Genomic DNA, 120,517 nt, shown 5'->3' on the forward strand with positions numbered 1-120,517 from the left:
CCTGCCTCAGTCAGTTAAGGAGGTGCCTGGTCCCCACCTCGGTCCTGCTCAGTCAGAAGCAGGAGCTTCCTGTCCCCCAGGACCTTGCTTCCCTCAAAGACCCCTGAGGAACTTCTCTTCCCCCAGCCCACATCCTCCTGACCCCGGGCCCCCGAATCCTCAGTTTTCAGTCTCAAGGCTTCCAGCTTCCCACCATCCTTCAGCAGGGGCCTGAATGCCACCCTTGTCTACACACCACGGTGCTATTATTAGGGGGTCGCGTCAGATGCCCCGCGGCCCTTTGATCCCCCCAGCGGAGGAGAGAATCGCCGGAAGGGACAGGCCAGCCTGAGGTTAGATAGTCCCGCACGCCTTCCTCTGGGCTCCGGGTGACTGCCGGCCCTCAGGAAGGAGCTGAGCTATTCTTAGCCAAGGTGTGGGAGCCTGGCAGGAGCGGCAGGCGCTGCCCCAAGGGTCAGAGACAGGAACTGGCCACCCACTTTGGCTGCTCCCCCACCTCCTTTGGCTGCTCCTCACACGAGGAAATGACTACCACACTCCCTCAACCCAGCAGCGACTAGGGCTCAGGCTCGGGCCACCCCCGGTGTCCCCTCAGCAGCAAGCATGGCTCAGGCTCCCTCTTCTGGGTCAGGGTGTAGGCACAGTTGGCCGCCAGCTCACTTCCTTCATGGAACCCTCTCATTCCACAGATGCCAAGGCTGAGCTCCTGAGCGGGGAAGTGATTTGTCCGAGCCCCCTGGACACTCTGGGTCTGACCCAGAACTCTAACCAGTGCCGGGCAGGGTCCTAGGTTATGGGAACCGCAGGGTTGGGCTAAGGTTTCTAAGTGCAAGGCAGAAGGCATGGGCCATCTGTGACAATATCCTCATAAGTCCTCAGGAAAATGATGAAAAATAGGATAAGATCACCAATCGTACTTCTGTAGAAAGGGTTTCCTTTTGAGTTTATGCTCTTCTCAACTTGAAGTTGTAAAAAAAAAAAAATGACCTTATTTTTATGAAATGACGACACTAGCATATGATAATCTTATGTTGGCCCCTAACATGAAAACATCATTTACTGATGTGTGAGGTGAAAACGTATCTGCAAACCGATAAAGCAGAGAATATTGACAAAAAAAAAAAAAATAATAAAGCCACAGTTCATTCATTCATTTGGGAAATATTCAGGGGGGGTCTCCTTACTGGCCTGCATGGCTCCAGGACACAAAATACACACGGGTCTGCCCTCATGCTGCTTACAGCCAAATGGGGATGACAACTGACCAACAAATAAGTGTATGACTATCAAATGTCACAGGTGCTGTGAATGAGGTTTTTAAAGGACGGTGCTGTCAGAGAGAAGCTTCGTTTCAATCAGGCGGTCAGGGAAGACCCCAAGATGAGGAGCCAGCTGACAGAAAGCAAGGACCGAAGAAGAGCAGTCAGGCAAAGGGACAGCTCGGGTGGAGATCTGGAGTTGGAAGAGACCTTGGCAGGATTTAGGAGGCTGACACAGCTGGTGAGGGGGAGAGTGGACGAAAAGGCCAGCCTCAGAGCGGAGGCTGACAGGCAAGGTGAAGCCCAGCCCCTTCAGATCTGATTGGCCACGGTGAGCAGTTTGGACTTTATTTTAGAGCAAAGGGAAGTCATTGAAAGGTTTTCAGCAGGGGAATGAAATGTCCTAGTTTTAATTTTAAAATTTTATTTCTGCCTGCTGTGTGAAGAATGAACAGGGAAAAACTCAAGAATGGTCAGAGGGAGACCAGATTAGAGGCCGCCGGAATTTCAAGTGAGAAATGCAGGAGATACAGAGAAGTGATACTCTTTCCTCAAGATTATGCTGTTTGTAAGCAAACACACGCACACACACACACACACACACACACACCACACACACACCACACACACACATGATGAGTCAGATTATTAGGCAAATTCAATAAACTCAAATGTTTGGACACAGATCTTTGGAGACAAGAGCTGAGAACACTCCAGGACCTTCCCACTCCCTCTTCAATCCTCATCCTCTGGCTTGACTATGAGGTCTTCGGATGGTCACCGTGCTTGCTCCCCTAGGTCAATACATCCTCGGAGACACTGTCTCTGCTGTCCCCAGCCAGTCCTCCCAAAGTTCCTCAGTTTGGATGTGACCATCTCTGGAGAAAACACACATCTGGAAAGCAGCTGCCTGGCCACTCTCACAAAATGCTCGTCAAATCCAGTTGAAGCTGGAGTGGAGGGAAGGCGTGGAGAACTAAGGGAAAACATGAAGCCCGTCCAAGATGGGATCTGGGTAGAGTGTCAGGGGCACCACCCCAGCTTTGGAGACATGCCTCTAGGGTAGCCCTTGGGATTTCAACTGGCCTTTGTGCCTTCCTCTGATCCCTGCAAAACCAGATGTGTCCCACAGCTGTGTACCATCTGCTACCCTCCATCCCAGAGGAAGCTAGAGTTTGGGGGTTAAGGAAGTGAGGCAAAGACAGTGACTCTTCTTTGGCTCTGGAGGGTGGATTAGAGGATTGAGTCTAGACTTCCCACGAAGTAGGCAAATGGCCTGGAATCCATCTGCACAGTGGCTCCCCCAAAATTCTCCCCTGGCATGGAAAAAATGTTAAAGGAAACTCAATGTCCTGGGGTTTCCAAACTCCTTTCCTACTGAATGGTTCATAGACTCTGGCTTAGAGACTTCATCTTTCCCATTCAATCTACTTCCTGCCCCTCTTCCTTGCACCCCGAGTTTCCAAACCTGGATCATTACAAGTCTAGCAGCATCTAGTTGGGCTGACGTGCAATCTTCCCCAAAGGAAGAGAACTGAACTCCCATCCAGTAGATGATGTTATCAACCCCCTCCCTGATCTCAGAAGTTTGGTGCAACCCAGACATATGGATCTTTTTAGAGACTCATGCAATTTGGCAGCCCTGTTTCACACCCTCCGAGCCCTGCTGCTCTGACAGTGCTCTGCTGGGAGTGCACCAGGAGAGGGAATGAGCAGATCTGTGCAGATCTATTATTCTTGTTCTTCCCAGTCATTTCTCCTGCCAACTCTCCATTCAATCTGGAAAACAAAAATTGTTTCTTTCCTGGTTCAATCTTTGGCTGAAAACAGAAAGAAGAGAGGGAGAGTGAGAGAGACAGAGACAGAGAGAGAGAGAGAGAGAGAGAGAGAGAGAGATGAGAGAAAGAACACAGAACTACACTGGTCGGTTTTCCAAGACAAAGGCTCAGAGCTCCTCACTAGCTGTATTCTCTGCCTTGCTCCTCTTCCTCTTCTCTATCTCTAGTCACTCCAGGGAGAGCTACTCACATCCCACACATGTGTGTGATTGGTGCTGCTGAATTGTGCAGTGCACAGCCTGAGTAATGTTTACTTCATCCCTGCCTCCTCCATCAGGTAATCCATCCTGAGCCTCTGGTGAGTAAATTCAGCCTCACTCTATATGTTCTCAAATGACGAAAAATGCTTCTACGGAGACAAAAAGAGGTCTCTGAACCTTTGCAGATCCACATTTGCCCCCTTTCCCCAGCCAGACACGTAGAAGACTGGCCTGTCTTGGAGGAAAGAGAATTTTCTTGCTGCCCCTAGAAGAAAGAACAACTCCTCTGCTTGGAAAGCAGCAGCAGAACAGCCAAGGGAAGTATTCTGACACTCAGAGGTCTTCTCCCAGCATGAGACCTCTGGTGACCTCCCCCCCCCCCCCCAGCAACTAGGGAGTCTGTAAATTTTGAACCCTAAAGGGTGAGGCCATCTTGGATGAAGGAATTCACAGGAATCACAAATTCACAGGAATCAGGCCATTCTTGAGCTATTTTCCCCACCCTCTGCCTCTAAGGTGGTCTCTTCTGGGCCCACAGAACCAACGCAGATGATAAGAAGCCGGAGAAATGAGAATTGAGGAAAGATTTGCCTTTTTCTTCCAGAGCCAGGCCTGGACCAACCACCTTATTTTATTTTTGATGGTTTCAAGACAGAAAAGACCTCTACACGAAGCATACGAGTCAATAGCTTGGGACAGATGTTTCCTTTCCAGCCACATTTTCCTGCCCCGAGTTAAAAATAGCCACCCTCTTTGCTTTGGCTTCCATAAGATGTATGTTATTAACACTCTCCACTTGGGTTTGCAGAGACGAAGACTGATGGGTCCCCGGATTTTAAAGCCTATTGGCCTATGAACTAGATGCAATATTGAGTGCAAGAAGCCCCTTCAAGCCCCTTGAAGAGGGTTCCAGGACCCCTTCATGAGGGAAATCCCTACCCTACACCAACCTTCAGGTAGCACCAGACAGAATTTCCAAGTGAGGAAGGTAGTTTGCTAAATGGCGTCTCTTGTTTATCCATAATTCTTTCATCTTGGAATTTTCTTCAATCAATTACATGCTGACCCCACAGGGCAGCCTGCACCCACTTTGATACCCTGGCTTTAATGGAAACATCCACGCTATCCACTAGCATTCGAAAGCAATGTCGAGATAGGCCTGCACAGCCAGGAAGATTTACTGAAGACCTAGAACAGACACAAGGGAAAGCAGCAGAGACAACACCGGAAGTACAGCCACACTACCAGTCACAAACGGTGGAGGTCTGACCCATTCTCTGAGCGCTGCTTCCCGGGACTTAAAGGATGTTTATCCAAGTTGGTTTCATCACAGACACATTCACCCTTTAGCCAAGCTGTGTTCAGAATCACGAGGCCGCTCCCAGAGGGACAGCCCACGTCCAGACAAAGCTAAAGAAAAGAACTATAATCATGAATAATCGCCACACTTCTCACCTTCTTAAAACGAAAATAGCTTTGCATATTATTTTTGTTTGTAAAATTAATGCACAGCTCTCGCAAATACCAAATGCACAGGCTCCCTACAGGAGTGGAGAAGAAAGTGAAATTTACCCATAGCTTCACCATCAGACACAACCCTTGTTTATGTACTGGATGCATGCTACCACTTCACACACCAAAACAGCATCACACTGTGACATGCTTTCTTCTCACTTACACATTGCCAGCTCTTACCAGGTGCAGCAATGCCCAGAGAAGCTGTGGGTTGTGGAAAAAGTCTAGCCAGAATGCCACAGCCTTTCTCTTGGACTCAGGAGCTTGTCCCTTAGCAGCCAAACCGAGATGGTGGCCTGAGGCCAGTGCTTGGAGGGGAGGGGGAAATGAGACATTACATTTTATGACTCTTTTCTAATCATCATTACATTTTTGCCTTTAATGATATCCCAAGGGGCCTGTGAAAGATGCCAACAGATTTTCTTGGGCGCCTGCATTGGGTGGTCAATCCAAGCTCACTCCCTTCTAAGGAACAGCCTCACCCACTCAAATGCAATGAGGGGTGTGATCCCAACATGTAATTCCTGTATACATACATAGACAACCACAAGTAATTTAAAAACTCGTATAACTTAAAAATTTGTAACAAGTTAAGACACAAATTACTCACGAACAAGTAATGATCTGGATTAAAAAGGGGACATACTCCAGATAAAGAACAGATTAATGAGACAGAAGGAATTTTATCAATAACAATTTGAAAAGTTTGATAAATACGTAATTGCCTAGGAAAATAATAACATTTGCTCAAGAAGAACATTTTTTTAAACTGAGAGCTCATTAACAAAGAATGGAATCAGTGTTTTAAAATGGTCTCACACTAAATACTGGGCCCAAATGGCTTCATAGGCAAGTTCTAACAGATCTTTAAGGAAGTAATCATCCCAATCTTATAAAAAACTCTTCCTGCAGATAGAAAAAGAAAAAGAAAAGAAATACTCTCCAACTCAGTTTATAAGGACTTTATAACACCAATACCAACATCAAACAATGACATAGTGATGGAGGAAAAAATACAGTCTCATTTCACTTATGAATACAGAAGCAAAAATCATAAATAGAACATTGGACTTGCAAATTAAATTCTACAGTTTATAAAAATGCTAATAAACCATGACAAAGCTGGGCTTAATGCAAAGTTGGTTTAATGTTAGAAAAATCTAGAAATGTAACTTACTGTACTACCATATTAAAGGAGAAAATATGTATCATTCCGATAGATCTAGGTACGACATTTTTAAAAATCATAGTAAGTTCATTGTTAAAGAAAGAAATCTTTCAGCAAATGAGGAATAGAAGGGAATGTGTTTAGCATGATACAAAGCACATATAAAAAATTAAGCAAATGTAGTCTTAAGTTGGGAAAACACTAGAATATTAGCTTTTAAAATCGAGAATGAGGCAGAGATGTTTAGGATCACCACATCTTTAATCCTCGCAGTGGACATTCTTGCCAGGACATTACCTTAAAAAAATAATAATAATCATTCAGAGGGAGAAGGACTAGAAATAAGAAATAAAATTATCACTATATGCAGCTGATAGGATCATTTACATAGAAAACCCAAGGAATCTACAAACACTTAGGAATAATAGGAGAATTTCACAAGGGAGCTCAATAGAAGATTCATATAAAACAATGAATTATTGTTTCATACCCCAGCAACAAAAATAATTAAAAAGAAGATATGATTTACAATAGCATTAGAGGACATCCATCATCTAGGAATAAATCTAACAAAAGATGAATTACAACCACTGCAGGGAAAATCAGGAACTTTCAGGAAGACCCAAACAACGTAGGGCTATGCCAAGTTCATGGAAGGAAAGATTTGGTTCTCTCCAAATTAATTTACAGAGAAGTTCTGATCGAAATCCAAAAGGCTGTTTTGGGGGAAGAACCTGATAAACAGATTCTAATACATATGAAGGAGTAAAGAGCAGAGAAGAGGCAGGCTAATTTTCTGAAGAAAATTAGGGTCTTCCCTTGTCCTACCCATATCGGGACTTAGAAGCTGCAGTAGATGAGACAGCAGCAAAGGCCCTGGGGTACACAGGGTGAACAGCAGACAGAGTCCAGGAACAGGCCCATATTTATACAAAATGTTGGCATATGACAGGATGGCATTTCAGATCAGAGGGAAAGGGGAGGCTACACAGTAAACAGAATGGGAAAGTGGTTATCTGTGTGAAAAATATATGACATTGGATCAGTGCCAGTTACTCATCCTGGTCTCTAAGTTCCAACCCCACACTTCCAGACTCTTCTCTATAATGCTGGGGAGAGTGTGTGTTTGCTCCATTATGGGAAAATATTCAATTCTTCTACAGAGGCCAAGAAAAGCAAACAGGTTGGGCAGAATTCATCAGCTGTGTTCACTATAGATAATACGTAAACAAGTCTTGCGAGACATTGGCAGAATTCAGATAAGCTAAAAGTAGGTAGCCAGTTTTTAATCTGCAAAGACATGTAAAAATAAAATCAATGGGATATTTTGTAAAAACAATGGAATGAGCAAGAGTACTACTTATGGGTGGAAAGGTATAGAAAGATTAAGTCACCATAGGGTAGAAAGCATACCACCTCAGGGCTGACAACCAGGTCATTATCTACCTAAATTGTCTGCCTGTTGGTGACACCATTCTGGTCCCTGTAGGCTCTGCCCCAGAAATGCTAACAAAGGGGATAGCTGCACAGAACACTGACGAACTCTGTGAGGAGTAGACCTGGGACCAGGCCTACCTGCCCTTGCACCGCCCAACAGAGCAAGTGGTGGCGGCAACGTTGGCTCCAACCATGTTCCATCTACTGATCACTTACCTAACTTCTGGTCCTCACAACCATACCATTGGAGCAGAACGGAAGACTGGGATTCTTTCACCTGGCTTGCTCCCTATCCCACGCAGACTAACCTACCCCACTCTTTCCTCTTCTTTCTGGCTGTATGTTTTAAACGGATTCAATAACCTTTGTGATCTGATCATCGTAATTTGGCCTGAGACTTCTGGCTCTGTGGTCCCTAGAGCTGGTCTATGGCATAGCCAGAGGCTCCCGCTTCATGGAACTAATGTCCCACTAGACACTGGGGCCTGGAATTCACACGCCATATTTCCCAGACCCCCTTTCCTGTGGGTTTCCAGTTAGGTATTGCCAAGAGGAGGCACTGGAGAGAGACTGGGAGGCGGGAAGAGGAAGGAACAGACTCGCTTCTGACTTCAAGTCCTCGTGACCTCCCTGTGGCATCTGAACACCTCTGCCACCAAGGCTCCCTTCCTTGCTCAACTGGGATCTAAACCCTGAGAGTTTTTAAAGATCCCAAACAAGTTTGCAACATGGGAAAAGGGTGTCGATTCTATAATATGAAATAAAAAAATCAAAATGAACAAAAGTTGTATTTATTATCCATAAAAGGTAAACTTAGCCAACTTGTAAGCCACAATTCAACTCTAACAATTTTATATAAATGTAATAAAGTTTGAATTATAAGAACCAAATGAAGTATACACTTTAAAACTCAAAAAAATTTTTAAATCATTTCCTTTTTTTTTTTTACATCAGAGAAGTTATATTTAACATGGAATGCAAGTCTATTTTAAATTGCTTGATATGATGTGTGTGTGTTGAGGCTGAGATGGAGCAACGTGCCACAGTAAGAATGGTCATGACCTAGAGGTCTGTAAAGGGCCTGACAGAGCCTCTCACTCTGGATCTTTCTGTGGTACCCTCCACTATGAGCAGTGTAGTCACCATCCTCTTCTAGCACCAGATTAAGTGGTGAAGTAGGGGGCAGAGACACCAACGGGCAGCCAAGAAAGTCTAGAGCTTTGAGGAGACTTGAGAACTTACCTCTATCTGACCGTGAGGAAACAGGGGAAAACAGGAAACAGGAAACAGACCGTGAGGCAGGGGCCCCAGGATGGACTCCTCTCCAGTGGTCGGACCGAACCAGAGTGTGTAAGTGGTGAGGCCAAGCTTGTGTGTGCTTGAAGTGGTGTGTCTCAATGACTCTGGAAAATAGGAAGGGTAACCACTTATCCCCTAATGGCACAGGTGTGGTGCAGACCAGAGAAGAAGAGCTCTGGTTTCTCAGAGGCAAGGATGTGCTGGTTTCCCATCCCTTTACTCCTATTTTTCCTTCCGGAAGTCTGCTCTCCACTTTGCGCCCAGCGTGTCTTCTTTCTAAACTGGGGCTTCTTGAACTTAGTGTGCATAAGAATCCTGGATACTGCCTATGAAATTGCACATTCCGGACCCTAACCTTGATTCTGTGTAGACCACGCTTTTAGAAGGTCTGCACCAAAGCTAGTTGAGAAATTCAGGTGACAAGTTCTTTTCTGTCTCCTGTGGGCCAGTTAGGGCAGACAAACGACATTTGAAATAACCAGAAGAAAAGGCAAAGAGTGAAGGAAGAGCCATGTAAGCCAAATTGGTTTTCCTATCTAACAAGGATTAGAACCCCACATTTTGTTCAGGACCTCTCATTAGGTGTGAAGCAGCCCCAGCCCCTGGAGCTGAGAAAGTTGGGGGGGGGCAGCTAAGAAGGGGAGTGGGAGAGGAGCTCTCCTCTTTATTATGGGGAGTCCCAAGGACAAATGCCTGATTTTAAAATGTATTTTTCAGCCTTTTCTGTCTCTAGCTGCAGGCCTTTGAGATCACAACGGTGATCAGATCTGAATCACCATTTACACTTTGAAACAGATTCATTCCATACCATTGTGTTCTATCAAATTTGCATCTTAAGCCTTTGGTTTTACTGCGTGATGAAAGGCATTGTTTCCTACTTAAAGGAAAATTAGCCAACACGATCAGAATAGAGAGCTTTGGATTTTGTTTTTAGGCCTCGACTGACTTCTGTACAAACCAAATAAAAGTAGATCAGAGAAGGACTGTAAAGATTAGTCTACTTTCATGATGCTAGGGAGTCTGCGGGCCAGTAAATCAGGAGACATCAGAGGGAGCTGGTCTGACCTTCCTTTCCCCCTGCTCTGGCTGTGTGGCGCCCACATCATGGAAGACAGCGGACTGGGTATTCCTAACCCTGTGACTGCATTCGGGACCTCAGAACACATTCTGAGACCGTGGCTTATCTTATCCCCTCCCTGGTCCCATCATCTGCTTCTACCTCGCCCTCTGTCCTCCAGCCTCTACCTCCCCCATCCAGACCAATCTGCGACTAGGCTGACTGCCCAGCTCAGTTTACCAACTTCTAGAACAACTAGTGAGGAATAAGGAGCTCCAGGATCAGTCAGGTAGTAGAGGGTGGGGTCAGGGAAGTCCTTTTCCTGAAGAAAGAGCAAGATAAAGCCTGCAGAGCCACAGACCCAGAGCTGGAGAGGGGCTGCCCGACAAAGAGCCTCCTAGGGGTGGGGAGAGTCCTTCGTCTTTATGATGATGGTGACCGGCTCAAACTATGTGGGAAATTAGGGACGGTCACAGGTAAAAGCCCTCCAAATTAACACAAATAGACAAATCCTGCAAGGGGCGCGGGGGGGGGGGGGGGGGGGGAGTGAGAAGAAAATCGACAAGGATGCTTTGGGCGGGTGAAATGAATGACTGCTACATTTATGTGTCTTGCTCAGTCTTTATGCTTCCTTACCATGCGGCACAGTCTCTGGTGTGACAGTCACGAAATGCAGCAGGCATGTGCCGAGTTTTACCTAATATTCAATATGCTCACACTCGTAAGCTCAGCTCCTCACAGCAAAGTCCTTCAGCAACACTGTTCTCGGCTTAAAGCTGAAAATAAAGGAAAACAAAAAGGAAAAGAACACACACGGAACTCCCAGGAAACCTGCCCCGGCCACCGGCCCCCGCCACCGGCCAGGCTGACACAAAGGGGTTAAAAGTTAAGTGAAAGTTGAGCTTGAAGGAGTAAGACGGGCCTCTATATAAAGTTGAACGAGTCGTCTGGGGCCCACACAAACCTCCACCTTTTTTGGCCTCCACGGCGGCAACCCCGGCCCCTGCTAACGTCCTCCGCCTGTGGGACTGAGCGGGGAAGCTCACGGTAGTGGCGGCCAAGGAGAGGGGCCGGCCTTGCCAGGAATAAAGAGGGAGGGGAGGGGAAAAAGCCAGCTCGCCCACCCCGCTCCCGGGCGGAGGGCGGGGGCAGCGCGTCCCGCGGGCCGAGCGCGTCTCGGGCTGAGCGCATCTCTCCCGAGCGGCGCTGGAAGGATGCTGGTCGGCAGGGGCGCCCGCGCTGGGCGCGGGATGCCGCGGGGCTGGACCGCGCTCTGCCTGCTCAGTCTGCTGCGTGAGTACCGGCCGCGCACCCGGGCGGCCGGAGTGGGTCCTCGCTCTCCCGCGGCCGAGCGCGCAGAGTCCCCGGGGCGCTGGGGGGAAGGGACCCCGACCCCCACTCACGCCCCACGCCCACGGCGGCTCCGGGCTCCGGCGCGACCGGGGCCCTTTGAACCGCGCCCCGCTGGGAGCGGCGCGTCACCTGGGAAGCGGCGGGGTGGACGGGCAGGGCGGGGGATTCCCGCCGCCAAGGTCAGCTCCCCCAAGGTGCGCGCCCTGGACTTCCCGGAGTCAGAGCTGTGAGACTCCTTGGAGTTGTTTCTAAAGTAAAGCGCTTCGAAGATGCCAGAGTCTGTTCGCATGGCTAGAGGTGCGGAGCGCAAAGTTGGAGCCAGAGCCAGGAGAGGGGAGGGGAGAAGCAGGAAAGTTTTGCGTCTGGGAGTTGATTCCGAAAGCCCAGGCCTGAGAGGCTGCTAGGAAAAAAGCGCAGGCGCCCGCTCGACCACCGGGACAGGGCAAGTCTGAATTGGACCTTTAAGGAACGGGATCGAGGCCAGCCTGGGAAGAGGCCCCGGCTCCGAAGCCCTGGAGGCCCAGGAATCCCGCTGAGTTAGATGACCAGGGGAGTGTGGAATGAAGAACAGACCTTGAAACGATCCTTGCCTTTAAGATGGGAAAGCTGAATTACAACTACCTCTTCCCACACCCACTCCCAATCCGCTGGAGAGAAGCTGGCGGCAGATGGAGTCTGTTCTGCGGGCTGCCTCCTTCTCTCCTGGCATCCCCAACCCTGGCACCAACTGAGACTTGTTACATTTGGGGGCTTTTTCCCCCTCCCTCAACCCCCCCACCAAGTTCTAAAACTAGTGAATAGGTTAGCAGCCTAGTGGATGCCCTTCCACTCACCCACACTTGCCCCTACTCCTTAAGCTCTTGCTCTCACTTTGGTGAAGAGGTAATAGATGCTCAATAAATATTTATTCTTAATTGCTTTCATTTGGAGATAACGTTCTCCATCTCATCTCATTGTGTTTAGAAGCTCTTCAACTTGGTTGGTTTTCTCCCTTTTGCTCAAGATTTTGCTTCCAGCCCTCTAGGGCTCCCTACTCTTCCTCCATCCGGAAGGCCACCCACCAGGGCCCCACAGAGTGACCTGGGCCTGCCAGCTAGGCCCCTTTGCTCTCATTGTCCTCTGCTGTCCCCCTCTGTGCCCACCCAGTTGGAGAGAAACTCCGGGCTTGAGAAAGCTCTAAGTTAGGCTCTGGGTTGACCAGTTTGGCAGCCGTTGACCTGTCGGGCAGGGAAAAAAGCTGTCACCGAGCTGATGAAGTCCTAGACCGGGGAACTCCTCTGGGTGCTAGAAGGTGCCCTCCCAGCAGGGGGGAGTTGATGAACAGCTGATCAAATGTTCCCCTCTCCTTTGGCTACACAGCTTGTGATGACCTGGTCCCGGGCCGAGTGAGGCCCACCCTTTTTATATTTCCTCAGCTGGCCAGTTTCAGTCTTGCCTTGGCCCGTAGCAGGAGGTGGGGAGAGCGACTGAACTCTGGCACAATCTGGGCCAGATATGCTGAGAATTCCCCTGTCTCAGCTTTGGGGGTGACAGCTGGGGCATAGACCCCTATTCGCGATCTTGCCAGATGTCTTGGGCCAGTCTGGAGGTTTACGTCTTCCCTGAGAACTTTCTAGGGTTTGTTTATTTTTTTTTAATGCCAGGAGTCATTTTCTGTCCTGGTATACATCGTGGGACAAATGAGTGAGTGACCATACCTTGAAATGCTAACCGAGGAATATTGCAAGAATTTCGTGTTGTTACTGCAAATTTTAGGGCATTGAGGGGTTGGTGGGTTTTGTGTCATCTACACTGACAGAGAGCTTTGTTCCTGGGGGTCTTTCTGTCTCCATGAGAAGTTGGCATAAGGATGGGCACAACAGTCAACCAAAAGTAGACTCCTCGTGCTGAGGACGGGCTGCTCTGGGCAGTGACCAGAGTCAGAGTGGGAGCTCAGAGGCCACCAGGTAGCACTGCCATGCCACCAGCTGGGAGGAGAAGCTTTTCAGGGGATTAGGAAACCCCGTTTGTCAGGCTCAGGGCATCTGTTCCCTCCAAGACCTCCAGGGCCTATCTTTCCTCTCGCCATAAGGACCCCCCCACACCGTCCCGCCCCTTCACATTCCTCTTCTTCCTTTGGGTCCTTCGTGCGTGCTGACCCCACACCCATATCCTGTCTGGGGCTACATGTAAGAGGGGAAAAAAGAAAAGGGAAAAGAATTTTATCAGATATTTTCCAGAAGAGAGAGGACTCCACCCTTTGAATCTCTGCCACATGGCAACTGAGGAGGAGCAGCCTTGGGGACCTCTGACTAATTCAGTGGCCCCCTTGGAGGGTCGGTCCAGCTGGCAGCACCTTTGCCAATGCAAGTCCCCAGCAGGATTCCTGTCTGACTGAGAAAACACGCCCGGGCATCTTTGTTCTTATCCCTTTGGCCCCACTTCCTGGGCCTCCTTGCTCGCTTGTCCTCACCTCTTTGCTTCTCTGAGTCTTTTGTCCCCAAGAGCTCAGGGCAAAGAGTGCCAAACTGCAGCAGATAAACTCAGGCGCAGAGTCTTACTAAAACAAATTTTAAAAGGAGGAACAAATTCCACTTTGCGGGGCCTCGCTGCCTGATTTCCTTAGAGCCCGGGCAGGAGGGCCTGGGCTCACTTTCAGGCTGGATGGTTACTCAGCTCTGCTGAGGGCGCCTGGCCTCCCTCTCTCGTTGACGTTGCCTGATCTCACGAAATGGTCCCGAGTGTGGGGAAGTGAAAATGTGAAGGTGTAGAAAAAGAACAAAACACCACCCTCCAAAAGAAAACGCTCGGAGTTGCCAGGGCAGAATTTCCTATTTTTCTGGATTTTGACTTCTCTAATGAGAACATTCTCTTCCCTTCTCAGCTAAGAAATAAAAACACATTATCTATGATTTTTCATCCCGACGGCTCCTGACTTTGCTGAGGAGAAAGGGGCATGCATCCTGGGGGAGTGAGCTGCACACAAATAGGGGTGGACCGAGGTGTCCTTCATAGCACCTGTACTCTGTGGCCTGCCCACCCCCATCCCAGACCAAGCTGCTTCCCTTTGGATGTGAAGGAAAAGGCCTTTTGGCTTAATTGGGAAGTCTGCTTCTTCTTGATCTGTGGGGAAAAGACACTAAGAACCCACAACTGATACCTTGGAGCAGAGCAGCATCTCTAGATGGCCAGTTGCGTTGTTAAAGAAAATGTCTTGGGGCTCCTGGGTGGCTCAGTGAGTTAAGCCTCCATCTTTGGCTCAGGTCATGATCTCAGGGTCCTAGGATCGAGCCCCGCATCGGACTCTCTGCTCCACAGGGACCCTGCTTCCCCCTCTCTCTCTGCCTGCCTTTCTGCCTACTTGTGATCTCTGTCTGTCAAATAAATAAATAAAATCTTTAAAAAAATTAAAAAAAAAGAAAGAAAAGAAAATGCTTTAATGAATCTCTGGGTAAAAAACAACAACAACAACAACAACAACAACAAAACAGGCCCTGGATATGCAGGGACAGACAGGAGACTGAGATGCTGAGCAGGATAAAAATTAAGTGGAACTTTGTGTTTAACGGGCCCAAGAGACACAGGTTGCAGGGATCCAGAGGCCAGAAGGAAGAGAGTGAGAAGAGGGGAGGTCCCTGAACCACCAAAGAAACAGTGGTGCCCAAGGGTGGAAAAGTTGCTTCAAGAAGAAACTCTCTGGTGTGACAGGGGTGCTTAACACAGTGACGTCTAAGGAGTTCAAGCTTATGCCGTTGTCTCTTCTGGGTTGGGCTGTGAGCTGGCACCAGGCTCTCAAACCTTTGATTAGACACACATTTGCCTAGTATTAGTGTGCTCTGGAAGAAAGGACTGGGTGCTTGGTTGGCACCAAGGAGAACGGCAGCAGCCTGAGGACAGGGAGGCACAGAGCTGCAGAAAAGGAGTCAGTGGAGAATGAAGGAAGAGGGGACTGGGGGAAACGGTGGTTCCCCAGGGAAAGCTCGGAGCCTGGGGTTCCAGGGTGAGTAGGTGGGGGCCAAGACCAGCTATTTTCCTGTTAAAGGGGAATCCCAGCCCGCTGGTAGCCCCAGGCCACAGACACTTGGTTTATGCTCACTTCTCAGCTTCGATTCAGAGGAACCGTAGGAAGGTGACAGGTGGGTTCTTTGTGCCAGTCCAAGATGCCCAATCTCAATGAAACACCTAACAAGGACACTTCCTCATTGCTCCCGGAAAAGGCGGGTGGCACTTCCCCAGTTCATTCCATTTAAAAACAAAACAAAACAGACAACAACAATAATAAAACATTGTTTTCAGCTTTTCTTTGTATTACAATGAAGTTAGCTTTCTTGTATCTTCTAATCATTAACTTTCAATTCTTTTCTTAACTAGAATCTGTTAATCTTCAGGAACTTTTTTTTTTTTTAAGATTTTATTTATTTGAGAGAGAGAGAGAGCACACAAGCAGGGGGAGCAGCAGAGGGAAAGGGAGAAGCAGACTCCCCCTGAGCAGGGAGTCCTATGTGGGGCTGATCCTGGGACTCCAGGATCCTTACCTGACCCGAAGGCAGAAGCCTAACCCACTGAGCCACCCGGGCGCTCCAATCTTCAGTAACCTCTAATCTAATTCTATTCTTGGAACGAGCACAGAACGAATATGATCTTTCTTCCTGACAATCCTTATGGATCTGTCTGACCCCACTAGATGATAAACTCCGAGGACAGGGATTATTTAATTTGGCATGACACGCACCCCACACCGCAGGAAGGAATCTTCTCTTGTTCTGTGCTCCCCACAGCACTAAGCATGGTCCTTTATACATCACTGGTGCTTAGGACAAAAAATAAGTGTGACTAAGTAAGTGAAATGAGTCTTGAATAAAGTCTTAAATAAATTAAGTTATTTATTTTCCCTCCCCAGATTCTTCTTTTCTGGATCAGAGGTTGGCAAACTTTTTCTGTCAAGAGCCACATAGTAAATATTGTGGACTCTGGAAGCCATATGTTGTCTCTGATGCATATTCTACCCTGTTTTATGTTACAACACTTGAAACATGTAAAAGCCCTTCTTAGCTCACTGGCCATACAACAAACGGCCTGTGGGCGGTTTGGGTCCAGCAGCTGTTCGCCAACCCCCGATCTAGATGAAATAACTCCAAACCCTCAACCCTGAGACTTGGTTTCTAGAGCTCTCCTAATTCTGCTTATCCTCCCAGGGTCGCTCCCTAACTTAATAAATTCCCTCTTCAACTAGAGCCCTGAATGAGACGGCTCTCCATAGAGGGGGTGGGCGTGAATATGCCTGCCACGGGCACCTTGCCATCTGAGGGCTTCTCCCGAGTTCAGACGGTCATGCTTCATGCCCTGAATAGAACCGATGAGTCCAAGAGACGTTTCTGACACTAAAGAAATTAATAATGTAACTGAGGCGACAAGACCTATACTCAGGAAGCAGCGTATATGATTTTGTGCCAGATAAGTGGCAGAGAGACGTGTCTGAAGGCCTCTGAGAAGCAGAAGGAAGGGGCCCCTGGCTAAAGATAACCGCTATTTCTTGAGCATTTACCAGCTGAGCTAACCGCTTTATGCCCCTTCTCTCCTCTGCTGCTCAAAACAACTAGGAGGTAGGGGCGGTTTTTATTCCCATTTCACAGGTAAGGTCTAGAGTGTTGAGGAACCCTCATCCCAAGTCCTGACAGCAAGCATGGGGAAAAGAAACCTCGGTATACGGTCTGAGGGCAGAGCCCACCCTTTGCACAGAGGCTTCACTATTTCTTCAGAAACAGAGGCTGAGGGGTACCTGGGTGGCTCAGGTGGTTAAGCCTCTGCCTTCGGCTCAGGTCCTGATCCCACAGTCGTAGGATCGAGCCCCACATTGGGCTCCTTGCTCCACGGGGAGTCTGCTTCCCCCTCTCTCTCTGCCTGCAGCTCCCTCTGCTTGTGTGTGCTCTCTCTCTGACAAATAAATAAATAAAATCTTAAAAAAAAAGTAAAGAAAAGAAAAAAGAAATACAGGCTGGGGCTTCCCAGTAGAGGCAGCAGGCTGCTTCTTCCCAGTACTCTCTCCTGGTGGGCTGAGATACCCAAGAATTCCTCCCAGAGACCCCTCTGGAGCCAACTGCCAGGATTGGAACAGAAAGGTGGGATGCAGCCTGCTGACCAGGAGATCAGGAAACACCAGCAAAAAACCCCACTAAACCTAAGAGGGTCTTTGGAAAGCAAGACCAAGAGGCACCTGGGTGTCTCAGTCAGTTAAGTGTCTGCCTTGGGCTCGGGTCATTATTTTGGGGTCCTGGGATCAAGCCCCATGGTGGTCATGGGATCCTTGCTCAGCGCAAAGTCTGCTTCTCCCTCTCTCTCTCTGCCCTTCCCTCACTTGTGCTCTCTCTCTCTCTCTCTTTCCCTCTCAGATAAGTAAATAAATAAAATCTTAAAAAAACAAAACAAAACAAGACCAAGTATAGTCTCCAAGAGCATGGGAATTTAGCTGGTTAGGGAGCAGAGTTTTCTGGATCAGAGGAATTGTATACCCTCTTTCAAGATGAAAAGATTCTCCATTTTACTTGTAGGTAGAAATCTCTTAAAAATGTAATATCTTGGGCCCCTGCTTCCTTAGGGTGTCCCTCAAAAAGAGGACTTTAACTTTTATGACTCAGTTGGATTAGGAAAATAATTTGGTTATGGTGCAACTCAGTGACTTTGTTCATGCTTATTAAGGTGTATGTATTTATTGACTCCTACCCTAAATGATTCCAGACTGGTGTGGGTTTTAATACTAACGTCTGTTTTTCATTTATCTCTGTTTCTTCTTTTATAAGCTGTTGTTTCTCTTTATTGATTGCTTCTAAGAGTCTCTAAGTTTTAGCTTTAGCTAGGATATCTGATAACCAAGCTTGTTAGAACCATGTGGAAAACAAGAATACTCGCCTCGGAATAAATACTTATAAGTTAAAAGCATTACTTTTACTACATGACTTTCGTGACCTCTATTTGGCCATTTTGGCTTCTTACCCTCATTTTTGCTAACTACCTGATACCTTGTTTCCTCCCTTTGCCCCAAGATCAAACAGGTTACCCACAGTCAAATCAGGTGCTTAGGGAGACATAGCTAATAAAGGTAGAATCAGAAGTAAACAGCAGAAGATAGCCTTCTGTTTGATTTTAAATTGTACTTTTGTTTGATTTTAATCTGTTTGATTGTAAATTTTAAAATGCTCTGTTGGGTTGGGGCTAAGTGTTATGTTTCTGGAAGGTTCCGGTCAAGAATGCAATGGGGTGGTGCTTTCATGATTGTCTCCTAGAATCTAACTGGTAAGCTGCTGTAACTCCCTTAGCTGCTGTAACTCCCTTACGGAGTTGGGGGAACGGAAGCTCAGATAAAGAAGGCTCAGGATTTGATGGTTTAATGCCATGGACGTGTGTGGGAAGATGGGATATAAAGAGACCTGGGGCTTGATTCGTGTAAATTTTATTCCTGTGAGATGCAGTCTTCTCATGGGAGCCTTAGAAGCTGGAAAACCACGAGGCTCCCTCCTGACCAGTTCCTCTACTGCAGCCCCTCAGTTGGACTGGCTTCCAAGGCCCCACCACTGTGATCTCTTGCTCTACACCAGCTCACAACATACCCCGTCACTGAGCCTTGCCTTTCTGGTCTCCATCTTTGATCTGTTTCTCCAGGCTCTCAGCAGGCATCCCTGCCCACTCCAGGCTCAGGGACGTGATTCTGAGATTGAACTTTCATTCTCTTTACTGATGGATCCTGCTACCTGTTGCTCAGAGTTTGGCCAGCTTACGGGGCAAGAGGAGGCTGCGGCCACCGGGAGCCTGACCCTAGTGGGTCAGTAGCTGGCCTGGGTCCCGGGTTGCTTCACTCATCTGGCACAGACACCTCTGTCTTCAGAATGAGCAGCAGGTCTCTGCTCACATCTGGAAAAGTTCAAAACTGTTTGTCTGGGTGAAGGAGGCCCTGGGGGAGGGGATTCAAAAGCATGACATCACCTCAGTCAGACCCAGCTTTCTTTGGAAAGAGAAAAGGGCTGGGCCAGGCTGGGCTGGCCTAAGCCAGATAGGATTCCCAGGAATTGATGTGTTGGAAGGAAGAAGAGGAAAGGGTGGGAAGGAAGGATGATGTCAAGGGGGAGTTCCAGCGGTGCCTTGGAGTGGTACCCGGAGAGGACGATCCTTCGGTTCAGTGACCACGTGTCCCCACCCCATGCCCCCTTCAGTGAGTTCATACCTTAGGGGCAGATTGCTAAACAGGTCCTATCTAAGGGCAGGGGAAGACTGGATCTGCTTCCCCAAGTATTTTATCTTGATTAGCCCACTTTCCACCTGACCGGATAGGAGCCCATTCTTTTCTGTCTGGAAGGGCAGGGAGGATGTATCCTGATTCTTAGCAGTTTAGACTCCATGACCCTCTTGTTCCTTCCACTCAAGTGTCCGCTAAACCTCAGAGGCCCCATTGCTCTCTGCCCCACGTAAACTATGGCTTCCCCTCTTGGCCAAAACCTTGGTGTTTCAGGTCCTTATCTCTAAAATGGAGATGGTAATATCACTTCTTCCTGCTTACCTGCACATAGTATTAAGATATGATTACTGTCCTCACCATTCATATCAATCTACTTGTAGCAGGTGGGGAGGGAGGCAGATGTGGGAGCATGAGACTGCTCACCGTTTTTAAGGGCAGCATTCTTGGCCCCAAGTGAATTACAATGAAACAAAACCCTAATTTCCCTCTGGATGCTGAGGGAAAGAAGAGGCATCATTCTACCTTGCTATTTACCTGGAAACCCCCCAAAATACAGACCTAGATTTCAATCAGAAAAATTTAAAAATAAGCTTTGGGTGGCCTGGGATCCTCAGGCGTCTTTCCTTAGGATGGTGCTGCTGGACGCTGACCTCTGGGTACCAAGTCCATCCCCAACGTTCCTAGAGCCCAAACCAAGAGTAGAATAGAGGCCCTCAGTCATATCCAAGTACTCCCAAGTTATCAGTTAGCTTATAAATGAAATATCCTCTAGCCCCTTACCTCAAAAAACATACCTTCATGGCCTTCTGGAAGGCCAACTTTGAATTTGGGACCCTGTCGGTCTCTGAATTCAAGGCCACAGTGTGGCTGAGCAGGAAGAGATGGCCTTTGGCCCCAGCATGTCCTTCTGGCCTTTCCCCCCACAAATCTGGCACACATTGTGGGGGATCTTGCATGCAAGTGACACACACATCACCCACATGCTTCAAGTGTCCCCCTTCTTCCTGAAACAGCCACCTCTTGGCCACCCTCGTGCCTTGGAGGTGCGTTCACCCTCAGAAGGACAGACTGGGAGAAAAGGCCCCATGAAGATCCTCAAGTGGGCAAAGAGCCATTTGGGCAAGACGTTCTAGGAGTTCTGGTCCCCACTGTATGACCTAGAAGAGAGGGTACATCTCTGTTGGGTCCCTGGACTCCTCACGGTTCAGGGCAGGGCAGTAGGAGGAGGAACAAAATATAGACTTTAAAGTTCAGGGTCCAGTCAGGAAGGTTTTCCTCCCTGGGTGTAAGGATGGCACTGGGAGGTGCCCCAGGAAACACGGAAGGGCAAGGACACTCAGGAAGATCTTCAGAGAATAATTAAATCCAGGAACAGTATGCTATACCAATTCAACATTTGTCGTTAATTTTCCCAACAATCCATGGAGGGAAAGACACTTACTCTTGAGATGGGTAAACTGAGACACACACACAGACACACAGGCACACGCATTAAGCTACGTGGTTACTGGCAGAGCCAGAACTATGCTTTCTTCCCACCCCATCTGATGGGCAACCAGGCCTTAGGTTCTCTAATCCATCCACTATCGGATTCCTAGGTCAGAGCTTCTTGAAAGAAATCTTGGGGCCGGGGGGTGGCCTACTGAGTTCCTCAACAAAAGACAAGGAGGGGATGGGTTTGCAGACCATAGGGAAAGAATGGAGGGAGTTTGGGAGTGGGAAAGACTTAGACAGAGAGAAGTTTTTTAAGGGGGTTGCCTAGAGATGGCATGACTCTAGTGATTATTCCAAGACTGCATTACTCAAGGGGATAGAGAGTGACAGAGAGAGGAAGACCCATTAAAAAGGAAATAAAGGGGGGCGCCTGGGTGGCTCAGTGGGTTAAGCCACTGCCTTCGGCTCAGGTCATGATCCCAGGTCCTGGGTTCGAGCCCCACATCGGGCTTTCTGCTCAGCAGGGAGCCTGCTTCCTCCTCTCTCTCTGCCTGCCTCTCTGCCTACTTGTGATTTCTCTCTGTCAAATAAATAAATAAAATCTTTAAAAAAAAAGAAATAAAGGTACTTCCTCTCCTATAGTTTAGATCTCTGTGATATTTATTCAGATAGAATTTGATATTTTTATATTTTATCTAACATGTTACAAACATTGCCTTGTATTCTCATGTGGCTTTAGTTTTTTTTTCCCACAGTTTTTTATTTGTAATGATTATGGTATGTGAAATGCTTCTAGCATTTATCCTTTTGTAATTCATTTAGTTGCTTTCCACTTTTCCCTCCTATAAATAGTACCATATTAGACACTTGGTGCATGCAAGCTTTTCCTTCCTTATTTTCCTAGGGAAAATCTAGTAGTGAGAAGTTAGTCACCTGTCCAGAAGGATATTCTTGATGTCATGATGTCATGAGGCTCCAGGATGATTTTAGGTTCTGACTTGTCCTCCTTGTTTCTTTATAGCCTCTGGGTTCACAACTATGGAAAACATAACTTCTATTACCACAAACTCAACCTCCCAAGAATTAACTTCAGCTGTTTCTGCAAATGTATCCAACCAGGAAACCACCACACAAAGTCTTCTTGGAAATACCACCCTGCTCTCTGTCTCTCGGGACACCAGTGGGACCACAACAGCCATCTCAGGTAAAGTGCTTGTCTCAGGCCCCAGAGGGATGCTGCTGGTGCCTGGGTAAAGCATTAGGATATTGGTAGAGCACCACCAGACCTGCTTTCCCCCACAGATGGAAATATACAAGCCCCATGAAATACGATTTGTGCATCATGCTTAGGGGACCCTGAAGTAAGTTCCTGTTGATTCTCCTATAGTGACAGCTTGCTCTCGGGCAGCTTTGGCAGCTAATCCTGATCAGTCATTCGCCTTGTACTCTGCTCTCGTGCTGAGTTCAGGTTAGTGATGAAATAAGGATCAGATGAGGACTCCCTAGAAATCTCTAATCTCTTCAGGTGCAAAGTGCTTTTTGACTTCTTTAGGGTAGATCAGAATCCAGTTCGGTGTTACAATCCCAAAAGAATCTCTAGTAATATTCTCAATTATAGCTGTGGTTCCAACAGCTGGCTTGAAATCAGTTTGGTAAGGGTTAGGACATGAAGTAGCTCTTAACTTCCCAAATTCCCTTTTCTGGGAAGTCCATGCCAGTATCATTCTCTATAAGGCTTTAATTCAAGATGGTGAACTGAGATGTGTGTAGGGGTGTGTGTGTGTGTGTGTGTGTGTGTTTATGCAAACATGTGCACATGTACACTTGTGTTTTTGTCTATTTCAGAGACTACAGTCAACATCACATCTACCTCTGAGATCATCCCAGTGTCTGGGACCATGAACTCTACCGTCCAGTCACAGACCTCTTTAGCTATCACAGTAACTTCTATCCCCACCAACTTTTCAACTTCAGCTATGACCTTGCAGTCCAGACTCCCACTTGGAAATGTTTCAGATCCTCCATACAATAGCACCAGCCTTGTGACATCCCCCACTGAATATTATACATCCTTTTCTCTTACCCTAAGTATCATCAAGGTGGGTGAATTGGGCCAAAAGTGGCAGATTGCCCCCTCGTTTCATATTTATGCAGACCCTCTCTTCTTGTCAACCTCTTTTCATCCCAACCAGTGAGATTTGGTTCATGTACCAATTAATAAGGAAAATATGCAGCTTAGGGGCGCCTGGGTGGCTTGGTGAGTTAAGCATCCAACTCTTGATTTCGGGTCAGGTCATGACCTTGGGACTGTGGGATCGACCCCCATGTTGGGCTCTGTGTTCAGCAAGGAGTTGACTGGAGATTCTCTCTCCCTCTCCGTCTGCCCCTCCCCCTCCTCAATGCTCTCTTTCTGTCTCTCTAAATAAATAAATAATATATATATTTTTTTAAAGAAGATAGGCAGCTTAAATATTGCTGGAAAGGATAGGGAAGAGAGGAGTAGAGACAGGTAGCTGATCTATACTGTGGGTGTTGCATCTCTAGGGAGTAGAAACTCAGGGGGGATTCTTGGAGGTCTGCTGTGGTTCGTGCTTGTACCCTTGGTCTGGGCTTTGACCAGGGCACCATCTCCCTTTGGGCATATTTGGAAACCATATTCCATTTAATGGGGTGACTTTTCCAAAAATGTTTAGGACAACTACCATTTCCTGCATGTGAGAGGGTTTGACAGTATGCCAGGAATAGAGAAGCCGTGAAGAACTGGGCAGACCAGGGATGATGAGCTCAGTGTTGGGGTCCGTGGTTGTCAACAGCTTTCAGTGGGAAGGGGAGAAAACATGGGGGCGTGGAGCCTGAAGGCAGGCATGAGGAACCTGTCTGGGTTTCTGTTTTTAAAGGAACCAGATGAGGAATCTGGAGAGTCCTAGGGGCCAAGAGGAAAAAGAATGTCACCAGGTTCTGCCTGGCCACCCCATTATCTGTTTGCTTACAGGGCCTTACTTGCAAGTATATAATCCATTGCAGGGAAAACAGCCCCAGTGGGAAAAGTTCTTCCCCTCTTCCTTTTCTGTACCATCCAAGCTAATGTTTACCAAGACTGCAAATAGCTACTTGCTGGCAAGCCTGGGCTAGTAACACAAGTTTTGACTATCTGATGGGGTTGGGAGTGAGACAGAGGAAGGGAGGAACACCATTATATAGCTCTAGTCCCCTAACATCTTTAAATTTCCTTTTTCCTAAAACCCCTTAAAAGAGTACCTCACAGAAATTAAACTGGAAAAGAGGTAGGGGGAGGGAGAATGGGGGGCAAAGATACTGGCTTATTTACTTTGTTTTTGTTTTAATACAGGGAGAAATCAAATGTTCCCAAGTCAAGGAAGTGAAATTGACCCAAGGTATCTGCCTAGAGCTAAATGAGACCTCCAGCTGTGTAAGTCAAACTCCCCTCCATCTCACCTTTATCCTTTCCTCCTCCCTCTTCTTCCACAATCCTTTCTGAACATCCTTAAGCCATCTTGGACTGGATGAGACTTTGGTGGGATGGGGAGAATTTAGCTTGGTCAGGCACTTTTCAACACTGAGCTTTGGGTTTAGGGAGTAAGAGGCCCCCTCTGGTGGGCAAAGAAGGCAAAAACAATTTTATTTAAATTTAGTTAACTTTTTCCCTCCTCTTGAGTACATTGAATACGTACATTGTCAAGATTTAAGTTTACTTTTGTGTTGAAACATAAACCAGTAACTTAAAATACCATTTTATTACTATAATTGACAAATAATGTTTTAATCAATATAGAATGTCTTTATGCTGTAATGCTGTATTTTCCATGTAACTGATTTTCCTAACATTTATTGAATGATCCCCTCCATTGTTGATTGGAATGCTGGTTTGTTTTCTTTTTTTTTTTTTTTAAGCTTCTATTAAGTTTTTATATGTACCAGGGCATATTCCTCAGAGATATTTTATTTGTTTGATTTGTCTTTTTTGCTTATTTAAATTTTTAAAAATTATCGTCCTTTTATATTATAGTGCTTTTAATATCCATCTAGGCAGTTCATTGCTCACTACACTGTAAATAAAAATGTATTTTTTGTCTATTCTTTTAGAAAAACTTCAGAAACATCTTGTCAAAATTTAAGAAAATGTTTTTCATTGGAGCCACTATAAATCCCTCTGTATTTTTCTGGTCTACTCTTGTATTGTTCAGCATATTGACTTTTTAGTTTTTAAAAACCAAAAGCTATGTTTTTTCCCTGTAGGTTTTATGAACTTTTTAAAGTTATCTATAATATAGATTCCCCATTAACTATTCTAATTGATCACTGGTGGTATATTAGAAAGTTGAGTTCTGAAATTTAGCCATTTTCTTTAACTTACTTGTTACTTAAAGAGCTTTCTAGTTCATTCATTTTGTTTGTAAGGCCAGCTGTCATGTTACCTACCACTGTACATTGTTTTTCTCCTCCCTCTTAGTAGTTACACTTTGTTTCAGTTTCATGTCTTATTGCATTGGTAAGACTATACAGTACGCATTAACTTTTAATGGTGATAGCAGACGTCCTTGCTTTGTTTCAGTAATCTTTCCTGACAGTTACAATTTCCTCAACGAAGAATGGAATGACAGGACTCTTCCTATTAACTTGTAGGAAAAAACATTTCCTTACTGGTTGGGAATCCACTTAAGGGAGCCATGTATGTGGTGTGTGATTGCATAGATTGGAAAAGACCTGGGTGGACTGTAGTCTGTAGAAAACATTTGGTTAGTTATTTTGTCCATTCTGACTACCCCTGTTTTACCTGTGATTATCAGTTGGGTCATTCTGACTCACAGATCTTTTAAAATTATACCTAAGGTCTTTATTTAGCCTAGGACTTTTAAAAACAATGGGAATTGCAAAGACACAAGTTCACACAATAGACTAACAAGTGCAATTTGCAAAATAGTGAACTTAAACATGAATGTACAATGTACAGGTAATACTCTGTTTCTGATACTGATTTTCAACTCTACTTATTTTTTTAAAAATTGCCAAATCCTTTGTGTGTGTGTGTGTGTGTGTGTGTAATGTCCTGGTTAAGCACTTATTTTCCTATGCCAGAATGCTGCTTCTTTGTCCCACCGATTTAGAACTAATTGCCAAGCATTCTAAGCATCTGTCCATTGCTCTTTTTTTTTTTTTTTTTTAAGATTTATTTATTTATTTATTTAACAGACAGAGATCACAAGCAGGCAGAGAGGCAGGCAGAGAGAGAGGGGGAAGCAGGCTCCCTGCCGAGCAGAGAGTCTGATTCAGGGCTTGATCCCAGGACGCTGGGATCATGACCTGAGCTAAAGGTAGAGGCTTTAACCCACTGAGCCACCCAGGCGCCCCTGTCCATTGCTCTTTGAGGTTCACATTTAACTAGGGTCATCATTCAAGACAAGTGCCGGAAACTTACTGCTACTCCAGAAACAACCCCTCTTACTGTGCCGTGGTTGCTTTCTCTCTGTATTCTTTACTGTCTCGTCTATTCAGGCCACAGCTGAGAAGGTCTGTGCTCCCTTCTGAGATCTGGAGAGGCTCTGTGTAGGGATGAGGAAAGGCAGCAAGCCCTCTGGCATCCTAAGGAAGGCTTCTGAGCCGCTCATGATGAATGAGCTCTACGGTAGCACCTGATCCTGCTACCGGTTCCCTGGTCCCTTTGCCACTGCTGGTCCCCCTTTCTTCCTGAGGGCTCCTCTGCCCCAGCCCCTAAGCAGCAGTACCTCCTAAACTCCCCAAGGTAACTTTTCCCCAGTCAGCAATCCTTGCTCAGAATCTTGGGCCAAAGTTCCCGACTGTGTTTCAGATTCCTTTTCCTTGAGTCCCAGTGCGCGCTTGTCTATGATCAGTCTGTTCCGGGGGCTGTGAGCAGCATGGTGCCTGCTCCTTTTCCTTGGGTTGCATTTGTACTCTTAGCATCAGAGGGCCTCAAGGCACTGGTTCTAACCGTGGGAAACTCAAGTCCTAGTCGCAGCCTAATGAGAAGCATGAAGGACTTGAATTCCCGTAGCATCGTGTCCTTGAGTACTTGGGTCATGTTGGCTGCTCCTGCATCAGGGGTAGTGTTGACCATGACAGAACTACGGATGCCTGTTCTCAGCCCTCCAAAGGCTCGCTCTGCACTGGGCCGCACGGAGGATCTGACCTGGCAGTGCTCACTGTGTGTATCAGACAGACCTATCTTCTGTCCGTGTGTCTGCAGACACTTATTTCTCAGCCACTCTCCTTTTGCTCCCCAGCCTCACCTTTAGACAGAAATCACCTCTACCAGCTGGGGGAGGAAAGGCAACCCCACGCTCTTTTCAAGCACCTGCTACCCCATCTTCAGGTCCTCATTAGCAGCCCCTGTCACTCCGAGTCTGATTTTCATTCTCTCTGCCACGGCGCCAGGGCAATTTAGTTTTTGTGGTTATGGTTTCCCAAATACTTACCAAAATGTGAGATGACTTTGTTCTCTTAGACTATACCCATTTATCCAGGGGGAATCTACCAAGAAAATTTTTAGTGGTGGCAAAGTACACATAACATAAAACATACCACCTTACCCATTCGTAAGTCCACATACTGTTCAGTGGTATTAGGTGGTATTAAGAACATTCTCATTGTTGTGCCATCTCCAGAACTCTTCATCATCCAGAGCTGAAACTCTACACACATGAAACCATTTCCCATCCCCCCACCTCCTAGGTCCTGGCCACCATCATTCTACTTTCCGTCTCTATGAATTTGATGACTCTGGGTACTTCACGAGAGGGGAGTCATACAGCTTTTATATTTTTGTGACTGGCCTTTCTCACTTAGCATCATCTCCTCAAGTGTCAGAATTTCTTCCCTTTCAAGGCTGAAGAATATTCCATTGTTCGTATAGACCACATTTTGTGGATCCTTGCATCTACCGAAGAATTCTGAGATTGCTTCCACCTTTTACCACGGTGAATAATGCTGTTGTGGACGTGGGTGTACAAATATCTCTTTAACACTCTGATTTCGTTTCTTTGGGTAGATACTCGGAAGTAGAATTGCTGCATTACATGGTAAATCTATTTTTAAGTCTTCTAAGACTCGCCATACTGTTTTCCACAGCAGCTGCGCTGTTTTGCATTCCCACCAACAGAGCACCAGAGTTCCAATATGCCCACATCCTCACCAACATTTATCGTGTTTTTTTATACAGTAACCATCCCAATGAGCAGGAGCTGGTATCTCCTTGGGATTTTGATGGGCATTTCCTGATGATTGGTGATGCTGAACATCTTTCCATGTGCTTACTGGCCATTTGCATATCCTCTTTGGCGAAATCTCTGTTCAAGCCATCTGCCCAGGAATTTGTTTTTGAGAACTACCTTTCTTTCTTCCAAGCCACATGTGTTTCTATGCCGAGGCTGTACCTACTCAGCCAGCTCACATCACCCTTATTCTGTCACATTGACTCCATCGAAGGCAGTTTGCTTCCAGCCTCCAGATCATCTCCCCCAGCCCACGCCTTCCTTGCCCTCTGCCCAAACACTAAAGGTCAGTTTCCATGCAGAAAAAATAACTTACAGATGGAGGACAAATGAAGACTGTGTGTGTGTGTGTGTGTGTGTGTGTGTCTTTTTTTTTTTTTAAGAATTTTATAGTTTTTTTTAAATTTATTTATTTGACAGAGAGTGAGAGAGCAGAAGCAGGCAGAGTAGCAGAGGGAGAAAGAGATGCAGGCTCCCCACTGAGCAGGGAGCCCGATGTGGAACTCAATCTCAGGACCCTGGGATCATGACCCTAGCCAAAGGCAGTTCCTTAACCAACTGAGACACCCAGGCGCTCCAACAGTGTGTCTCTTGCAGAGAGCCTGAGAGCTAGAGACAGCCTAACTCCTTGCCCTTGGCCCGCTGCCCCTTTGTGTGACGTGTAGCAGGCCCTTCACTCTAGTCTCTAAAAGAAAACAAGGGTTTGCCTCCAATGTCAAACTCACACCCAATAAAGTGGGAGAGAGAGAGAGAGAGAATGAGCATTGATTCTAAAATCTCAGAACTGGGAAAAACCTTAAGGCTCGTTTAGAAAAATACCTGTCCCTCTCCTCCCCACTCCAGTGCTTAACATGCTTCTTTAACATGTTAGAAGTCTTGGCAGAGTTTGAGGATATGCTACCCAGGAAAGGTTAGATGGCTTTATTATTGTCCGTATTATTTTTGCAGAGTACCATGTGTGAGCAGATGTGGCTAGGGGCTCACAAATCTGATTCTCATGAGCAAAATGGCAAAGGCTGTGGCTTTCTCCTACCCACTCTCCCATGATATCTGCCCACAGCCTCTCTGGGGGGAGGATGTTTATTTCAAGCTTCCGGAAAAGCATTGTGCTTTGTTCAGGATCCACCTGCTCCTCTCCGGGCCCCGACACAATCCACTGATGCCGCTGGACTCCAAAGTGGGAGGCCGGCCGCTGTTATTCCCTTGAATTTAGTCCAAGAAACTAAGCAAAGGGTGGAGGGACCCTGTGTGGAGGCCAAACCAATTGGGACCTTAAGTTGAACAACAATTCAGTGAGTTCTTTTGTTCGCTTGGTGCTATGCTTAGGGCAGCCTGGGTTCAAAATGATGGAATTATGTAATGTACACCCACTCCCCCAATTAAGGAGCCTTACAGTCTAGCCAGAGTGAAATGACTCTGACCGTAAGGCAGAGTAAAATCAAACCTCAAAGTGTGGATTCTGGGGGCTAGGGTGTGCATAGTGTTTCTGTTATGAATAGTAACCATACTATGCGGTTTGCCCAGTGCCCCCTTAGGTTCTACACACTTTGTGCGCTGCTCTACCAACTGAGTTGGTCACAACTCAGTCTTCAGCTGAGGAAACTCACACTCAGACTAGTTACATGACTTGCAAAGAACCTAGTTAATAGCACAGGCAAGGTTGATGCCCAGTCTATGCAAGATAGGACCACTTCATGGAGGAGGTGGGAGTCTTGAAAGATGGGGAATCCGAAGGAGAAGGCGGTGTCCTTCCATCTTCTCATAGCCAAGGTTGTGAAGGTCACAGGCTCTCACACACTTGGGCTTCCCTTGTGGTACCCCACCCCCCACCGCGCCATCCGAAGGCCTGTCCCTACCAGATTCTCCAGCACAGTTTCTGCATTCTCTAAGGCTTACTTTGTCACATTTCTGCTAACCCCAGACCTGATGTGTGCTCACCCTCCTCTGAATGTCCAAGCACTTTAGCCGTCCCTTTGTTGTGATGCCTACCATGGAACTAGCTCTGTCACCTGTCTCTTTGTGCCTCAGTTTCTTCATCTGTCAAACGGAGAGGATGATAACACCCGTCACAGAGGGTTATGCAAAGCCTAAATGAGTCAGTACATGTAAAGCACTCAGAGCAGCGCCGGAGACATAGTAAACGTCATGTATGTTCACAGCCAGGCATGCAGACTGAGAGTCCCGACTCTGAAGAGTTCATAGCTGCCCTCCCCCCACCACCACCCAACCACGCATTGGATACACGTGCAGAGATTTTCGCACAGCGTCTTACAATCCGGGCTTCCCACATGTCAGAAGAGGTGACTATGGTTGAGGTGCAGCTTCTTAAGATTCTGTGGTTTGAGGAAGTTTGTGCCATTTTGTGTGGCTTTGTCTAGATTGTGCAGGAGCCCTTGTCCCTCTGCCTCTCTCAGGCAGGAGACGTACCTCAACCAGAGACTCCAGAAGCCCGGAGTCACCCAGGGCAGGACTTCCGTCCTCCTCATCCAGAAGGCATGGTTGGGGAGGGTGTGGTGCTCACAGGGGAGCAACAGAAGGCTCCCCGAAGAGAAAGGGGCCTAGAGAAAAAGGAGACCGCTGACCACATCCCACCGAGTCCAGACTGCCCACGGCAGATGCTCTTTGTAAGAACCAGATTTTTCCAGAAACAGAGCCTCTATCCAAGTATTTCCTGAAAGACCTTTGCCTCAGGGGTGAAACAGTAGTGGCCCGAGACTTCATTTTTCTGTGACCTTGGCTCTTGAGGGCCTCTTGAGGCTCCCTCTGGACTCCTCTCTCTGAGACCTGGAGGTGAGCTGGCGCCGCTCTTCGGGCCTCATTCGAGCCCAGGGAGCTCCTTCTCGACTCCCTTAATTCCAGCAGAGGGAAGAAAGCTGGGGCCTCGATCCAATCCCGACTTTGCCTTGTGCAGGAGCAAAGGAGCCTGGGTTTTCCTGCCGCGGGCCGCCGCACTAGGAAAATACCCAGGCTGCCTTCCAAACCGGGAGGGCCCCAAGGCGCGGCGCGGCCCCACAAACAGGAAGCGCGCCCCTCGGCGGAGGCTCGGCGCGGACGCCCCTCACACGCGCCCGCAGCTTTCCCCGAACAGGAAAGCTGCCGGAGCTGCTCAGGCATTTCCTCCTCGCCATCTGCCTTCCGGACGGAGCAGAGAGTCTTGGTTTCGGTTCCTGCCCTGACGGAGGCTGCTGGAGCCCCCCCCCCCCCCCCCCCCCCCCCCCCCCCCCCGGGACGAGCGGGAACAGGGAGTTGGAAGGGCACAGCCAGTGTTTGCGATTCATCCCCGTCCCGGGACTCAGCTGCCCAAGAATCATGAGGATGTGTCTTCAGGGGGCTGGGTTCCTGGGTCCGAGAGTCCAACCCGCAACCCGGAGAAATCTGTGAACCTCATGGACAACTAGGCTCCATGCCGCTAATGAGGAAAAGCGGGTGGTGGAAAAACTCGGTTTCAGTCTGACTCGGGCTTTCGGGGAGCCCCCTGGGGGGTAGGAGGGAAGGGCCCGCGGATGCCACTGACTCTGTAGCCAGAGATTTGTACTTCCTCACTTCCCTGGGGTTTTCCTCCAACATTTGGGGCTGTTGTAACCTTGAAACAAACGATTTTTCTCTTCGTCAGTAACGCCCTGTTCCTATTTTCTGGTATTGGCAATTTCTTCTGAATTTAATTGAAAATACTATATGTGTGCAGGGACGGTCCTTAATAATGTTCCCTGAACTCGTCCCCGGCCCCCTTACAGTGCCACCTGCGACACCGAATCATAGATGTTTTGGTACTGCGAAATTCTGGAGGTTTTTTTTCTGATTAGATTTTTCCACGTATACAGTTCACAGGATTTTTTTTTTTTTTTCTCTAGTTATAATTGTAGGGGGAAGAAAGGGTCCTTCCTATTTAGAGAGTAACAGTGTGACTTTAATCAGGATTGTTGCCTGACGCTCCGGATGCAGTTCGGGGTACGTGGGTAACTTCTTCTTCTGGTGGCCATTTCTCTCTGTCTTCCCAGGAGGACTTTAAGAAGGACAATGAAGAGAAACTGACCCAAGTGCTATGTGAGAAGGAGCAGGCTGAGGCTGGGGCCAGGGTGTGCTCCTTGCTCCTGGCCCAGTCTGAGGTGAGCCCTCACTGCCTGCTGCTGGTCTTGGCCAACAGAACAGGTAAGGGGTGCCTCTGTCTTGGGGTCTGGGGGGGGAGTGGGGCTGAAGTTCGAGGTTCCTGAATAGAAATCTAGTATTTGAGCTTAAAGAGCACAGGTGCTAGGGAGAAGAGCTAACTATGAGAGAGGCTCTCCTGAGATGGACCATCCTGGCCATCAGACCGTCATCTAGAACATCCTAGGAGGGCACAGCTCTTCCAGCTTCTAGATTCAGCAGCCCCTGTTTCTAATTCTAGAACGTTCCAGTAAGTTCCAGCTTCTGCAGAAGCACCAGACTGACCTGGAAAAGGTAAGTTCTCGAAGATGATGGGAATTCTCAGAGGGAGAACTGGGTCAGGGGAATTCACTCAAGTAGGGGAGAAAGCAATTCCCTTTTCTAGATCCATCTTTCCTATCTCTCCATCCTTCCCTGACAGTCTTTACCTTTCTGTGCCTGAACCAAAATTTTACGGTGCAGCTTGATCAAGAGATGTCAGTCTTAAATCCTGTTTCAAAAAATCCCTGAGGTCAAAGTCTTGTGTTTCTCTACTCTTTGGTCTAGCGTGGGCTCCAGAACTCACATCCCACATGGGATGGTCTGTCTTTTCTGTGTCTTCCCTTCCAGCTGGGGATCCGTGGCTTCACCGAACAAGATGTTGGGAGCCACCAGAGCTATTCCCGCAAGACCCTGATTGCACTGGTCACCTCAGGGATCCTGCTGGCTATCTTGGGAACCACTGGCTATTTCCTGATGAACCGCCGTAGCTGGAGCCCCACAGGAGAAAGGCTGGTCAGTTTGCGGGTCTAGGGTGAAGAAAATGAGGAAGATAGTGGCCTTCTGGGGCAGTCCACAAATGTCATGAAGTGGGGGGAGGAGAAATCCCAGAAAGGGTACTTCTGTGCCCTCACGTGTGGATGTGCATTCACGCACATCACCGTGTCAGTGGATGAGGCTGAGTGATATGGAACAGATTAGGGAGGGGGCCCTAGGGGGGTCAGCCCACCTGCTCACTGGGGCAGTGGAGGGCTCCTGTCACCTGTTTCTGATTTTGCCTGGCATAGTTTAGCTGGGTATGACCAGAACAGGCTGCTAAATCAGCCACACTTATTTGCATGCATATTAAGTGCCCATGGGTCCCATCCAGCTCACAAGAAGGGGACACAGAGTAGGAAAATCTACTCTTGAAGTGTTCTGGACGAGGGAGGCAAGGCTGGGGTTTGACTCTTGGCCTCAGCCTGCTCCCTACTCTGGGGAGGTTATCCCGTCCTGGGGACTGCCTGGTTGCTGGCGGGAGCTGGTGATTGAGTCGTGGTGGCACGGTGTGGTGCCTCTCCTCTGTCCTTTCTCCTCTAGGAGCTGGAACCCTGACTGCTCTTCAGGAAGGAAGGAGTCTGCACATGCAGCTGCAACCCCCCCTCTGTCCCTCCCCCTACCTTCATCCCCACCTCACTCCCCTGCTTACCAGATAATGCTCCTTTATTTATACACTGTCTAGGGCGAAGACCCTTATTACACGGAGAACGGTGGAGGCCAGGGCTATAGCTCAGGCCCTGGGTCCTCCCCTGAGGCTCAGGGAAAGGCCAGTGTGAACCGAGGGGCTCAGGAGAACGGGACCGGCCAGGCCACATCCAGAAACGGCCATTCAGCAAGACAACACGTGGTGGCTGACACGGAATTGTGACTCGGCTGGGTGGGGCGAGGCTGGGCAGGGTCTGGGGAAGGAGCCCCTCCCTGCACCTGACAACAGGCTGCCTCGATGCTGGAGCTACCATCCCTTACATTCTACCCTTTCCTGTCGCACACACCCTTGGAGGCCGTTCCTGGGGCCCCGCACTGCACCAGGCTGAGGGGTTCTTTCCCCCTGGGGGACCGGGAGGTGACCCCTGCCTTTTCCACGTTCAGCTCACTAAGCCTAGAATCTGGTCTACTTTGAGCAAAGGTGTGAGGGGGAAATTCCAAAGTGCAGAGAAGCTCCCAGGGTTGGGGGGAGGAGGGGACGATCTTGCATTGTTCACACATGAGCTTCCCTTTCCCTCCTCTCCGCCTTATTGAAAGAACCCACAGGGGAAACATGGGCTTTTCTGGGCTACAGTTTCCTCCCAGGAGGCTTTGCCTTTTCCTGTTTCTTCCTCATGTCTGTCTTCTCCAATTTAGGGAAACCAGAGCAACCCAGTGTACCCAGTCCTTTGTAATGATATAACCAGCAAGACTTGTTGTCTTAAACTGTCTCCCTTATGCCCACGCCAAGTCAACTGTGGATTCAGGCGCTGGCTTCCCTCCTGCTCTCCAGGCTCCCATGAGCTCCACACCTTCTACTCCCACATCTACGTACAGAAGCCTGCACTGTTTTCCAGCTGAGCCTGGAAGGAGGCTCCAAGTTTTGAACAATGTCTTGTGTCTGTTTGGGAGACAGAGTAGGGGTGCATGGACACGTGCATTCCTACCTTTGGGGACAAATGAGTGAGAGGGAATGGCTCAGTCCTTGTCTCTCTGGGGCTCACAGAGTCTCATCCTGGGCCTCGGTTTCCCCCTGTGGGTCCGAGTGAACGGGAACATGGGACCAGATCTTTGAGCCAAGCCTCTTGACCTGTGCATCTCTGAGGAAGCCCCTTGCTTGGAGGCTGGGTCCTGGCCTTATCCTCTGATCTGGATGGCTTCCTCCTTCCTCCCCCTGACTCCTGGGCTGAGCTGTGGACTCAGTCTCCCAGCAGAATCCTTTCTGTCTCTGCTTCCCCCACCCCAGACCCTCACTGCTCTGCACCACCATGTAGTCAGGTCCCCTTGACAACTCCAGAGGACCTTTATCACAAGCCGCCGCCTCTAGGTGGCCCGGGTTCTTATTTGCATTTTTGTTTTTTTTCCAGAGGGGTGAGCAGGGATCCTGGTTTCAATGACGGTTGGAAATAGAACTTTCCAGAGATAGGAAGACTGGGTGGATTTTATTTCAGAATACAAAATGGTGTGTGTAAATACTGTAATTAAAGTGATACTGAGACACATCTGTTCTGTGTAGCTGTCCCAGCCAGCTGTGTCTGAATGCCACGGAGGTGTCTCGGTCAGACCAAGCTGGACTTTGCGATGATATGGAGCAAGGGGGATGGGCAAGCTAGGAAAGAGGTGGGCCCATCTCAGGGGATACAGGCAAAAACCAGGGTGCTGTTCTTTGACCAAGTCTCCCTCCACGCGGGGAGTTGGAGGAGGCATACGGAAGGGCAAGATGTTTCTAGTCCTAGAAAGAAAGACCAGACCAGAGTGCAGCAGGGGCCCTCAGGATGGAGGGGGGGCGTGTGCGGAGGCACAGGACCTGGGGCCTCTGTGAGCACGTCTCAGAGAAGTGGCGCACTTTGGTCCCTGTATGCAAAAAATGCATGAGCAAGAGAAGGAGCCTGGTGCCCGTGGATTACCCCAGCCTCTCCACCCCGAGCTGGGAGCAGAGCAGGGGAGGTTGGTGTGGACAGCTTCTGCTCTAGAGAGAGCCTGGGGGCCAGCTCCAAGAGGGAGTGGCTTCTGCCTTCAGCACTAAGTCACCAGCCTCACTGCAAACACATCTGCAAGGGCAGCCCCCAGACGACCCCCGCCCCCATAGGAAGTGGGGGAGGGAGCCCTGTCAGACACTGCACAGTAGCTTCAGGAAACACTCCCAAGTGTGTCAACAGTGGCAGAGGCAGTTGGGGCCAAACAAAGGATCCTTCCATTCTTATCTGGCCAAAGCCAGACCTTTCCCTTTAGCGCTCCCCCACCCCAACTTCCCCCCAGATGTTCTCCAACTGCTCTCACCACAGGTTCCTCTGCAGGACTCAGGGGGCAGGGTCAGGGGTGAAGGGACAAGGAATGAGATCTAGAACTTTCCTTAGAAGGTGAGGCTGACCCTGGGGGGTGGCAGGAAAGGGAGATAGTCATCTGTCTCCTGACCAGACCATTTGACTCCATCTAGTCACGTCCCGCCGTGAGAGTGACCCAATGGGGTCTGGCAGGTTGTGGAGGGCAGGGAGAAGAGGTGTACAGGGTACAAGCTCCTGGGAAAGATGGGAGGAGGAGAAAAAGCACCTGGGTCTTTGAAACATGTCCAGCCTCAGGCCCAGCAACCTGCTATCATTTTTTTACCCTGAGTCTGTCCACAGATGTAGGCTTTGGGTAGTGGGGGTGAAGTAGGTGTGTGTGTGTGTGTGTGTGTGTGTGTGCGCGCGCGCGCGCGTGTGTAGAGGGTGCCGTGGCAGCTAGTTCTCCTGGGTGGCTGGACAGCTTGCTCTGAAGGACTTTGCTTGTTTAAAAATTCCCACCTTTGGCCTGAGCACCCTAATGCAGCAATGGCTCCACCTGCTGGCCATGCTGGGCTCCTACCACTCAATTCACTTCCCTTTTTTCCATGTGGGGGTTCTCTTCTCGGCTGCCCCACCCTTAAATAGTCCAATAGGTCTCATACATGAGGCTCATACAACTATGAAATGTCACCGCTGAAGAGGATTTTAGAGACACATGCAACTGCACTCCCTATGTCACATTAAAGACAAACTAAGGCCCAGAGAGGAGACGTGGCTGGCTTGCCCAGATGCCCTGGAACTCCGGTGTCCAGCACCTGAAGCTCTTCCCTTCATCCTACTATCCCATGCTTCCACCAGGCTTCAGGGTTCCTCCAGTTAGATGTCATGAGGCTGGCGAGGGCAGGGTCAGAATAGGTTTGGGTCTTCACCTCTAGAGCCTTTTATCCACATGTGTTCCCATGCCTGGACAGCCAAGCAGGTCCTGGGGTCTTGGGACAAAGCAGAGACTGAAGACCGTGGGAAGCTGTGAGGCTCGGCTCGCACTGCTGTGCCCATAGCCCAGGGAATGAACTGGAGTGTCACACAGTCCGCTGTGGAAAGCATACCCAGAAGTGTCTTCTGCCCAAGTTGCATCTGAATGGATAAACACAATTGTCCTCTGAGTCTGGATACGTGGGACATCCCCATTCCATCCCCTCCAGGTAGATTAACCTCACACTTCCTCTTCACGCACATCCGGTAGCAGGTAGGCAATATTGGGCAACAGGATGCTGCTTCTCTTCCAAAAGCCCCCACCCAAGGAGCTCATGGCCAACCTTGATTCATTCCAAAAGTCTCACAAAACACACCCTGCTGGGGATTGGCCCTGTTCCAGGGGCTGGGGACAGAGCAGGAACAAATCCATGCAGAGCTTACGATTCTGGTGGAGAGGAAAGACAGTAAGAAAACACATTTATCTAAGTACATAAAGACCTATGTTTTCAGGTTGTACGAAGAACTATGAAAAATACAAAAGATTGAGAGGGATGGTCGGTACTTAGCATATGGTGGTCACTCCCACGGAGATGAGAATTGAGAGCATAGCTCACTCGAATGAAATGAGGGAGAGATCATGCCACGCAGAGGAGATGGCAAATTCAAACCTCTGAAGGAGGGCAAGAAGGTGGCCAAGGCAACATCAGAGCCAGTGCAGGGGGCTCAGCGGGCCCAGTCCCAGTAGGCCTTTTAGGCCTTGGTAAGGAGTTTGGCTCTTAGCTAAAGATGGGGAACCACTGGAAGGTTTTGAGCAGAGAAGTAATATGAGCTGACTTGTGTTTTTAAAGGGTGAAACTGGCCGCTGAGTAGAGAATGGGGGTAGAGAGGTGAGAGAGCAGAAAGGAGGAGGACAGGTGGGCTGATCGTAGCCAGAGTAAGGATCACAGTTGGGAGCTGGGTGAAAACAGTGGAAATGGAGCAAAGAGGTCTTGAAGGTCCAGCTAACAGGGCTTGGTCTCTCTGTGTATTTCTTCAAATACCAAAATTTAAACAGTATATATTTTTTAATATTCACAGAAACCCAATGAAGCAAGGACTCTTATCTCAGAAAACAAAACTGAGTTTTCAGAGTAAAGGGAGCTGTGCTCGAGGCTCAGGGGGCAGAAGCAAAGACGAGTAAGGTACAAGTTTATTGGAACCCACAGAGTTTTAGATCTCGAAGAGAATACGATCAGTACCTTTAGATAACAACACAGTAAAGTGCAAGGCAGGAAGTGAGCAGTAACACACGGAGTGCCGGGCCCCAGAGACTAATTGTGTTGAATAGGAAAGAGAGAACCACTGAATAGTTCCCATTTATTCTTGATTTATTCGTTTATTCAACAACCCCCACTTTTTTTTTTTTTTTTTTTTTGGAGTGTTCATTATAAACCAGATATGATGCCTGGCACTTGGGATAAGATACAGTCTCTTTTGTCAAGTTTTTAGACTGGTGAGCATGGGGCGGGGGGCAAATGACAATTAGCATTGAATCTAAGTGATATGGTGAAGGATACTTTGAGTGGAAGGGACATGGCTACCAGGGAAGGCTTCCCAGAAGAGGTGACATCCAGGACAATCAGGGTTTTAAAAAAGAAGACATTAGAGATCAGTGTTCCAGGAAGAGCAAAGTGAGGGTAGTCATTCCGGAAATGCAAGGGGTTCTTTTCGAGTCTAAGCAGAGAATATGATTCTTCTTTGCATCCTGTATTTCTGTGCTGAGACTTTCTATTTGTTCTTTTATTTCAAGCACGTTACAATGGCTCATGGAAGCATTTCTATGATAGCTGTTTTAAAATTCTCATCAGGGGACGCCTGGGTGGCCCAGTTGGTTAAGCAGCTGCCTTCGGCTCAGGTCATGATCCCAGCGTCCTGGGATCGAGTCCCACATCGGGCTCCTTGCTCGTCAGGGAACCTGCTTCTCCCTCTGCCTGCCATTCTGTCTGCCTGTGCTCGCTCTCTCCCTCTCTCTGACAAATAAATAAATAAAATCTTTAAAATTCTCATCAGATAATTCCAAAATCTCAGTCATCTCAGTATTGGTGTCTATTAATTATCTTTTCTCATTCAAGTTGAGATGTTTCTGGTTTCTTGGTATTACGAGTGATTTCAAATTGCTATCCTGATGTTTTAGGTACGAGGTTACAAGACTCTAGATTTCATTTCCATCTCCTGTTTTAGCAGACCCCATTTGATACTGCCCTGCTTGGGTGCCTCCTCCTTCACACCAGGGGGCTGGGACAGAAGTCCGGGCCCCCCATTCAACTGTTTGTTCCTGCTGGGGTGGGTGCCCCGTTATCCTTGACCCAGAGTGGGAGTTCAGGCTCCCTCTGTTGACGCCACCCTGATGACGCAGCATCCTTTGAGTCATGAGGTCCCTCCCCTGCCTCACTTTACCTTTCAGAGTCTTCTTACTTTTGGTTATATATATGATCCAGAGTTTTTAGAAGTACTGAGCCCAAGGACTAGGAAGAGGTACATCTGCTTCATCTTGTCTGGAGCCGTAATTTCATGCAAACAAACATGAAGGAGGAGGGGCCAATCCCAGGCTGTGAGGCTGGAGTGGTAGGCAGGTTCTAGAAAGCTGTCCTCAAAGCCCTCTCACACGGTTTGAAGTCATTGAGGACTTCAGAGAGCTTTTGGTTTTGAGAGTTACATCTACTGATAATTGCTACATCAGAAATTAAATCGGAGAATTTTTAATTATTCAGTAATTCATTTAAAAATGATCATTTTCTCCTTATGTGAGTAGACAACGAACCTACCCATTCATGAAAATTAATGATATTTCCAAAATAAAAACACTGAGTGAGAAGAGGGATGTTGTTTTACACGTTAGCCCATCTCTTCAGTATCTGACTCAGTAGAACACTCCTGACTCCCTTTGGGTCGGTGTTCAGTCTGTTGCCACGTTATGTGTCACGTGGCCTCTGGAAAACTACGGTGTCTCCACTTCAGAGAGAAGAAAAGTGGAAAATGGCAAACCACATTTTTTAGCATTATTGCAAAAATAGTTTTGATCCCAAAGACCTCTTGGAAATGTCCCAAGGACTCCCAGGGGACCGTGGATCATACGTGGAGAGCTGGGGCTCTAGAATTATCCTTTGTCTGTAGCCGTGGCTGCTGAGTATAGAAGATGTGGCTCTTATGAATCAGGAACAGAACTTCCCATTTATTTCATCTTAATCAATTCAAATTTTAAAACCCAAGCAGGATGAGTTTTTTGTTGTTGTTAAATATAATCTTCCTGTTTGGGTAGGAATACATTTCGCTTTAACCCTTGAAGACAACATCTGCTTTGAGATGTGCTGTACATAAAAAACACACCAGATTTTAAAGACCCGGGGAAAAAAAGAGAAAAGAATATAAGAGCCGTCTCATTACCTTAATTACCTTATTTTTAATTAATTAAAAATAATATTTTACATGGGTCTTGTGTTGCTATGGTAATATTTTGAATCTATTGGGTTAAGTAAAATGTATTTTCAAGATTAACTTCATTTGTGTGTTTGGGGGTTTTTTGCAATTGTTTGGAGGTTTTGTTTCACTTTTTAAAATGTAGCTATCATCGGCGTAAAGGCACAGGACTAGCTCATATTAGGTTTCTGTCTAGTGGTGCTTCTCCAGCAGAACCTGGACGGTGAAGGCTTTGTAAGCCATGTGAAGTTTATTCTTTATTTTGAAGGTAATGTGGAGCCACTGAAAGGTCTCAAGTAAGGCTTCGACATTATCAGATTTGCACTGTAGAAAATTCGCTCTGGCAGCAACGAGGAGCGTGGATTGAAAGCAAACGCACCTGGGAGGTGATCACACTCCTGAAGATAAGGGAAAGGGGGGCCTGAAAAAAAAGTGGCTTCCCTGGAGAGATATTGGGGAGATCAGATCAACTGGCATTGGTTCCTGGGTGTAATGATGACATATAGGAGAATGCCCTTATTCTTAGGAAATCCCGGCAGACATGTTGAAGGACGAAGGGTCCTATTATCCACAATCTACTTTTAAATCCTGTATATTCACATGGAAACCTCATACACAAACACGCACTGCACATCTGTGAGAGCCTGGGGGTGGAAAAATGAGTAGCATGTTACTATTACTATGAAAAATATGTGTGTATTGTGAGAGGAGGTGGGGAGGAAAAGCAAATACGGTATAAAATGTGAGTCGTGGTGACTCTCGAAGAAGGGTTCTACTAAATAGGGCATCATTTTACTCTCCATTTCATCTTCCTGTCTGTTCGAAATTGTTCAAAATAAAAAGAAGGGGGACCATGAAAACGCGAAAACCCTTAACATGTTGATTGGATGTGGGAGAAAAGGGAAAGCGGAATCAGGAATGATTTTCTCATTTCTTGCTTGACAAGGGAGTGGACAAGGCTGTCGTTCTTGAGATGGAAACACAGGAGGAGAAATAGGACCGGGAGTGAGGATGAGCCCGCATGGAAAGTGGGCACCTTGGGGACCCAGGGGGCAGTGTCCACCCCGAAGTTTCTGAGAGACAACTGTCTAGAGAGGCAGCCCGCATGTTTTGGAGTCTAGACAGTAATTGGGAGTCCTGGAGAGCAGGCTAGTATCAAGGGTGTGCGGGGGGGATGAGAAGAGAAGAGAACCTTGGGGAACATGGACGTTTAAGGGTCAGCAAAGGAGAGGGCTGTGCTAGACAGCCTACTTCCACGTGGTAGACACGCCCCCCAGGACTGGCTTCTCATACGTGTACCAGTCTGTGTGACAAGGGCGGAGGTGATGATGCATCACTGCAGATATCAGATTATCAAAGACACAATGGCTCTGATCTTGGCCACACAGGCTCATTCTTCTGGGATCACTTGCTCTGGGGGGAGCCATCTGTCACGTCACGAGCAGCACTGTGCAGAAGTCCACGGGGTAAAGAACCGAAACCTCCTGCCAATAGCCATGTGAGGCAGCTTGGAAGAGCTTGGAAGAAAATAGACACTAATGGATGAAGGAATGAGTGAATGAATGAAGGCTGAGACCGCACGAGAGGTCCAGAGCTAGGACAGCCCAGCTAAGCTGTTCCACCCGACTGAACTGCTTCCCAACTCCCAACCCTTAAGAAACTGTGTGAGATCATCAATGCTGGGTGAAGCCGCTCAATTTGGGGGAATTTGCTGTGCAACAAGAGACAGCCAACTTATACTGATGTCTCAGTGGAAACTTAGATGGGTGGACAAAGAGAGCGGCGAACTTTGAGACTGGGTTAACAAGAAACCAGGGAAAGAGAATATTTCACAGAGGAAAGGCTGGTATACCATGTCAAAACTCCACCAAGTGGAAGAAAAATGGGGTTTTCCACAAAGGGGTGGTTGGCAACCTTGACGAACGTAATCAGTAGGGTGTAGGAGGGCAGAAACCAGATGATAGTGGACTGCCCCATAAGTAATAATAAAAGATGTAAATTTCCCATTGTCGAACTTAATTGGGGAAAAAACCCTAGTGATGAGTATCATAATCCCTATTTCAGGGATGAGAAAGGCAAAGTCACACTGCTACTATGTGGTCAAATCTGGCCCCCCTCCACGAGTGACTTATTAAAGAATTCTGTCTGACTATATTCATTACTCTTTCTGGGAAGAGTTCTGATAAATTCCATTTTGGTAACCTCATCCCATTGGCAGTGATGCTTTTGCATCCTTTATAATTTCAGTGTCCCAGATGGCTGCCCTGCGGGGACAGATGTCCCTTCGTCTAGTTCTGCCTAATTCAGCCTCCCTGCCTTAGGTAAGCCCTTGGGAAAAGAAATGACAAATTAAAGTGAGTGAAAAGCCATTTTCCCATTCATTCCATAGCTACTTTTTGAGCTCTTTGAAAGAGCCTCAGCCACTGGGCCAGCCTTCTGAGACATGGTGGGCTACCAATGAGATGTTTTATAATATTGTAAGGGCCTATTCAGCCGGATCAGCCCCACCCGGGTTGAACTGCCACTTTGTTGTAAAGCTTAAATTGACACCCTCCCCAGGGGAACTTATTCAAAAGCAAGTGGGGGGGGGAAGAGTCCCAGGTAACAAAGTCCAAATACAAGGGTGGGTCAGGCCAGGTGGAGGTATTCAATCAGTGGGGGCGCATACTGTCTCCTAGCTACCAAGGAGTATGGGCCCCCGCCCTTTGGGAGCCTTTTGGCACCAATCCTAACCAAGGTGTGATAGGCTAATCGAATGTCTACCAGGGTAAATTGTAATTCAGTTGGTTACCTAGCATCACTATGGAGTTTCCTGTGTGTGTTACAATCTCATTGGCCACCTGTGTGTGGCCAGGCCAAACCACATGGCCTTTGCTCTATAAAAGTTAGTCTGGAAAGCAGGGAGGGGTCGTCCTCTCTGTAGGGGCGGCCCCGACCGGTCTTTTTGACGGTCGGTCTGATTCCTGATGCTTGGAGCGAAATAAAGCTTTGCTTGACCTTCACTTTGTATCAGTCTCGCTCCTTTAATCACGGACCCATTATTGGGGTACCCAACTTTTGGGGGGACCCAACAATATGAAGTCATCACTCCAAGAGCAAAAGAACGTCGGCCTTATCTTCCTAAAGAGGGGGCCCCAGGCCAAGGTTGAAGAAAGCACTGCATCAAGAAATAAAGCAATCAGGTAATCACTCCATGGTGATTAATAGCGATAACTCCAGGGTGTCATACATGGAGCTAGAGGTATGTAGCTATTTCTAGCTCTCGCTCTGCTCTAAAATCTTTGACCTTCACTCAATCAGTTTGCTTTCCTGTCACCCACACCGCCTCCCCCACTGACAGGTTTCCTGTGAAAGGCTTGCCCTGTGGAAGAACCAACCTCGGACCTGCTAGAACTTTATCAAGCGACCATGTGACCTTGTGGTTGGTCTCCCTGGCTTGGGACTCAGTCCTCCCCTGGGAGTCCAGCTCTGGCATTATCTATGTGATCTTGAGCGGTTTACATTTTTAACCTGTATCATTTCAGGTTCCTCACCTGGAGAAAAGAAATAAGGATCATATTTACCTCATATCATCACCAGAAGTAGAGCAGGGAGGAAAAAATTGTATATAAAAATATGACTGCCAAACTTCTTCATTCTAGGGCGGGGCAGGGTTTGTCTCAGAGGTACTTGGCTCATTTGTTGAGGAAAATGCTTCAGGAAACTTGAGTGGTTAAGAAAAGCAGCTGAGCACCCTCCTATTCACGCATTTCAGTTTCTTCTCTGACCCCAGATTGAGAATAGCCCAGAACAGAGACATTTGTTCAGAGAGCTCAGTGTCTTTGTGTAACAAAGTAACAGGAAACTGCTGTTTCCTGGGAGAGGTGGGGAACAGTAGAGAGATGGAAGAGAAGGTATCTTGGGAGGGAAAAATGGCCCGTGGGCAGGGCTCTGGACAGCTGGACAGCCTGGAGGGTGTAAGGTGGGGGAGGTGGAGAGCCCAAGTGTGGTGACTTTTAGCTGTTGCTTTGCCTTCAGTGCGGCTACAGGCACCCTATCTCGCCTCTGACCTCCAGTAACTCTTCCACACAAAATGGCCCCCTGTTCTTAGGGTTTCCGGGATCAAAGGAAGGAAGGAAGATGTCCAGCTTGCTATGAGTAAGAGTGATGGGTCAAGAGAATGACATTGTCAGGAGGAAGATGCAAGAGGTTGAATTTAGCCAGAAGAGGAATTCAAAAAGAAAAGTCATCATGAAAATGTCAGCCTTGGGTGCCTGGGTGGCTCAGTCGGTTAAGTGTCTGCCTTCGGCTCAGGTCATGATCCCAGAGTCTTGGGATTGAGTCCCACATCGGGGTCCCTGCTAATCTGGGAGTCTGCTTCTCCCTTTCCCTCTATACCTCCCCGCTGCTTGTGCTCTCTCTCTCTCTCTCTCTCATGCACTCTCTCACGTGAATAAATAAATAAAATATATTTTTTAAAATTATTAAAAAGGAAATGTCAGCTCATCCCCCAAGAATCTTTGAAAGTCTTGGGGGAGAACACAGACATCCCACAAAATCTGGTATGGGGACTGGACCTATTTCAAAAACACATGATTAGGGCTCCTGGGTGGCTCAGTGGGTTAAAGCCTCCTCCTTTAGCTCGGGTCGTGATCCCAGGGTCCTGGGATCAAGCCCCACATCGGGCTCTCTGCTCAGCGGGGAGCCTTCTTCCCACACCCGCCACCCCACCTATTTGTGATCTCTCTTTGTCAAGTAGATAAATAAAATTTTTTTTTAATTACCAAAACACATGATTTGGGAAGGCTGATAAAAAATCAGGTTATATAAGGATTAAATGAGAGAAGGTACAGAAAGCATAATTAGCTCAGGGCCCAGCCTGTGATAAGCACGGAATTACAGGTAGCTTCTTACTATGATTTAGTGTGCAATTTCCTCTTTTCTTCACCGTTTTGAGCTTCAAGGCCTCACGATCTCCTTGAAAAAGATGATATAGTCATTCATTCATTCTACAAACATTTATCAAATTCCTTCTGTGTATCAGGTAAGTTAAATAATCTCAGGCAGTGTCGGTCATCAGAGCTAATGTCACTCAGGGCTCAGGATGGGCCACGAACTGTGCTCCGTGCCTTACCTGGCTTACCTGGTGTGTTTCATACGATCCTCACAACGCTCCTGGGGACAAACAGTTGTGTTTCCACTTTATAAATGACCAGACCGAGGCACAGTAAAGTTAAATGACGAGCTCAGATGACGGCCAGTGGGGGAACCAGCATTTGAACCCAGATAGTGGGATTTCAGTGGACTCTTTTTTTAATTATTATTATTTTTAAGATTTTATTTATCCATCTGAGAGAGAGAGAGAGTACAAGCTGGAGGAAGGAGCAGAGGGAGAGGGTGAAGCAGACTCCCTGCTGAGCAAGGAGCCTGCTGCTGGGCTCGAACCCAGGATCCTGAGATCATGAGCTGAGACAAAGGCAGAGGCTTATAACTGACTGAATCACGTGGGCACTCCATTCAGTGGACTCTTTCAAGCTTTTTGCTATTTTTGAATGCAACTACTTGTGTGTGAGTTATGCCCTGCAGGAGGTGAGGTATCATCAGGGAAGTGTCCTGGGGAGGTAAACCTACAAATAGGGGCAGGACTGTCTTGCTTCCTTCCTTCTCATCCCTCCCATTCCCTTTCTAGCTCTGAGCTTTTAACAGGGGGGTGACATCGGAATCCCACCACTTCGGTGTGTTCAGAGCTGCTCATCAGCTGGTTCTGAGTTCTCCCATTCTGCCTGTGCCCACCAATAGCCAGGGGAAGGAGGAAAAAGAAAGAGAAGGAAAAGACCCATTAAAGCAACCAATGGACAATTAGAGGCTGGCTATTTTGCCATAATGCAGCATATCAGCACTAAATAAATCAATCACTTGGGGGGTGGGGAATGACTTTCCTATAATCAGCTATTAAAGTCTTGTACCACTAATTAGTCTATTAATTAGAACTGTTCTCGTCCTTCCACTTGTTATCAGCCTGCCAAGGCAAAGAAAACTCAGCCCCACGGGCAGGAGATAAGAGAAGTAAGAAAGACGGAAGTAGCAGATTCAAACAGCTGGGCATGTGTGTGTTTCAAAAGCACAGCTCTTAGTGCCCGGGGCAAATCCACCTGCTAGTAGGGAAGGAACGTTTATCAAAAACCAAAGGGCTGTTGTCTTTGTTGAGCAGAAAAGGAAGAAACGATTTAATCTTTAAAGAGAAAAACCACCATAACCACACAGGGGGATCTGTGAAGGGCAGTTCTACTGGGTGTCCCCCAGGGCACTGGACACAGTGAGAAGCACACATGCTTCGTGCAAAGGCAGTGCTGTGAGAAGACAGGAACACAGCCCTCCACGCGCTGAGGCTGAAGCAAGCTCATCTCGGGGAACCGACCCATACTGAGTTCCTACTATGTGCCAGGCACACCTCTGTGTTTTACATTGGCTACAGCTTGTTGGCTGACTTCACCGACATTCTTAGGGCGCCCTAGAGTTATTTCTGGGAGTTCTCAAAAAAGAACCCCATAGGAACCCTCACAGCTGTGGTCATCAAACCATGGTGGCTGGGCTCTTCCTCTCCTGTTCTGACTCTCGGTGGTCCGTGCCCCCTGCCCACCGAGAGCTTGAAAAGGCCTCTCATCACTGAGGCTGACTCAAAGGGCCCAGAAACTCACAAGTCATTCTCGCTCCAACAGTTCAAAGAGCCTCTGGGCTCCACCGCTCTCTCCATGTCCCCAGGAGGGGCACAGCAGGGAGGACTGTGGCCTTCAGACTCCCTCCTTCTCTTTTCCAGCACCTCTGCTCCCCTCTACCCTCCCCTAGTTACCAAACTGACATACCCATGCACTCAAATGAAAACTAGCAGACACGGAGGGGGGTGTCGGAGGCAGGTGTCTCCACTAGCAACAGCCCACCAGCAGCTGTTAGGTTATCTTGTTTAATCCTCAGAACAACCGTGTGACAGGCTATCATCAATCCCATTTTGCAGAATGGGGGACCCGTGGCTCAGAGAGGTGAAATCATTTGGCCAGTCTTCTGCAGGCAGTGACAAAGCACTTAGCAAGATCTCAGTAAATATTTGCTGACAGACGGAATCGGAAACATGAAGGCAATGGAAGTTCTCCAGTTTGGGGGGAACCTCAGAGCTCTCAGGGGTCCAACTATGTGGCAAAAGGGGGCTGTCAAGGGAGATAACCACCAAAGTGGCAGAAGGGTCAGAGATAGGGAGTATAGGGTCAGCCTCAAGGTCATTTTCTCCCTACCCTACTCCTTCCTGCCCTAATACCTGTTGTTACCGATTTTACTTTCTAGCAACAATGCACCACTCCTCCCTCCCAAAGAAACCCCTTCAGAAATGGTAAGTGGTGACATTTTCCAGCTGCACGATCCTCAGGTTGTCAATATGAATGAGTCCCAACTCTGCTTTCTACTTCGGGGATGGGAGGGAGGGGCGGTGGTGATGTATGTTTGGGGAAAGCCTGGGCTTGGGAGTCAGCAACCGGTCCCTGCTCCCTGACAACTAACTGGGTGACCTCAGGCAAACTGCTTTGCATTAGCTACCTTCAGTTTCCTCATATGCAAAATGGGAAATGTCAGCTGCTTACCTCAAGTGTTGTTGTGAGGATCCAGTGAAGTAATGAAGAATTACAAAATACTTCCACAGATATCTCAGGCAGCCTTCGGATCCCCAAACCTGAGTATGATTATCCCTATTTTTCAGTTGAGGAACTCAAAAGACTCAGAGAGATTGAAATTCACTAAGAACAGTGAGCAGTGCAATTATTCAAAAGCAGGCTGCCTGGCCCTACCACACCGGACTTTCAGATCAAGCAGCATGACCGCGCTCTGGGGTATGTGTCATGTTCAAAGCCTTCGTTCATTTGGTAAATATTGGTTGCGTTTCTACCTGGCACCAGGGATCGAGGGTGCTTTGCAGAGCTCCCCGTGTGGCAGAGAAAGCAGACATCATATAAGTAAGGGACAATACTGTGTGATGAATGTTAGAATGCTCTAGACTAGGGGACATGGGAGGAGACCATAGGGCAATCTGTAGAGGAGGGCATAGCTTCATAAAAAATCATGGAAGGGCGTTCTCAGCTCGAGGTGGGAAAGGGCATGGTGTTTAGGATGACTAAAGTATAAAGGGTAAGAGGAAAGTGACGAGAGAGGAGGCTGGAGGGACAGTTGAGCTCAGTTTAGAGAGGCCTGGCAAGTGGGTAAAGGAGTTTGAACCTCATCTTTGGTGCAATGTGGAGCTACCCTAAAGGGTTTCTGTTTGGATTTGGGTTGTTTGTTTATTTGGAACCTAAGATTTGTAGCAGGGAAATGATTGAGATCATTGGAAGATTTTTCTGGCTGGGATGTGAAGAGACTGGATCTGAGCCTGGCAAGACTGGAGGCAGATAGAGCAGATACATGGAGAAAAATGCAGAAATTCAGGCAAGAAATAATGGTGAGCTGAGCTCCAGATGGGGTCATGGAGCTGAAGACAAGGACAACCTTTGAAATAGATTTAGGAAGTAAAACCAAGAAGTGGTGATTGATGGGGAATGTGTGTAGAGAGAGGGAAGTGAGAGGGAAGGGTCAAGGATGACATTAGCTTGAGCAACTACTGGGTGATGATTTTCCTTATTGGATAAGGGGACTCTGGGGGTAGAATGTCTGCTTTCTAGCTATGAACTTGTATCCCAACTTCACCAGGGACCTCTAAATTATGGCCATCTTCCCCAGAGGAGGAGGAATGGATGAAAAGATCCTGCTACCTTGAGAATTCCATCTGCCAGGCACCGAGTATGCACATGGTGGCTATACGTTGTTGGTACAGCATGGGAGAGGAGGGGAGGCTTTGAGTTTCTTTGGAGCAAAGAGATTCATCTCCCGGCCTCCTATGAGTCTTCTGTTCCCTCATTGCAACTTCCTTTTCTTTGGTTTTGAAGCGCTGTTGGTCAAGGGCATACCATATAAAGCACGTTAGTAGTGGGGGGAAACTGATTTAAAAGAGTTTATTATCTGGAAGGACCAAGAAGACAACCAACCACAAAATAATTACAGTTCCATGTGTACAGTGTTAATAGCCATAAGTGGCATAAAGTACATGTCTCCCGAGGTCTCAGATGGCACTTCTGAAGGGGAAAATCAGAAGGAAGAGGCCTCTGGGTGAGTCTTACCAGAAAAGATGGAATTTCTACAGGAAGAAACGTGAGCTTGGGGTAAAAGGAGATAGTCTGAAGGAAGGAACACTATGATAGAGATGGCAGCGGGTACAAGTAATCACCAGCTCAGCCTCCTGCTGTCTTAGGGTATCTGCAGACCCAGTTCTTATACTGGGGTCCATGGCGCTTTGAGAAGTCTGAGAACGCCCTGACTGTGCGAAATTGTGTTTATGTAGGCACGCGGACTTTACCGGAGAGCGGCCCACAGCTCTCCTCCAATCCTCAGAAGGGTCTGGATCTGAGAAAAGGTAAGCAAACAGCACTCCAATTCCCCTGAGTTAGAATTTACAGGTGGCTGGAGGCGCGCTTGCGCGCCTGTGGGGTGTTTGCGTGTGTGTGTGCGTGTGTGTGAAAAGCTCCGATTGGGAATTGACCCGTGCATACCTGGGATCTTTCTGGATAGGCCCAAGGAAGCCTTGGAATGCTAGCCTCATGCGTTTCCTGCCGTTTGCCCACACCTGACCCCCACCCCCTCTCCACCATAGTGGTCGTCACCCGCGCCACAGTCCCCACTGCCCTGGGAGGAATAAAAAAGGCAAGGTCGGAGGAGCGGGGGGGGGGGGGGGGGGCGCGGAAATCCGGGAATCAAGCAAGAACTCTGAAGCGCCTAGGGAGACGGGGTTGGAGGGGAGCCGTTCCGCCCCAAATCTGGAGTCGGTCAGTGGGCCCGTCAGGTCCCCCGCCCCACAGCAAGGCTTCGGTCAAATTCTGGGAATTTCCCACTCGGTCGACAGGGCTGCGGCAGATTTTCCCGGACGCGAGCCTGCCGTGCCCCCCGCGGCCGCTGGGTGGCGCGGCGCGGGGCACCGAGCGTGGGAAGCGCGGGCGCGCGGGCGGGCTGAGCTCACACTCCCGGGAAGCGGCCGCGGCAGAGCCGGGGTCCGCAGCGGCTGCGCATCGCGCGCCTCTCGCTGGGCGCTTGGGGGCTGCAAGGTGGGCTGCGCGGTCCCCCGGGAGGGAGGAGGCTGCCGGAGGTGAGAGCGGGGCCCTGGCAGGGTGTCGGGCGTAAGAGGTGGAGGGGGGCACCGCAGGCCGGGCCTGCGTACGCTCCCCGAGGGCCCCGGGGCGGGCGCCGGGGGCGATGCCGGGGCCCCTCGGCTCGCGCCCCACCCGCGCTGCGGTGCGGCCTCCGGATGCCGCTGCCCGGGCCGCGTGTGCTGGTGTGGATCGTGGCGGGGAGCAGCCCCGGGCTCTGGGGCCAGGGCTAGCCGGGCGGGGGAGGTGGCGGAGCAGCCCCCCGGCCCCGGCGCGGCAGCCCGTGCCCACTCCCACCTTGCGTTTTTCGGCTCCGCAGTGGGCGTGGTGCCCCTTTGCTGCAGAGGGGGCGCCCGGAGTTGAGGAAGGCGGTGGGGGAGGGAGAGCGCAGAGACAGGTGGTTGAGGGGGCGAGGGCTGGTGCGCTGAGGCTCGTGATATTAATGCGTATTTCTTTCTCCCCCCTTCCTCAGGGGGCGCGGAGGTGCGTGTGGTGGAGGCGGCGGGAAGGCCAGAGGCATAGTTCGGGAGAGGGCTGGCTGCTGGAGATGCCACTGGGCTCTCTCTCTCTAATCAGCCTCCCCCCCCCCCCCCAAATTGATGAAGTGGTTGGGGTGGTGAGGGTGGAGGAGTTTGATGAAGACCTGGTCCAGAACTGCCTCGAACTGCCCCTAGCCGGCCGCCTGGCTCCCGCGTGCATATATCCAGAGCCGCATACTCTGAGCACTCTGCAGAGGCTGGGGGCCGGGGCCAGAGGCTGGGTGGTCTGTGAGAAAGCCTGTGGTTGAAGAAGCTTGAGCAACAGAGTCAGCTCCAGCGATAGGGGTTGGGGGGTTGGGGTTGGAGGTGAGGGGGAATCTCCAGGCGTATAGCTCAAGTTCATAGGTGGTAGGAAGTGGGGTCTGTAGGGAAATAGGGTAATGTCCTTAGGACCTTGTCTTTCCAGCCTTGTTTAGAGCTGTAGACCAAAATTTGGGATTTGGCATTTGCCAGATGTGCTTATTTCTTTTTTCTTTCCCTTTCGGTTTGTTTTGTTTTTTTCTTTTTTTCTTCTTCTTCTTTTTTTTTTTTTTTTAGAGGAACTGCAAATGACAGAGCAGAGGGACGGCTGGCTCATCCAATCCTGGAGCCGCTGCAGCACTTGTTCCCCAAACAAACATATTCTGGTGCAAGGACAGAGAGGAGGGGGCTACTGGCTCCCAGGCCCTCCCGGACCCTGGCCCCCTTGCTGCTGCCCACTGGAAGGGCAGCCTGGCTTAGGCTGCCGGGACAGAGGCTGCTGGTGGGCCGGGGCGTGATGGCTGCAGCCCCTCCCTGCTGCCCCGCGTGGGAAGAAGAATGCAGAGCCAGGCAAGTCTCTCTGTGTGTCCTCTGGGGTGAAAGGAGCAGGTGTAGACAGGCTGGGGCCTGGTGCTGCTTTGCATTGGTGGTAAAAGGCCTGTACCTCCAGCCCCTTGGGTTTGCTTGCACCCCTGGCCCGTCCCTGGCACTCACCCCTGCATCCATGTGCTTATTGGTGCTACCATGTTATATAACGCTTATATAATCTCCCAGGGCGAGCGCTGTGTCTCCGCTCTCAGGTCACGCCGACACAGTGTCCCTGTGGGAGGCAGGATCTGTGGAAGTTTGCGGGTGGACCTTCTCCCCCATGCTCAGCCTGGCTCCTCCGCCTGATCCCAGGTCCCGGAGGGCGAATGGGAGATCAGGGGCCCATCCATACCAGCTGTTTGGGGCGAAGAAAGAGGTGATTGGGCGGCTTCCTCACTGTCTTGCTTCCCGAGGCCCCCCTTGCCCAGTGAACCGTCTGGTGGAGTGGTTGCCATCCTTGAGTTTTGAGGCCTGCGTTTCATCTTGAGGGCCCCCTGGCATGGCGGATGGGTGTGGTGATATGGACCCCAGATGTCGTAGTGAAAGAATACATGGTATGTAGGGTTGGAGGGAGAGGGGCAGAAATTAACTCTGCTTTGAGGTTTTGAGCAGAAGTGACTAGAAGGATGGTAGAGTGGCATTAGGAGGAATTTGGAGCAGGCCTCGGAGCTCAGGGATGGTCAGGGAAGGGTGTACAGGGAAGTGGATCAGACAGCAAAGATAAACATGGTGTTCTTTTACTGTACTCTCCACTGGGCTGTCCCTGGTTACCAGGGCAACAGAAGCAGTGATGAAAATCATGCCTTTCGTTCAGTGGAAAAATCTGGCTCCTCCTCCCGCCTCTTCCTTCTCTAATCGCCTGCGACCCATTGGGAGGTTGATGGCTCCAGGGATCAGAGACCCCAGTGTATCCCCATCAGGGCCCCTCTTCCCCATTTTTTAAATCATCTTGCGCCTTTCTGCATCTCTTATCTCTCCCCGGAGCTCGGCATTTGCGCAGGAGTTGGATGGATGGAGGGGGAAGGGCAGGGACGTCATTGCAGGGCAGGGCGAGCAGAGCGTGGGCAGAGACGTGGATGCAGGAATGACTGGCGCACGAGGAGGGTCAACATTGATTGGCTAGATGGCGCTTGTTTCTGGGGTGGTGGGACCTGGGGGTGGAAAGGGTGGGTGAGGGCCTGCAGAGCCTGACAGCATAGTCCCATAGTAGGGATTAGGAAGGCCTTGAGGTTTCTTTTGTGGTCCAGGCTCCCAATGAAAGCTGGGGTTCATTCATTCGTAGAGACTACATACCTCCCATGTTAAGTAACGTTCTCGGAGCTGGGAAGACAGGACTGGGCCTTGACTTTGAAGAGATTGTGGTAGATGGGAGAAAGGTAGGTATATATGGGAAGATCAGCCTGGCTTTGTTACAAGCCTGGAATCTGGAGCCCCAGGCAGGAGGCTGGCTGTATTCCAGACTGGAGGTGATAGATTAGGGTAGAGCCTATCAGAATGCAGAGGAAGAGTAGTTCAGAGAGCCACTTTGGCTTATGGATAGGACATGGGGAGAATAAGGGGTACGATACTGGGTCTTAGTGATTGACGGAAGAATCAGGAATGAGACCTGTTGAGGGGCATCGTGTTTGATTGGATTTCAGACGTACTGCCTTCAAGACCCTGGCAGGGTGTCCAGGTAGAATGTTAATGGTCAGAGTTTGCAGTGAAAGTCAATTCTGGGACAAGACTCGTAGGAAATTGTATCACAAGGTCTTGAACGCACTAGGTTGCTAAGAACGTATACTGAGAGAGAGAGAGAGAGAGCGCCCAGGGCGCAGGGCAATCGGCCTAGATAGGGTGAGGCTGTATGTCTTGTACTTGTTTTTGATCCCAGCACCCGCCCAGACTGCTGGACCCGTTTCTGCTAATGAACACGCACGTCCGCTACCAAACCACACCCCTTTTTGAAGTTCAGGTTTCTGTTTAAGTTTCCTTCTCCCTGGTAACTATGTCCAGGAGGACATGTCCTGGAAAGATAGATACAGACACTTACTTCTCCAAGCTTTCTCCTTGCCCTTTGGTTTACCATTCATTTAGAGATTGCTAAACGGCCCCAAGACGTACCTGCTAGAGAGGTGAGCCATAGGTCCTTAGCCTGACGCCAGGATGGCTGTTTGTTCTGGTTCCTTCCCAGTCATCACTCTAGAGGAGAAAGAGGACTGGACAGAGTGTCCGGAGCCTTTTGCAAGCAGTATGATCTTTGGCGAGGTACTCCCTTTTCTAGGGAAAAGTGCCTTGTCTAAGAGGTCTGGTTTCCTCCATCTTTAAAGCGTTCAGATTTGACATCCAAAGTTTTATCCACCTTCGTCTGGGTTTCTGGTGCGGGCCGTGCTTTTTGAACAAACCACCCAGATTTCTTCGATGCTCTGTGAGAAGGAGTAACAGGGTAGAGGCCTGGTCTCCAGAGTAGGCCCCTGTCTCCAGACTGAGTGGGAGCCCATCAGAGGGAGTGTGGTTCCTATTCCTCTTGGGAGTGTGGGAACGCTGGAAGAGTAGAATTTCCCAGTGACGAAGGGTTGGCAAACCACAATCCATAGGTCAGACACCTGCTTTTGTAAGTAAAGTTTTATTGGAACCCAGACATGTTCATTGTTTCTGGACAGTCTGTGGCTGCTTTCTTGCTGCAGTGGTGTAGCTGTGTAACTGTATCCAAGACCCTCATCTATAAGCCTGAGATACTTACTGTCTTGCCTTTTAAGAAAAAGTGTGCTGTAGGCCAACAAAGTGCTTAGATCTCTGCTGGGGATGCTTACTGTAGCCATTTCAGATTCCTAAGGTTCTTGAAGTTTCTGCATTGGGCCTTCCTTTGTTATCCCATGAGAGGATGATGGGGCAGCTGAGATAGGAGAGTATTGGAGTCAGCCCAGAGAGAGCTGTCCTGTGTCTGGGAGATCCCTTTCATTTTCAGCCCTTTCCCAGAGCCTGGAGGTGCACCTCTCCACCCCATGTCTTAGAGCCTGGTGATCTGAATTCCTCTGCAGGGATGGGTTGTGCCCTCACTGTGACCACTGATGCTCCCTCTCATCTCATTCTGCTTTCCTAGGCTGTGCAGAGCAGAATGGACTAACTCAAACCCCACAAGGAGAAGGAGGGGCTGGTTGGTTCTACCAAGTCCTGCCATGTATTTCCCTTGCTATCTTTGCTTTGTCATGTCCGGCCTCACTGCCCCCTTTCAGTGCCAGGGCTCACGGCAATGCATTTGCCGAGAGTCTGCCACCAAGCCTCGTTTGTCTGCCCGAACCTGGCATTCATCCACTCCGACGGAGCAAGGCTCTCCGGCTTGGAGCTTGTGGGGCGTGTGTCTTTGTTGGCTTGGGTCTGGAATCCGTAGTCAGGATTCTTGTGGCCAAGGTTTATGGTCTCCTCTTGCGTCCAGGTTTCACCCTTTGGACCTGGTCCTCATACCGGAGTCATCATGAAGACTCCTGATTAGGATCAAGAGAAGCCACCCCCCTCCCTCCTACAGGATAGTTTTGTGTCATGGCTGGTCAGGGCTGGGATAGGAAGTGAGGCACTTTGGTGGCAAGAGGAAACCATGTTCGGGGAACGGCGCGGGCCGGGCGGGGGTGACTGAGGTTTATTCCCATTGCTGCTGGAAGGGAGGAGGCTGGCAGTGGGAGGAGGGAGCAGACAACCCAGAATAGCAAAGGAGAGAAGCTGAGCATACTCAGAGCTGCTTTTAGCTGGTAAGGGTGAGCCTGGCTCTAGGAGTCTTGCTTCACACCTCCCTACACACGTTCTCCCCAGAGCCTGGCTCTCTGACTGTTCTCATCCCCCCAAAAAAGAAAAAAGAAAAAGTCCTCCAAATACCTTTCATTTGTAGAACTTAGGGTGACCTCATCCTACCTGAGCTTGACCCAGTGTTGACACAAGGGCACTGACTTGGGGAAATATTTGTTTACCGTATATTTATCACGGGTGTGTTACTTGTAGGGCACTGGGTGAAGTTCAGAGACTGCTGAGGAAAACACAGGATTCACCATCTGGCCAGGAAGGCGAGTGGACGGTTGAACCCATTATCCTGTGATCCGCACTAGAACCCAAGCTTCCCGGGAGCAGGTCTGTGTCTGTCCTGTCCGTTGCTGTCAGCACAGTGCAGGGTATTGTGCTGGGCACATCGTGGGCACGTCGTTTAACTGGTTGACCCTTCCAGATCTGGTGCGTCCTGGAAGTGTGCCGAAGTGATCTGAGTCTTGGAGGAAGTGGAGGAAGAGGGGAGCTCAGAGCAGCAAATATGGCCAATTTCAGGGAAGATGGGATGTCCCTTGGCATCCTGGTGATGTGAGGGAAAGAGCGTATAAAAGAGGTAATGCCCCTTGGGCATGAGGATCGTTGGGCATCAGGGGACCACGAGATAGGAGAAGGACCCGGCGTGAGGAGGTGGGTCAGCGGCAGCCCACTGTGGAGGAAACGGAGGGCTGCGAGGGTTGGGCAGGAGAAGCAGCTGGTCGCAGGAAGGTAAGACAGGGCAGGGAGAGTAGGAACCAGCAGGAGAGAAAGCACAGTGGAGTCTGCAGGCCCAAGGTGAAGTCAGAGCTGAAGCAGGTGAGTCCCAGAGGAAGATGATGGCAGTGACAGAGAAGACAGGTGTCAGAGGTGCTCTGTGGGTCTCAGAAACGACCGTGTGCAGGTGCGGCCCCCACAATAGCACATTTCCCTGAGGGGAAGGCGGGCAGATAGGAGGAAATGAACAGCTGTCTGAGATCACGGTTACTCTTCAACGTTCTTACTATGGAAATGTTCCTACGTGTGCAAAGATGGAGTTCGTGGAATAAGATTCCATGTTCTCATCACAGCTTCGGCACGTAATCCGCACGTGGGCGCTCTCATTTCATCTGCACCCCGCCCACCTGTTCCTTACTCCTCTCTGTATTTTGTTGCTGTGAGCCCCAGACATCCTATTTCATCCATAAGTTCTCCACTATGGATCTCTTAAAGCATAACCCCGTCGTTGGATCATCCCGAAATCTCTCCAATCACCCACCCAGCCAGTTTTTACGTTTCTCTGCTGGTCTCCATTTTTTAAGTTTTGTTTGAAATCTGGTTCCAAACAAGATCCACACATCCCCTTGAGTTGATGGTTAATATCACATTGTCTGTGAATAAAGATTATGAACGTGCTTAAAAGAGTTTATGTTTTGCAGTTTTACCTTTTAGATTGACTTCGCTGCCCCCGCCTCATCTCTCTTCAGCTGCCATCAGCAGCTTTCCTGAGTTCTGTTGAGCCATTTTTGTGATTACTGAGTGTACTTCATTATTGCTCCTGTCTTTGTGGTTTAATAGAACTGGTCAGTTATTTCTGGAGAGCCTGCTCCACGCTGGGCGCTCTGCCGGGCGCTGCGCACGCAGCTGTGAAAAGTCATGCAGCTGCCCTGCTCCCTGTGGAGCTCACAGGCTAACCATGTGACAGTGGTTCCCGTCTGCCCGTTGTCTCTTTCCCCCACATGTTCACCCCAGCCAAACTGGGTGACGAACATGGTCCTTTCTGGGCTGTCAGCTCTGCTGCGTTCTGGGGCTTGGCGTTCATGTTCTCGTGCTGTCATATATGTGGTTGACAAGAGATACCTCTGGAACCGTCCAAGAGGTTGGGTGTGGCTCTTCTGATGGGTCTCTTTCCAAGCCACAGGATTGGGAGTCTAGCAGTGTCACCGACAGATGTGGCATGGATCTAGTTAACACTTCTGGCCTTGAGTGTCTATAGCTAAGCAAGTTAAGATGGAGAGCCTTCTTCCCTGGCAGATGGTAGAGAGGCTGAATGAAACATCTGGAAGGTGCTCTGAAATGTTGAAGGGCTCAGCAAACACCAAGGAGTGCTAAGATGTTCTTTGATCAGGTTGGCCGTTCCTGCGATGTCATGGATGTCAGGTTGCTCGTGGCTTCTGTCTGTTCTGATTAGGTTACTTGCCTCGTTACCTGCCCACTTTCTCCATTTCCCATGAGAAATCTAATGGTACAGTTCAGGTCGGGCTTGGTAATAAAACTATTAACTCATTTGCATTTTTCCGTGTAAATAAATAATCGGACTTTCTGTTTGGACCCCGTGACACTCTGGGAAGGGTCTATGAGTAATGTATTTGTTTCCATTTCCAGTTCAGATGCAAATATGTTGCAGTTCGTGGGTTAGTGTCTGAGCCTTAAAAAAAAAAAACAAACAAACCTCTATTGAGTAAATACGTTCCCAAATATAAAGACTAATATTCTTGTACCTTTCCTAGATATTTTATTATACATTTAAGATAATAATGTAGAACGTATTCAATGTGCCGTGATACTTATCTCCTGTCATTGAAGGATTCATAGGTTAGAGTTTGAGGATATGTTTTATTTTCTTCCAATTAAATGGTCTTGGACTATTTTGATCAGGTAGCTGTATTGGTTAAAATTTTTGAGCAGATCCCCGTGTGTGTGTGTGTGTGTGTGTGTGTGTATAATTTCTATGCAGCACGTTGTGCTGATACATAATATAAAGTACAGAATTAAAAGCAGTTCTGGTGCAGTGTATTCTCCTCCTCCCCACAGTGTGAACCATTCATGGTCCTGACTGAGGGTAGCCCGCCTTCCTGGCACTCCATTCCCACCCCCTCACACATTCTGGACATTAGCACTCCATTGTTCCCTCTCCTGCCAGCATCACTAGTTCCCCTCCTCTCTACTGGATCGCTTCCATGTACCGTGGTGTCTCTTAGCTTACGATCTTTTTGACCCCTTCTCTTCCAACTCCTGCCCCATTCTCTGCCCCCCTCCCCCTGCCCAAGAGGGTCTTCAGTACCCCAAGTCTGCACTTCCTCTCTGACTCCCTCTGGGCAGGCTTGTCCCCACCCCTCCAGGGGGAAAGGGCTCTCAACCAAGCCAGCCATGACCACCACGTTTCTAAATCTAGTCATCATGTCTGAGTCTTCATCCCAGGGGCTCCCGGCAGTTTGACGCAGCTGCCCGTACCCTTTTCTTTGAAGTTCTTTCTTCACTTGGCTTCCAGGATACATATTTCTGGTTTCCCGCCTGCCTCGTTAGCTGTTCCTTTGTAGCAGTTCCTCTCCCTGACCTCGAAACATGGGCCCCCTCCTCTCCATCTTCTCTCTTTCTCTCTTGACCCTCTCCCAGCCCTTGGCTTTCAGTAGCATCTGTATGAATGACGTCTAGAATTTGCTTCAGATTTATCCTGGGAGAGAAATAAAGGTGGACTGTGAGTAGATAACAGTTGGAGCTGGGTGCTGTGTACCTAGGGGTTTATTATACTGTTCTCTCTAGTTTATTTTGAAATTTTCCATAATGAAAAGTTAAAAACCTGTATGCTGATGACCCCCAGTTATTTGTCTGGAGGCTAGCCCCTCTCCTGAAGTACAGACCTGTGTATCCCACTGTACTTAATATTTTAATTTGGATATTAATAGGTATTTCACACTCACATGCCCAAAACTGAACTCCTGTTTTTCCCACACAAATATATTCTCCTGCAGTCTTCCATCTTGGTTGTGGGAATGCCATCCCTCCAGTGGCTCATGAGAATACCTATGGTCATGCTTGACTTCTCTCTTTTTCTTTCATTTTTCATTCATCAGCAAATCTCCTTGACTCTACCTGCAAATATATGTAGAATACGATTCGTTAGCACTACTTTCACTGTCATGACCCTTGTCCAAGCCATCATCATGTCTCACCTGTTTCTCCTTGGCCCCTCACGAGTGACGTAACCCGCACAGTAGGCAGAAGGATCCCATGATAAAGAAACCAGGCTCAAAACCCTGCAGTGGCTTCTTTTCTCACTCACTGAAAGTCTTGGTTCTTAGGGTGGTCTACAGGACCCTGTAGCTTCGAAACACTGTCCACCGGGAATATCATGTGAGTTACACATGAAAGCCACATAGGTAGCTGAACAGTTTTCTGGTAGCTAAATTGAGAAAGGAAAGAGAAACAGGCGAAATTGATCTTAATAAATTAATCCAGGATGTCCAAAATACTCTACTTTCTGATGCATATTGTAGGGTTTTTCAAACTAAGTCACACCCAAAGCCCATCTCAGTTTGGGTCAGCTTCGCATCTTGGGCTCCACAGCCTCCTGGGGCTAGTGGTTCCCGTGGTGGAAATGCACGCCTTTGTGATCAGGTCCCACTTGGCTTCTGTGTTCTTATCTCCTACAACTCTTCCTCCGTTCACTTCATTCCGACCCCACTGGCCTTTTTGCTGCCCCTCCAATAAACTAGGGATTTCCTCTTTTAGTTCCTACTTCCTGGGTTTGGAATGCTTTTTGCCAGATAGCCCTGTAGCGGACTCTTCCTTCTTTTGGGTCTATGCCGGGATAGTACTTTTGCAGTAGCTCAGTCCAGCCCCACACATTTGCTGCATCTCCTGCATCCCTTCCTGCAGCGTTTTCTCTCCTTAACACCTTCACCCACTTAACATACCGTGTATTTCTCTTACCTGGTATATCTTCCCTCTCTCCCTGCTGGAATGTGACCTCCATGAGAGTGAGGTTCTATGTCACTTTTATTCCCTGCTGTATTTCCAGAGCATTGAACAGTGCCTGGCACCTGCTGGATACAGAGATGTTTCTGAAGAATTAAATGGGATGAATTATTAAGATTCTTTTTTAGTTAAGAACCATGCCGTTGAATGCACTTTATTGGGTGGTGTCTTGTTCTTGCTGGGTAGCAGTTGGAATGTTTAGTTCAAGTCAGGGTAATTTGAAAGAGATCTCTTTATAAAGCAGGGATTTTGGGTTCAATGTATAATTTAAATGGATTCAAGATCCCCGAAACACTGCATTTCATTCATTTCTTCGGGAGATTCTGAACCACGTTCGAATAGTCTGTTTCAAGTGTGTGCACAGATACGACATTTCAGAGGTGATGTCCTCACATTGAATGTGACAACATCGTCACATGATGGTGGAAATGATTTCCAAATGCCGGTTTTTTAACATGTTCTTGCTGTGACGCCAGTCTCTTTCCAAAAATAAAGGCTTTCTTACCCATTTCTTTTAGATGTCACCTTTACCTTGAAGGGACAGATTGATTACCTGTTTAAAAATATTTATCAAGTAGCATTTTACTGACAGGCAGTCACTGCAAAAGAGGTCAGCAGATTTTAGAACGGTTTGTTTTCTGCTTTTAAAAAAAAGAAATGTGTGATTCCTTGTGAAGTGCAGCACCTCGTTCAGGAAGTCTGCCGGGATTGATCTGTGTCAGTGCAGTCAGGTGATTAGGGTCTCACCCTCTCATTACAGAGGGCTGTCATTTGTTGTTGGCGAGACGGTACCCTGAGATTTGCTGCACTGGGCACATGTCAACTGTAGTAAAGTACGCAGACAATGGGGGTGTCCCTGACCATCCTGGAGTGTGTGTTGAATCTCCTGCACAGGGCCAGGCATGACAGTGACCCCTGGACACAAATGGAAGGAGTCGCGGTGGCATTGATTCACATGTATTTCATTGCTTGTTTTTAAATAAAAATAAATACGGACATCCTACTAAACTCTTCTTCATCCTGGTGGGTCTTGCACTTGCCGCGTCCGAGGTGATGGCTCTAATCGGTGTTTTTTTTATTGAGTGCGTTTCTCTCACTTTAATCCAGTTGAGGGTTGGGTCTTCTCCTCTCCATTGCTCCTTGTATCGAACAAGGCTGGGATGCACCAGTATTTGTTGGCTGAACAGACCTGGGGGATAGATCCATTCTCTGACCTCTGGGCCTTTGTTGGACAACCAGGTCTGGTAGCCAGATTTCTTTAGTAGCTTCTAGAGCCATTTCTTTAACAGTGTGGAAGGCATGGGTGCTTCGGAATAGGGCGGTGCGGTGCTGACGCTTGGTGAGTGTGCTGTGTCTTCCATTCGCTTACCTGTGTGCTGAAAATGTTTGTGCAAGTATGCTTTTGATCATGTTGGCAGTCTGGGAGGTATGTCCACTGGACGTGGACACTGGGAGTTGATTTTCTCACTGCTGGGACCGGAGGCACCACTTCCAAGACACGTGGCTGGAATGAGAGCTGCAGACTGTGCCAAGAACAGAGGCCCTGGTGTCCATTCTGCCATGCAGACGACCTCCCATGTTCCCCCACCCTGCATCGATGCACAAGGCTTGTCCCCAGTGGGCCAGTCTTTGCTACTTAGACAATTAACCGGTCCCTCAGCATCTGTTCGTTGACACACATTTGTATAGGGACGCTTGGGTGAAGGGCTCTGTCTTTTGGATAGAATGGGGTGGGAATGGGAAAGGAAGGAATATGTCGTGTGAATGGGACATGGTCTCTGTCCTCAAGGAGCTAGAGGTTAGTGAAGGTGAGAGACCCCCATCCCCCAACTAAAACACAAGACAAAGCTTAAAAGGAATGTGAATGGAGAAGAAGTGGGTGTAGGAGCCAGAGGGGCTGTTGGGAATTGGAGAATAGCTCTTGGAACATGAGGAGGAAGATCTTGTCCCTCTTGTTCATAGCTGAATCCTCAGAGGCTAGCATTGTGCTTGGTCCCTCTCTGGTGCTCAGTAATTACGTATGGTTAATAATTGGGCACTGAAGGTGCAGGCCTTCACCCAAAGGTGCCATGCAAAGGCCCAGGGGTGAAGGAAGAAATGACTTCTTCAGAAACTAGTTGGTGTGCTCTGAGGGCTGTGTGTGGCCGGAGACGAGGGTCTGTATTGCAGAATTAAGGACAGTCTTGGGAGAGCCTTGACCAGCTTTCTAAGAATTTGATTGTAGTGGTTCTTAACCTCTTTTGCACCAGTACTCATTAGGAATTGCATGGAAACTGTTAGTCTCTTTCTTCAAAAAAATAAAAAGAAAAAAATCACAACAACAAATGATCTGGCCTATATGATCAGAGGACTCACAGATCCCAAGTCCTAAGACCATGCTGTCAGCTGGGGGAGCTGTCAGTGCTCACTGAGATCTCATAAGGGATACAAGACACTTGTTTTTCCCTTGGATTCTTTGAGTATTGACTCTGATGAGTGTGTTTGGAGGCATTCCAGCTTTTAAGGACCCTGATAGGTGGCAGGTTCAGTAGTGATTCCAACAAGCTCGGAGAAGCCATGGAGAAGACGGGAGTGGTCTCTGTCCTGACAGAAATGGGGAGATCTAGTGTTTGTTCCATTTAGCGCAGGACAAAAAAGTTTACCTAGGGAAAAAAAATAGAAAAAAAAAATGAACCTTTCCAACTTACTAATTCAGAATATGAGACGTTTATGCTAACTTTTTTCTGTGACATGATTTCCAACTCAGACACCTGGCCAAGCAGTAATTACAGATATAGAGAGGCAATGTTTGCATTTTTGGGGAACAGTGATTGTGGAAAGGAGTCCTTAGAGTTTCATGTTGCCTTGGTACAGGGTTCGAGGAGGTCCTTAGCTGTCCTGATCCATCAGAGGGAGCTGCCTAGAGGAAGTGGCGAGATTTCTCGGGCTGCTTCAAAAAGCAGAAAGCTGGGGCTGAAGATAGTTTAAAATTGACTTGTTTTGCTCCTGTTGTCATAAACTTCCTATGAATAAAGAATATCTGTATACCTCCAGTTAAAAAAAAAAAATTCACCCAACTTCCTAACTGCCTTGAGATCGTAGTGTCCCTCATAGACAGACAGACTATTTGGAGATTTGAAAAACCTGATGCGGGCAGCACCATGTTGACTTTTCTGCCTGTGTGTGTCCTACGAAGTCCATCCCATGGAGGTAACGCTTCATCCCAATGAACGAGTCGGTTGAAGATGAGCCCTGTGTGCGGCCATGTTCTCTGCTGGCACTGGAAGGCACCATTGGGGGTAGAAGAGGGGGTGCCCTTGAGCTCCGGACCCAGGAGCAAAGCAGCGAGCAGGCTCGGGAACCCTCGGGAGCAGCCAGTGCTCTTCCTCCCCTTTGCTGAGGCTCCCCACTTGTGTACTCAGTGGGATTTTCCTTTGTGAGATGAGTCTGTGAGTGGGCTTTAAAGGTTTTTTCAAGGAGGTGAGCCCCTCCTGTGTTCCCCGGAGTTGTGTTCCGACTGCAAGTCCAGACACCTTAATGGAGGGTGAAATCAATTTAATGGGTTGAGACCAACATTTTTTTTAAAGAACATAATAGAAAATACTAGGCTGCCTCGTGTGTGGTAAAGAGGAGTATGATTTCATGAAGGTTTGTTTCAGTTTTATGTATTTTACGGTTGTGTATGTTTATATTGTTTTATAAGCTTGCATACATATCTCTCAAATACAAAGTATCTGTGTATGGGTGTGTACAGGGTCACCTTGTAAACTTTATTTCTTACTGTGAATCAGGGTCCAAAAGTTCGAGAAACCGTCTTGGAAAGTTTTCTTGGCTCTTGGTGTAGACAGTGGGTTCCAGCAGCTTCCCCAGAGGCCATCTCTATGGAGACAGATGTGGTGAGAGGGCTTTTTTTTTTTTTTTTTAAAGAGCTGCAGAGTCAGGCTCTCACAGCGTGATTCAGGCTGTCTGGGCGCCTGTCCCCCCCCCACTACCCGCTTCCCTGTGCCCCATGTTTCCTCCACAATGGAGGGGGCAGGGAAACCACACCAGGTGATGGGAGCAGGGGTCCCCTTCCTGTCTGTTTCACCAGATATGATTCCCTGGAGTGCAGCATGGCCTCTTCTCTCTTGACTTTATTAGCTATATCCACACCAAGGAGAGGGCAGAGAGAAGGCCATGCCAAACTATTATTTTGCCCTATTGTTCTCTGTTTCTCAGACTTACTGGATAGGGCTGTCAGAGTTTGCAGGATCTGGGGGAGATTCTGGCACATGGGAATGAGCCAGCCCCCCTCAACGATTCCCCTTGGCTTTGTGATTCTCTGCCTCCATCTTTCCCCGAAAGGGGAGGAGTCTTTCCCGGATGCTCGCTGCCTCCCTTTCCACCAGCTGCGCCAACCGGCCTGCAGAGTGCTGACCCACTTGTCGTACCTCAAATAGAGGTTTAAATTAGGACCTTTAATCTGTAAGAGGCTTACAGCCTGTTGGGTGGCCAGCTGCTCTCGACGTCCATGGGGCAGAGCTCGGCTTTGCCTGGCTGTTGTGTTTAAGGAATCACTGGGGTCTGTGGCTTCATGGCAGGAATGACCAGGCACGCAGACTTGCTTGTGACTTGTTGAGAACCAGGAGAGCAAGGTCCTGGGGAAGCAGAGATATTTGCTTGATACTCCTTTGGCTGTCAGCACAGTACACAGGCCCTGGGAGTGGGTGGGTGGGGTCGCTTGAGATGGAATGGGGTGATGGTGTGTCTTTTTAATGATGGAGTGGAGAGCCTGGAATTCCATGGGTCTTGGGTGCTGGCCTTGCTTCTCCGGGCAACTGAGCCTGGGTCCCTGCCAATGTGCATTTAGTTCTATTGGGTCAACATCTGTTTTCATTCCACAAATGTTTATTAATCAGTGTGGTGCTAGGGGCTGTTGGGGACACACAGAAACGTGAGAATCTGGGCCTCCCCCAAATTGTTCATTGTCTTTTTGAGACCAGATGAGGACATATTAAAATGTTCATTCGTCCCACAGGCTGGTACCTATTTGGCTAGCTGCTGTTCAGGGGAGCACATAATCAAGTTCCAAAGTAATCGGCGTGGTGGGGGTGGTGTCGTTGGAGGTCTGAGAATGGACAGAGCCCCAGGCTCGTCAGAGCTGGGCCCTGAGTGGTGGGATTGAGAAGGATGGGAGAGGGAAGGACATGGAAGGTGGGAGGAATGGCGTGAACAGGCAGGAAGAGTGGGCAGTTCTCTTCCTGCATGCGGTGGCTGCCCCTGCCGCGCCCCCCCCCCCCCCCCCCCCCCCCGCTTCTAGAAACAGTCCGTCTCAGGCCTAGAGAGACAGCTCTTGCATTCCCTCTCTTTTCTCCTGCTCTTTATCATGATAATAACAAGAATAATGATTCCTAACTTTCACTGAGCACTTACTGCATACCGCTGTTCTGGCTGCTTTTCCGTGGATTTTCTCAGGAAGTCTGCACAGCACCACGGATCTGCCCTTTCCAGTTGACGGCACCGAGGCGTGGAAAGGTTCAGTAACTCGCCATGGTCATAGCAAGGAAGTGGTTGGGTCAGGAGTCCAGCTGGGGCAACCCGAGGGCAGAGGCCCATGGTCTTAACCCACTGGTTCCTGAACTTGTCTGAGCACTGGAATCACTGGGGGAGCTTTTGAAATTTCCGAAGCCCGGGCCAATTCCATTACACCCTAGACCAATTACATCACAGTCTCTGGGGCTGGGACTCAGGCATCAGTCGTTTTTGAAGCTCCCCAGGTGACTTCATTGTGTCACCAGGTTTGGAAACCACAAGGTTAACCTCTGAGTTTTGGTTAGGGATTGTGAATATTTGATTGAATACAGTTGTGTCTCCAAGGCAACAAGGCCTTTGGCCCAGGCCCATCTGATGCTCGCCCACCATGGCACAGAGCGTGACTCTAGGACTTAGGGCAGGACCCCTCACACCCCACAGCATCTGGGGCCCCCAAGAGTGAAACCTGGGTGGGCTGAAGTGGGCGGGAGGGGGTGTTTTCCTAGGGTTGCTGTCCCTCTTCCTTCGGAGGGCCATCTTGGGGCAGGGACACTTTCAGAGCCCTGAAGACCTCCAAGTGTGGTTTCTCACGTCTTCTGCTCCCCTGGGCCCCTGACCTCAGCGAGGAGGGGCAAGGGTCACTCGAGGGCAGATCTCTTCTCTACAAGTCCTGCTCTTCTCTGCCTGTCCCTGGGTGAACCTGAAATGGACACGAGGAGCAGAGTCGTTTGGGTGGCTGGGAACAGCACTAAATTTAGCAAAACTGTCGCTGGTGGGGGGCCGGACTGTAGTGAGCCAAACTCAGGCCCGAGTGGACTAGATTTATAGTCAGCTATACAGCCAGCGTTGTCTCTGCTTGGGCAAGTCTGTGGTTGCACAGGATCTTTCCCTTTCTAAAGCCTGGAAGCTTGTCAGCCTGTCCTGCAGAATCTCCTGGCGCTGCCCCTGGGACGCTTGGCCCCACCCCCACAGCCCCTGGGGATTTGGTTCCTCCCACCCTCCCTCACGTGTCTGGAATTCTCACTTCAGTACGTTAGCCTTGGCCTGCAAATTTTTCCATGCCTCTTGGCCCTGTTGCCAGCCTTGATTCTCAAGGCCCTGGAGAGCAGACGGGAGCTCTGGTGGATTACTCTTAGGGTGTCTGGCATCTTTGGACACCTTTTGGTCAAGATCATTGAGTGGAGCAAAAAGAGGAGCTGGGATGGTCCGCTGAGCAAGGTTTTGAGGGACTAAGCCGTCTTTTCCCTCCACTTGAAGTGAATTATGATGCGGAGTGATGGGGCGATGGGGTGGACAGAGCTGCGAGATGCTTTAGTGGTTGAAGATTTCTTTGGTTGCTTCATCTTCTGCTCTGATGTGGACTGTATCTGGAAGGAGATGGGTTTTGTGAAACTGGAGAGTGGAGTTCGGCTGCTCATCTTTCCCTCCTAGACCTCTTCCTCCCACTTCTCAGATCTCCTGGTGGCGGCTTGCCCGGGGAAGTCTCTGTTGCCTTAATGCCTTGGGAGATTAATGACCAGGCTACATTTTCTCAGCCGTTTCCAAAGTGAATGGTTATGTTCTGGCCATGGCTGGGGTCTTGTCTTTGTGACAGGATTTGTTAGGAGTCTAAAGCAGTGGTTCTTCTCCAGGAGCATTTCCCCAGGGGACCTTTGGAAAGTGTAGAGATGTTTTTGGTCATCACAGTGGAGAAGCAGCAGGAGTGTTGTTGGTGTCTAGTGGATAGAGGCCAGGGATAATGCTAAATATCATATTATGCACAGGGCAGCCCTCGCCACAATAGAGGATTATTTAGTCCTCTTTTGAGGTTGAGAAACCCTGGTAGAGGGGAACAGTCTTATAGAAATGTCCCTGAAAGGTCATTTTTTCTAGATCCCTGCTCCTATTAGTAATGACTTGAGGGGCATCTGGGTGGCTCAGCTGGTTGAGCATCTGACTCTTGATCTCAGCTCAGGTCTTAATCTCCAGGTCATGGGTTTGGGCCCTGTGTTGGGTTCCCTGCTGTGTATGGAGCCTATTAAAAAAGCAAGAAAGGAGGTGGAAGGAAGGAGAGAGAAAAAGAAAGAGAGAGAGGGAGAAGGAAAATAATGACTTGAGACCAAGAGCTGTCTGGCCATTGCCTTTTCCCTTTATCCTCCAGGTTTCCCACTCTCCTTAGCATTGACATTGTCTTATGTGAATCTAAGACATTAGGACTTGCTTAAACCTTATATGCTATAGCTTCTCATGGAAGTCCACCATCTAAGCATGTGTGTATCCTCTGTCGGTCCTATCGGTGGGGATGCAGCTGTGTCCCCCGTGCACCTAATTCAGCTGTGGTGTTAGCATATTTAGGTGCTGATACTTTTGGGATGACTTTTCAGTGCAGCCTAGAAGCCCTTCCGAGCAAACATCATGTGGAATGGCGGAGGGGTCTCTCTCCCGCCTTGCAGAACTGAGTGGTGCTTGCTAAATTCTCTTAAATGCAGGAAACATTATCTGTTGCCCTGGAGGACGTGACGTTGCTTACCCAATAAAACATCGAACCTGCTGCCAGGTAACCTCAGCAGCCGGGCACATCTCTCATCTGCCAGCACCCTTCTCCTGCGGTCGGCAGGGCTGCTCTAAGGCCAGAACAGGGAAATGAGACGTCTCCCAGCATGAGGACCTTCGCTTACTCTGCATGGTGGAGGTGGGTGGTGGCTGTGTACAGATTCTAGAATGCACTGACTTTTTACATTTCAGGACAGGCTTCAAGGGTCTTTCCATGTGACTTTCCTATCTGACTCTTTAGCAGTGAAGGTGTGAGTGCAGCTTTCCAGTTTGGGGGGAGAAGAGATGGTGAGAATGGGGTCAGGACAGAAGCCAAGGGAAGCCAGGCAGCGTGGAAGATGGACAGATACTCCCTGGATGCATTGGACCTCCTGGCCCCCAGGTCATTTCTCAGTGTTATTTCCTCTGTCTACTGACACACATACCCGATTTCCATGCGCTCTAGTGAGACCAGTATATTTTTGGATGAGCCCAAGCGAAACAGGAAGGTAATTCTACTTGGAGGAATAAATACAAATGATGTGGGGTTCCCTGTTTTGTGTTTTCACTGAGAGTTTGCCGTCCCCCTTGGTTGGTGGAATTCGCTGGGAGATGGGTTATAGGGCAGATCCTGATGTTCCTGGAGTTCAGGTTCACTGCTTCCCTTATTCTCATGTTCAGGACCAAGGTGCTATCTGTGGGCTAAGTACCCTAGGTTCTAGATTACTGCTCACTAAGCAGGCAACTAGGGCAGTTGAAACCAAAAGCCTCCAAAGTCTTGTTCAATGACAGTAAGCATTTGAATGCAATGAACAAATGAGTGTGTGTATATTTAGAATGTCACACCCCATCGAGAAAGAACCCCCAGTAAGCCTAGCTGGCTCATCCCAGCCACAGGTCTGAGCACACCCAGGGTCATATCCTCTTATTCCATGATCAGCTGAAGTCACTTCCTTATGTACCCAAGCCTACCCACACCCAGCCACTATTTCCTGCTCCAGCTCAAGAAGTGCCCATCACCCCTTTCATAAATTCGTAGCGTCTAGTCACCTACCAGCCTGCTGAGCCTCCTTCCAGCTTAGCCGCCATCTTGTTTCCCGATCTTGCTCTTGTCTGGGGATCCTTGGTTTCTGCATGGACTCCCTGGCTTCCAGGCTCAGAGTGAATTCAGTTGCCCAGTGGTCACTGGAAATTTCAGCCCTGGGTTGCTGGTTTGGAGCTGTGTTTTGTCCTCAGTCTTGATTCTTACTCCCTGCACCCTGGTCCCTGCCACTTCTGTCATGTAAAAAAATCTGATTTCTCTAGGTCAATCAGAGAAAGACAATTATCATATGATCTCCTTGATATGAAGAATTTGAGAGGCAACGTGGGGGGTTTGAGGGGTAGGAAAGGGAAAAATGAAACAAGATGGGATCGGGAGGGAGACAGATCAGAAGACACTCTCAATCTCACAAAACAAACTGAGGGTTGCTGGGGGATAGGGGGGTAGGGAGAGAGTGGTTGGGTTATGGACATTGGGGAGGGTATGTGCTATGGTGAGTTCTGTGAAGTGTATAAACCTGGTGAGTCACAGACCTGTACCCCTGGGACAGTATATGTTAATAAAAAACTAAAAATTATACAGTATATGTTAATAAAAAATTAAAAATAAAAAAAATATGATTTCTCATAAAAATTACTCCTTCTTTCAACATGGGTCTATAAGCCCAATGTGATTGAGTCATTGGCCCAGGCCCATCTGACACTCGCCCCCCATGGCACATTTCCAAACTCTGTCTCACAGAACGTAAAGCTTGATGAATTAATTTCGAGTTTTGAAAACATGTTAATTTTAATAAGGCTTTTGAAGTTTGATAGAGTAACATCTCTGCCATTTATTAAATGGCAACAGGAAAGTGATCAGAAATGTATATGTGTCTTTTATATTTCATGAGTGGAGAGAGTAGACACAAAAATCTGTTGGTGCTAGAGCAACAACCCATTTCGATAAAGGTTCATTTTTCCTAGGGTTTTGGTTTTTTTTTTTTTTTTTTTTTTTTTTTTTTTTAAAATTAAGGGCTGCCGGGCCTGCCCTCCCCGCTCCGGGGACGCACCGGGTGCCCGCCTCGCACCGGCTCCCGGGATCCACTGGGCTGCAGAGAAGGAAGGAGAGGCGGAAAGGCTGCCTCCCCTCCCCCACAGCAAGCCTCCCCCTGAGCTGTGGCTCTCTGCAGTTCCCTCTGGCGCAGGTCCGGCCCCGCTCCCCCGCCCGGGAGTCACTTCGGCAGCGGCGGCCCAGTCACCATTACAGCCCAACAACTGACACGGAGGGTTTTGGGTTTTTTTTTTTAAAATCTTTCTTGTTAGCTACTTTTTTTTTTAAACTGTATTTTTGTTTGTTATATAACATATGTCCAGAAAAGCAAACACAATCCTAACACTTTAGCATAAAGTGTTTACAGCCTCTAACCAATATCCGGGAAGCAAAGAAATAGAATATTACAAGACCCCTCCCCTCCACACACTGAAAACGCCTTGTACTTCTTTCCAGTTACTAACCTGCCTTCCCAGGGTAAACACTATTTTGACTACTAAAATTTACCCATCTGTTTGGCCTGCTTTTCAGCTTTATATAAATGGACATTCTCTTTTGTGTCTGGCTTCTCTCACCCGCCATTTTGTTTGTGACATTCATCCACGTTATATGCTCTTGCTGCTTTCCATCCTGCTGGCTGCATAGTATTCCATTAATAGACCGTGATTTATTATCATTGTGTGGTTGATGTTTGGGCTGTGTGGATATACACCTAGGAGAAGAACTGCTGGATCATTGTTTCAGTAGATCGTGCCAAAGTGGCTGTAACAATTATATTCCCACTAGCCACATAAAACAGTTCTGGCTGCTCCATGTCTTTGTCGGTATCTGGTATGATCTCCCTTGTCCATCGTACTCTGGCGGACAGGAAGTAGTATTATCCTCTGCTCTGCATTGGGATTTTCATAATACCGGCCATTTGGATATCCTCTTGGGAAGGGACTGTTCATGTCTTTTGCCCGTTTTCTATTGGGTTGCCTATCTTTTTCTCATTGGCTTGTAGGAAACTCTTCATATATTGATGGTTATTTGTATCGTAAATATTTTCTCCCTTCAGTAGCTTTTGGGGTCTGTATCTTTAGGGATATCCCCAAGTGTAGCCCATGTGAAAGCATTGGGATTAGTTGTAGTACTGTGCACAAGGATCTTTTTTTGAAGAAAGATTTTATTAACTTATTTGACAGAGAGAGAGAGAGAGAACATAAGCAGGAGGAGTGGGAGAGGGAGAAGCAGGCTTTCTGATGAGCAGGGAGCCTGATGAGGGGCTCGATCCCAGGACCCTGGGATCATGACCTGAGCCAAAGGCAGACTCTTAATGACTGAGCCACCATCACCCTGTCTAGGGATCTTTTTTCTTTGTTAGTGATGCTTGGCTTGCAGTATCCTTCTATCAGTACTGACCTACAAAGGCGCTGTTGGAATACTGGTCTTGTAGGGTGGGACAGGGATTCTTGAAGTTCTTGGCCTACTTAGGTACTGGCCCCTTTGGAGTCCCCTAAAAATAAAAATTGTGATATCCAGGTGCCTTGTAGTACACTGTTGTAAGCATTTTGCACGGGCTCTCTCGTTTATTCCTTAGACATGCTTATCTGTTAGTTACTACCCTCATCCCCATTTTCAAGTGAGGTCACGGGCTCAGAGAGGTTTTGTCATTCCTGAGGGTCACGTAATTAAGACTCTGGCTGCAGAGCTCATGTTCCATAACCATTGTACTACCTAGAAAGTTGCACTTCCTAAAATCAATGTTTTATTAGCGTGTCTGGAACTGTGCCTGGCGCATAGTAAGTGCTCAGTAAATACTCATTGAGGGAAAGAGTTCGACAGTGGGGAGCCCAAGTCTTCGTTGGGTGGGGAAGTTTGTCCTGGCAGTGGATCTGTTGGTACGAGAAGTAGTGCTCCATCCTGCTGTGTGTCTTGCCTAGAGTCGTGCCCGTGGTGGTGTAGACATCACAGTGGGCGTTTGTGGAGTGAATGACTCAATCCCAGACAGACTGCAAACTCGGCTTAGCAAAGGGGATGAACTCAGAGGACACTGCAAGGCCCAGGGCCAAGGCAGGCACACCACGGGGGGCTGTGGGGATGGCCCAGGGACGATCCAGAGCCTGGCGAGCAGTGCCCTGGCTGTTAACCGCCATGTGTGTGGAAACAGAAACAGGGTCCAGTGTCAGCAAGCGAGGCTGTCCCAGTTACAGGCCGTGAGGTCAGAAGAGGTCCCAGCAGCGGTGCAGGGCTGGCAGAGTGCAGGGTCAGGTAATCCAAAGTCACAAGGTTGCAAGCAGTAAAAGTTCAGGCTGGCAGGAAAGAGAGCCAGGGAGCGCTTGGAGGGAGTTGTCTCCCGGGCTGGGTTCCCCTCCTGAATGAAGCCTTTCTTCGCAGGCTGTGCAGTGCCTGCAAGGAACACTCCAGACCTCAGGGCACGGTGATCCAGAGACTTCTCCTGTGCTGGAGCTAGCGGCAGCCTTCCTGAAGGCCTTGTCAGACTCTTTATTTAACAGGTGAGGAAATGGAAGCTCCAAAGCACGAGGCTGTTGGGAGCCAGGGGTAGAACCTGGGTTGAAAACAGGCACCGCAGTGTTGCTGCTTCCTCGGAAATTAAGAGGTGATGGAAGTGGTGACACTGGGAAGGAGGAAGGAAAGGTGAGAGCCTTAAAGAAGGGTGATGGGGAGAATGATGGGCTAAGGGGAAGAAGGGGGAGCTGAACGACTGCAGGACACACCCAAGAAGCAGGGCAAGCTGTGGGATTTGGGGAAGGAAGCTGCTCGTGTGATGACGGCCATCTTGACTCCAAAATGTAAGTTCCATGAGGACAGAGTCTTTTGCTTTTTTACTGAAGCGTCCTATACGGAGGAGAGCTGCCAAGAGCGGAAGGGCTTCTTTCATTGTGACAGATACATATAATATAGATTTGCCATCTTTTTTTTAATTTTTAAAGACTTTCAAAATTTATTTATTTGAGAGAGAGAAAGAGTGAGAGCATGAGTTGGGGGAGGGGCAGAGGCAGAGGGAGAAGCAGACACCCTGCTGAACAGGGAGCCCCATGTGGGGCTCGATCCCGGAACCCCGGGATCATGACCTGAGCCGAAGGCAGACGCTTAATCTACTGAGCCACCCTGGTGCCCCTAGATTTACCACCTTCACCGTATTTAAGTGTACAGCCCCAGGGGCATTAAGTGCATTCACACCGTGGGGCAGCCACCTTCACTGTCCATCTATAGAGCTATTTTCATCCTGCGAAGCTGAAACGTTTAACCCACTAACAATTACTCCCCACTCGCCCTCTCCCCAGCACCACCCGCCCCCCATCCCAGCAGCCACCATTCTTCTTTCTGTCTCTAGGAATCTGACAGCTCTAAGGACTTGTGGAAGGGGAATCCCACACTCTTGTCCTTTGTGACTGGCGTGTTTCACTTGACAGAATGTCTTCAGGTTTATCCATGTTGTAGTGCATTTCAGAATTTCCTTTCTCGTGGAAGCTGAATAACGTTCCGTTATAAGGATACACTCCATTTTAGGTATGCATGCATTCATCAGTGCACACATTTTTACAGGGTTTTCTGATCAATAACCAGAACACGTCCTGGCTTTGTGGGTGCTCAACAAGGAATTGTTGAATGAATTTTAGTTGTGTTGAACATGAGGTGACAGCGGGATGGGTACTGCAGTGGACTGCCAAGCAGGCATTCTAGGATAGCTCAGGTCTAAAGGGGAAGGGAGGGACGAAGCCAGTGTTGTGAAGATATTCCCCAGGCACGGGGCCTGAGCGTCAGGAGCAGGTGTCTGGGCTCAGGACAGGTGGGAGCATCACCAAGAAGGATGCAGGACAGGGGGTCTCAGGGTCATGTACTTAAAAATAGGATAGCGGTTTTAAGAAGGGGGTGCTGCTAAGTAACATCCAAGTCAAGAGAACGGGGTCGAGGAAGGAATGATGGAATTGGCAAACAGTGATGGAACCAACACTTGAACTCGGGTCTGTCTGACGTCATTTTGGAAAGAACTTCCTGTTGAGTGCTAGCGGCAGTACAGGCCAGAATGGGCCACAGGGGAAACTCACCTGAAGCAGCCAGAGAGCTGCTGACTGCTGAGGCACGAGCACTGGCAACAGGTGTGAAGCAGCAGAGAAAGATTCAGGAAGCACAGGTCATCCTCTGGCCTCTCGGGAGTCTCGAACTTGCGGGCGACCTTGGAGTATGGCTGGAACTCCTTGCTGTTAAGATGAGAGAGGAGGGCACCCCAAGTGGAAGCAGGGAGGGAAAGAGCTCCGGGGAAAGAATGGGGGTGTGCAAGGGGATGACCAGGAGAGCAGATCGGCGAGGCAGAGGATTTGCAGGGGAATGTGGGACACACAGTTGGCACTTCTGTTATTTCCTCCATTTTCAAGATGATTAAGAGATGGCAGGTGGGGGAAGCTTGAGTAATCTCCATCTCAAGTAATGCAGCCTAGTTACCGACACCAGAGAATCCCCACAATGACCCCATTGCCCAGTAAGCGTAGTAGAATATTCTGTCATGGACACTGGTGGTTTTGTAAAGATTCGGTTGCATGTCACAGACACAGCTGCCTCAGATGCGAGGGTGGCTGTTTCTGAGTTGGGTGCTGGAGAATCAGAGCCTGCATTCCGTGTAACCAGCGTTCCCTGAGCCCCCGCTGAGGCACGGGATAGAAGGCTGCGATCTAAGAAGGAGGACGTGGGCCTGGACTGCTCCTCGACTTCTCCCGAGTCTTCCAGACTTTCCTTCCCGCAGAACCGGGGAGATGTTGGACTGGAGACCGAGAAAGTGGATGGCACATCTGCCCCCATCTCGCTCTGGGAAGCCTCTCCACGCGTGCCAGGCTGCCAACGCGCTACCCTGGGGCCCGGCAGAAGGCTGTGCGCTCACACATACCCCTTCTGAAAAAGCAGTTTGATAAATTCTTACGTACACCCACAGGATCGGCCCCCGATCTTAAGGAAATATTCGGAAATGGATTTAAAGGTAATATCCAGATACCCCTCACCCCCACCCCGGTCAATTCCGCTGCCTAGAAGCTATTTATCTCAAGGAAAATGCCTGGAGCATCCCCACAGGATGTCAGTGAAGGATCCAAGCCTGTGGAACGGGGATCCTCCGTGCCGGGAACCAGTCAGATGCTGCCTCCCAGGGCAGGAACCCCGGCAGAGTGCATGCGAGGCAGGAGCCCCCCGAGTCCTCGCCGGCTTTGGAGTACCAGGGTTTGGCAGAGCTGAGAAGCATGAAGCATCACCTGCTTGCCTCCGGCTCTGTCTGAGGTGCTGGAAAGGAACCCAAGACCCCGAAGGAGGCTTTGGATCCCTGCAGCCTTTTGCCTGTGTGATCTGGGCCCCGAGGATTGCTCCAGCCCCGAGCAGGGCCCTTTCGCTGCCAGCCCAGTCTGACCCAGCCCCTCAGAGCTCAGAATTCTGGGAGACTTACATACAAACCAACAAAAAAGAGTAATAGCAATATTTATTGAGTGTTGACTGGGTTCCAGGTGTTAGTCTGTTTTCTGCTTATTAACTCGTTGAAACCTTATAGTAACTCTGTGGGGTCATTGTTGTTTGACAGATGAGGAAACTGAGTCACAGAGCAGTATAAAGTACTTTTTCCTGAGATCAGCCAGCTAATACCTAGGTGGAGGTGGAAGTCGAACACATCCGGAGCCAGTGACTCTTCAGGGAAGGTAGCCCCCGTGGGATGTGTGGGAGCCACCAGAGGCCAGAACAGGGAGGTCAGCTGTTGACCAGTCAGACTCCTAGATCCGGTTTCTCCCTGTTGGAGGCGGCTGCCCCTGTTGCTTCAGGGAGGGGACGGCTGCCTTGTTGTATGACCCACGTTTGCCAAGAGGATTAACCTCTTCCTCTTGTCAAAACAAGCCAGGCAGGAAAAAAAAACAACAAACGACTCATGACTTTGAGCAGAAAGAGCTCTGCAGCTTCTCCAGCAGAAGGGGACACCCCAGGGCAGGGGCCCAGAAGGTGTCTGGTTATGTCCTCGTCAGAGGCATCTGTTCTTAAGAGGGACCCTGAGACCCATTGTTTCACTGCTCAGGGCCCCGAGGCCCGAGCCACTTGGCAGTCAGGCTCTGTAGCAGCCCAGCCCGCCTTCTCTCTGCTCGCCCCATCACACCCTATGGGATGTGAGAGTGTCCTGGACAGCTCACGGGCAGCCCAGACTGTGGTCCAGCACCAGCTCGGCCCCAAGCTAGCTCTGGGACCCAGGGCGGTTCCAGCTTCTGTGGGATGACAAGATTGAACGTGAGCAGTGGTTTTCAAAAATATATATTTTTTTATTGCAGCAGAACCTGTTCTTCAAATAAAACGTGACTGATAGCAACAGAATATGAAACAGTTGAAAGCAGAGGTATAAATTTGCAAAAAATAATCAAGGGGAAGAAAACCTTAGGCCCGTCAGACTTCCCTTCCCTACAGATTATTCCCCGAGCCTGCAGAGTTCTGCTTCTCTGCATTTTCACACATCATTCCTGCCTCTCGGGTTGCCTTTGTTCCTTCCATTTTTACTGGAAGTTTTGGATTTTTCAGATTTCCCCCTCAGCTTCTACCTCCCTTGTGGAACCTCTTTGCCTCTGGTGAATTCTCTCTCCAGATTCCTGTTGCATTTATTAACTATTTTAATTATTAGGGTCCTCTGTATTGCTTAGGGGTGGCTTAAAGGAATTTACATATATAAGGTATTTGTAAATACACATGGCGTTTACATATACTGGGTATACAGATAGCATACATTTGCATTCATTTACATATATGCAAATATACACGTGTGTGTGTGTGTGTGTGTGTGTGTGTGTGTGTGTGTGTGTGCGCGCGCGCGCTTGTGTGTGCATACACACACATAGCCTTTAAAGAAAGGCCATGTCTTTGTGTCCTCCAGCACCTGATGTATAAAAGGCCCCAATAAAATTTTAATTGTGGGGATCATCTTCTGTGTTGTCCTGAGCATCTCGCCCCTGTCAGGTACGCAGTAAATACCAGTGTCAAATGATTATGCAATAGGGTGTGTTGTGCCTGGGAATGCCCGGCCATGAACCTTGGTTCTGCCATAGAGGAGCTGTCACCTTGGGAAACAGACTTAGTTTTTCTTATTGATAAGGTGGAAACGATAATGCATGTCTTCCATATGTATTTACTGAGGGCCTACTGTATTCCAGGCACTGTTCTAGGCCCTGGGGACTCAGCAATTTACAGAGCAGACAAGGCCCCGTCCTTATGGGTGTGTACATTACAGCCAGTCTCAGAGGGAGCCCCCAGAGCTGCTCAGAGGAGAGGCGGGTGGGAAGAGTGCCTTCTGCCAGTCACAGGTGGAAACATTATGTGGGGGTGCCTGGTGTGGGCCACAGGGACTCCTGGGGGGGGATTCCTACTGTGAGTGAGGAGAAGAGGATGGGAAAAGGCCACCTGGATTGGCCTGAAAGGGCAACGAGTCTGTCTCCCCGCTCCCAGCCGCATTGCTATGCCTGACCCCGAGGCCGCACACCCCTTCTGCACGGCCTCAGCCCCAGGAGGGCAGGAGACCCCAGGCCCGGTGGAGATGCCCTAGGCTGAGGGCCCCGGCTCCGAACCCCATCCCCGGCTGGGCCTCAGTGTTGTGCCGGCCTCGTCGCTCCAGCCCTCCTGGGTGGTGGCAAAGGCTTGCCTGAGGTGGGTGCAGGGTCTGCCGGGCTGGATGGGGCACGGATGTTCCCTGCCACGCAGAGGCTCACAGCCACTCAGGAACAGGAAGAAGAGTCCTTTCCGCATCCCCCGGACCTCCCTCCCACAGCTTGTGCCCGGGGGGGAATCGGTGCTGGAGTTGCGGAGCCCCCAACAGATGAGGGGTTAAGTTTGCCTGCTGACCTGGGGTGAGCGCAGATACTAAGGGGAGCTGCTGTGGGTTTGGTTCTCTGATCACATCTTCCTCTGACAGTGATTGCTGCCCGTGTACATGTCCCCTTCCTGCTTTTGGCTTTCTTCCTAGAACGGGGGAGGGCAGCATTGGGTGATGTTCTACGCTCCTTGCAGGCTTCTCTTTGCCAGGTGGGAAGCACCCACGCCCAGGGCGACTGTTTGGGAAGTAGAGGGGGCTTGCTGGGTAGCGGCCATCCTGGTATATGGCTCTGACCATGCCTGTTGTCACCGCTGACTGTCCAGCCGGGCCTCAGTGCTGACACCAGCCTCTCTGCCAGGGATGCCCCATGTCCGTGGCCATCTGTCCCTTACTTAGGGTGATTTTGAAGAAGTTTTACGTGCTTGGCTTCAGTTCTCTCATCTATGAAATGGGACTGGTCATAATTGCACTCACCTCATAGGGTTAGTGAAAGGATTAAAGGAGAGACTATAACGTGCTTAAAATAGTGTCTGGCTCATGGTAAGTGCACTGTATCTGGTAATCCTAGATTACTTGCCTCATTTGTGTTGTGTCAGTGGGTCGGTTTGGCCCGAGGACCACAAGCTCACCGTGGGCAGTACATCCTAGGTATTCCTGTAGTCTCGGTGCCTAGCCCTGTGTCTGGTCCATGGTAAGCATACGGCAGACATTTGTTGACAGAGCAGGGACCTCGGATTTGGTCCGAGGGCTGAGTAGGCAGATCCCAGGGCAGTATGGGAGGAACACGGAAACTCATGTCAGAGGGGCGGATTGAGACCAGAGGCGAGGGGGCCTGGAACAGTAGGAGAATACCTAGGCAAGACATGGGGGAACCATGGAAGACGTCAGAGCAGGAGGACATGATTGTCTGGGATTTCAGGGAAGATGCTGGGAGAGGAACCTAGAGTCTGGACGGTAGAAGAGAGAGCCTGGTGCTAGCAGGGCCACGGGCTAGGAGGCGTTGGGGACACAGCTGGGAGTCACGAGCTGTGTGGGCAGGCAGCGTGCTCTGTGCTCCCCCTCCCTCCCTTCTCAGCGCCCCGAGGAACCCGGCCAGCCTGTTGTGACCTTCCCTCGTCCAGCCCTGACTGTTCCCAGCCCTGGTACTTGACTGTGCGCGTCCCACTCACTCTGACACACCTTCCACAGGTTGCCAGGTTACCGCAGCCCTGTGCTGCGTGAGTCCTTGTGCCGCAGCTCCCATGCCACTTCACTCTCCCCCCACCCAGCGCTTTCCAGCCTCTCTCTGTCTGTGTTTATTATTTTAATCTTAAAGTGAGAAACAGCGAGGTTGCTGGAAGTAGGCCACAAGCTTCTGTTTGCTCTTCTCACCAAGGACAGGCATGTTCCCAAGCCCTGGGAGCAGAGCCCCCGAGCCCCGGGGGAGGGACGTGTGAGGCAGAATGTGGAGAGGAAGGCTTCAGTGTGCTCAGGCCAGCCCAGCCCTGCGGCCGGCGCCATCTTGTTTGTGGCCCACGGCACCATCGTGTTTGTGGCCCACAGCGCCATCTTGATTGCGGCCCACGGCGCCATGGACTCCTCAGCAGTCAGGGAACTGTTCTCACCTTCCCCATGGTGGGGGGCATGCGGGGGAGCCTGTGCCTGGCCTCCCCAGCAGGAGAGCACAGGTCCTAGGTATCGTGCGCCTGTGTAGCCGTGGCCTGCTCGGGCTGTGTCCTGTGAGTCTGTGGGAGTGTGGGACACCCTGGACACCCAGTCCCTGCCTGGGCCTCAGGGAATCATAAAAATGACTGCTGTAATGAGTGTTTACTGGGTGTTGATCTGAGTGCTGAGTCCTTCATATATTATATATATTATCTCATTTAATCCTCATAGTAATCCTGTGTCACAGTTGTTATTAGCACTTGTTTATGGATGAAGAAACGGGTTAATTAACTGGCCCTGGGTCACACAGCCAGTGAGGGGGAGTCTTCCTGACTCCCAGACCCCCACTGTCAGCCCCCGGGCTCTGCCGCCTCTCATGCTAGCATCAAGCTGTGCTGTCTGGGCGTCTGCGAGTCGGGGGTCAGTTAACATTACTCTGCTGCTCACCGACTGGGCCAGCCCGGCCAGCTCCCCTTGCTTCTCTCATTTGCTCATCTGTGAAAAGGAAGTAAGTGTGTCTACCTCACAAGGCCTCCAGGGGGGATACGATAAGATAATTGGTCATAAAACTCCTTTGTAAACTGGAAGGAGTTACATATACATTACACCTCATGTAAATGAGTCCGTAGTAAAAACCTATTTTAAAAATACTTATTTACAAAAAAGACACATATATGTTTGGCTGCTTTTTCTTTTCTTTTTTTGTAAGAGATGTGGTAGTCTCACCTTTAGACCGGGCTTGTCTGTTGGGAAAGTAGGGAGTAGTTCATTCACAAAGGACAGGTGTTTGGAGGAAGTTTCCGGAGAGGAAGGGATGTCACTAGTATGTCTAGCACAAGGGTGAAGAGGCTGGGCTTATAGGTCTGGCTATTGGCTGTACATCCTTGAACATGTTTCTCAGTTCCTAACTTTTGAAGTGCAGGCAACAGTAGTCTCAGCTTCGTAGCACCATTGTGAAGAGCGAGTGAGTGTGAGGCCTGCCAAGGGCCCAGTACCAGGCCCGATGTCTGACAGGCTTCATGGATATTGAGCTCCACGTTCATAAGGAGGAGGATGCTGTTTGGGTACATCAAAGGCAAGGGGCATCCGAGTTTTGGGACTTGGCCTTATTTGAAGGCTCTTTCAGGAGGGGGACCAAAGGAACATCCAGATCAGTGGCACTGAGGGCCAAGGCCACAAGGCAACCTTGGTAGGAAGGCAAACTCTGGTTAAGGCCTCTAAGCCAAATAGAGGCTCTGCTACTATTCCTCACCTAGGGGTCAGTAGGGGTCAAGGCTGCTACTGTTCCTCACCTAAGGGTCAGTAGGGATCAAGACTGTGGGAGAGGGAGGTAGCCTCTGCCTGCAGTCCTGTAGGCCCCAGGGAGAAGGCCAGGTCTTAGAGGTCAACTGGGCAGATTCTGTCTCGGGTCTGAGCAGGTTACAAATCAGCAGGAGGAGGGATGCCTTCTGTGGTGTGAGTTAGCGTCATCCTCTTGGCTGAGGAGCAAAAAGTTTCTTCACAAAGAGTTTTTTTTAACTTGTTACTTGGTGCTATGTGTGAGAGAAAGACAGGGGAGCCAGAAGTTGGGGAGGGAGGTCCATGTTGGGCGTGGCTTGCTAGGACACATTTTTGTATTCCTTGCACAAGGTGGTGTGTCCTTACTCTGAGTATAGCCTCATGGTAAGAAGTGGTCAGTCAGTAGCATCTGGGCCTTTTGTGATCTGAAAATGGGAGGTACACGTTGGTGTTTGGGATATTTCGAAGTAGGCCCCAAAGAAGTTGTGCCGTATTCCCATTCTTGTGTTCATTTGTCCATTCAGCCAGCAGATGATTTCTGGAAATGGATGTAGCCACCATCATGGTGGCATCAAGGGCCACGAGACGCAGTCCAGGTCCACGAGAAGCTTCCTTGCAGTTAGGCTGTTTTATAACTGCTCCCAAATCATGTTAGCTCTGGAGGCTATTTTAAGAACTCCTTTGGTTATGAACCATATCTTATATTTAATTTTGATTCTCTTTCTCCTCCTGTCCTGGATTCAGTAACAGCATCAACAAACACTGTGTGCCTGGCGTTGTCTTCAGCATTGTAAGTATTTAGAGAATCGGAAATAACTTGGTAAGAGCTCATTAATTCACTAGGCCCGGCACAGCCTCCCAAGGACGTTGGGCCTTCCCCATGTGGTCACCACTTTTCATGTCTCAGAGGACCCTGAGCTTCTGTCTGGAGCATATCGTATCAGTGAGGTATCTGGAGCCACACGGTGGAGGGCTTTACCCCCTCTACCCCCTCTTCTCCTTGGTTGGTGATGTTTGTAATAACAGCAGGAATTGTGGCCCACCCCAGGAGGCCCTGGAAGGTGGCAAGCCTCCAGCTTTCCACCTACCTCCTGGGGGCTGTGGATGTTGCCCCTTTGCTCCTTTTCTCTTCATCTGCCGCCAGATCAGGTGAGGACAGTGTTCTACTCTTTCCTTAGCCGAGGTCCAGGTAATAGCTATGCGGAACTGTTCGTCTCTGGTCGTTGATTCTTTGGATGTGGCTGGGTTTGACAGTGGTCTTCCCCGCTGTGGGGTGAGGACAGCTGATTTCTGGGTCCTGCATTGTTTGCCTTGCATGAGGCCACAGGGAGAACCATGGAAGAGAGGGACGCCAGGGTTCAGGGTTGGGGGTCACTGTTTTAAGCCTAGCACCTTCCTAGAACCGTCCAGCCAGAGGGCGAGGTGATCACTCGTGTTTGTGAAAGCACAAGTCAGATGTCCCTTTGGTATGTGCTTGAGAAGCCTTTCTAGAAACTAGAGTAAGTTGAGTAAACTCATGTTCGACAAGTCTGGTTCGAAGGAAAGAGAGAGCAGTGGAAGTCAGAGGACGAGGGCGTGCGGAAAGGGCCTTGGATGAATGGACCCATTTCCAGCGTGTTTGTCAGGGACTCAGGGTGGTCATGGTGACAGGGACGCCTGCTCTAGCCCCATCAGCCAGTCAACAAGGATTGGCTCAGTGCCACGGGGAGTTGAGCTTTGGGAAGAACGAAAGAACTCCAAAGCTTGCCGGGACCCCATCTTTGAAACGTTCACGCTCTATCTAGGTGGAGGCGCTGGCTGAGCGCACGTGATGACACGTGACTGCACACTCCCAGCCTCTCACTTACAACACGGGGCATACCCGTTGTTGGTGTCTAGACAAGGGAGAACATCGTGGTGGCCAGCATGTGGCCTGCCTGGAAGAGAATGGAGAATGAAGGTGGATGTATTGCTTTGTCTCACAGAGACCACGGCCTCAGATTCTGGGCCAGCATCCGCCATGTCCGAGCACCTTCTCCTTGAAGGAATGTGGCCAGGAAGAAGGGACCCATCCAGGGAGCACTCAGGAAAGGGGGGCAGGTAAGCTCAGGATTGGAGAACAGGGCTGGACTCCTAGCTGAGGGAGATAGAGCGGATGAGTAGACATAATGTGTTCGAAAGCATTTGGCTTAGTGTTTTTCATATAGAAATAATTCAGCAAAGGTTCGCTCGTCCGTCCATAAGATCACGATGAACATGAGAGTCCCAAAGAAGACCTCAAGGGAGCATGGGGAGTGAGGGCGGGAGTGGAGGAGCAGGGCAGCCGCACGGGACTGAGCCAGAGAGGGGGAGTGGAGGTGTCCTAGGGAAGGAAGCAGGCTCTGCTGGAGGCCACTGTGCTCCCTCCTGGCCTGCGAGGGCCTCTCTGGAGCATTGTCATTGCTCCCAATTAGGAGAGAAAATGTCACACTCGAGCAGGTAGAGAGGAGGGGCTGCTGGCCTGTGAAACCTGGCAGTATTGATCCCGGAGAGGGAAAGGTTTCCGTGGAGCGGGTTTGCTGGGTACTTATTTGCTTTGTGTATTTAAAGGATTGTCACATGATGTGGATGTTGGGCTTACTCTGTGCGCTCCAGAGGGCAGCTCTGGGGCCAGTGGGTGACCGTGGCAGAGAGGCTGAGGCTGGTGCATGGAACTTAAAATATTCTCCCAGCCTTTGAGATGTAAAGGACGTGAGGAAGGGAAGATGGGTGACCCCGCGGGGTAGGGAGCTCTTTCCGCGGGGTCAACAGTGTTTCCAGCTAAGCAGAGGGGTCACCACGTGTGGATGCTGATGATAAAAACGAGAGCTACCCCTCCGTGGACTCCTGCGTACCAGGCGGTGTTACCGAGTGCTTTACTGGTAGGGACTCATTTGCTCCTCACGGGAACACCGGGAAGGGTTATGAATAGCTCGTTAGCCCTACTTTACAGGGAGTAAATTTGGGCAGAGAGACAGTCACCCAGCCAGGGCCCCCCACCTTGGCCTTGAACCCAAGGCCAATCTTGTTATTGGTGAAAGGTGAGGCCAGATGACCTCGAAGGTATCTTATATCACCAGGACTCTAAAGGCTTTATCTGGAGGGTCATGCTGGGCCTTTGCTCGGGGCTGGGTCACTCTGTTAGGTCTGGGGCAGAGATGGTGTTACTGCTCTTGGGGTGACTTCACGAGCCATGCCTTCGCCTGACTGCGAGGTCATTGTTGGGTGGGGGGGCTCCTCGGAGGCTGTTCCGTTGGCTGTTAGGCTCATGTCCAGGGTCCTCTATAGTTCTCTAGTGACTCTGGGTTCTCAGAAGGATTAGTGGCACCCTTTCCATGTCACCTATGCAGAAGCTTCTCACTGGTGCTGTTGGTGCACCTAGCCTCCTGGTCTGCCCCCACCACTCAGCTCTGCCTCTCCAGAAAGGCATGAAGTGATTTTTAATGTGCTATGGACTGAAAGGGTGGCAAGACTCGAGCCTCCTCATTTGGGGGGGGCGGGGTGCGATTAAGGAGCCAGTTGTCATCCCAATGCCCTGCTTTTGCAGATTACCAGCCTCTGGTGGTTTGGGAAAGCCTGTGCTGGCCAAAGTTGAGTTCTACAAAATGTGCCTAGCACTGTGCCTGACGCACACACAGTAGGCCTCAGGCACACTTTATGGAATAAATAAATGGTCCTTATTGTAGGACATGGTTCTTGTTGTAGGACGAGCCTCCTTTTTTAGTACTCACCGGGTCCCTGAAGGTTTTGAAGGTTTTTAGAGGGAGAGTGTCAGTGAGGGGGGCTGCTCCACTCACCTCAAATTACGTGGCATTGGGGGAAACCTCCTAATGTGATCTTTAGTTTCTTAAGGCAGAGCAGTTATTGCTGGTCTGCCTTGGGGGAGAGAACATTGACCTCAGAGGCCTGCCCCAGATCCTAACCCGAGAGTAACTGCTGCTTACCAGTCACAGTCGGAACCCTCCAGAAGAACATTGCTCCAACACTCTCTCTCCGTCAAGAAGACAGCCACAGGACTGTCTCTCACCCCCAACAATTCTGGTCAACAAACCCTCCACGCTCATAAGCTCTCTGTAGGCAGAGGATGTATTCATTCACACCATCAAAGATTTTTGGAACCTTACTTTGGGTGAGGTTTCATATTATGAAAACAATATCCTGAAATCGAAAGCAGTGTTATGAAAATGCATCCCAAAGATCACCCCCAAACACGACATTAACGATTACGTTTTGGACTGCCCCCGGCCCCTCCCCCACCCGCCGCAGCCCTGGAGGCCTTGTCCCTGCTCCAGCTCCTGGCAAGACTCGCACTTTGCGGAAAGCCCAGACTTGCATGCTGGCCTACATGATGGCCCCGGTGTCTTTCCTCTTCCTTCTTGGGCTGTGGGGATGGGCACAGGCATGCCCCTGTGTGGGGGAGAACGCAGTATGGAAATTAAAGCTCAAGTCAGAGTTGTTTGGGGAACCCCCGTGCTACTAGTATCTGTGACTCCTGCTGTCTAGATCTGACTCAGCGAAGCAAAGCAGTAGTTTGTTCTGGAGCAGGACAGAAACTTCATTTTTGAGCAACATGGCGCTAAGCTTGTGTGTTCACACAAAGGTCAGTACAGCTCCATGAATCATTGGCTGCCCAGGATCTGCATACCCTAGAGACCTCTCCTCCTGCCCGGACCTTCCCTCCTGGATTGAGACAAAGCACCCCAAGAGCAGCAGAAACATCTAAGGGTCCCAGCCTGTGCCAGAGGGCACCTGGGCAAGAGCTCGTACAGCAACACCCCCCGCCCGGGCACATGGGCCCAGGGCACAGACCGACTGCATATTCCACTGGGCAAGGGTGGGGTGGGCTTCCCTTCAGCCTACCTCACGTGGCCCAGCCACACTCCATTTCTCTGGAAATTATTTCCATCCGTTGACAGGGCCAGGATTTCAAGAGCAGCCAGCCAAGGGGCGCGTTGGGTTACTCCCTGAGTCCCAAGCAGACTTTGTCCCCCTGCGATTCAGGCGGCACCAGAAGCCCCTGGTCCAGGGAATTCGAGGGGCTTCGGCTGGTGGAGTGCCTGTTCAGCCAGCCTTGGTCCGTTGTCAGAAGAGCCGGCGCCGGTCCCGTTGTCAGCCTAGGTTTTGTGTGAAGTTGAGCCCAGAGCCCCCTGTGGCCAGAGCTTAGATTTCGTGGTCAGTGGCCCAGGACAAGATAGACCTTTTAGCCTCTTTCCCTTTCCCAGGAGGTGATGGGAGCCTGCTTAGGCAGGTCGCTTTGGAACCTGGACTTTTGGCCCAAGAGGGAGACTGAGCCAGTCTGCCCAGGAGAAGGCATCTGCTTACGAATGGGCCGTCCTGCTCCCAGCATCTGCCCTCCCAGGCCTGACCACCCTCCCCGCCCCGCTGACAACAAACACACCCCATTATTCTGTTTCCCTTGGGCACGATTCCACAAGGGAGTCTCCCTTCCATGGGTGAGGTGAGCTCAGGACTGGCCTTGGCCTTCGCTCCTCTTCCCTCACCGTGCAGCCGTGGGGAGGCCCGTGCTCTCAGGGCCAGTGTCTGCCAGGCCACTTACTGTCGGCAGCCGCCTGGCTCCTGCTCCCCATCTGTGGCGACATTCCGGGTCTGGATCTGCATCTCACCTCTGCCAGGACCTACCCTCCAGCACAGGCTGTCCCCAGCCCTTGTCTCGGATTTGCACTTGGCACGTGGTACTGCATTGTGTCCTTGGGGTGTTTGTTGCCACTGCTGGGCCGAGTTTTACTTTAGCTCAGGCATGGATAGAAGTGCCATGGTCCCTTGGGTTGAGGATTTGAGGGGAGCGACTTCTCAGTGGCTCTGGGGGGTTGTTCTAAGAGACTGACAAGACGCAGTCTTCAGGCTGACGGCATCATGGTCATCATTATTGATTGAAGCTGTTGGCAGCACTGTTCCTTCCGGAATCTTCTTCCCATCAGACTTCTAATCTATGAGCACTGTGTCTGACACCCACCTCCAGCCCAGCATCAGTTGAGACTTTGTCTAATTATATAACATTTGCAGATCCTATGTTTTTGTTTCTTCTTAAAGTATCAAGAAATTAGAAATTATTTTAATAAGTATTTTACTGTTACAGCAATTTGGCTTTCACTTGGCACCTCTAACCTTTCTTCTTCAAGCCCTTCCTCTGCCTTGGACCTACCACCTGAACACACTTGATCCTATCTACTACTTTGTCTTATCACTGTGAAGCTGGGCTGCCTGTGCCTGGTTAATATTTGGATGTAAGACCAGGAATGCCCAGGACTGTAGGGCTTCCAAGGTGTTAGAAAGCCTTTCCTTCCAGGGCCTAATATGTACCATTCCCCAAATCATCATTGTCTGGCATCGTTGATCTCATCGTCATGATAGCTGGCACCAGTTTGAGCATTTATTTTGGAGGTTTTTTTCCGAATTTTTAAAAATCGTGATTGAAATCTAATTGACATACGCTGTTATGTTAGTCTCAGGTGTACAACACGTTGATCCGACAATTCTATACATCTCTCAGTACTCACCACAGAAGTGCAGTCACCATCTGTCACCATGTTCTTACAATGTTATTGGCTCTGTTCCCTCTGCTGTACTTTTTTATCTCCATGACTGACTTATTTTACACCTAGAAATCTGTACCTCTTGGTCCCCTTTATCTATTTCACTTATCCTTCCACTCAGCTCCCCTGTGGCAGCCCCCAGGTTTTTCTCCATATTAAGGAGTCTGTTTTTTCATTTCTTTGTTCACTTATTTTTTAGATTCCACATGTAAATGGAATCATATGGTATTAGTCTTTCTCTGACTTATTTCACTTAATATCCTCTAGGTCCATTTGTGTTGTCACAAATGGCAAGAGCTCACTCTTTTTTATGGCTGAGTAATAATCCATTGTGTGTGTGTGTGTGTGTGTGTGTGTGTGTGTCTACCACATCTCCTTTATCCGTTCATCTGTGGATAGACACTTTACATGTATTGACTATTGTAATAAATGTTCCAGTAAACATAGGGGTGCATGTATCTTTTTGAATTACTGTTTCCGTTTTCTTTGGGTAAATAGCCAGTGGAATTACTGGATTATGTGCTATTTCTATTTTTAATTCTTTTTTGAGGAACTTCCGTACTATTTTCCACAGTGTTTGCACCCATTTACATTCCCACCAGAAGTGAGATAAGGGTTCCCTTTTTTCTACCTCCTTGCCAACACTTGTTAAATCTTGTCTTTTTTACATTAGCCATTCTGATGGTGTGAGATAAATATCTCACTGTGGTTTTGATTTGCATTTCCGTGATGATTAGTGATATTGAGCATAGATGAATATAGATTCGTGTATCTCTTGGCCATGTGTATGTCTTTGGAAAGGTGTCTGTTCATGTCCTCTGCCCATTTTTTAATTGGATTGTTTGGGGGGGTTGGTGTTGAGTTGTGTAATATAATTACATATTTTATATATTAACTCCTTACTGGATATATCGGTATCTTCTCCCGTTCAGTCGGTTGCCTTTTTATTTTGTTGATGGTTTCCTTTGCCATCTGAAAAGCAGAAGCTTTTCATTCTCGTGTAATCCCAAGAGTTTGTTTTTGCTTATTTCCCTTGCTTGAGGAGACATACCCCTAAATATGTTGCTGAGGCTGAGATGACTGCCTAAATTTTCCTTTAGGAGTTTTAGGATTTGAAGTCCAACATTTAGGTCTTTAGTCCATTTTGAGTTTATTTTTGTGTATGGGGTGGCTTGTAGTCCATGTTCACTCTTCTGCTGTCCAGTTTTCCAAGCACCCTTTATTGATGAAAAGATTGACTTTTCCCCGTTGTATCTTTTTGCCTCTTTGTCATAGGTGAATTGACCGTCTGTGCATGGGTTTGTTGCTAGGCTCTCTGTCCTGTCGCATTGATCTGTGTATCTGTTTTTGTGCCAGTACCATACTGCAGTTTTGATTACTTTAGCTTTGGGTAGCATAGCTTGAAATCTGGGATCGTGATATCTCCAGCTTTGCTCTTCTCAAGATTACTTGGGCTCTTCTGGGTTTTTGTGGTTATACAGAAATTCCAGGATTATTTGCTCTAGTTCTGTGAAAAAGTGTTCTTGGTAACTTGATAAGGATTGCATTGAATCTGTAGATTGCTTTGGGTAGTATGGACATTTTAACCATCTTGGTTCTTCTGGTCCACGAGCATGGAATATCTTCCTGTTCATTTGTGTTGTCTTCAGTTTCTTTATCAGTGTCTTACAGTTTTCAGAGTGCGAGGTCTTCTTTAACCTTCTTGGTGAAATTTATTCCTAGGTATTTTATTCTGTTTGGTGCAAATGTAAATTTGATGGTTTCCTTTATTTCTCTTTCTGCTACTTCATTAGTAGTGTATAGAAACACAATGGATTACTGTGCATTAATTTTGTATTCTATAACTTTACTGAATTCATTTCTCAGCTCTGATAGTCTTTTGGTGGGGTTTTCTAGAAGGGTGTTCACTTGTCAGGCATTATACAGAATGCTTCTGTATCTCATTATAGCCTTACTAAGAAAGCCCGTAGGAACTATGGAGGAAGCTGAAACTAGAAACTTAGAAAGGAGAAATAAATTGTTCAAGTCTACATAACAAGTAAAGAGGCTATACTAGAATTTAGATTCAAACCTGTCTCATTTTTTTGTCTGAGTTTTTAGCTACTATATATGCTGTCTTTGTTTAGTGGTATGTAGTCACTAAATGTTTGTTGAACGGCAAGACTGCTTCAGCAGTTTGACTGGTCTCCATTGTGTCACTGACCATGATGAGGGCAGCACCCAGCATCTTTTTGAATACGTACAGTGGTAGGCCCCGGACTGAGTGATGTATGTCACTTAACCTATTTAACTGCACAGCCCAATGAGGAAGAATTTCCCCATTTTGAAGATTAAGAAACTGAGACTCAAGAAGGCTGAGTTAACTTGCCCAAGGTCACACAGCTGAGTAGTGGACAGGCAGGATTTAGAGGCAGGTTACCTCTTGCAACGTATGAATCTGTTCTCTTGATCATGTGTTACTGTCTACAAAAAATAAGTCTCGCTTTTACCACTGTCCCTTGCTTCTTCCATTCTTTCTCTCTTCCTGCTCCTCCTTTGCCTTCTGAGAGGTCCACACGGGGGCCCTCTTCTTGGGCTATGCCTGTCTACACTGAACTCACTTTGCAAAATTCGTTCCTTAATTTGTATTTTCTTCAACTTTACTTGTTGGCAAATCCTCGTATTAAAATCACCTGATTTAAGTTTAGTGCTCTGTGACACAGTGACAGACCTATTCATCTGTCTTATTTCTGACCAAAGGAATGGAACAGGGAGCCCAGAATCAGACCCAGACGTATCTGGACACCTGACTGATGACAGAGGGGGCTCTGCTGAGCAGTAGGGAATGACAGTCATTTTGATAAACAGTGCTGGGACTGTAGGATAGCCACAAGGAAAGAAATGAATCTCGACCCCATCTCACTTCATACACAAGAATAAAGTCAGAGATCATCCTTCTCCATGTGCGGGTTCAGACAAAGTAAAACTCCATCTACGGGATAACACAGAAGATCTTCATAACCTTGAGGTAGCCATACATTTTTTAGGAAGACACCAAAAGCACTAGCTATAAGGGGAAAGATTGATAAGCTGGATGACATGAAAAAGAGAATCTTCTGATCCTCAAAGGCATCACTAGAAGAGAAAAGACAAGCTGAGTGGAGAAGACACAGGTAGTACCTATAACTGGCAAGGGGATTTGTAGCCAAAATATGTAAAGACTCCCAAGAAATGCACAAGAAAAAGAACCCCTGCGCTCAAAATAGGCAAAAGAATGTCCCACACGTATACATTTGTGAGCTGTGTAGTTTCCCTCTCCCGGTTCCAGGTTCCATCCCGTTTGTCCCAGATCGTTGGCACAACCTGGTGGCTGTCCTTGGGAACTCTTTAATCCCGTGGCTCCTGCTGACATTTCCCTTGTATGTGGACTGAGGGCCCTTCCTTTCACGTGTCCTGACGCACTCAACTGTTTGTTCTGCCACGAGCACCTCCTTTCTCATGAAGACGTAATGCGTGAGTCTCTTCCTCTTTTCCTTTGGGTTGTTAACTTTTGATCAGCTATTTTAAGAATATTTCTCTCTGGCTTCTTCCTCCCTGCCACCCCCTCCCCCCACACACACACCTCTTTTTTCATTTCCCTTTTTTGTACCTCCTTGTTTCACCCAATAAAACTTGTGGTGGTAAAAGTTATCCCGAAATATCTGAATGTGTTTGGGGGACTAGGGTTGTTCTCGCGGGTTCCAGGGGCAGAGCAAAGACTGGAGGCTAGTAGCTGGTTACGTAGAGGGAGAGTTCTTCTTAGTTATATTCTGTTGTCTGAGACCTCCCGAGCTGGGATGGGAGTTACTGAACCAAGGCGAGGCTGGACAATGCCTTGGTCATCGTGTTGGTTTCTGAGGGCTCCGGGCCTTGGTGGACAGCTGCATTGTCCCTTCCAATTTTACCAACAAAGCCCTGACAGACCCTTGGATGATGTGCACAGTAGCAACTCCTAACTGGGAGAGAGGGCCAGGATGTTGGAATGACTGTTTATTGTCTTTCTGGTGGATCAGGATGAGGCACAGATACTAGCACTGTAGGGTCTTCTGGGTGGCTCAGTCGGCTCAGTGTCTGACTCTTGATTTTGGCTCAGGTCGTGATTTCAGGGTCACCTCGCTTAAGATTCTCTCCGTCTCCCTCTGCCCCCACCCCCCAGATACTAGCTCTTCAATGGTATCATCTATATTTAAAAATAATCCTAAAGCCCCCTTCTGTTCATAGGCCTCCATGTAGGGCTCGTTGACACCCACTGACCTGAAGGCTGAGATTGTTCTCACTTTTCTCTCTGCTGTCCTTTTCCTCCAGTACCAGCGTCTGTGAGGTAAAGTTCTCTGCAGTTACGTTCTTCATTCCTTCATTGTATTTAAACCCTCACTCTGGAAGATTTGCTCCCATCTTTTCTGTAGCAAACCTACCGTATTTTGGATCCATTACCACAACAAAAACAAATTGGAAGCTCTGCAGGAATGTTCTGACTTTTAAAAGTTTTTGACAGTGTTTAAAAATGGAAATGTGAGTCTGGATTTCTGCCTTCGCCCGAACAACCGGACGATGTGGGCTCCTGGTGGCCTCCGTTCGCAGATGGCCTCAAGCAGGCAGGGCTGGGGTGGGCTGCCAGTGAGGAGTGGGGACCTCCTTCCAGCGGGCACGCTCCCTCCCTAACTCGCTTCCCACCTTTCCTACCTTCCTAGATCCCAAGGGCATTGGGGTTTGTGACTTCCTGAAGTGGGTCAAAGGGAATCCAACCGATGTGTTTAAAGTTATTTCAATGGGAAAATGAATTCCAGGTTTTAAAGAGCAGATTTTGTGGTGACTGGGTGGCTCAGTTGGTTAAGCATCTGCCTTCATCTGGGATCATGATCCCAGAGTGTTGGGATGGAGCCCCATATCTGGCTCCCTGCTCAGCAGGCAGTCTGCTTCTCCCTCCCATTTGTGATCTCTCTTGCTCTCTCTTGCTAGCTCTCTCTCTTTCAAGTAAATAAAATCTTTTTTTTTTAAAGTAAAGAGGACATTTTCAAAATATCAAAAATTACCTGTTGGGAAGGTGATAAGGGTCCTCAGCTCGTATGTGTAGGTCTTAGGGGGATGGCCTGTGTCTTCTCCTATGCTGTGTGTTGGCTTAGCATGTAGAAGGTACCTGATAAATGATTTACCTCATGGAGCCACTTGGGGGCCTGTTGTCTGATGCCTCCCAGGTGGTAAACCGAAACACTTGTCTCACTGTGACCCACCTGTCAGTTTATCTAGAACACCTACTCTAGCCCCAGACACTTGCATGGAGTTTGAGATCAGCCTACTGCACAGCTACCCTGTCTTGAGAAAACCGTTTCTTTCTTAATGAGAGGTGCCATCGCCATAGAGTAGGCCCGAATGAGGCAAGGAGAGGACAGAGGCCTGCGCTGAGCCTCCTTTCCTGTCGGATGCCCACCGACCCGGGGTTTGTGGCAGTGACCAAGTGATTGCTTTCCACACCCTGGACAAGGACTGAGTAAAAGTTCAGCTCCTTATCTGTAAAGAAAATAATTCTTCATGTCTGGCATTTTATAGTTTTGACCCAGATCAGTCAGAGGCCATAGAGAGCTCATGTGGACTGTAAAGTGTGCGTAGCTTCCTGGGCCTGTCGCTGCAGAGAAGTAGAAGGGAGCCGGGGACCTGCTGGGCTCGGGAGGAAGCCCTGCCTTTTCAAGTTTGCCGTGGCCCAGCCTCCCCGGGCCTCACGGGGTGGACGGAAGGAGCCAGCACCTTCTCCTCGCTCAGAAATTATCTTTACCCCCTGAAATCAAACACTGTGTGCAGCGCCCTGTAAAACTTCCTTGTAGATGCGAGTGTGCTGGCTAAGTAAACATCCTCCCGTGTTTTTAGAACTGAATTCATTTCTGCTTCCTGGTCATCCCATTTGGGTTTTTCTGTTGTGGGCACCACACAGAGTCGGGTTCGTAGAAGGAAGACCTAGAGTGGGGACAGAGGTGCCTAAATTGACTGTTTCAGTTGTAGGAAAATTGGGAGAGAAATAACACAGTCATGGGAAGAAAAAGCAAAGACTTAGACAAAAAGTGAAACGAAGAAAAGCCTCCCCAGACATAGTGCCATCCTAACGCTGTTCAAGTCAGACAGGGGCCTGGCTGAGTCTCCTAAACGGGGACCTTTCTCCGCACGGACCCAGGCTCCGTGGTGCTGTGGTTGACCACGGTTGGCCTCTGCCGGTGAATTCCGTGGCTGCGTGTGGCCCTCCTCTGACCCTCACTTGCTGCTTGCTCTGTCTCTCATGACTTATTTGCCTCTCCTCTCTCACTTCCACCCACCCATGACATCTCCATCGCCATGGCAGTGAGCAGCCACGTCATTCACCAAGTTCATGGGGTGATGGGCCAATTCTGCCGAGCCCTACTTCCCTCTGGTTCTCCCTCCTGAAGCAGGAGGCTCCCTGGCAGAGTCCAGAGCCCTTTGTTTATTTGATCCTGGGCCCTTGGATAAATCAGGAATGTCCTGACATGAACTTAGGCATGTTTTTCTTCCATGGAAAAGGAAAACTACGGCAAACGGTATTTAAGTAGGCAGAGGACCATTCCAAGGGACCTGCTTTAGTGCCATCAAGGCCACATTCCTTTGGTCATCAGACCAGTAGGTGACTTCTTTATTGGCACGCACCACCCCGGAGCCCAGAAGGTGTGAATTTGAACCACTTTCCCCCCTGCAGGGAGCCTGGCACAGATGCTCTGGGCTTCTTTTAAACCTGTGGAGTGCCACGGTCGTCTTCCGAGTGGTCTTCTTTCTGCGGGGTGAAACCTTGGCCCCGAGGAGTTGCCCGAAGAAGACTGCTTGGGAAGCAGGGTCCAGGACAAGGTGGCGGCCTGGTCTCTTGTTCTCAAGTCCTCTTCCCAGAAGTCGCAAGGTTCTCGATGTGACATACGTTTTGGGTCAGCTACCCCAGGACCTGAGTGTATCGCTCACTTCTGGTCACGTCTAGGCTCATGTGGCATCACTGGTCGTCAGAAACCCATGTGGGTCTGCATTGTTTGGACATAGTGGTGTGGGGACCCGACACTCCCCAGATCTTTCTGGGTATACAGGGTCTAGTGAATTAGCATCTAAGATGATCTGGAAGCATTTCTGGGTCTGCGGGTAGGAAAATGTTGGGAGCTCTGTGGTTAGCTGCTGCGGGGACCTGTCAGTATCCAAAAACAACCCCAGCTGGCCTTCACAGCGCCGGTGGGAAAGCCCCGTCCCTGTGAGAGTTTCCAGGTGTGGGCAGGCCTTGTGCCACCATCACGGGGGCTGTTGGGAGAGCTGGTCGGTGCTCCTCTCACCGGGCTGCCCACCCCGGGGAGAGGAACCCAGCCTTCGGCCACTCCAGGTCTCGCCTTGGCCGCTGCTCTGTTTTGCTGCTTTTCGTGTTGTCAGAGGATCTTCTTGGGAACAAATGACTCAGCAACCTGAATCTCTGGGACCGAGTGGCCTAAGTGCCTTTTGAGAAGTGATCGGACATTTCCACCGAGGCCCTAAAATCCTGAGCCCGGAAAGAATCAAGATCCAGACTGGTTTTATTCTGGATTCTTCGGGCTGCGGTTCAATTAGTTTTCTCCAGTTCCTGCCCTGATAAAAGGATAGCATTCGTGGGGTAAGCAGGCAAGGTTTTAATCACACTTTTTTGGTCCTTAAGAGATCCCAGGGAGAAAAAGGTCCTGGTGTGTGGCAAAAAAACAAAAAAAAAAAAAACAAAAAAAAAAAACGCAGACAGCACAAGTCAGCCACGGTCGTCATTCTGGACGTGTCCGTGGCAGAAAGAGTTAATAGGACGGTGGTGTCAGGGTGAGGGCCTGTTAGTCTCCTGTCTGGGAGAAGCTCACACGGTTCAAGAAAAGATGAGGCAACATTGAGCGTGGGACAGCCCTGTCTGGGTTCCAGGCGCTGTCACTCAAAGAGTTAAGCTAGTCTGGTGGCTGGGAAGCCCTCAGGGAAGGCAGGAGCCTGCAGGGACCAGGCCCTCTCTGCCCCAGAGCAGTGAGGTGTATGGGGTAAGAAAATGGGCTGAAAAGTGTGGCCAGGGAAGTGGAGTGTAGGCCCAACTTTTTTTTTTTCTTTTCTTTTCTTTTTTTCTTTTTCTTTTTTTTTTTTGCCTTGTTTGACCAGCCTTGGCACTGCCCTCCGGCTCTCCAGGGGAAAAGCTGCAGTTCTGCTCTTGCAACACAAGGAGCAGACTGGAGAATTTAGATCTGCGTCACAGAGCTCAGAGAGAGAGAGGAGAGAGAGAGCGCTCCGTCGATAGGTCTGCTAGCAACAGCCGTGCTGCAGCAGAGAGAGAGAGAGAAATCAAGAAACAAGTCATAGCAACACCGGGCACCAGGTTCTGCCAGCTCACTTGCCAAGCGTTCAGAAATCTGTCGGGGGCTGGAGGCCTCTGGGTAGCCCGGGCTAAGGAGATGACACGCAAGGTGGCACGGGCGGTTCCCGCGGGGGGGAGGTGGGTGGTGGGGGGGGCAGGGGTGGGAGCAAGAGGTTGCGGGGCGATGGTGGAAGGTTTAACGGGACCGATTTCTGGAACATTCGGGACTGCGGCACCCTACGGTCAGACCGAGATTTGGGTCTGCGCAGGCGGCGATGGGTGGTCCGACGAGCTTCAGGACTTGATGGCGTAACCCCCTTCTTCCCCCACGTACGTATTTGCTGGGATCGGGGGCGATGTCTCTGCGTATGTGGGTGCTCTGTCTTTCTCACCTTCTTTCTCGCTTTTTGCTATTTTTTCTCCAAGAGAGGGCTTTTTGTTTTTTTTTTTCCCCACTTTAATTTCTTTTCTCTTAGTGTCAGCTGCTCAAGCCTGACCAGGGTAGAGGAGAGAGGAGCAAGCTGTCCCTGGCGTCCCACCTGACCTCCCAGCCTTTGCCCCCATTTCCTTCTATTGGACAGACAGACTGGTTTTCCAGGTTGTTTGGGTGTCAGCGTCTGTCTGTCCGTCCATGCGATACTTAGGTGGAAGGTAGGGAGTGGGGAGGAGAGGTGCTGGGAGGAAGGTGAAAGGCACAGCTTTCCAGGGGTTGCCTTATTGAAATGTTCAGCCCTGGGCACCTGGGGCTGGTGGGGAGCAGGTGGGCAGGATGGGGCGTGGGTTGGGAGAAGTGGGGTAAAGCTGGTAGGTTTGTCACTGCGTAGTTGGGGAAAAGTGGGGAATGGTGACGCAGTCACTGTTGCATCTCGTTAGGAGCTCCAGGGGGACAGGTAGTGAGGCTCCCGGCATCTGTAGGGCCAGCTGAGAGGGGTTAAGGATGAGCTGAGAAGGGAAGCTAGCATTTAGAGATTAAATGTCATCCTTTTGGCGTTGGAAAGTTGTTTACCTTGTGCTCTCTGTGTCTCCATGTTGGCACCCTTCCAGTTCACATGTGATGGCCTTCCTTGTACTGCTGCATCATTAACTAAGTGACTGAGCTGGCCTTCCATTGGCCAGGGGAGGGCTCTCACTCCAGACATTTCTTCTGATTGGTGGGCGGGCCAATGGCAGGTGAAAACCTTTTTTTGATTGGTTGAGGGCAGGGTATCAAATCTGAATTTGCATTTCACTTGCTTAAAGGGGAGGGGGGGAAAGCCCAGCAGCTTTCTAAAATCTGTTTAGGGGTGTGCGAATGCTCCTGTGTCAGTGCCTGCTTCTGACTGACCAGTTGAAGCCTCTTGCTCTGCCTTTCTTATTTCGTGCACTCTAAGGAAGAGGAGCTCAGGGTTCCCCAAACTTTTTTTTGAAGGAGGAAGGGTTGGAGAGATGGGTGCGCAGAGAGTCGACCAAACTGGAAGGAGGTATCTGTCCTTTAGTTTGGTGTTGGAAAAGGGAATTTTCAGTCTGCCACACCTCAGTGTTGCGGCAAAATAATTCTTGGCTCCCCTGGAAACGCACGGGCAAGGTAGGACAGAGCTGCTGCTGCTGACACTGCCACCACCATGGGCTTCCTGCTGCCTCTGGGCTACTCCCCGGGGACCAGAGATTTGCATTGACGGGGCTGTCCAGAGCTGAGCCTAGTGTGGGAAGGACCTGCCTTCTGGAAGCTGCTGCTCCCTGGTGCCGGGAAAGGTGAGGATGGGAACCGACCCCAGGGGGTTGCTCAGAAACTGCGTATTTGGTGGGATTTCCAGGAAAGCAGCTGGACCTCGAGAGGTTTGGAGGTCCCAGGTTAGAAAGGTTTGTCATTCTGGGGAGTGAGGAGAGTGAGAGCAAAACTAGGGCAGCAGGCTGTTCGCCTGTGGCTGGGGGAGGGAGACTTGGAAAAATCAGGGTCCTGGCTCCCCGTCGGGTCCTTGTGGGAGGTCTCGTGTTTGTGGGGAGTGGGTTTCTGAGCCCTGCGCCTTGCGCAGTGGCCCCCGCCCGTGACTGCGCATCGAGGAACGCAGTGCGCCCTGGGTCGCCGGCCTAGGACAGCACCGCCCTTCTTATTACATAACGGAGGCACGGCTGTGCCTTCTCGGCCCTTCTTTGCAACCCTGCCTCTGGCTCCCCAGGGCCCACAGAGCTGGGGAGGGTCTGGTTGGGAGCAGTGGAAGACTTTGCTCCCTCAGGGGGTTCCCTCTTGTCCAGCCAGTGGTAGGAGCTAGGTTTGAAGACAGAATGGGGTGCTCTCCCCCTTGGAGTGTTGAACGTAGAATGTCCTTCTGGATACCCTGTGTCACCCATGGACCCCAGAACCTCCTGGGGGCATGGGGTGATGCCCTTCTTCCCCTCTTATGCTCTCTGGGTTTTTAGAGGAAGTTTCTGATGGGAAAGACGTGACAGTTGTAAGAGTGAGGAAGGGTGGGGGTGCCCAGTTGAGAGAGGGCTCACAGTTCATTCCCGTTGTCACTGGCTTGCCTTTCCTTGGGTGGGTTGATAAAATTTTTGGACTCCTTTTTATCCTAAGGCTGCCATTTTGGAGGCATTTCTGCTGGTCTCTGACATGGTGGCGTTGGTTTTTCTGGTCCTGCTGTGCCAGTTCCGCAGAGTGGGCGGGGGGCGGGGGCTATGACGGAGGAGGGGAAGGGGGGGCAAAAACGCAGTAGAGGCGGGCACAGTGGTGGCTGCCGCAGTGAAGGTGGCCTCAGGGGCAGGACCGCCCAGTCCCACCCTTGGTCACAGCTTTGGGTGGGGGTTCCTCCACCAGGGGTCTGGGGTTGGCCGAAGGGTGGGTGTTGCACACAGAAGGCCTAGGTCTTCCGTGCCCTCCTCATTTTAGGCTTAAAGCAGTCCAGAGGAAAAGCTGAGTTTTTGGGGGGAGAGTGAAGGCAGAGATATGGCTGCTGAGATGTGTCAGACCTGTGGTTTGTGTTCCCCAAATAGGCTCTGTCTCCGGCAGTCTCTCTATGGGGATGGGGGGGGCGGTCCAAGGCAGATTTGTTTGATGGCCCTCCCTTTTTATTGTTTTTATTCTCTGCTCCTTGTCATGCCCCCTGCCAGTGCCATGGTTCCAGCTGTAGTCCTCCAGTGAGGCTCCCTGCTGCCCATCCCTCTCCTCTCCAGGCCCTTCTGCGTGCAGCGGCCATCTTGTCTTTTCTTGCTTAGAAATTTAAAATGGTTTCTCATCGTTTCCAGAATAAAATTCCTTCTCTTTAGCACGATGCTGAAGGCTGTCTGTAACCAGCCTTAGCTCTCCTGTTCAGTCTGACTTCTCTGCGTTTCCCCAGGTAGACCACGTATTCCAGCAAAACCAGGCAACTCACTTTTTCTTGCTTTTCTGACCTCTGTTTGCACCACTGGTATTTTCCATGACTCTTTGGCTCTACCGCACCCACCTGCGGCAGCCCGCCATCCTCTGTGGACCTTTGCGGATCCCCTTCACGAGAAGCAATCCTCGGAACCACCCCTGGCTCCCTCCGGCCAAGCTCTCATACACTTCATAATTCTTGGATGCTACTTTGGTTATCGTCTGGCTCTTTGTGTGTAAGTCCTACAGTCACCTATTAGATGGTGAGCTCCCAGAGGCGGGGGAACAAAGAAGGAAAGCACTTACCTATTTGGTGCCTTCCGTTTGCCAGGTACCATGTCGGGCGATTTCTCAGAACTTGTTTCATGTATCATTTTCCGCAGCGCTGTGAGGGAGCGTCCCATGTCTGGTAAGTGTTCTGCTCATGATTAGAACTCCTGTTCTCCTCAGAGTCTTTTTTTTTTTTTTTTTACCTATTTTTTTTTTTTTTTACCTATCATTTTTTTACCTATCAGTTCTCTGTGTCTGCAAAATGCCTCTTATGAGGTACATCCCCAGAACTTGTCTATTTAAGGAATTTTGTACATCCCTAATGCCGTATGGGGGTTTGGGTGGCCAGCCTTCCTGAGCCCAGCGTCTGGGTCTTTTAGCATTCCGTGCTACCCTCCCTGTTACCCCGTTAACTTTCTCCTCTTCCTTGTGGTCAGGTTCACACAAGATGATGGCTTTTTTTTTTTTTTCCTGTGGTAGCTGCAATTGGTGGATTAACAACCCTCAGTTGTCCTGGTCCCCTTCTTCCTAGAGGAGGAGGTGGAGGTGGGATGGTTGTAGCACCTTCAGAGCAGAAGGAGCTCCAGGACCCAGAATCAGTGGACCTCATACAAGGCAAGAAGCAGAGCCCTTGCACTTGGACTGCCCTAGGTTTGCATCTTGACCCTGCCTTGTCTTTCTGGGTGGTTCTTCTAGGGCTTTGTGATGTCAGTCAGTGACAGGGAGCCACCATAATCTACTACACAGAAATGCCTAATATATTGCCAAACAGATAGGATCCCCAGAGAAAGTGATGCATGTCCCTTTCCCCTGCCCAGCTGTCTTATCGGGGCCTTTAGAAGGGACCATAGCAGGTGGCTGGAGAAGGAATGGGGGGAAGGGAGCTTGAGTGCCTTCAGGGGTATTGGAAGGTAGAGGCAGAGGAGGAGGTAGCCATGCAGTCCACACCTGAAACCCACGAGGGGGTGCCTTCCCCCACCTGCATAAAGACCCCTTTAACGTCTGCATCGGGGCAGCGCTGGGGGAGCGGAGCCATGAGGACAGGGTGGGCAGTGGCAGAGTGAGGGTTAACCAGTGGTCCTACCGGGGAGCCTCGTGATGCCAGGTTAGTTTCCCTTCTTTCTGATGGCAGCGGTGGCTGCCTGCTTCCTGATGCCGTTGCATCCCGTGGGAGGGGAGCTGGGCACCTTGGAACCCCTCATCACCAATTCTGGGGCTGCAGAACAGAGAGTGACGACAGCCCATGAGTCGTCAGCCGACGGCAGTGGGGACCCTGGTGACGACTGCTTTGTTGTTTTTTTCCTCTTTGGATGATGACTCAGTATGTCGGGAGCTGGGAGATGGAGTGCTCAGCCGAGTGGCCAGGGCGTTCTGTCAACATGAAAGCAGCAAGAACAGCTTGTCAGGGCTTGGAGCCGACCCCAGGGCTGGGGTCATTTTCAGGAAGGGCTTGGCAGAGAAGACCACTTCTGGGCATCGGGTTGGGGGTGACACCGGGTATCCCAGCGGGGCTCTGTGGACTCTTAAATTTTAGAAACCGAACAGAAAATGCAGCTGCTTGTGTTATTATTATTATGCGCTTGGCAAACAGAGCCACTTTTCAACCTCCTCTCACTCTTCCACAACAAGAGGCATCTTCTCAGGGCCAGAAAACCCTTTGGGATTTCTCACTGTGGCCTGGATAGAGGGTGAGTCCCATCTCGGGTATGGTGGGCCTCACAGTCCCTAGTAAGCCCTGACCTTCAGGGGCCCCAGGAGTAAGTGCCCATCATGGAGATGTGGCATCTTAAGTGTCCTCTGCTGGCGTCCCATGAAGATGGCGGGTCCGCATCACCAGCCTTGAGCTGAAGACTAGCTCTTGGGCAGTCTGCTTTAGTCTCCCCTTTCTTTATTGTCCCAAATCAGACTTCTCCCCTCCCCTTGCATCTTCCTCAGTTCATTCTTAGGAGAAAGAAACAGTGGGCCTCAAGTCCTTGACCTTTGTGTGTGTGTATGTGCGTCATCATGGCGGCTCAGGTTTCTAGGCTTTTCTCGAATCTGCAGCATTGCGCCAAGCGCACGTCAAATGCGCGTGACGTTCCCCCTTGCCCCGCCCGCCCAGCCCCGCCCAACTGTGCCCAACCATGCCCAGCAGTCCCTTCTCGGGAGCAAGAGAGACCTGGACCTCCATTGCCACCGAATCACAGGCAAGCCATTGCCCTCAGCATCTGGCTTCCCTTCTCTCCTGTTCTGTCTCCCTCGGCCATGGCTGGGGACAGAGAAGCCAACAACTTGTGGGTGGGGATTGAGGGACGGAAAGGTCTGGGACCACCCAGCCTACGCATCCCTTGTGCCATTTTTCAGCCGCATGCTTTCCTTAGATGATGCTTAGCACTGACGTTTGTCACTGAGCACCTCCTTCTCTCCCCCAAGGACCTCCGGGCATGACTCATTTGGGATCTTTTCAGGGAGTGGCTTTGGGGCCCTGGGAGCCAGAGGGAGCAGGGAGACCTGGCTGAGGTCACTGTGGAGAGGTTCGCAGGGCAAAGGACAGGAGCCAGCTGTCCCTGCCCAGAGTGCAAAGGCAGCCCCAACCCCTTTGTGTCATGTCTTTTGAGCCTGAATAGAGAGCAACTTGACCTAAAAAAAATTGTATGTATGTGGTTGTTAGATCCTTTGTGTCTTTGTCCAGAAGCCGTGCATATGAGAGCCCAGATTCTGTAGTTCAGAGAGCTCTGTTGTCTCTCAGATTTGTTTTCCAAAAGAGATGGTAGGCCCTCCTTGATGAGGCCCAGTGCCCAATGGGACTGGCCTTTCTTCAGGACAAGGGGCCCAACCTTGTCTCGTTTCTGCCATTGATGGGTGAGCAGCCGCTGAGGGTTAGGGTCCCAGGGCCACATATCAGCCCCAAACGGGACCCCGATCAGGGCCCGTGCCAAACATCACTCATTTGGTGGGCCCCGAGAGCCGAGCCTACTGTCTCCTTTTCACTTCTTCCCCGCAGAGAACTCCGACGAGCTGAGCTATGTGAGTAGGTGACAGCCTCTTGGAGACTCACGTTAAGCTGAGGACGGAGCGGTGTGCACAAGACGGCCATCAGAGGCCGAATGGAATGGCCCGTTTGCATTTATTTGGAGCAAAAGAAAGGAGAGGCCTGTCAGCCCGGCTCTGCAGGTTAAGTATTAGTCTGTGCTGTCTTCTTCCTTCTGATGTCGGAAGCCCTCGCTGTTTACTGAACCCACCCAGCTGCTGGGCCTTCTCCTTCCTTTCCCCGTAGACCCCTACCCCCGGTCCTCCATCAGACAGGACGAGATCGATTTTCTAGTGCCGCTGGAGAGATGCAGAGAGGCTAGATCTCAGTGTTTAGCCCCTGCACATCGCCCTCACATTCAGGAGAAGTCGATTTTTCCTAAGACGGAGCCAAAAGCCCATGTCCCTCAGTGCCGTGTTCTTAATGGGCCAATGGGAAGGACCCTGCTTGCCCTCGCTGCCCCCAGCAGGGAGGAGAGGCTCTCAGCTGGCTGGCTGGGGGAGGACGGTCCTTGCCAGCATCTAGCGTGGTTCTCTGCCAAGTTCTAGCTCCAAATCTCTAGGCCGCTAGGAACCTAGACTATATATAGCATTGTGCTAAGCAATTCTTATCGGACATGTCTGCCCTCCCCTGCGGGAGAGGAGCCCTTCTCACAGGGAACCAGAACCTCGAGAGTGTGAGCCATCATCTCTAAGGGGCCTTTCATTCCAGGAAGGACTATGTGTCTGAGGCTGGTTCCGGAATGCCAAGCTTTCTTTCCTTTTCCTTCTTTCAGACGCTGATAGATCGGAAAGTCTGATGTGGGATGAGGGCCAGGCGGGGCTTGATGGTTCTCGATGGGTTTGGGGGCTTAGAGGAGGACAGTCTAGAGGCTGAAAGTGTGGCCAACGGCACGGAGTGGCCCTTGTCACCCACCAGACTCCCACATGTCTTCTTGGTTTCCTGTTTGCCTTGCTTTGCCCAAGGATGTCTTTTGACCTCTCATGCTTCTTTTGGACCTTTTGTCTTCCCTGCCCTCCTCTACTTCTTCCTCCTCCTTCCTTTGATTTTCTTTAGGCTCTGTGACGGCAGACGTGGCTCCGGGCATCCGGGAACTGTGTCTGCTCACCGCCCTCACCCGCCGTTGGGGTTTCAGGGAAATCTGCCTTTAGTCAGCCGTCCTCGGGAGGAGCTGGGTGGTGACTGCACATGTCATCCTTGGTGGTAGAGGGCAGAACGGGCTGGATATTTGCCGCCTCCTCTCGTAGGTGCTGTGGAGCCACCAGTGTCTGTGGTTCTGTTGATTCCAAGTGCCGATGGACGGGGACATGATCTGGTCTTGTCAGTGAATCATCTCCAGGCTGCTTGTTGGAAACCAGACGGTGCAAGAAAATGGGATTTAACTGCTTTGCTGCCTCTCAGGTAAGTCAGGTGTGGGCTACCGCTTCTGGCCTTCCCGTAGCCCCCTTCCTTCTCATGGCCACCATTTTCCTTAGTAGGGAATCCTCAAACATCTCCATTCAGAATCTCCCAAACAATGCCCTCTTCTTTCCATTCTCCCACTCCTGGCTTTTCTGTGAATGGGGTTAGTAACCAGCAAGGGCCTGGGGGAAGGGCCAGCCCAAGCGATCGTGTGGGAGATCGATTCGCTGCTAGGTGTGGCAGTCAGTCAGCAGAGCAGTGCAGCCTCGGTGACTGGTCTAGAACTCTCCTAGGCCCCCAGCATCCAGAGTGAGGTTCTGGGTTAGAGCCCCTTAGGTGCCAGGGAGCCTGCAGGCCTTCCCTTCCTTGTGTACCCCAGTGGGTGCTCGCTCTTACTCTAGATCCCTTTAGATTTGCTGGAGTTTAGAGTGTGGGCTTGGTGGTGGGCTTCAGGGCCTACTTGGGGGAGGGGTTGTTTTGGGTTTGTTTGTTTGTTTGTTTGAGTGAGTGAATCACTTTCTTCCTCTGGGCCCTCATGGCCTTCACCTTAAAAAAAAAAAAAAAAAAAAAATTCTGGGCCCAGTAAGCATTGCACAGCATCTCTAAGCAGTTGACAAAGAAATCTTTTTTCTCTGCCTCACTTGATGCTGGTCACAGTAATAGCGATGGTATTAAAAATGAAAATGGTCAGCAGAACAGGGACGGGAGTTGGGGTAGTCTGTCATGTTCTAGAGACAGCTCAGGAAGCGGACTGTAGGCGCTCACCCTTCTCCCGACCAGGAAGTCTCTCCTATGGAAGGCATGCCTGCAGTGTTCTGGGTGAGCAGGGTCAGGTTGGAATTAGCTGACAGCACATTTGTCTGGGGTCTCAAGATAAAAGGAATGGTGCTGGGCAGTTTTAAGATATGCTTGGCTAATTTTCGGAGGCACCCCTGGGATCCCACCTCTGCTCTTGTCTCACGGATGTCTCCCCACCCGCCTCCCACCACTGTTCGGAAAGGACTAGTGAATTCTGCCTGTCCGTGTGTCTTCTTCTCTTCTCTCCATTGGAGATGAGTCTGAGCTGGCGGTGAGCAGCCCGAGGTCCTCACCAAGTGAGGCATCCAGGGCTGTTGGGAAGAGTCTGGGTTCTCTCTCCTAAAGGAATCTGACAAGTCTTAGCCTCTTCAGCAGTAACATAGGGAGGGATGTTGGGGTGTTGGGCCTGGAACACAAATAAAGAGGAGAGATGAGCTTGGGTGCAGCTGGGGAGATGAGGAGGAAACGGCCAACTCCCTCGAGATGTGCCAGCTAGAGTCCGGCCAGTGTTGGCTGCCGGGCCAGGGCCAGCTGGGGCCATGGGCCGTGCTCGGGCACCCCTGCTCCCGTATGTGCGGTGCAGACCCAGGCCTGCCTCGGGGTCACTGCTGCTCCCATGCACAGCCCTGCCCTGCCATTGGCGGGATTGAGATAACCAGAATGGGAAGCAAAGGGAAAGTTGGTTTGGCTCCCTGTGATGCAGTTGTCTCTGGGGCCTCTGGTGTTTCCAGAATTGGAGGGTGGGAGGGATGGGGGGAACATCTCCCTGTTGATTTTCCTATTTTCGATCCTCATTTAGTCCTTTCCTCCCTGCTTACCAGTCTGGCTTCCACTGACATGACATGGGCATTATGTCACAAGCCAAGCCAGAACAGTTGGCACCTCCTGAGAGGGGGACCAGGCCTATCTGGCTCTTGGTTCTCAACCCTTGAAGTCCCTGCGGTCCGGGAGCCAGGAGGTGGTGTGGGGCCTTTCCGTCTGGGGTCCAGCAGAAGTGAAGGGAGCGGGTGGCGCTGGAGCCGTGGTGGTGTAGCTTGGCCAGGAGGTGTTGGGGAGGGACCCTGCCAGGGGGCCCGATTGGTCAGCACCTGCTCTGTCCCACTGAATCCTGGTCTGGTCAGGGCTGTGAACTGTTTAATGCATATCTTGGCTCTGTCCCCTGGCATGAGGGCCTCTGAGGCTGCAGCCCCGGCTTTAGAGAGGATGTGTATCTCGCGCTGGTCACTGTTTTGGGCACGTTGCCTCCCTGTGAGATATGTAAGAGATACTGCCTTTTCCACTAGCCGGCTGTCCGTGGGAGGCCCTCATTTTGCTTTGCTTTTCTGGGCCTTGGAGTGTCTGTGAAGAAAGCAGAGGCTGGGGTTGGTTCCTTGCTGGCTTCTTTCGCGGGAGCTACTCATGAGCTGATAAAGCTGGAGAACATCTCCAGGCCCCAAGATCTGCGCAGAGCCTGATACAGTAGTGTGGAGCCTGGGCAGGTGAACAGGGGCCTGGGGATGGACAGAGGCATGCGGGGAACGGTTGTGCACCATCTGACCACAGGACCGAGGCCAGGATCCGGGGGTGAGGGTGAGGGTATATGTCTCGTGTTCAACCAGCGTGGCCCTCTGCAGCCTGGAAGGGACCTGTGTGTGCATGGAGCCCAGGTCAGGGTCTGTAATGAGGCATGGGGGTGTGAGACAGGCCTCCCAGTGCAGTCCCAGGGAAGGGAAACTCACCTTCGTTAAGGGTCTCCTTTTGCTTATCTGATTTCATTCTTAGAGCAACCCCATGAGAGGGTGACTTCCCATCTCCCGTTAAAGAAACAGTCCATATTAAGTGACTTCACCAAGGTCACACACTTGGCCAGTGGGAACACCAAGATTTAAACCCAGGCACCTCTGATTCCAAAGCCTGTATTTCTCTTTACCCTCTTGGGTTGACTTCAGACATTTGGGGGAGCTAATAAGACCGTCCGAGATTAGGCAGCCAGCAGAACGGATGGTGAACAGAGTGAAAGGCTGGGTATCTCGGGGAAGATGGCAGTGGGCGGTGACGGCTGTGCTACCTCCCTCTTGGGGAAGGCCGAGCAGAGGCAGCTGGCTGTCGGCGCCTGCGAACAGACAGGGCCAAGCGTGGCAGATGCAGCCCTTCTCCAGACCCCCATTCAGCCCCTGCTCTCATGAGGTGTGCTTTCTGGTGTTGGGAGAGGTCACTCATGATGATGACAGAGGGAGTTGGGAAATCTGCAGAGCAGGCATAGCTGGAAAGGGGGACACCCACACGCATCCGAAGGGCCCAGGGATCCAGATGGTGGCCAAGGAGGGAATTTAAGAGGCTGGGGAAACCATACTGATGGAGCCCCCAGAGTTCACAGTGATAGAGGGGCTAACCCCTCTCTTGTCCTAATAGCTAGAAAATTACCCAAGGTCCCCACAGCTTACAAGAACTTGCAGTCAGGGATCAAGACGGCAGTAGATCTCGAGCCTCTGGTCACCAGCAGACGAAGGTTTTTCTGTCAGCCACCCTCCCCAGGTGCCAACTGGTGGCTCTGCTGCAACCTTGTCCCTGTTCCCCTCTCTCATCCACACAGATAGGGCAACACTCGGGTTAAGTCTTCAGCGAGTCGCTGGTGAAGTAGGTGCCTGTGAGAGGCGGAAGTCAGCCCAGCCTCTCCGGCCTGAGCCTGGGATTCCCACATCCTCATGATAGAGAAAGGGCAGGGGGCAGGAGAGGGAGAAGTCCCCATGTGCCGGAGGCTTGGATGAGTTGGGTGTCTTGAGAAGTTGAGGCAGGTTGGTGGCTGAAGGTGTTTCCAGTATGTGGGAGGGTTTTTCTGGTGTGTGCCGCTGCTGGGCTCAGGGCTAGTTTACAGGGTAGACCTGGGGCTCATGGTGTGTCTGGCCATGTGATTTTTCCCTCTTGGGCCCCATGATCCAAACCTGGCCCTCCTGGACCTCAGAGGATGCCACTTGCTGCTGAGGGGTGGGGGAGCTGATATCTACAAGGATGAGGTGTGGGTCTTGGGGTGTGGTTATGGGGACTCAGGGAAAGTGGGCCTAATGTGGTGTGGTGTAGAAGACTCAGCAGGCCTGCATTCTGGCCCTGGCTCCCTTGGTAAAATCTTACTCACTTTACGTCTTTGGGACTCAGTTTCATTATTTATAAATTGAAGGAGTTGAACCAGAACCTTTTAGAAAGCACCTTGCCAACTCTGATGCAGGGGTTCCCTACATGTTTCTGGAGGTATTTCTCAGGCAGAAGACTGAGAACCGCTACAGTCCTGTCTTCTGAAGAGATGCTGTCCCCATCCGTGAGGCCAGGTAGATGGAGACAGTTTGCCCAGGACCTCTGGCTGCAAGGAGAAAGGGGCCACAGATTACATGAGGGTGACTGATGGAGGAAGGTCATCCAGGTGACATCTGGCTCCCACCTAGGGGCTTGTCTGCAGACAGGTGATCTGGGAGCTGCTGGGGGCTCTCTGTGTCACAGGGTCTAACTGGAGATGCCACCGTGCTCTATGAAAGAAATTCTGGGCTTTCTGGCCTTAAATCCTAGAGAGAACATGGGACTGCGGGTCAGGTGTCCCAGGCTTTCCCTCTTCAGGGTCTGTGCCCCTTGCTGTCAGGAAGTTTTCCTTTATATGTAGCCATCTTTTCTCATGTGGTTGTTGAAGCTCTTCTATTAAAAAAAAAAAAAAAGAAAAAGAAAAAAGGTGAAAAGAAAAAAACAAAAACAAAAATATCTCCAAGCCACCCATTCCATTTTGACTTTTTAGTACGGAGTCACTCTTCAAAAGGTAGCAAAAACAAAGCACGTGCAGGCGAGCTCAGGGTCCCAGGCCCTCACAGGCCAGCCTGGGACCGTGGTGGCCTCCGTCCCCAGTGGCCAGCCCTGCTCTGAGACTGTGTGGGTGGGGTTGGGGCTGGGGCTGCGGATACCTACCACACAAGCCACCAAACAGAATGCAGAGTTTTAAAATCAGCACTATTGCTTCAAGACACTGTCCACGTGCCGCTTTGCTGGACTCTTAACACGGGCCTCGGAGATGTGAGTCCACCCCGTCTCGCCCCGAGTGGTGTGGCAAACAGGGCTTTGGGCCAGGATTCAGGCAGGAGCTGAAGCGATTGGTGACCTGACGTCTTGTGCATACCATGCGATGGTCTGCAGCTCTTTTCCAATTTGCTAGTTCATTTGGTCCTCACGCTGCCTGTGAGGGTGGGTGGTGGGATCCCCACAGTCGCTGCAACTGAGCCACAGCCTTGCTAAGATCCACTTATACCTGCTGAGTTGGGGTCCCCCACCCGGTTCCCCCGACTCCAGATGTCATTTCCTTGGGTTTTAGTTGTTGTTCCACTGACCGGCGGTCCAGGGACAGGGAATGGCCTTGGGCAGCTGACTTGATCTCTGTATGTCGAAGATCGCTTTCCTATGCACCGAATGGTGAAGGGAGCCTCAGAATGTCCAGCTTCTCCTGTTCTCAGATTCTTTCGGCTTCTTGGAGCTCTTGGGAAACCTGGCGTGCACTCCTTGGCCAGGAAGCCAGCCATTCCCCATGTGTTTCTGGTGAGACTGCCTACGTTTGGAAGCTTCTGGAATTATGCGGTGCTTCTCAAACCGTCCCGACACATTTGTAGGGCATTTGTGCACGTGCATATAGTCCTTTCTCTAGTCCTGAGCTAGTCTAGCTAAGTCTAGTTAGTCTAGCTAGTCTAGCTAAGTCTAGCTAAGCTAGTCTGCTAAGTCTAGCTCACTTAGAAATAAGGCTTTCTTGTGGGATCTGGGAGATTTTTCCCAGCAGACCGATAAGGGAGGCCCAGAGCTTTGCCCAGCCTGAGCGTTGTGTAGCTGTTCTCTCTGCCGGCTAATCAGCCCCCGCAGGAAGTATTGGCTAAGGGACAGTGTGAGATACTGGAACCACTGGCTTCAGCTCTGGCTGTTGCTTCCTGACAGAGTTGAAAAAGTAGGCCTTACCCATGGAGAGGAAGGAAAGTCAGAGAACGCCTAGACGTCCGTGTTCCCAGATCCTGCGTGTAAGCCTGTAAGCCCGCTCTGTGTGAGGGGGGCCAAGGCATAGCTCAGACTGGTCGTCCTCTTGTCCATGTGGCCCTCTGAGTGGCCTTTGCTCAGAGAGACCCAGAGCCTATATGAAGGGGCAGAGAAGTGTTTGTCTTTATTTAGAGCGCACTAACACAGGATGGTTTAGGCTCTGCCTGGGCATGAATCCAAAGGATTGGGGCTGGACAGGGGGCAGTGTGCATATGTCTGTCTGTTTGTATTCCTCGGATGCAGCCTTGGCTCACAGAGAAGCTGTATCATGGGAAATCCACAGGGCAGTGGTTTTGCTGGACAAAGCTGCTGATAACTATTGTGTGAAGATTTGTTGTATGACATCCAGAACTTTCTGTTCTCCCAGAGGGTGGGAAGGAGGGTGGCAGAACCCAAAGCTGGGAGGTGATCTAGACCAGACTTCAGGGAGAACTGTGGTGGCCCTTTGCTGAGGGCTTCCAAAGAAACACAGAGCCTCTTTATCTGAGAAGAGAGACTGGATGTCCCTGACAAGGTCCCTCACGTCCCGAGTCTGTGGGGCTCTGAGACTGTCCCTAGAACAGCATGAGCTTTGGGCACCAGGACCGAGAGCAGGCTCCGTTTTTTCTTTCTGCCTCGGAGTCCAGCCTGACCTGGGTCGGGGCACAGGAGCATTGGGCCAGCAGTTGTACCCTTGTTTCCTCATGCAGACAGAACTTCTGGAACTGACCCTCTAGGACTAATACTATTTGTAAATAAAAAAAAGAGGAGATAGCCAGGTTGTCCCCCATTGCTGTCTGGGAAGAGCCCTGAGCCGCTCTAAACCTGTATTTGAACTGCTGCTGCCCCCCGCCCCGTGCTGCTTCCCCCAGCCCTAGGGAGCTTCCAGAGAAGGCCCTGGAGAGGTGAAGGAGTGGGGGCTGGGCCAGGAGGCAGGGCCAGACAGGGTTTGCTGGGAAGAGGGTAGGAGGTGGAAGGAGGACTGTCTCAGGGCAGGTCCGCGGCTCTGGGACCCGTGATGCTGCCTGCCACGCCAGAGGCACACACATGTGCCCCCATGGGCTACTATTTGTTGGGAACCCCAGAGCCTGAAATAAACCAGTTAATGGCTGAACGAGGGTTATTTTCATGGGGATAATCGTATATCCTTTTGTGTTATTCCTGTCTGCAGATTTAGCATCTGAAGGCCTGATGGGTTGGGGACATTTCCCTGGACCCTCCTGTCTGTAAAATCATGCTTATTTTATGTTGATTTTCTGTCCCCTCTCCTTCCTGTTTCCCGCTCTCACATAGTCCTTAGAAACACCTGAGTATTTGTCTGCACACTTGTGTTCCTGTCTCCTGGGGGTACCGTTCTTCCAGGCTCTGACAACATTGAATGTATTACTTTCCTTCCACATGTGAACAGACCGCAGGCTCACTGCAGAGGGGAGTCGTCTCTGAGATGGGGCAGCCGTCCCCAGAAACCTCCTTTCCACCTCATTCTCGAGCAGGCCATCGGGAGCCCCGGGGAGATGAGATCAAGGCCCCTCAGCTGGGCCCAGCTCGGCCCCCCATCATGCTTCCTATTTGGGGTGGGTGGCGGCTCAGGCATGAATCCCCCACCCCCAACACTGTTAGCTCTTTCTTCTTTTCTGAACCCTGAGTAGTGACCTTGAAGGTCTGAGACCACGTGTCACCCTGCTGGGTGAGGATGACCTAGAAGGACAGGGACAGAGGGGAAGAGAACCCATGCTCCTGGCCACTGGCCTCTCTCCAAGACAGGTGAACTCTGTGTCCAGAGAGGAACTCATTTAATCTTTTGGCTTTAATGAAAGTTGTTTGTATTTTCTCTCCCTCACTCTTCTCCCTCCTCTTTCTCCCTCAACGCCCCCGCCTCCACCCTCCAGCCTCCAAAAGAATTTAATCTGCTGGACAACAAACAATACTGTTATAAAACTTTGAAAACAAGAGGGTGAGGCCTCCCTGACAAGGAGAAGGGCATGCCGGGTAACGGCAGCGGGAGCCTGCCAGGCCCAGGACGGAGCCGGGCGAGGGCCCAGTTGGACGGGTACCTGGGCGCCTGCCCCTGCCCAGCCCACCAGCCGAGCCATCCCCAGTCCAGAGGGGAAGGAACTGAAACAAAAGCAGGGGCAGAGAAGCTCCCAAAAAGGGGAAGTTGTATGTGTTCTCCTCTCTCTGATCTGATGGGAGTGTTCTAGACTGTGAAACTTCCTCCTCCCCCCTGTCCCGGTCCTCCCTCCCCCTTTGCCCTCCCTCTGCCTGCCTCCTCCCGCCACTGTCTGTTCCAGGTCCTGAGACTGGCGGGCCAGGCCCCGATAACAGAACAAGGCTGGCCTGCCGTGCAGGTACAGACCCCCGCCAGCTGGCCGCAGGGGAGGCAAGCAGGAAAGGTGCCCCGGGTTGGCTTTGGACTCTGGACATACCCTCTGTGTGCCCAGGCTTTCTGCCCCTAGCTAGGAAAGTGGAACCATGTTACGGGTTGTGGCCTGGTCCCTGTGCTGCACCAGCTGTGCGCCCCAGTATCGGGTAGAGCCACCACTCGGCTCGTAGGTCTGGCCCCAGAGGCCTGATGCCTGTGGGGGCCCATGCTCCAGGGAGGCTCTGGGTCCTGGGGCCTGTGGCAGGGGGCCTGCTCTTCCCCCAGGAGGAGCAGGGGCTAAGCTAGGGAGCCCTGGAGCCCCAGAGACATGCTGCCAGCAGCAGGCAGGCACAGGGTCCTGTGAGTGGGGCTATCTGGTGGGGTGCACGTCTGCTAGTTACTCTTGGTGTTGAAGGAGTGGGTGACCCAGCTCCACTTGGGGGAGGGGAAAGCTGGGCTCTAGCCCATCTCCCTCCAGCCTTCCCGGTTAGATTTCACCTGAGACTGAAATTTCCCTGCCACATCCGTCTTGCCTGCTTGGAGCACTGCTTGGGAGTGATGAGGGGGAAGGAGCAGTGGTCTGCCTTCAGCTGGTGGTTGTTTGGACTTGTGAACTGTGGGGTGGGCGTTGTGTCTGTGTAACGGGCTGTAGGCATGCTCGCTTTTCCTCTTGTGGGAAACAGTTCAGGGCTGGGCCCATCGTCCTCTGTCTGAGCAGAGCCACTCTCTGGGGAAACGTGGGGACCTGCTGCCCCCCACATCCCACAGCTTCCCAAGGCATCCCATCCTCACAGCCAGCCGGCCATTCCAACCTCGGGCCTGTACTGAATCTGGGAGATTTCCAGGTACAGGTCTTCATCGATGGTGTCAAGGAAGGGACAGAGAACCAAATTTTGTGGAAAGCAGCTGCCTGGGCACTTGGGCCTCTGAACGCCTGCCCCAGGGAAAACCAGAGTTGGTGAGGCTGGGTCCACGTGAGCAGAGAAGGCTGCGACCTCTTGCCCTGTTACCTCCACAGACATTGGAGGGGCTCCGTGGGTCTCAAGCGTGCCATTCCCACTTCAGGATCCAGGCTCTGGAAAGTGCACTGATCCCCAGATGCTGAGCCGATCTTTTGGGGGGCTGAGCAGCCAGGGAAAGAGCTCCTTGTTCTCCTCCTCCCCGGCCCTCCACACACGTACCCTTCATTTTATCACCCTTTCCTCTGATTCATTAACCACAGCTAGTTGGCACCAGGCCCCACCCTGACAGCTCAAGACAAAATGTCCAGGACACTGGGTCTGGCCTGGGGCCTAGGGACAGGAAGCTGGGCCCTTGGCACATACAATGGGCTAGGACCGTCTGGGGGGCAGAACGGACCCTATCTTCAAAAGGGTCTCCCCCCCCCCCCCGCCGGGCCCCTCTCTCACCAAGATGACTCTCCCTCACTCCCAGGAGCCTCGGAACCAGCATTCTGGGTGGCAGGAAGACTGCCGAGCTGGGCCTGGCTTCCGCCGCCCCTCCCCCGCGCTGGCTGGAGCTGGCGTCAGTCATGTAAGTAGCCGTGACTCAGCACCCAGCCCGGGGCGGGAGGGAGAAGCTGCTGCCTCGCGGGAACCTTCCCAGCGCTCTGGATTTGAACACGTCCTGGTCACACAGAACCAGCCGGCGGCATCAGCTTCCTGGGGGCATGTGTCTCTTGGCTCGGTGGGTTTGCTTATGGATCTCATAAACCAGGATTCCTCCTCTGCTCTCCATTTTCCTCCCATGTTACTTTGTGGGTGCCAGACCTGGCATGGGATTTTTAGGACTTTAAAAGACACAGCATTATTTCTAGAAGGCAGTAGAAGCTCTCTTTGAAATCTCCAGACTGCACTTGAACCCATGGCCCACGAGTTCTGTCTATTTAACCCTTGGATGTTTTTGTTTGGCCTACACAGAGTTTTTGTTAATTTTTTTTTTTTTTTAATGTATCTGATTTGCATGCCTTTAGACAAAACACAGCCTCTCTGGGTCCCTACTCCTGCCGCGCTGCCGCTGCTTCTGTCCTAGTTCCTGTCCCAGCCCTGGAGCATTTGAATGCACTGACATCAGGCCTTGTGAGCCCTCCTGCTTTTCAGAACTGTGGTCCATTCCGGGGAAGTGCAGGCCCCTGCTCTCAGAGTCTGGGCTGAGCAGGAATTAAAGCCACTGTGTTCTGATTCACTGTGTGGTGACCTTTCCTCCACCCTCAGTCCCTGCCCAGGCAGAGGAGTGTCCTAGGCAGGAGGGCGTGGAAAAACCTCCAAAATAGAATGTCTGCCCAGAAATGGATGGGGGCCTCAGCAGGCTCCCCAAACCCTTTTCCCGCAAGGTGGCACCTCCCCGAGTTGACATACCCACCCCCCCACTGGGCGGTTTTCCTTCCCGGACAGCGCACCAAACCCTTCCCACTGACCAGTTTGCATGGGGCCATTAGGCCAGGCCGAGTCTCTGCAGGCTGGGGCTTCGACGGGCTGCCTTCCTACAGATCGAGGTTGCCATCGAGCTGGGTGCCAGGGAGCCCAAGCCCGTTCCAGCCCCCATCCAACCACCCCGCTATACCCAGCTTGGGAACGAAAACACCAGCTGGCTTCAGGTAAGTGAGTCATTGCTTGGCAGACTTCGTGAGAGAAGCCTGGTTCTTTTGGGAGGGCTGAGACCTGCATAGACTCTTGTATCCATTGGGGTTGGAGGAGCAGAGGGTTTTGGTACTAAGATTACTTTCTTTCCCTCTTCTTGTGTTAGAGTGTTTATGATGATGTGTTCTGAATGATGGCTGTCTTTCTCCAGAGAACTGAGTATCGTAGAACTCAGGCACTGTGAGCCCAAACTCTGGGTCGTGGTCCTTAGTTCCCTCAGTGACAGTTGGTCCTCTGCAATGCCCTCCCGCCCCGAACTCTGGCCTGATGTTCCCTGGGTAGCAGGAGAGACAGTCATTAATCACCCTGATGACCACGTGACATCTGTATGTCCTGAAGGACAAGAACTAGGTGCTGTGAGAGGGTGTGACAGAATGCTTGGCTCACCCGGGAAAGCTTCAGGTGACCTGCGTTACCTGGGGGAGGGTTGATGCGTGGTTGCTCTGGGAGGGTAGACAGAGAATGTTCCAGAAAGAGGGAGTAATGTATGCAGAGGCCTGCTGGAGGAGGACAGGGGCCGTCTGGATGACTGAAAAACACCTGTGTGACAACACGCTGGGAAAAGTTCTGTGGATACTGGCAGTTGGAAGTGGCTAAGAAGGAAGAGTCCACCTGGGGTCAGAGGCAGAAAAGCTGAGAAAGACCAAATGTAGAGCTCCAACTCCCTCATGTTATAGGACCCCATGAAAATGACTATCGTTTATCAGTAACTTCCTGACCTTACAACCCTGCAAGTTACCTGCTTCCTGGGGCCCAGCTGTTGACTGCAGGTGTCCTTGATCAGAGCCGCTGCCCTGCTTCCTATCAGTGGTCAGGGCCTATCAGGGCCTTCCTATCAGGGCCTTCCTATCAGGGCCCGTGCAAAGGCCCTGGGCTCCGAGCCCAGTGCTGGGGTCAGAATCTGGAGTCCAGCAGGCATCGTGGGCAGTTCCTCTCCAGCGCCTTCCCCTACCACAGCCATGCTGTGAGTGCGGGAGGACACAGGAAGCTAGCTCCCAGCCCAGGGACCCCTGCAGAACCAGGGGGCCTGTCTCACCCCAAGTTAAACATGTTGTCAGTCACATCCATGGCCATGTACAAACATTGCCTAGGACTACCCACCCCCCCCACCCCCGCCCCGCCTCAACCTTGCTCACAGTTGAGTTCAAGAACAGAATGAGACTGTGGACCAGCCTGGAGCAGGCACAGTAGGCCCAGGGGCAGTAACACGGACTGTGGGGTTAGATCTGGGATCTGCACCATGTGTTGGTCACATGGCCGTGGGCGAGTTACTAAAGCATAAGGAGCATTTTCTCCAGCAAGCGTGGGAACAGTACATGCTTCCCGGGACTGACACGGTTAAACCACACACCTCAGTGTTCAAATTTTATTTCCTCTTTCCTGGAGCAGTGCATGCTGTTATTTCCAGGAGCTACAATAAATATGGGCCTGTCTCTACCACGGAGCTGGTAGCCTGAAAGGTACAGATTCCACTCTCTCTTTCCTTGGTTGTGCTGTCCCAGGAAAATACGTTTTCTCAGCTTCAAACAACCAGAAACAACCCATTTAGGAGATGAGAAATCTAATTTGAAGACGATGCAAATCTTATTTTTCAGACAAATTCTGAAAACACACACACACACAACTCTGTTCTCCTGTTAGAGGATTATCTACTTAACACAGCTTTAGAACATTACATTTTTTTGTGTCAGGGCTGAGAATAAGTAAGAGTGCCAATGTTCTGAGCCTTATGTAAGGCCGGGAAGGAGGAGCCTGAGCTCTTTCTGAGGAAGGCGTATGGAAGGGCTGCCCAGGGCAGGGTGAAACCCCGCTCTGAGTACTGGATAGAGCCTGGTGGCAGACAGGGGGCTTGTTTCCTGATGACGTGAGATAGGATCGGAAAGCCCTTTGCGCACTGTGAAATATTTAATACAGCAGGATGGTGCTAATGAGGCTATCAGTGCATTTTAATAATAGCTCTGGGAGACTTGATTTTATCCTATAGCTAATACTCTGTTACGACCCGTTGTGGAATTAAACTGCATTAACTAGAGTTCGTGAGTTGTGTATGGCCACGGGGTGTGTGAAGCCTCGCCGCGCCGTCAGCTGTCCTGCAGCACCCCTGGGGAGCTCTTCGCTGGGCCTTTCTCACGGTTGGTGACGTCACGTCCCAAGTGGAACCACAAGAAGACCTCCCTCCCTCCTCCAGGCAGAGCCTGCGGCTTCCGATGTCATCTTCCTCCTTTCTTCAATGAGATCCTCTTCTTCTGGAAGCTGGTTTCACATGGTGGCTTAGATTTTTCCATCTTTGTATCTAGCACCATTTGAAATCAGTGTTTTAGGAGTAAGAATTGCAGCGCAGCGAAGGGCCATCAGCAGAGGAGCCTCCGCGGGTGGGACGGGCGCCTTCCGCCTGCCACCTGAGCCGGCTCAAGAAACGAAGACCTTGCAGAAGAGGAGGCACCCTCGCGTATGTGGGCTGTGCAGGGGTCACGGCGCGGGGCGGGTGTGATGTTTAAAAAAAATTCCGCATCTGAGCAGGGGCAGACGCGGTGCCGGCTCCTAGCAGCACCCGGGGCTCACCTGCCCATCGGGCCTTGGAACACAGAGGTGGGGCCGTGCTCCATGCGGGGCTCGATTGTACCAAGGGAGGGGCGAGGCTGTGTACCCGGAGGACGGTCCCATCCGCGTCAGCACTGCGCCTGCTCCAGACGCCCCGGAACGTTCCGCTGCTGTGGCAGTGCGGCTGGAATCGGACTCGCCACCTGCAAGGTCATGTGCGGGACCCCTGGGAGCACCAACGGACCCATCTCTTACACAGGCTGACCGATTTCTCCTGGTGTTCAGAGTCTGTTTTTGTCTAGCACCATTTGAAATCGGTTATGATGTAGGGGGAAAAGCAGCGGCCCCGAAGCCTCGTGCCGGCTCTGGGGAGCCACCGCCTGCGGTTTCCTGGAGGACCCACAGGCAGAGAGTGCGCAAGGACCACCGCGCGCCGTTTCCCCTAACTTCTTTAACTGCATTTATGATCCCTTACTGCAGAGGTAAGAGAGAACCGAATGTGTTTTGAGAAATGGCTGTGCTGTATCTGGTGTCCGGGTTGCATGGTGCTGGAAGGTGGTAGGTGCCGCCCATGCGGTCAGTGGTTGCTGTTGAATTCTCCTTCTGTGACGGGTCTGTTGGTGCTCCTGCCTGAATAAATATTTCCCTCTAGTCAAGTCGTCACGTCTCTGTTTTTCATCTGTCATTGCCTCCATACTTCTGTGATAAGTGGGGTCCGGGTAGGGTTAGCCGCTTCCTAAGCATTTGAGAAGCCAGCCCGGTAGGACAAGGATGGAATTCTGTGAGCCAAGAAACATAAACGAGAGAAAAGATCCCAGAAAGGAGACGTTCCAGCCTGGGCCGAAGGATGCTGCTCATGGAAGGGGAAACCGAGGCTGGTTCCCAACGGCCCGAGCCCTGGCACCTCGGTGGCCCTTGATCCTTTGAGAAATTTTGCTGACCTGAATACACTTGCCCTACGGCTGGTAAAGGAGAGCACTGAGGACTCCCCTTACTTAAAAAGGCGTGGGAGGTCTACTTCTGGTGCGCAGTCTCTGTGAACCCTTGAAGACAGGGTGAACCTGTTCTGGAAAGATACTCAAAAGATTAGGCAGATTTGACTTCATGGGGGGGGGGGGAGGTGAGACCGGGGGAATCTGCAGGTCAGAGGGCTGTGGCCCCTTAAGTGAGTGTTTTGCACCAGACCTGCAGGGCTGCCTGTGAGCTGCCTGCAGCACCTGCCTTTCATGCCTGTGGTTCACGAGAAGTGGTGGCAACTCTACTGCCTGGGGGAATATTTCCCAAGTCTGCACCCCCAGATGGCTGCCGCGCCTGGTGGGGTGGGGATGGGGGGCGGTGCAGCCTTTGCCAGGAACCCTGCCTGGGGAACGTGCCACACCCCCTCACTGCAGCTGCCGTGCTATTTAGGGCTGTTGAGTGAAGAATCCATGTGCTGGTCCCCAGGATGGGATGGTGAGAATCGTTAGGACCCATGATTGTTTTACTCCCTTTTTGGCTAAGCTAGATAAACTAAGACCTGTGTATGGCCCAATGGCCACAGTTCAGCCAGCGTTCGGTTCCTCTCCCATGTCCCAAGCCCCAGCCTCCGTATTCCCCGTGGAACGAGTAGACAACATGGATTCTGGTCCCCAAATGCTCTCTAGAAATGCTAGAAAGTCAGGTTTCGTATCCAAGCACAAAAACCATAACTCGAGACCTCTTTTCTGTAAAGGTGACGGAGTCCTTCAACAGTGCCACACAGCTAGGTCATGAGAAGCAAAACACATGTCCCACGTGACCAGGGTGCCTCACAGAGGATCCATTATCTTTATTCAACGAGATGCTACAGCCCTTTACCGAAAATTGCCATCTCAAGGTGGTATTTCATAACAATTCAGTAAGCAGAATGTTTCTTCTGGAGACATCTTGAACCTAGTATTTGGGGCCATGCTCTCCAGTTAGAAAGTGCCGGGTCAGACATGAGTCCCCATTACCACCTCTTCTTTTGTTTGTTTTATCATCTCTTTAGCTGTGGGTGTGTAGGTGGAGAGGGAGGACTGGACAGAAGCCTCACGAACCTTGTAAACTGGCACATACTTCCAGTCTGTGGAAATGAGTGCCGGTGATACAAATCCAATCTGACCAATTTAGGCAAGACAGAATGTGTTAAGTCTTGTACCTGATAATTCCTATAAGATGTTGGCCCTGGCCTGCAAGAAGGAGCTGGCGTATGGTGCCAGGGGCTACCTTGAAGACTAGGCTGTCCATACATGGGGCAAGGTTAAGGGCTTTCCTTGAATATAAAAGGAGTTACAATTTGGGTTTATTCTTAGTCAGTAGTGCTCCACACACTGTAACTTCTGAACAGACTCACCAGGAGCCTTTCAATTAGTGATTCTTAGTCGTTCCCCCCCCCCCCCCATATGGGCTCTGGCTATTAGTTCCAGGACTGGACCTACATTTTTGTTCTAGTTTCCCCAGGTGACTCTCAGGTGCAGCCACTGTCAAGAGCCACCCCTCTGTGGTCTTGCTTTCCTACTCAAATGGTGCTGTGAGGACCCCTAGCACAAGTGTGTATTTCCGGTAACAAATGCAGCAACTTGGGGTTGGTCTTCGTCTCCTTGGGCCGCTGTGAGAAAATACTACAGCCCGCACAGCTTCTAAACAACGGATACTTCTCTTTGGGATGCTGGGAAGCCCAAGATCAAGGGGCTGGCAGATTCGGTGCTGGCTGGGAGCAGTGAGCTGGTTCAAAGACGCTGCCTTCCCAGGGGAAAGGGGCTGAGGGAACTTTCTTGGGCCTCTTTACAAGGGCACTGGCCCATTCATGAAGCCTCTGCCCCCATGACCCTAGTCCCTTCCCAAAGCCCCATCTCCTAGGACTGTCACCTTGGGGGTTAGGATTTGAACCTGGGGATTCTGGCGGGACCCAAACATTCACACGGTAACTCTTAAAATAACACACGTCATTGTTTTCAGCTCAGACATCCACAGTGAGACATCATCCCACTAGGCTGAACTCGGGCATTGGCGGGACCAGGCTCCCACGAGAGGTCCTAGCAGAATCTGCTTCCTTACC

General features: G+C 50.1%; 2 protein-coding genes and 1 long non-coding RNA gene across 4 annotated transcripts; 2 read left to right on the plus strand and 1 right to left on the minus strand.

Moving 5' to 3' along the window:
- Positions 1-5,759: 5,759 nt before the first annotated feature.
- Positions 5,760-10,549, minus strand: LOC125085911 (uncharacterized). The gene is made up of 3 exons (XR_007123037.1): positions 10,410-10,549; positions 8,660-8,820; positions 5,760-6,277 (listed from the first exon to the last, which is right to left on the minus strand). It is a non-coding gene; the product is annotated as an uncharacterized LOC125085911 (long non-coding RNA).
- A 383-nt stretch (positions 10,550-10,932) lies between these two features.
- CD34 (CD34 molecule) lies at positions 10,933-35,140 on the plus strand. Of its 2 annotated transcripts, none has more exons than XM_047704836.1 (8): positions 10,933-11,066; positions 21,788-21,970; positions 22,612-22,865; positions 24,116-24,196; positions 32,012-32,162; positions 32,398-32,450; positions 32,766-32,930; positions 33,637-35,140. In XM_047704836.1, exons 1-8 carry the CDS (start codon positions 10,988-10,990, stop codon positions 33,820-33,822), a joined length of 1,152 nt encoding a protein of 383 aa, XP_047560792.1. In that variant the 5' UTR covers positions 10,933-10,987; the 3' UTR covers positions 33,823-35,140. The 2 variants fall into 2 exon arrangements, with proteins under 2 accessions (XP_047560792.1, XP_047560793.1); XM_047704837.1 differs by lacking the exon at positions 33,637-35,140 and adding an exon at positions 33,495-33,630.
- Positions 35,141-49,430: 14,290 nt separating this feature from the next.
- LOC125085576 (uncharacterized) lies at positions 49,431-91,428 on the plus strand. Its single transcript, XM_047704053.1, has 6 exons — positions 49,431-49,492; positions 49,725-49,796; positions 50,283-50,522; positions 51,600-51,872; positions 55,863-55,988; positions 91,067-91,428. Exons 1-5 carry the CDS (start codon positions 49,431-49,433, stop codon positions 55,954-55,956), a joined length of 741 nt encoding a protein of 246 aa, XP_047560009.1. The 3' UTR covers positions 55,957-55,988; positions 91,067-91,428.
- Positions 91,429-120,517: the final 29,089 nt, after the last annotated feature.

Source organism: Lutra lutra, chromosome 15, assembly GCF_902655055.1.
Source record: "Lutra lutra chromosome 15, mLutLut1.2, whole genome shotgun sequence".
NCBI lineage: Eukaryota > Metazoa > Chordata > Mammalia > Carnivora > Mustelidae > Lutra > Lutra lutra.

What these genes read in the sequence shown, in the direction of transcription:
- LOC125085576 (XM_047704053.1), top strand. Translation starts at nt 49,431, where the DNA reads ATGTCTCCCGAGGTCTCAGATGGCACTTCTGAAGGGGAAAATCAGAAG. An exon ending in CAGAAGGAAGAGGCCTCTGG is followed by an intron (nt 49,493 to 49,724) that starts GTGAGTCTTACC and finishes GTGTTTATGTAG; the next exon opens with GCACGCGGACTTTACCGGAG. An exon ending in GGGTCTGGATCTGAGAAAAG is followed by an intron (nt 49,797 to 50,282) that starts GTAAGCAAACAG and finishes CTCGGTCGACAG; the next exon opens with GGCTGCGGCAGATTTTCCCG.
- CD34 (XM_047704836.1), top strand. Translation starts at nt 10,988, where the DNA reads ATGCTGGTCGGCAGGGGCGCCCGCGCTGGGCGCGGGATGCCGCGGGGC. An exon ending in GACCACAACAGCCATCTCAG is followed by an intron (nt 21,971 to 22,611) that starts GTAAAGTGCTTG and finishes TGTCTATTTCAG; the next exon opens with AGACTACAGTCAACATCACA. An exon ending in TAAATGAGACCTCCAGCTGT is followed by an intron (nt 24,197 to 32,011) that starts GTAAGTCAAACT and finishes CTGTCTTCCCAG; the next exon opens with GAGGACTTTAAGAAGGACAA.